Raw genomic sequence first — 121,896 nt, 5'->3', positions numbered from 1 at the left:
GTCTCAGTGCTGTACTGTGAAACAATAGGTTTGTGATGCACGAAAGGGACATACTGAGAACTGTCAGAGCAGCAGACAGCAGGTGCCATCTAAGCCAGTGAATTCCAGCGCTGGGGACTTGTGTCGGGAGCCTCCTTGTTTAGGAGGTTTCCTGAGGAAGCGCCTTGAGTGGCAGAGCTCCCGAGGTATCCAGGGGCTCCGATCTGTCCCAGCACACACTCGACATCCTGCCAGAGCAAATGGAGGTTGCAGATTTGGGCAGAAACACCGGGAAAACAAAGCGCACCATGAGCATTATTAGTCCAGCCAGTTTAAAGCGATGAGGTGTCAAACCACATTTGTATAAAGGACAGTTTCTCTAACCCCAGAATCATTGCCCTGCATCTTTAATGCAATCGGTGCATAAACATCAGAGCAGCAACACCAAATTTGTGTGGGGTCAAGACCAACTGGGGCTCTGAATGGAGAGACAGCTGAGAGCCAGTGTCCTTTGCATGGGTGGCCTCGCAGCTGTTGATTCACCCTGAGGCTTCTAGACAGTTGCCTCTGCATGCTCGCAGAGCCAGACTTCAGTCTTCGGTAAAAATGGATCCCCTCCCGTGGGATGGACATAAACAAGGGATTGACATCAGCTCTCCAAACATCAGCCAGGCGGCCAGACACAGCAGTTACCCTGAAATACTGAGTAGTACCAAGCACAGCATCAGGGCTGTTTCTACATAATATTTGTCTTTGTACAATAACACTGGGATCTCTTAAGTGTATTATAAATAGTAAAAGCTCAGAGTCCAGAAGGTTCAAGGTGACATTATCCTTCTCTACAAATGGTAGGAATGATGGCAATATCTATTGCATGACACAGCTGCCATATTTTGGTCCTTAGGAGGACTCCCAAGTATACTTTCTAATGATAAATGAAGTTATATTTACATGGAATATTTTTAGAAATATCAGTATTCGTTGTTAGATGACAGAAGGCAAAATTTTGGAATCAGAACTGAGTTCAGAGTTCAGTTTGGACTCATATTAAGCCATGTGTCGTTGCAAAAATGTCTTAAAACTTTTTTAGGCTAGCATGTACCTCAGGCACAGGGATATGTTTGTGTGTATTGGAGGGATTGGAATAATGCGTGCACAGTGTCTGTCTAGCACAGTGCCTGCTATGTAGTAGGGAGGGTCTCAGGAAACAGTATTATGTATATGGGGGTTTAGATGCTGTGCATGTAGATTTGTTATTCATTTCTGATCTCTTTAATCATAAACGTTCCTCTTCTAGGTAATGAGTTCCTCCCACAAAAGTTTAAAGTCTGGCAGATAGTAAAATTTGTGTTCACCCAGTAATTCTACTTCTAGAAACCCTCCTCAGGAAAAGATCCTAATTACAGAAAATGCTGTGTGAACAGTATAATAGCATTATTTTTAATAACAACAAATTCTAGGCAACCTACAAGTTCAGTGACTTGAGGACACACACAGACGTCAACTGTGATACTTCCACTTTTGTGCTACCATTTAACATGATGGCGTAAAGACTGGTGAAATCACGTGTCAAGAATTGCATGTAGGCTGAAAATGTAAGATTAAAAAATTATAGATAGCATAAGTAAAATTTTCAAATGCCAAAAATTCATTAGATGAATAGAAGAACATAATACATTCTTTTTTTAAAAAAATAATTTTTGACGGCCTGAAAAGTCGAGTTCACACTGAGTACCAAGATCCTGACCTTTAATGAGAAATTTAAATATATTTACTGTCTACTTCAGCTGTTCCAGAACCAAAACTCTAAATACTGTCTTAATAGAACACTCCAAGGGGTTGACATTGAGAGGCGCAATTGATGACTGCATGAAGGTCGGCCCATCAACCAGTCAAGTATAAGTTGGACCAGAGCAAGTCATAAGAACAGCAAACATTTATACAGTAATTATTGTGTGCCAGATAGTATTTAACAGTTTATAATGCCCTTAACTCATCCAGTCAGTCTTCCTATGACCCTGTGAAGTAGGTGCTGTTATTGTCCCCGACATATAGTTGAGGAAACAGGCAATAGGTTCAATAACTTGCCGAAGTTCACAGTTATTAATACAGTTGAGTCCAAGCTCCAGTCATAGAGCTGTTAAACACAACAGTGATTCCTCACATGGTAGATGATACTAATGTTGTATAGCAAGTGACATTCTAGAAATTATTAGGGTCTTATAGAAAATGAGATTCTAGAAATTGCACTTTGCTCTGGGAAAAATAAATAGGCATATTACATTTTTTAGTCTCATTTACTCATGACACGAACCTACGGCCAGTGGAAGGTAGGGGAAGACGGCACGTATCAAAAGGTGAACATTTTTCTGGCACTAGCAATTTAAAGGTAGCTTGTCAGCTCAGGCTTTATTTTGGTTGCTACTGTCAGTTTATTATATAGTGTACTATTGGAGAATTTATTATAGATCTTGTCTGAGTATGTCTGATAATTAAAACTTTGCTATTTAATTATCTTGATGCTGCAGAAATGGAACTACTACTAAGTCCTGGAGTAGGGTCCAGTAGTTTTGTCTATTGGAACATGACTAGCTCCTTTTATACGAAGATACAATATATTGCCCATAGCTCTGGTTGTTGCTTAATGACATTAGATGGCTCATAAAAGTGTAAGTGCTGACATTTTTGCTATTAAGAATTTAGATATTCAAATTATGCTTTGTAAAAATGAAGACTAGATTTTAGTTTAGAATGTTATTGGCTAGGAGATAACAAGTAACTAACACTTTATTTTTCCCCTGGGGGAAAAAAAAAGTCAATGGAAAATATTCTTGAGGTGAAAGTTAATTACAGTTAAAAAGAAATTTACAGCCAGATGACATTGTATCATTGTTTAATAGGCTGTGATGAAAATACCCAGGGAAATTGAGTATGTTAGTTTTCTCCAAATAGGAAGCTGTAGGACATACCACTTTTCTCCTCTAGGTGGCACGATTTAGGCTATCATTGAATTAAACGATTCCCCTCCAGCCCTCACACCAGGCGAGGGACTAGTTTCTGAACAATCAGTACAACCGGGGTATCGATTCCATTTAACCGTTATAACTGGTCAGATAACCAGATTGACCTTGCAACAATCTGTTGTCTAGTGACCTTAAGTAACTTAATTAACAAAGACCTCTTAAAAAACAAAAGCTTATCTCTAATAACCAGGTAGCCAAAATCATTTCTGTGTATTGCGGAAGTCTCTTTGGGTCATAGCACACGCCCATTTATGGATTTATTTCTTTGGTTTATGGTAAACAGCTTGCCGTTTGATATTGACTGTAAAGATACTGCCTTTGTACTTGAAAAGACACATAGAGATAACTGAAATAATCTAAAAAGAAACCAGAACTGTAGGTGAAGTTAACTTCCCAGGTGTCCCTGGTTTTGTTGCAGCCTTCACTGTTTACTAAACAGGAAAGATCAACATGTAAAAAGTCAGTATTAGGTGACCTGGAAGCAGCAAATGACAGAAACATTCTGTTCTTTCTTTACACTAAAACGGGAAGAGGACACTTTATTTTTACCTTTCAGATTCTTTTATCTATTGTTCACTTTCCAAAATTTAAAAATGAATTTGGCTGTACCCAGAATACATGAAATACTTGTTAATCCCCAGTCATTTTCATCTTCATCCTCTTCTTCCTGTCTGTGTGGGAGATGGGCTTTCATGGAGCTCAGAAGAATCTTGACCAGGCACCTCTCAGGAGCTTCATTTTGGGGGTGGTGCATGTTTATATAAATGCTAAAAATCGTACAAGTATTTTCAAATTATAGCTCTGATAGTGATTATTAGAATCCGTAGCATAGGCAAAGAAAAAAAAAGGCTTGGAAATACGCAACATATATCATACTGAACAGAGAAAAGGTGAAAAGTTAATTGATGCATTGTTACAGATTCCGATTGGAAAGTGGCTTCATTTTAGGGTGACAGTCTGGGACAGTCCTGGTTTACCCCTGGTGTCCTGTGTATTGATGAAAAGCATCCTCTTCACTCTTGAAAGTGCTCAGGTTTGTGTGATTAATTATATGGTCGCCCTAGATGTAAGAACTAACTTTCTTTTCTAAGACTTGAAACAAACATCAGGAAAAGTCTGTGGCCCTCAGTCTCCACTTTTACAAATCATAACTACCGATATAGCTTTGCTTTCTAAAATACATATTAAAAGTATACTTACACTTTGCTTTTTAAAATACGTATTTACTAGTTTTTCCTTCTAACATTAAAAAAAACTACATCCAGGTTTTCTTTTTATCTGCAATTGCTATTGCCTGTTGGTTTTTGTTTTATTTTCATTTCTTAATTGCAGGATAATTGAGGCAGCAGAAAGGCAAGGTTGTTTGAAATAGAGGTTGGTAACTTTGCTCATGGAAATTTACACATTCAGAATTTTCCACAATCTATGAAGCCCACTGAAATGATGACAAATTCATTTAAAGACTATATATCTTAAAAAGATAAAAATTCCACTTTATGTTGTCATACTCATTTTAATTATAACATCATTATGTTTTTCTCTTATCGTTTGCATTTTCTTTTCCTTCCTCATCTTTGAATTTTTACTTTGTTCATACTTCTCTGTCTCCCTTTCTCCCCAGCAACCTAATTCCAGTCTCTTGCTTTGTGAAGTATCTGGGGACTGCTGGGCTGGTGGGGTCAGTGAAGTAGGAGCAGAGATTCTGTAAAGGCAAGTGTCAAACCCTGCCCTAAAAACTAAGGCAAACTCTGCTGCTGGCTTCTTTTGATCAGCATTAGCATTTTATCAAGCATGTCTCTATATTTTAGTGTAAGACAGCTGTCCCCATAATGTTCATTTATTTATATCAATCACTAAATGCTCTTTATTTATATCAGTCACCAAGTGCTATTTTAGTGGCTGAATTTCACCGGGGTAAGAAACCAGAATCTCTGGCTGATTTCAGTAGGCAGTGACAGTATCCAGACCTCCGGAGGTTGCCCCCTGTTGGAAATCTCATGGAGCTGAAAATATAGAGGTGGAAGGGCCCCAAAGCCACCAGCAGTAATCCGTCAACTAATCGCAATTCCAAAGGGTAAGATCAGTGTTCCCACAGTGTATCATCAAAGTGTGAGGAGTTTATCACTTTAAAACCTCACAACCTACTGATACGTCTGCTTTTCCCTGTCTCCTGAGTTCATCCCTTTATCTTTCACCACCTGTGATCTTCTCTTTCAGCCTTTTCCTCCCTGCCAGTGTGCCGTCCTTTGTCCTTTATCACTTCTTTCTTGGATAAACCTATAGATACAGAATGGAAACAATATTTGGATGATTTTTCTTGTGGAAATCACTAAACGTTTTCATTTCATTATTCTGAGAGCAGAAACTTGCATAAAAATGCGTACAGAACATGAGACAAAAAGTGCTATGGACCAAACATTGTTTTTGAATTGTGGTATCAAAGATAAAATTACAAGTCAGAACTTAAAAGGCTTTTGGTATATTTTCACATTAAAGGGTTACTTTGCGTTTATCAAGTGTAACTATTGAGAGTAAAATGTAATCAATTACAGTAGCTCTGTATATTTCTTTTCCCCACCTCCTGGTTTTTGAGGCTTGAAACCATTGTGGAAAGCTTTCAAAATTGTTACAAATGAAGTTTTTCTTTCACCAGACTTAGGAAGGACCTATTACATTATAAACTCTTGTCTGTGATCCTTAGGGGTAAAACTCTGGGACAGGGATGAGTAGTTGTTTTGGTATCAAGGATTTGTTCAGGCTCTTGTAGGACTTGCACATTAGTTAAGTGAATATACCCATTAATGAGCAGAGAAAGGCTAGCCATGGAAACAGCTGTACCCTCTCCCACTGATCTGGAAAACAAAGAATTCCATTTTAGGGTGTTAAACTGGAATTTGGACTTAACTGGATTTTGATAATCATTTAGAGTTCTATTCACCAAAAGTGTATTTTCTTGTCCTTTCTTCCTACAATTAGTAGGGGGAAAATACCATAATGTTTAAAATAACAATGAGCATGAACTTATAGAAACTTCTAGGAGGCATAACCATGAAACAAATTCTAATTAGCATCTTCCCTGGCTTTTTCATTCTGTTTATATTGGAGAAAGAGCTGACAGAAATGAAGAAGTGAGAGTATACAAGAACGGTCGCTAACATTTAATGGGCATATATTAAGTGCCAGGTTGTGTTAGAAACTCTCTTGGTACCTTGTGTCATTTAATCCTCACAATAATCTTAACTTGTTGGTACTATGCGTTATCCCCATTTCATAGATGAAGAAACTAACACAAGTGTCTGAGTAACTAAGCCAGGATCACAAAACCAGAAAGCGATGGATATTTGAACCCAAGAAAACTTGAGTCTGGAACCTGCTCCTTTTACCACTGTGCTCACCTGCCTCCTCGAGGTAATCAGGATGGTCTGTGTGGGTGAAATCCCCTTTTACCATATGGCTTTGGTAAACCAGGGGGACAGCTCCTGAAGTCTTACCTGTTGCATCTTCAAAGGATTGCTCACCTGAGAGGTAGAAAGGGGCGCCTCCTCTCCTGCTACACTCAAGTCACTCTCCTCAGCCACACCAGAAGAGTTTACCATCCCCTCCCCTGTCCTTGCTTCCTGGGCTTTGGGGAAATTAAAAGTAGCCTCTTCTGAACAGGCCAGGAGTCTGAGGGGTTGTAAAGTAAGCAGTACGTGTTCATCAAACTAAATACCATGGACAAAAGTGTGTGTGTTTATGTTGGGAAGGGTGTTGTCAGAAGGATTTATGGCTTAGATTGCTTTCCTAGCAGTGATGGAGATGGACTTTTGCTGCTTTATCCACACTCTAATCTGAACCCACTTAACCTCAGGTACGTTTGTGTTTATATCTAGAAGGTAGTCTCCCTAATGTGAGGGGAGGCTGAGCCTGTGTCCTTGGCGGAGCATGGTGCCTAAGGTAACCAGCCACCTTCCAAAGCCGCATCTTCACTCAGTAGCTCCTGCTCTATGTCCTATAATTGCCCCACGTGTAGCAACAGTCACTTCTCCCCTTTGTGTATAGCTAGATTAGTGCAGTTCTCAAACTCAGCTCAAAAGGGATGACAACTTGGTGAAACTACTAGCCCCATAGCAGCACCTCTTGAGTATATTTTGCTTTGGCTATTGGAGTTGTATGTAGCTGGTTGTCCCAACTGCTTTCAAGTTGCTTCAATTTGAAATTGACCTCCAGGAAAGGAACGTGCTAATGCTGATTTACACATAATTTTCAGAATTATTCAGAAGTTGGTTGGAACAATTCCTTTATTCCAGAGTTTTCTGATGTGTTTTCATAGGAAAAAATCCCATGTTCAAGGGAGTTCAGGATATGCTGGGTTAAAAGAGTTAAACAGTTTTATTTTCTGTAAGATTCTCAGAGCCTTTAACATGATGGAAACTGTGAATCTGTAAGAAGGCAAGAGAGTACCCAGTATCTCTCAAACTTAACTTCACCACACAATCCCTGTTTGTCAGACATATTCTGGTACCAGTGCTTCTTAGAAATACGTAGTGGATAAGAACATAGACAGTACATTCTGATTTTAAAAACCAGCTCTGCCTCTTACTATGGTCTTGAACAAGGTACTTAACCTCTCTGTACCGCAGTCTCATCTGCAAAATAGAGATGATAATAATAATAATACCTACTTTAGAATGTTGTGAAGATTAAATGACCATATATATATACATCTGTCGATCTGCCTCACATTACTAAGTGTAATATGTGTTAGCTACTGTTATTGTAACTATCCACCCCTCTATTTACTAATGATATAGGCCCCATACACATGGAAAGTGTAAATTCCAAAAGTTAGAGAAAGTTCCTTGTGACCTTTCTATAATAAAAGGAACATCTGAACTAGGGAATGATATAGTGGCTTTGAGTTTGGGGGAAAACTCAACAGAGTTTTCCAGTTTAAATCATCTGTCTAGTCGGTATGGCTACCGTCATGATGAAATGAAAATGTTGACTTTGAGTAACTAAAGGTAAAAGAAAAGAAAAAGGGAAAAGTGAACAGGGGCAAGAATTATTTTTGTATTTATCTAATTTGGACTAGGTTGAAATAGAAAATGTCAAGTTATGAGTAGTGTATAACAGCGACATCAAACACTTAAAATCCCAGCTTCCTGGATATATCCTGTGGAAGGAATGAAGTTGATTGCTAAAGTCTAGCTGGGGAAGAAGGTGAAGAGAAAGCCATGTCAAGAAGTGGCTTAGGCAGCAAATTAAGATAGCCATTCATTCAAACAGTAAAATAAATATAATTCATTCTCCAGGTGCAAAAGAGAGAGCTCTGTTTTCAGCCGTTCACAGTCAAATGCAGAACTAGGCTGTAAACAACAAACCATAATAAAATAAGCTTTAGGATAGAGGTACCAGCACGGTGCTCTGGAATCTCAGAAAATGATTCCACTAAAAAGCTAGGAGGTGGAGCTTGGATGACCTATCTCAGGGCTGGCCTGGCCCAGAGTCAACTGTTTGATGCTCATTTGCATAAGAGAGAGAGAGAGAGAGAGAGAGTGTGTGTGTGTGTGTGTGTGTGTGTGTGTGTGTACAATACAGGAGGGAAGACTTCCATTCTAGAGCAAGTGATCCCATCTGGGAGGCTGTGAGCGAGCCACACGAAGTAAAAATGGGAGGCTTGATCGCATGTCCTTCACCAGACGGGTCCAAAATGACTATATAAAGTAAATACCATAAATCACTGTTGTCAGGGCGCACACTCCACCTCCTCCCTCCCTTCCCCACAGCCGTCCTCATTTCCACACCCCCTCAACGGTTCAGGGAGAGCTCGTGGTCTAAGTAAACGAGAGGACTTCTGACTGTAATCCTAGCACGTCACTTTGTTGAAGGCAAACACGTGGTTCAGAGAGAACTTATAAATCTCTCCTCCCAGGCAGGATCGTGATGTTATCTGCTGGCAGCAGAAGGTACGCTCCGAGGGGAGCTCCAGAAGCTCCCGACCAGAGAGAGAGAGAGAGAGGGAGGGAGAGAAAGGCAGGCAGAGGCAGCCGGAGAGATACAGAGAGACCGGGAGAGAGGCAGAGAGAGAGACACACAGGGAAGAGCGAGAGCGCAAGTGGAGGAGGCCTGGCGAGAGGGATGGAGAACCTAGGATAACGGTCTAGGGAGCCATTCGGGGGCAAACCGAGGGGCTGCCTGGCCGCAGAAAGGAGAAAGGAGAGGATCTACTGCAGGCTGCCAAGTGCCTACTACCCTCAGCGAGAAAGCCCAAGTGGGAGAGAAACCAGGAGTGGGTGGGCAAGGGTGGGAGTCCAAGGGAACCCCTTCGCAACCCCCTAGGAATAAAACTCCCCTGTCGGCGCGTCCCGGGGCTGCCGCTGCGGTCCGCTGGGGGCGAAAGCCACGGCGGCGGCCGCCGCTCGTCTGTTGCCGGGTTGGCGTTTGGAGCGAGAGGAGAAGGAGGAGCGGAAGGAGGGAGCTGGAGGCCGGACGCGTTCGCCAGCGGCGGCGGCGGCGGCAACGTGGAGTGACCGGGCGGGTCGGCGCGCCGGCCGGGGTGTCGGCCCCCGCGCGCAGCTCCGGGAGCAGGATCCTCGCCGCCTCCCTCCGCGGCCTCCGCGGCCCCCGCCGGACCCGGCCGAGCCCCGGGCGCAGCGCGAAGCGCTCCCGCCTCCCCGCCGCGGGCCGGGCTCGCTCCCAGCGCGCGCACACGGGCGCGCGCGCGCACACTCACACACACACTCACACACGTGTGCGCTCCTCCGCTCCGGAGCTGCTGCTGCTCCTGCTCTCAGCGCCGTAGTGGAAGGCAGGGCCGCGCCGCTCCTTCTTTAAATATATAAATTGGAGCCGGCCGGCCTCGGCCGCCCCCCTGACAGCGCTGCCCGCGCCCCTCCCGCCGGCGCGCCCGCTGCCAGCCCCGGGACCTTTTCATCTCTTCCCTTTTGGCCGGAGGAGCCGAGTTCGGATCCGCCACTCCGCACCCGAAACTGACACACTGAACTCCGTTTCCTCCTCCTCAATTTATTTCTGCCTAATAGCCACTCGTCTCTTTTTTTTCCCCCCCATCTCGTCGCTCCAAGAAAACTTCTGCTGACTCCCCCAAGTGAAGCTTCCCCCTTGCCCGTCGTGTATTAATATTTCCACTTGGGGAACGACTTGCCTTTTCTTTTTAAAAGAATTCAAGCAAGATAGCTTTTTCTCTCGGACATTGACTCCCGATTGTTTGCAAAAGTTTCGCATTAAAAAAAAAAAAATCTACCTGATCTGTACTTTGAGAGTTGTTGGTTTCTTTTTATTTTTCTTACTTTTTTACTTTTTAAAAAAAATTTTTTTCCACCTTAAAAAAAAAAAATGCACTACTGTGTGCTGAGCGCTTTTCTGCTTCTGCATCTGGTCACGGTCGCGCTCAGCCTGTCTACCTGCAGCACGCTCGACATGGACCAGTTCATGCGCAAGAGGATCGAGGCGATCCGCGGACAGATCCTGAGCAAGCTGAAACTCACCAGCCCCCCAGAAGACTACCCCGAACCCGAGGAGGTCCCCCCGGAGGTGATTTCCATCTACAACAGCACAAGGGACTTGCTCCAGGAGAAGGCGAGCCGGAGGGCGGCCGCCTGCGAGCGCGAGCGGAGCGACGAGGAGTACTACGCCAAGGAGGTTTACAAAATAGACATGCCGCCCTTCTTCCCCTCGGAAAGTAAGTACCGCTCCCCGCTTCCACTCCCCGGGGCTTAGCGCTGCCCGAGGCTTCCAGAACCGCAGCCACTCCAGGGATCGCCCTGCCCTCTCCGGGTCCCAGCTCGCTCCTTCCCCTGCTCCTGTCCTCCGTCCCACCCACCTCCTTGCCAGTTGTGTGCTTGAGGACGTTAGGCTTTAAAACGTGGACTTGCGACTTTTAATTTTCTCCATTTCTCCCTTCCCCCAACGCCCCCGTCTTTTATAAGGCGTTTTTCTCTTTTTTTCTCTTCCCTGGAATTCTCGACTCGGCCACCGGCTAGGAGTCAGCCCTCCTCTGTCAAACTTGGAGGCGCTCCCTGGGGCCGCGTTAAACCGGGAAACCTTGGTGGGTTTGTTTTCTTTGCTCCGATTGGCCTGAAGCCCGCCGAACTGGTGCACGAGGGGTTAAAAAAAAAAAAAAAAGTGGCTCAAAACTAGCCTCTCCGGAAGGCGCCCCTTTCCGTGCCGACCTATCAGCTGATTCCCCAAGCCTTCCCTATTGTCTCTAACTCCCCGAAAAATGTCAGCATCGCCAAGACGAAACCCGATCTGGAGACCCCTCCAAAAACCTACCTCCAACCCCTTAATTCTTGAATCTACTGCCTCGGCGAGGTGTTTACATTCCCCCCAAGGCGAGATCTTGTAACCACGTCCCCTTTTGATTTCACCTGGAATGGTAGAAAGGACAGCTTCGTTGCTGACTACGTTTAAAAGGGTTTTTCCTTCACGTTATTTTTTTCAGAATTCACTCAAACCTGCCTTCTTAAAATCGCCGGTGTAGCAGATCCTTTTTCTTATGCGTTTATCGTTTATCTTTCTCACTCTTGAGCCCGGTGTTCCCTGCCCTTTCATAGGCTTCCTGCAGTCACTTCGTTGCATTCCTAAATCTCAGCGTAGAAGACAGCCGATTTTTTTTTTTTTTTTAAACTGGCTTCTCTGAGGGCAGTGTCCTCAAAACCAGCTGGCATACAGTAGCAACGGGAGTGAATGATTTATTGTTAAGAGTTCTTTGAGGGGAAGGGAAGAGGGCAGTTAGCTTAGAATGATTTCCAAGTTCTTTAAAAAAAAGAAAAGAAGAAGAAGCATATATTGATGTCTGAGAGGGTTAAATACCAGGAAGAAGAAAAAGAAAAAAAAAAGAGCTCCAACATTTGCCTATTCCAAATCCCAAGTCGTACACTTTTCATTGGTTGCCCATCTCTCTCCTCCCCTTTCCATGCCCTATATACTCCCTGGCTGCCTTCACAACGTCTCTGTGTCTTGCCTACAGAGATAATATGGCCATCTTGGTAATTTTATCCTAGAGGTTCTAATTGCAGGGTGGTGCTTTTCTTTTTGAATATTTATATTTAGTTTGACAAGTCGTAGTTCCGGGACTTGCCATGCCTTGTATTTGATGGTCTCAGATTGTCAGCTGAAGTATCCAACCCCAGGCTTCCTGGCGACCTCTGTTTTGCTGCAGCATCATCTCTTCTTGTTGAAGAGCAGAGCTGAAGCAGGAGATCCTGGCAAGCGGGATGATTTTATTATTGTAATTACATCACCATCCACAACAGTGGTGATAAATACACTCCACCCTGGTGATTCCCCCCCGGGGAGTGAAGGAAAGCTTTCTACCTGGGGTGGAGCCAAGGAGATAATTAGGAAAGAAAGTTCATTGTAATTAGTCCAAAATCATTGAGACCCAACAGGGAGTTGAGTCAGTTTGCTTTCTCTAGCACGTGCAACCGTTCTCCTGGAATTTGGGCAGGCGGGGCAGTTATGTTATGTAGAACCAGAACAAGCCAAGCCTTCAATGTTTACCTGCAACAGCTCTCATGAATTGCTGGCACTTTCATAACAGAGAGGAGGAGGTCTGATCCCTTCATGAGATAGGTGTGGAGAGAGCAAATTACCCAAGAGGGTGTTCATTCTTTGTCCTTTCAAGCACTCTTCAGTCTAAAGAACTGAGGTGATCCCACGCAAGATTATCATCATCACCAAATCGGAAAAAATTCTCAAATTATTAGGGTTTCAGAGGTTGGCATCTCAGGTGGGTGTGTGGATTCCCTTCTGCTTCCTCTCCCAGCTACCAAAGAAATGAAAGCCTCCGATGAGTGCAGGGTAAAATATAAACTATCAGTCTTCCTACAAAGAGTACAGGCTTCTTAAAGCCTTAAAGGAAGTTTAGGAGCAGAAAGCCTTATTAATAGCAGATTTGATACTACTGTGCTAGGACTGTGGATAATTTTATAGAAAGTAGGTTAACTGATTTTCCAGTACTTTCTAGTTATACTGGAATATAGTGAACCCTTCCAAAAAAAAGGAAGAAAAGAAAAAAAAAAATCACTCCACCATATTTTTAAAGGGCAAACTGAAAGGACAGCATTGGCTTATATACCAGCTTTCCCTCTTTAGGACCTTTCCGCCTAACTTTTAACTCGATCCTCCCTGAAGTGATGGTGGGGAGGAAGTGTGCCTGTCATTTCTTGAAGGGAATCCGCAGCGGGTCATAAGCCCCAGAGATGAAGGCATGGGAAAGATCACTGGTTCATTTTTTACCACCAACTTATTAGCTTTCAGGGAGTGACTTCAGCTCAAATATTACAAATATGTTCTAATCATACTCAACGAGCTATATATCATTACAGATTGTTGGTAGCCCTTTGCAGGACATTTTATACAGTTCAGACGAAATGTTTTTAGCAATGCGGAGTTTTAAAAGTAAAAATATAAGAGATATTGTATATGCCTTCAGGCATATTTTGTCTTAAATATTATCCTTGGCCCAGCATACTATATAAATACAGTAAATATGAATAGAACTGGCCAGGTGCCAATCTCCTAGGATGAATTTTAGTCAAGAAGGTATTTATGGGATATAAATAATACTGTGTCAACATTTGAAGAAGGGATCTGATTAGTTTTGAATTTATTCGTATTGATCTTTTCACATGCTGTTAGTTTAAGGCTCAAAGTGGAGTTATGCTAAGGTTTACCCATACTTTACCCAGTGGGAATTAGTGGACTTCTCGTCCTTTTGACAATCCACTTGAACTTCAAGCACATCTATTCAAAAGACACTGTACAGGGCTTTAGAAATTTAGAAAGAGTGATTCCACATAACAGAGTAAGAATCCAAATGATTAACAATTAAAATATGTAGACCCTTCGACAGTCAAAAAAAAAAAAAAAAAAAAAGGAAGAGACAAAAAGGTTTATTTTCTTTCTTTCCCCTCTCTTTTCCATGTAACAGATCAGGCACGTGTTGTGGTTCTAACTGTGGTGATTTTGTCCCTTCCCCCGCCCACACCCTCAGGGAACATTTGGCAATGTCTGGAGACTTTCTGGGTTGTCATGACTGGGAGTGGAAGGGCCAGGGATGTTGCTCAGCGTTCTAGAATGCACAGGAAAGGTCCCTTTTCCACCGCCACCCCCATACATCAAAGAATTATCCAGCTCCAAATGTCGGTAATCCCCACGTGGAGAAAGCCGGTAACCCTGGGATTTATTTGCAATTGCTGAATTCTGCTAGTAGTACCATTTCCAAAGTAATAATCTGAAAGTAAAACATCTTTATCATCAAAAGGACATTAACATGGAATAGAAAGATAATCAGAAAGTTTTCTTAAGCAAGTGGGACTATGAATTTGACTCTTTGGTATGGTGTATACTTTATTATTATGATCTTAAAGGGCCTAAATTAGAGGCATCAAAAGTTCCCATTCATTTAGCCTAAGTAAGGGTGTCGCTCCACCCATCTGTAACTTCAGTCAGCAGCAATGTGATGTTAGTCAGGACAGAGAAAAAAGAAGTGAGGGATTATCGTGGATTTTCCTTGCAAGGAAAATAAGCAGCTCATGTTAAGGAAGAGTGGAATCTCCAAGCTCGGCAATGGAAGAAAGTAAATAATCATGTTGGTTTATTCTATCATATTGAATTAGATAAACTAAAATATACAGCCTGAGACATTACGGTGAGGTTTCCTTTGTAATTGTTTCACATAAATGCTAAACATTTAATACCAAGCAATCTCTTTTTCTATTTCCCCTGTAATTTTCCAAGTGAAATTGAGGAAGATAGAAAGAATATCAATCGCACTATGGTTTGGGGGGCATGCAACTTAACATTCTATTCATGGATATATCTTTCTGTGTACACATTGCTGGACTATCAGCCATATTGCCCGATGAAGGAAAATATTAGCAGTTGCTGGAACATAGTACTATTTTTGCTTGATGTTCAGGGATTTTTTTTTTTTCTGTTTCTTAAATTGAACTATAGTTGATTTACAATATTGTGTTAGTTTCAGGTACACAGCAAAGTGATAGGGATTTTATTTTTCAGATTCTCTGTGGATGTGTGAGAAAGAGAGACACACAGAGAGAGAGAGACAGAGAGAGAGAGAGAGAGACAGAGAGGGGTTCTCTGTGGATGTGTGAGAAAAAGGGACAGAGAGAGAGACAGATTTGAACCCCTTCCCTAGACTTCCCCAATGATTGAGTTATTAATACACAGCAGACCCAACTTTAATTCCCCCACTTGTATTGCATCATTGCTTGTACTAACTCTAGTGCCTAATTGTGGTCTCATTTAACTTTAGGCTACGTTCTCTTCCAGGATTTTCTCTCTTTCCTTTCTTTTACTTTTCAAAGTCTAGGAAAACTCCTCAAAGAGATATACTGGTTATAACTGAAGCAGTTGGGCCGTCTTTGTTGCCAAGGGAGGCCGGTCTTCTCTCCTGAGGAGTCCCCACTGGATGGAGGCTGGGCTTTGTGAAGCTGGAGGGGTAGATGGGGACCAGCTGACCTGGCAGAGGCTCCGGGAGCCTTCTGTGTCTCCACAGCGACCCCTGGGGTCTACTCAAGGAGCTGCACTTTTTTGAACGATGCTTTCTCCCTGGTGAAGAGATGCTGATGTAACCCAGTCACAGCATCTTTCATATAAAAAGATATGAAAGAATGACAGATCCTGTTTCCTAGAGGAAACTGAGATGTGAGAAAAGGGCTAATGACTCACTGTTGATCCCATATCAAATCTGGGTTAGAACAAAGGAGGTCACGACTCCTAGGCCTTTGCCCAGAGATTACAACACACTTCAAGCTGCATCTTTAGAAGGGTAGGGAAAATAGAGTGGAAGAGCCTGGCCCTGGGAGAGACGTACAAGCTGACCACCGAGGTGGGATTCTGGGGGGACTCCTCCCTCCCCGCCGCCACCCCCAGCCCTTTACAGGTTCAGTATTAAGGTGAGCCAGGAGCAAAGAGCCTGCAGGGAAGAGCTTTGGAAACAGCCCTGTCAGCTCTCTTGATGTAGCATTTCCGGTCCTGAGGGATCCTGGAGAGAGGATGTGGATTTGCCAGATGTGCTCGCTCTCCTTAGGCAGCCCGACTGCCGAAGGGTGGATCCACTTTGCAGATTCTGAACAGCTTGATGAAATGTGCCTCTGGCCGAGATAAACAAACGTTTCCATTGTCATTTTGAAACCATATGGTGTGCTTTGGGTTTTTAATAGTCTTTAAACAAAGATACTTTTTAACCTAGGAATTCAGTGTTCTCCAGGTAGTTTCAATTTAATCACATGCTAGGGATTCTCTGATGGGTTTGTTTAGACTGAAAAGCTTGTTTCCATCCTGTGTTTGGGAGAAATTCGCCTCATGCTGCAGTCACAAGTGGGTTTTTGTGGTTGTCACTGGCTTTGTTTCTTTTCTAGCCTCCGATAGGTTAGAACTACACTGCACTGTGACCACCACCTTGCTTCCGGATTGGCTTGGTGGCCTTGACTCTGCATCAGCCCTCCCCCTTGGCCTCTTCCCCACAGGCTCTAAATTGCCTCCTTGTCCTTCTCTCTTCTGGAATATCTGTGTGTAGGGTGGAGAACTTCATTCAACCATGGCTCCGTTTCTTTACTTGTAAAGATGAAGAAGATGCTGGCTTCCTAGGGTTGCAAAGGACTGACCATGACCTGTGTGAAGAAGTCCTGAGCTCTGCTTCTGGCACTTAGTAGACCTTCTTTGCATGCCAGCTATTAACCATTGATTCTCAGACACCATTGATTTTAAGGTGCACTGTTATTTTATGTGCCACAAAGAAAGAAATATCACTGACCATTGACTATAATGTGCCATTGATTATGAGATATTAAAAGGAGATATTTTAGAGATATTCCAGTATGATTAAAAGGGATGCTCTGGGGACCACTCCCACCAGCCCGGGATGTCTCGGGACCAACATGTCATTCATTTCCTAGTAAGTTCCACTCAGTGGATCTGTTTCCCTGGCTCACTCGGATTGGTCCTTAGGTGACCTTTGCCGCCTAAGGGGCTGGGAACAGAGACTGGCAGGGCTGGTAATCCAGCAAGCCCAGCACTATCTAATCCTCATATAGGGAGGCCTTGAGAACTTAGGCCTCGTAGCTAAGACCTCAGATGTCTTAGATAATATCCAAGACCTTTCAGGGTCAGGCTCCTCCTCCTTGCTCAGCAGCCCCCCAACTAAATCCCCCCCCAAGAAAACTACACTCCAGCCAGATCACCCTCTTTGCCTTTACCCAAATGGGCCCTTTATTTTCTGTGCCTCCAGCCCTTTGTTTATGTCATTTCTTCCACTTAGAGATCCATCTTTTAACACCTTTAAATGTCCTTCGAGGTTTAGTTAGTACCATCTCCTTATGAAACCTTCGTTGATGTTCTTTGTCCTATTTAGGTGGCTCTTCCTCTGCACTCTCACAATACTGACATTCATCTCTATCTCAGCCTCTTTTCTTTGGCTGTAGGTAAAATCGTGCTGTGTCCTGACCTGTCTTCTTCATCGGTTTGTAAACTGCCTCAGAACAGGAACCCACTCTGACTTATCTCTGTTCTTACAGCACGTTGTTGTTGCTCAGTCATTGCTTAATAAAGGAATGAGCGTTTCCCTTTAGAGAATAAGATTGAGTTACCAGAAGAAGGATCAAGAGTTCAAAGCATTAGGACCAGGAGATACGGAGAGACAGAAATCTACTCACCTCCATTACTGGGGACAATGTTCTTGATGGATCTTGTCCCTGTGCTGAAGGCAACACAGGCTTCTCAGAACCATTCATTTCCTGTTTCCAGTTTTGCAGATAAAAATGAAAATGATGGCGATAATGATGATGATGAAAGCAAGCTAACCCTCATCGGGTACATACTACGTGCCAAGCATAGTTTTAAATATTTTACATGCGTGCACTTATTTCACACTCAAAAGTGACCCTATACGGTCCAGACTGGTATTTTCCCTGTGACATATGAGGACATGGCTATAACTATTTCTATCAGCGATGTCTTCCTGGAAGTCAGACTTTTAGGTACCACAAGTAATAGAGGCCCCAAATAGAGACCAGGAAATGGAGAGCATGACTTTTCCTGCCCTCTTGCAAAATGATACAGTCCGTCCATGAAAGGGTGGTGACTCTCCTCACCTGGCAGGAATTACATTCACAGAAGCTCTGCATTCTTTCCCTCCAGAAGGAAATCTACTTCTGAAGCCTTTCCTACCACCCTGGGTCTCTCATCTTGCCTCCAACACAGTCTTCCACTTTTATCTCTGCACTTGGTTGATACAAAAATTGTGATTTCTCAAGTCTCCTGGTCTTGATCGTGAACTGCAACCATTTTCTTCACAAAATGTTTATAAATTTGATTGATAGGTGATTCGTCTTGTCTCTCGCAGAAAATTAATTTATTGAGGAAGGCAGGACGGTGTTGTACAGTGAGCACAGACTTGAGAGCCAGACAGCCCCAAGAAGTAAAAGAAAGAGAATAAATAAAAGGGAATGGCACCAGAGGAATCTCAGAGGCTGAAAGGGAGGAGGGAGCATCGAAGACAAGAAGTCCTGCCCCAGGCCAATGGCAGTTGTTAAAATGTGGTCTTGTTTGGATTAGCAACTTGGCTGTCTCAGTGCAAGTTATTAAATCTGCCCCGTTGACATTTAAGTTGCTTCCTGCTGAATTCAGATCTTAGCTCTGCCATCACTGGCTTGGTGACCAGGCGGAAGCCCCTGCACTTAAGCTGATCTCAGTTTGTTCACTTGTAAGGATGAAGAAGATGATATCTGCCCCCTAGGGTTGTAGAGGATGGATGGTGACATGCAAAGAAAGGCCAAGTGCAGCTGCTTCTGGCACTTAATAGGCTTGCTTTATGCGGCAGCTATCATTCACTGAATCTCAAACGCTGCTGATTTTACAGTGCACCATTATTTTATATGCCACTTAAAAAGAAATATCACTGCCAATTAATTGTAACGTGCCATTGATCCTAAGAGGGCATCGGGATTTTAGAAGTATGAAAATATGAAAACTATGCAAAATCAGTGAAGTCACATAAATGTTTGTGGATTGGGAGAATAGCGGTCCCCGTGCATGTAGCAGAGTGCTGCCTAGAAGAACATCGAAAATAAAATTAAGTGGGAGCATGATATCTGCCCTCAGAAAACGTTTCTATTTAGTAAACTTTAAGAGCCTCCGACTGGTAATCGCCACCTCTGGCACCAGAAGCAGGCGGTCCGCATCACGGATTCCTCCCAGCTGGAGTGTCTTGCTGTGTATGCTCAGTGCGTTAATATCCAGTTTTGATTTTTTTTGTTTTGTTTTGTTTTGACATCTCAAGATGTTACCAGTTGTTTCAAAGGGACTTTACATTTCTAGGGAAAAAATGTTGAAAATTATTTTAACGGCTCTCTCTGAGTACACGTATGAGTCACATAGCACTCACCTCTTTATCTTTCTGGGCCTTAGAGGCTGAAATCCAACAAAGGATGGGGGGGAGGGTATTGCTCAGAAAAGGCGAACACGCAGAAGGGACTTGTGGGCAACGTGCCTCTGGGCTGACGCGGCCCCTCCTCCCAGGCCCCCTGTCTCACCCGCTCCCCTGGGGAGAGGCTCTGTGGAGAAGGAAGCCAGGACGTTTGGACCTCTCTGCATCTCCATGACCTGGCACCAGCCACAGCAGTTTCTTCGCTGTCAGGCGACTCATTTAAAAACAGACTTCTAGCAGCAAAATGCCATTGGGGGGTAGAAGTCTCCCAGAGGAGGATGGGCGGGAGGAAGGGGAGAGGGTGGTGAGAAGTCACCACAAAGGGTTTGAGGAGGAAATGAACACTTAGGAGGTGATGTCAGAGAGGAGAGGCCGTCCTCGGCCCAGGGTAGCTGCTAGCAGAGCAAAATGTTCTCCGCGTGGGGTAGCATTCTGGCTTTCCTGGGGCTACCGAGTAAAACCATTTCGTTGGGATGAGAAGACGTTGCCGTCCAAGAGGAATCGAGTTTACTGGATTTAGCGTCTTGTTAGAAGGAAGGAAAGCCTGCTGGTGCCCAGAAAGCTCTTCTGTGTGGACCAGCCCCCATCCCTTCATTCTCAAAAATGAGCCCTTGGATTTGGTTCTGCCTGATAAGTCAAAAATGTGGGGCTTAGATGTTCCTTTAATCACAACAACTTGAGGAACTTAAAGCAAATGGAAAATGCTTTCTGGATGTTACAAAGCCCAGACCTTCTGAAAATAGTTCAAATGCATTTCCAACCTCCCCAGGCAGCTGTTTGCTCTCACACTGGCGTGTTGCACACATCTCTGTCCACAGAGAGACTGCCACTCTCCCTTCGGGCCTTCCTCGCGGCCTCCGTGTCAGTAATTAGGAAGCAGGACGTTCCTGAGGGAGAGACGTGGTGTTTCTGAAAGGAGAGTCATGGGGCAGCTGTTGGAGAGTAAGGCTGCTTTTTTGGAGATGTTTGTTTCAGGAAGTGCTGTAGCATCTTTTCAGTCTCAAGGAAGGAAAAGAAAAATGTTGTGACTTTGACCTTGGCGCTCCGTCCCTTTGGCTTTTGCTATCTAACCCACACCACACTGACAAATACCACATCTGTCTTGACAAGCTAGTTCACAAATAACTGCTCATTCATAACTTTAGGCTGTTGTAAGAATCCTTATTTGTTACTTCAGCTTGTGAACGAGAATGCACAGTTCGGTTTTGAGAAAGACATTGAAACGATCAGAAGTCCACTGGTCTTTGCAGATCTCAGGGGAAGCACTATCTAAAAGAGAAGACCATATTTTTAATGCATTTTAAGAGCGCTAAAATATATTACTGCCCATAAATGGGAATTTTCTGGGAAAGGTAATTTTTAAGTTTTGGAGTCACTTCAGTATTGGGAATTCAGCACTTCTTAGATCAAATTCATCAGGGATTATTCTCTCTAGACCACACGTAGCAGTCACTTTGTCATTCCTTCCACTGGGGGTTTTTATTCTTATAGGGTCATTTATTTCCCTATCCATTGACTTAATCTCATTTTCACTCTGCTTTGACAACTTAATGACCATGCCATTGAAGTTGTTTCTTCTTGCTTTATAATAAACTCCTATAACTCAGTTGCTGGGTGAGACAGGCCAAAAAGGGGGCTGGCAAAGGGGGGCAGGGAAGGTGGATGACTTATTCTGATTCGACTTTAGAAGGAGAAAAAAAGAGGAAAATCACAGACTGAGGACATTTCTTTGTAGAAGATGGGTGATTTGGTAAAGGAACTGCCCACTTGGAGGTCTGTCAGGGTTTTCTGTTGGGGAAGTGTTTCTACATCCAAGTTCACACCTTAGCATCTGGGGCTCTGGAAGTTAAGGAGAGAGAAACAGAGGTAAGAGCTTTTACCCGGAAATAGCCGGGCAGAACCAAAGGAGAATTAATTATGGTTGTCACCTCAGGTTCTAAGGCAGCAGTTCTCACCCTTAGATATGTCTATTACACAGTCATTTTGATCTGAATAGTAACTTAGTCATTCATTTGTACCTCCCTGGAGTATCAAGCCTTAGGTTGTTAAGTGTGTTAGTAGAGTTCACTGGTCACATCTGTGAACCCACTCCTAAGCGGCCGTTGTTTCACCTACTCAACTTTTGCTTTTCTCCTCCATGGAATTAGGTGTCAGGTGCTGGTTTGTCTTGTAGAGAGAAATATTTCAGAAGAATTCCACTGTCAGAAAACATCACCATCAATAATGAAACTCTGTGTATAAGGTCATGTCTAATTTCATTCATTCTTTGGCAGTTGTACCAGGATTCTAGAAAGAGGGTCTTGAGCCAAGCTGACCCCGAGTCATTAAACACTGGGGCTCAGCGGTTTGCACTTTCTCAGTAACATTTACTGGGGATTCTCTAAGTGGAGTAGAAACTCACTGTCGTCTACTGCTGGGAGGAAATGACAGTACCCACTTCCAGAATTGCTGTTATCGGAGAGATGTTTGCTTGGAGGATGTTTGGGTGGAGGGCTGGGGAGGGATTGAGGGGGAGGGCTAATTTGATGTGGAGTTTACTGCAGCATTTTTAACGACATTTAATTCTGCTTAAGATATCATTGCGTTAAGAATGACTTTCTCTCTGACTGAGAGACGCTTTCACGCTACATAAAACCGTTACTCAGAACAGACAGCTCTTAGGAGAGAAAGGTTTCTCTGTGATCCACCTGGTTGGGTTGTGTTGAGGTCAAACGAGCTTTTTGTAAAAGGCCTTTCTAACCTCTAAGTCACAAAAGCCTACACCAGTGCTTCTTGAATTTTACCAAGCAAAAGAATCACCTGGAGTGCTATGTGCAGATTCCCAAATCTTTGCCTGCTACCCTCCATCCAGATTATTATTCAGTAGTTTTTGTTTGTTTGTTTTGTTTTGCTTGGCCGCGCTGCGCTGCTTGCGGGACCTTCGTTCCCCGACCAGGGATTGAACCCGGGCCCTCGGCGGTGAGAGCGCGGAGTCCTAACCACTGGACCGCCAGGGAATTCCCAAGATTATTATCCCGTAGTTTTGAGGGGAGCTCCAGATAACTGCCCCTTGACAAGAAGGCCAGGTGATTCCCAAGCAGGTAGTTCAGAAACTCACTCTGGAAACACTGTGTATTTGGGTTTTGTTGCTTTATTTCTTAGCTGTGTCATCACAGGCAAAAATGAGTCCCAACACTTTTATAATTAGCTTCATTGTTTCTTAGTTATTTTGTAAATGCCCCATGCAAAATTTTAATTCCAGGACTGTTTTTCTCTTTTGATTTACGTGAGCCATACGAGTACCCCATTATTCATGACTGAGTGCCCAGGTAATTCTAAACATTTTTATTTCTCTAGGACTATTCATGTCTCAGATTTTTCATAGGGTTTCATCTTTTAAAAAGCATTTCACATGGACACCAAACCTTACTGATCTGAAAAAGTTTATGCATACCACAGTGCCACTTCAAACACATAGATGTTGAAAGTTGATTTTTACGAAAACTAACAGTTACTTTCTTTGGCCTAAATCATCCCTATTCGCATCATTTATCTCTCCACCCAGTTCATGGGCTTAACTTCAGAGGCACTGGATCAGCACCAGAGCAGCCTGTGCTTTGGCCCTGCTTAAAAACCAACCAACCAAACAAACAAACAAACAGAAAAAGGAAGGGGAGGAAAGAAAGCATTTTAATGCTGTAGCTTGATGGCGGAGAGAGAGTAAACCAAAGGTGCATACTTGAGGACTGCAAGTTGGAAAGGACAAATGATGACAGTTAGCTTGCCTTGTTTCCCCACAGACTTCGTTTGACCCCAGTGACCTGGGGCGATTTCAGGGATCTGGATTCCGGTAATAGAAGCATCCCTCTTTGGCACCACAACACCCACTGGCCTGAAGAAGGTGCTGTTTCCCAGGAAAAGGAGTGAAATCCCCCCAAGAAATGCACAGGGCCCTAGTCTGAAGAGAAAGCATTGCTAACCAAGCGATGCTTTTTGCGTACCCTGCCTGTCTCTGGTTCCGTTCCTTGAGATTTTTATTGAAGATAACTTTTCAGCATCTCTTTTTAGAGGTCAGATCTGAATGAGAAGACGTTGTGTGCCTTGCTGATCTTGTGACAAACAGTTTATACCCAGTCTGTAGCTTCCTGTCTTTGCTGACGGGTGATGGGAGGGAACTTTCTCTCTGTGAGGCTGTGGAGAGGGCTCTAAAAATAAGCAACATGGTTGCTTATTGGTGAGAACATGTGTGAGCAGATGTCAGCTGGTAACAGCATATGGTGGCAACATGATAGCAGCGTGTTACCAAGACCTGGGTGTTGGGCCTTCGTCTTCCAGGCCATTCAGGCCATGCAGGTCCCACATCTCAGTTAAAGAGGGTTTTGACTGGAAGGTGGAATCCATACAAGTGTGAATATAGGTCCCTGGGATCTTGTTAGTGGGCTGAATGTTGGAGATGGTAAGCTACAGGGCATGGAAAAAGTCTTCCTTATCTGTTTTAAAATTGAGAGATAAAAGTACAAATCTGGCAAAAAAAAAAAAAAAAAAAAAAAGGGAGTGAGGTGCGTATGGGGTGGGAGGGAATCCACAAGACCTTTTTGTCTTTTGTCCAAAGAAGTTTTCAAGTCAGGTATAAATAGTGGCCATGCTACTTCTAGAAGACATGCCCTAGGTGAATGGAAGGTGCATGGATTTTAAGTATATTTATTCATGCAGACCTAGAAGGCCGTCAGGAGTTTATCAAATGAGTTAGATAACTAATATTATTACATCCCTTGAGCACCTTTTATTTCTCAGTTTCTTTTAAATATCTCACTTCAGTCTTTCAAAAACCCTCAGGGATAGCATGATGTCAGTTTCATTTTATAGCAGCAGAGGCTTGGGTGCATCAAGGCACTTGTCCAGAGATTCCCAGGAAACTAATGACAGAGCAGGGTGTCCATCTACATCTTCTCATGCAAAAATCTGATATTTATTATCACCTCTATCACAGATAGGATAGCCTTTGAACACTCAGCAGTGTTTTTAGTTGGAGGTATTTTTTGGTGTATTTTTGTTTGCAAGAATATGGTGGGCAATATACAAGATCTAGTTGCTACCTTTACTTTAAAAAAAGCAAAGTTCAGAATTTCAGGATGTCAAAACTATCACGGAAGATATTTTAATACATTCCAAGGAGCCATAGATTTTTAAACTGCAGCTAAGCAGCCTCAAAGCAATATACACTTGAATTTTTGATCACTGGAGAAGGAGTTTTCACGTGCAGGTTAGAAATGATGACAGGTGGTTTTAAGAAAACTGAAATCGAGGCCAACCAAACAAAAATCAGAGTTTTACTCTTAATAGGGAGTCTGTCTTTTGTCAAAGAGGTCAAGGCCTTTCTTATTCATCTTTAATATAAGTCAAGGTATATATTTTTACCATTTCAGTATATAAATTGTACATTGCTATTCTAACACTAGAATGTGTTAAAGGGAACGCTGGATTCAGGAGCCTGACTGCTGGTTAAGGGATGCCAAAAGATCTGGGGCGAGAATCCACAATCCCCCAGAGATCCCTCCTGCCTAGTCCCCTGGCCCTGAGTAGGTGGGACCTTCTATTTCTGGGGGAATGATAAGTACGTTCATTGAGTCCCTCTTCTGCGTTGAATCTTTGTATAGCTCTGTACAAGGCTTCTCCTCAGTAAAATAGCTAATGACTGTACTTTTTAAAACTCCTAGCTGTCTGCCCAGTTGTTACAACACCCTCTGGCTCAGTGGGCAGCTTGTGCTCCAGACAGCCCCAGGTGCTCTGTGGGTACCTTGGTGAGTACACTCGTCTGCTTTATATACCTCATTTGCCGTAGTGATAGCTGGCCCGTCTGTAGTGTTTGCCTCCTGGGGGGAGCTTGTCAGAGGCAAAATAGAATGCCGAAGTGCAGCCTTGTAGCTGGACAGTCACACAGGTGCCCCCAGTTTTATAGTCAGAGTTTCTATGAGAAAGACTCATGAATGCTTTGAAGTGATATGATGACTTGATTGCAGTATGGGGAAGAATGGATTGTGGGTCTATGAGATGTGTGTGATCCAGGGGTTACCGAGTGATTGGACAGATTGATCTCTTGACCCCCTGGGTGGATACTCTCTGGAGGGTTGAATGGTATGGCCAGAATGTCAAGGGTCCTTTTTTGGTGTCTTATTTGAATCTATGTTCTTGTTTCTAGCACATAGCAGTGGCTCAATGAATGTTTCTGGTACTGAACTGAAAGGGAAGAAGGAGATTTTCTCTCCTTTGAAGTTCTAGAGGGAGGCCTATGGGAAACATATGCTGATCATTGTGACCTTTATGTTGCCATTAATGGGTTGCATGAGAGAATGCGGTGGTCATGGTCAAGGCTTCAGTTGACTGAACCTGGGAGCTTGCCACTTCGCCCTGACCCTCAGAACAAGTGCAGACTCCCCGGACCTAGGGCCACGTGTTAGTTTGGGGGCCACCGAAGCCGGAGGTCTCACCCCTTTCTGATTTGGAACATTAATAAATTTAGCCAGCTTTGATTGAGTGCCATCTTTTATTATATGCTGGGCCATGAGACCACAGCAAAGAATAGGTCTTAGATGATCCTGACACTCAAGAACTCTGGCCCAGGTTGTACCCTGATCCATTCAGGAAGGGAGGAAATGGACTCGCCACCCTGGCATTGGTTCCCGCTGCACTTTTGAGGCCCTGACGAAGCGTGGATTATATTGATTCTAAATGCAGGTGGAGGTCCCAAATAAGGACAAGAGAAATGTTTTTATTACCCCAGTAGATGTCTGACTCACTGGGTTATCCTACTATGGACTTTACCATTGCCTAACCTTGCTTCTTAGGAATCAAGGAATCAAGAAATGAAATAGTTTATTTACAGTGGCCTAAGCTGGGCTTTCCTAAAAAAAAAAAGAAAGAAAAACAAAAACTGATTCTATTGAGAATATACATTTATTTTAGTACAGAAGGCCTCAGAGTGGCTAGAAGCTGCCATGTGAATAAAAAGAGTGAATGGCTTGATCCATGCTTTTAAAGTTCCCTTTTTTGAGGCAGATTATATTTGGTTTTCCATCCCTAAATGTGTATTTTATTTCACTGTCTAAACCAAGGAGTTAATTGTCTGATTTTTTTTTTTTTTTTTTTGGTCTCACCAGCTTTTTGGAAAAGACAAGGGAAAGGGATGAGAGAAGGAAAACATTTGTTGACTACCCACTACGTCCCTGGTATTTAAGGCACGTCATCCTGGGTGGGCAGGTGGGGAGGGCGAGTGTGACATCCCCATTTTTCCCCACAGGAAACTGTGGCTTGGAGAGGTGAATACCTTGTCCTTGGTCATTGAGCTAGCAAAAGGGGCAGAGCCAAAATCTGAATTCAGGTCTGGCCCTGGTGCCCTCCACCACACAGACCCCAAACTTTTTTTATTTTATTTTTAATTTTTTTGCCCTTCCTTTTGCTTTCCCTTTGGAATCCCATCCCATTCATTTTATAATTCTCTTACCTACCACTTTGGATTCATTTCCTTTTCATGTTTTCTTCCCATAGGAAACAAGTGGAGAGGCCTACCCTAGCTTTTGGCCTCAGACACGCCTTCTCCCTCGGGGTTATTTTCAGTCATTTAATCGCTGCAGGCTTCCCTCTTTCTTTGGTGAAAAAACACTGGAAACCCACCCTGCCCCTCCTGAGTCTGGGAAAATCAGGAGTGTCTCGGAGGGTGTGGCCAGGATGGGGGAGAGAGACGCACAGATTCCCTATGGTGGGAGCCTCTCCCTCCCCACCCAGCTTCCCTCCTGGGAGGAAACCCTGCGGACCCTTCCAGACCTTCCATTCAAGACTGCTGAGCGGTGGGGCTCTGCATTTTTTTTTTTTTTTTTTGTCTCTGTTCTTAGAAATAGTAATTGAGTAAAAATGTAAGTGAGCGGATGCCAAGGGGCAGGCGTCCAGGGTCAGGGTGAATTTCTCCATGCTGACTGTGATTCTGAACACTCGTTAAGTGGAGCCTGGCTCGTGCCAAGGGCTCGAGGGCCGTCCCTGTCACCTTGGGTGAACCGCCTCTCCATTCCAAGGAGATGTTGGGAGTGGCCGCAGGGAGTGCCGGCCCGTGGCGCCTCTGGCTTTCCTCCCTCCGTCTCTAACCTGGGTGTAGTTATCGCTATGTGTCCTGACACCCATGCTTGGACTGGCCGAGCTGCTGCTTCATCAGCTTTACATCAAACCCCCTGGAGGAAGAAACAGTCCCTGCTCCTCACAGCCCATGTGGCCGCTGCGTAAGTTTTCTCCCTTTAAGTTCACTCTCCCCAAAAAGGTAGGTTAGGATGAGGTGAGCCTGCCTGAAGGTTTTTCTCCTGCAATAGAAGAATCCAGAAGATAAGCAGTCGAGACGGTCTCTCTGTGAAGAAATGGGTTAGAAGTCATGAAGGGAAATTCAGCTTCGTTCTTCAAGTATTTACTGAGCGCCATGCGTTTTGTCAGCTTGGTTCAGATTTAAAGATGGGCTTCTCAAAGTGTGGCCTGCGTGTGTATGTCCCGAAGGGCCATCAAAAGCAGATTCCCTGACCTATCTCAGGCCTGCGGAGTCAGAATCACTGGGGTGGGTGGAGCTGAAGAGTCTGTACCTTTAAGAGGCAGCACAGGTGAGCCCGGCCTCACTAAGGTGAGGATGCTCTCATTCTGCTGGTCTGTTTACTCGAAGTCCTTCAGCTTGAAGGATGCAGATCCAGTGGGGCCTCTGTTTGATCAGCTGGTCCTGCAAGTGTGAGACCCTGAATCCACAGCATGGCTGAGTTTTCACCCTGTGCTCTCCATGTCCCCAAACGCAAGCAGATATCAAGGGGGACCTGGGGCTAATTACACTTCTCACACGCAACCCCTGCTCACCATTCACCACAGAGGAGGCCCTGAATGTGCAAGCAAGTGATCACACGGCGGGTGGACGCCTAGTTGGGATGTTATGTACGGGCGTGAACGCCTCCATTCAAGTGTGGATTGGGAAGGGGAGTTTCGAAACTAATGTATAATGTGTAAGTGATGCATAATTTATAATGTCTTAGTCAATGTATAATGTTTAATTCGCTGAGGTAGTGTTTGGTCAAAGCACTGCTGACCTCTTCGTGGCCTGAATCCTGTTCTGAGACATTCCATGGGGTAAGGATCTCGCCAACAATGGAATGTAAACTCTACTCTCTCAGCCAAACTCAGCCACAAGTAACTGCAGTTTTCTCTTTCCAAATAGTGGGGTTTTTTTTTTTTTTCAACCAGAGGTATTCGAGCAGGTGAAAATCTGACCCAGATATTAAAAAGAAAAAGTTAATGATAAATTACTTGGTATTTTCTTTGTGCAACCCTAGACCTCCTGTTATTTTGATGTTGTTTTGGAACCATCCAGTATTTTGATTCCAGCCATACAGTGTGGATATTATGTAGCGTTTTTGACCATCCAACTAAAGAAGCAGCCAGTTCTTCTACATGGTCTGTATCACTAAACCAAAAAAAAAATTATTATTCTTTTTTTTATAAACATGCCCAGAAAGTGTCCTTGTGCCCCAAGTGATTTCTCTGTTATTTCTACCAGTTTGAGAAGTAGGTTGTTTGCTGTGTGGTGAAGGGTAAATGTAACAGTCAGCTAACACCAGAGGAAGAGGCACTAACTACAGTGGTTACTTTATAGCCACCCTAGGATTATACTGGTCACGCTTAGTAACCACTAGAAAACATGAAGTTTAAAATATTAATATTATAAGAACTCTTATAAACAATGGGAAAAAAGCATTTTTCTATTGAAGTAGGAAAAGAATGACTGGTCATATTCATTCTACTTCCCAGCAAGCCTTCCATTAAAAGGTCTCTACATGCACTACAAATATAGATCGAGTTTTAAGATAAACGGCAAATGCATGCAGAGATTGTGGGAAGACAGAGGTAAAGACAAGGCATTCTTACGATACTGCCTTTCACTCCACAGCGTTCATTGTACGCTATGTAATAGGCCTCCATCTAGGCACTAGTGATGTCATCAGTGAATAAAACAGCAGAAAACTTTGCCCTGGGAGAGCTTCACATTTTGGAGAAAGAAGATAGACAATTAGTTCAAAAGACGAGATAAGAATTGTAGAATTTGATCAATGCGATAGGGGAGAAAAGCAGCGTTGGGGGAATGGGGAGGTGAGTTACGATTTGAAGTAGGCTGGGCGTGGAAGGGCTCATTGAGAGGGTGACATGGAAGCAGAGACTGGAAGGAAGGCGTAGGACAGCCTGAGACAATGTGGAGAAGAGCATTTCTGGCAGAGGGAGCAGTGGGTACCGTTCCTTCCACACTCAAGGATGATCAAAAGTATCCTAGGAGATGAGATTAGAGAGTTAATGATGGGTCAGGTAGGGCCTTGGAGACCACTGTAAAGCCTGGGGCTTTTCCTCTGCATAAAATGGGGAGAAGGGTGGTTCTAGCCCAGGGGTTCCTGTGGTTAAATTGAGAATAGTGCAATTGAGAATAGGTGACCAAGGAGGAGTACGAAGCCCAGTGAGTTGGACTTGGCAATGCATGGGAAAGGCACTTCACAGCTGCATTTCTGTTGGGGAAAGACAAAGATTTCATCCATGTTAAAAACTGTCTATGTTGTGGTGAAGCTGCACCAAGAACTTCAACCAGACCTCCCTTGTGCTGAGTTCTTTCTTTAGCAGATAATGTGATAGGCAGGCTACAAGTGGTTTCTGTATGTAGAATATGGTTTTTGGTTGTTTTTTTTAAAATTTTTTATTGTTTTAAATGAATACTCTTGAGTTATTGGCAACCCACCCCCTTCCTTTCGGGAAAGAAGCTATCTTTACCCCCTTCTGTGTATGAAAATAGCCTCTTGGGTCTCCCATCTTGTGCTGACAAGTGTAGAATGGCAGCTGTTGGAGGCTGTACTTGCTGTACTGCCTAGTCACGGCCACCCTTGATTCAGTGACCGGGGACACAAGGCACTAAACTCATAGGTGACCGCGGTTGGCCTCGGAGAATGACAAACTATCTCTCCCTGTGTGAAGTGAAAAGTTGGGCTTGGAAGGGTCTTTGGACCTGTCCAGCTGTGCCTTATGCCTTTGCCTAAACTTTGAAATGAGGTCATAAGCCAGGGAATTTGTAAGACTATGTCCCTTATCAGTCAAAAAGCATTTCTCTTGGATGAGACTTTGAATTCTAATTTTTAAGTCTTCAACAGCAAGACTTTACACTGGGATGTCGATTTGACTCCTTCATCCATCTGTATAAGACATGTCTACCGAGTCTATAGTGCATGCAGGTACTGGGTGAAGTTGCCATTGGATGGAGGAATAGAGCATAGCCCCCGACTTCAGGAGAACTACACCTTACTGAGGAGCTCAGGCAGGCCAACCAACCAAACCAAACCGAGAAGCTAACACCATGTGGCTGATTATTAGTGAGGGTCTGAGAGGGCAGAAGAATTGCTGAACTTGCTTGAGAGAGGTCAAGGAAGCCTTCTTGGGGAAGGTGGTATTTGCTGCTTGAAAAGATGGCCTTTGGGATGATCGTTTGGGAGTCATCCAGTAGCCCTAGGAAGCTGCTTCAGTTTTCTGGAAGGAGAAGATTTGCCCTTTCATGTTTACTTCCTCTGTGAGCTCGCATGACTACCGTCTTGATGAATCGTGAGACAGCAGAAGAACTTAGTTTAGTCTTTGAGAAATTGGATGTATTCCTACAGGAGACCCGCTGTGAAATACTGAGGCTGGAGAACAGGGCAAGATCATTATATCAAGTATTTGTTATTCAAAATTGTTACATTCAGGAGACACAATGGACCCATGGTGTATAAAATCCATTACACCACGATGTGCTGTTGTGTAATGGGACTCTGGAATATAACATTATTTTACAAGCTGAAAGTCACTAGAGCTTTTCTTCTTCGTCTCAAAGGCATATCACAACGATTGATCCCTCACTCATATACTGTGGATTTGTGGGTTGGCTGTAGGTCTGCTCTATGACATCTTCATTGCAGGCCACAGGCTGAGGGAGCAGCATCTAACCTGGGCATGCTGACCTCCTGGCTGGACCTCAGGAGATGTGGCAGTTATCCCCACCCCATTCCATTGGCCAAGCCTGATTTCAGTAGGACAGGAAGAGACACAAGAAAGGGTCCATGTGGCCGTGGGCCCAGTGGAGAGGGACAGACCACATTTGGACCAAAATGGTACGGTCTACCACAGTGTAGGTGGAGGAGTTGGGGAAAGACAAAGATTTCACCCATGTTAAAAACTGTCTATGTTGTGGGTATAGCTTGGCTGGAGCAACACTATTGCTTTATCTGTTGAATTATGAGGAGCTTTATAATGGGTATTTACTGAATAATTAGTAGGTTGGCTTTATAAGACAGACATCAATGTCCTTCTCCTCCATTTTTATGTATGACTTGTTCCTCCGACCGAGACAAGTTTATCTGGTGTCAGAGGCACAGTTGGTAGTACTAGGTTTAGGAAGCAAGTCCTGATGTGTTATGCGAAATTTATGTATGTCAGGGAAGCTCAGGCTTACCTCCAAAGTATGTACTCAGATCCCTTAGCCTTAGGGTCTCAGGTTGCCACTGTGGTCCTCACATGCCCAGCAATATCTGGTAAATGTTCTTCACAGTAAGGATCCAGGCTAAGTTTCCATGAGACTATAAGTTTGAAGATGCTTAACTGTTTGCTAGAGGGACCATGACTTTCCCGTTTCTTCTCTCTCTTGTGTGAGTTCCACGCCAATTGATTTAAACATCGTGTACCATGTGGTTCCCTAGAATTCTGTCTAACCTGAACCTTAGTCTCCTGACAGTGACCTATCGGGTCGATGCCTTAGATTCAGGCTCCTTCTTGCTGTGTCCAGTGAGAAAACCGGAGAATGACCCCGCCTGGCTTGAGGCATCTTCTGTACCACTCTCAACCCAGGGGCAGCCATCGATACCCTCTGAGCGCCCCCTGAGCATGCTGGGTAACTCCGTGCTTTCAAGTTCATCGTCATCTCTGCAGCCTATTCTTAGTAGCAGCAGATGCTGAGCTTTTCCATCCTGCTCTTGGGGTCAGCGGTGGGAAAGAGCAGAAAAAAAGGAAAGCATTGTTTTGCCCCTGGCTGGACATCTGTATTTCTGAATTGCCCTGTTGTGTGGATGATGCAACCACTGGAGCTGTTTTGCTGAATGTGAACTTTGTCCACCGACTGGACTTTAAAATTGGTTTTGGATCCTTGTGAAATCCAAACGGTCAGACCACATTTTTCTAATCTTCAGTTGGATTGTATCTTTGCTCTGAAGCGGAGCTGATTCGTCTGTGTTCGCAGGCACGGCAGGGGTTGCTTCTCTGTTTTCCTGGTCTGCGTTGCTTGTTTTCTCAAGGCTGCTACTTACCTCGTCCATTGTGTGTAGGCAGGAGAGCGGGAGGGCAGCTCCCTGCGGGAACTGCGGCCACTGTGGCTTCAGCGATGGTTTACTCAAGTGTTATTGTTAGGGAGAGAGCAGACTGGTTTTCAGAAACTAAACAGGGGAAGCACCAAGACCAACTCACCCACAGGTATGCTGGGACCATGGCAAAGACTTGAACTTGGGCTTCAGATATCAAAGCACTCAGATCCTTTATTGGAAGCGTTGACCTTCAGGGCTGTGGTCTCTACTTGGGTGTTCTAGTGCTGGGATTCTTAACCTCACTGGGCATGAGAATCACCTGGGAGATATTTAACATACATTCAGGCTGAGGTCCACCTCCAGAAATTCTGAGTCAGTTGGTCTGGGGTGGGATCTGGCATCTTTAGTTTTAAAAAGCTTCCCAGGGCATTCTAATGTGCAGCCAGGTCTGAGAACCTCTGTTTTGGGGGTTTACATAACTTTTACTACTATGATTTTCTGTCTAGCTATCCATGTTCTAATATGAGCGAACTTCTGCATGAAGGAAAGGCATATACCTGCTTGGGGGTACTGATAGATAAAAAGGGTAGATTCTGGCTTTAGTAATAATAAGATGAATAATAATGATACTGATAGCCATTAGTTACTGAATACTTACGTTCGGCAATGCACTAATCTTTCTCTATTAGCCCTATAGGATAAACACTACTGTTATTCTCAGTTTTACAGATAAGGAAACCAAGACTTACAGACATCATGTAATTTCCCCACAGTCACACAGCTAATAAGTGGCAGAGCCAGAACTTGAACTTGGTCTGTCTGGTTCCAAAGCTCCAACTAATCGCTCCCCTAAGACGATAAACTTAAGTATATACACAAGAATATTTGGGGCGAGGGGATGAGGTGTCAGAAAAGGAGAATTCACTGAGTGAGAATAATATGTTTCTGTATTTTAAAGAGATCATTCTTTTCTGAAAAAAGAAAAAAGATATGTTTGGATGCTTTCTTTTTTTCTTTTAAATCCAGTATTTCTCTCCTAAAAACCTATGGAAATTCAAAGCAGGCAGCAGAACCCAAGGGCTTGAACACAGGTGTTGGAATTAGGCAGTGGCTTCTGAGTTTAGCTCATCTTTATTCTCTGGGTTCCCAGTTTCAAGAACGGAAATGGTTGCTTCTTATATGAACGTGTATGAAATAGGGTGCATCCTTATGTGATTCTCTGGTCCACACTGGATAATCACTGGACCGTGCAGTGTAAAATCCTGGTGTTTTTCTTTCTCCCTAGATAGGAACAACTGTTTTTTGGTTGTTTTTTTTTTTTGGCTAGTAAATCTGAGTTCTTGCTCAGACTACTGCATTAATCCTTTAATGCCTATTAAAAGATCAGAACAGTTCCAGGCCAAGGCCCTAGAAATTCCATCTCCAGTTCCAGGCCTTCGTATGCATCCCCATACATATGAAGGAATGTTGCAGATCAAGGCAGCCAATAAATATTTGTTAAATGTGGGAGTGAGTGAATTTTGCAAATATGGACCGTAAGAGAAATAGCACCTTGCATATTGCTAAGGACTTCTTGGGAAATGAGCGATGCCTTAGTCCACTGGTCTGCTCCCAGTTTCTCCATGGGGCCACTTGGTCTGTTAGCCAGCTCCTAATTCCTACCTGGGGGAAGTTTTTGTACTCTAAGCAAAGCAATATCAATAGGATTAGAAACATCTTATTATCACCAACCTCTGTTTATATCTCTCAGCCTGCATGAAGGGATACTGACTTCTTCTTTACTGTCAGTAGCATTTTTCATGTTATAAGTTAGGAAAAATTCAGAGTCCCCGGGGGCACAGAAAGAACAGGAGTGAAGCTACTTGCCCGCCCATATGAAAGCCAAGACTATATTTGATGCATTCTTGTTGTGGATGGTCCCGCGGGGACACCTGGATCAACCCTTGCTCCCTCTGTGAGTTCGAACTGCTGTCCCTGGAGTTATAGTGGGACAGTTGGGCCTGTGTTCTTGGGTCCTCAGCCGGACAACACAAGTATTTTTAGGGTTCTTCTTGTTTCAATCCAATTTCTGCTTGAAACTTTAACACATGCAGGCTGCACTGAAACAACTTTTAAACTACTCTCTGGGTAGTGTAGGAGGGCTTGGATTAGTACTACAGCCTTTAAGCACTTTTTTTTTTTTTTTGCTAAATATCCAACAGGCTGAACAGAGGAAATTTAAGTCTAACCCTGGGGGGACCCCTGTTTAGTCATCTGTCTAGACAGACGAGTTCATATAATGGGCCTCTCTGTTTCTTTTGCTTTGTTATAACAGACGGTGGTCCCTTCCTTTCAACTTTGTGAGGATGTCAACCTTTGGTTTTTTGATCCCAGCCTACCACTGATAAGCCAAGAAAGTGACTCATACATGAGCCAAAGATGACTCTTGAGGGTGACACTTAGTCTGTGATATAATAGAAAGAAAATACAGGTTTTGCATAAAGGAGAATCCTGGGTAAAATGCTGACTGGGAAATATTGGGCAAGCCAGTTACCCTCTCTGAACCTCATTTTTCTTTTCTCTAAAATGAGAATTGATTTTTAAAAATACGCTTGTTAATGGTACTTTAAAAAAAAAGAAATTAACACATAAAAATGCCTTGCATGTGGTAGGGAATGAATATATTTTTTATTCATTCATTCATTCATTCACTTATTTCAAGGTGATCAGTGAAGACTCTTTCTTGCTTTTGTATTCTGAGAACTATAGGAAAACCAGAAATTCCAACCCATGTTTTTAATATCGAGTTATACATTGAGAAAAGCAAGTGATATATTTTTTTAAAGCCTAAGAAAAAATTTAAAGTGGTACCAATTTCTGTCAGAGGAAAATAATACTGAAGATATCAGTTAAACATTGGTACAAGGAAATAAGGCAGAATGATATCCTTTGTCTTATCAGGACGGCTCAAAACTTTCAGAACCTGCCTAAAAGAACTCTGTGTGTTAGTAACTATTTCTACAACTAAGTGGTACCTCTCTCTCCCTTGTTATTTCACTTTAATCCCTTCCTGGATTGTCCCTGAAAACAATGATGTGGAAAATACTGTTTTATTCAATTTAATTCAGTAAATATTCACTGAGCATGTACTGCCTCAAGGGCTTGCTGCCTGAATCACACGGGTGGATAAAAATGAGGAGAGTAGGGGTGGATCCCCCCAGAAGAGGCAGCACAGACAGCCCAGAGGAAGGCCCTGGGATCACATAACGTAGGTGTAAGTGGAGGCGCCCTATTTCTAGTTATGTAACATTGGACAGGGCACACGCCCTCTTTAAGCCTCGGTTTTTTAGCTTCCACCAAAATGGGACAATCACGGTGCCTATGTGACAGATGGCATGCCCCTCAAAACTTGTAGTGTTACTTTTGTCATTCTTCTTTTTATTGTTATTCTTATATTATCCCTGCCCTCAAGCAGCTTATAGCCTATTTGTGAAGACAAATTGATACACCCACTGCCCTACACAAAGCAGAACCATTAAAAAGTTGCTGAATGATATTTACAAGCTAAGGCCAATGGAAACACAAAGACAAGGTGACTGGGTAACGAAGCCAGCTTTTTAAAACATCGATCCCTATCGTACATAGAATGATATGTGTACCTGAGCAGTGAATAGCCAGAGCCTCGGTATGAAAAGGGAAATAGGACAGTCAGCATCTCCTTCAGCTGTTAAAGGACAGAAGCAAGGGATGTCTGTGTTGACAGCAAAGCTTTTCACATTTCAGAGTACAGTTCTTGACGTTTTCATACATTGAAATTCCATTAGAGCCCAGTGCTTTACGTGGCTTCGGATATGGTATGTCTGAGTCATGTCTCTTTCAATACAACTGCAATCAATAAAAAAGCCCAGTAAAATGTGGTTAACCACAAGGACATCCCTGCCGACCAACCCCACCCCCAATCAGCACTGTGATTCTTTCAGTCTACTGCTCCCTCCCCCGCCCCCCATAGACTCTGTATTGAGAGAGGCTTACGCCTCTTCAAGTACAAAGAACAGAAAGGCCCACTCTTGTGCCGCTTGCCTGCCCCTCGTGTTGTCTAGCTTGCCCCACTCCTGACCCCCAGGGAGCCCCATACTGTCCTGTGCCTTGGGTGACTGTGGCCAGAGAGGAACTCTGCCCAGGGTCATGGGTACACAGAATAGATGTCTCCAGAGGATGCGGCCTGAGGTCCCAGAAGGCCTTACTGAGTAAGAAATCTTGTCCTTTCTCTTACTGATACAACTGGCCTCCTCCTGTATCCTCTGTAAAGTGAATCTTGAGGCCCACCCTGGCCATCACCTCCTTCGTTTTAATTCCTTCTGTATCTTGTAGTGTTTTTTCCTTCTTGCTGTTACACACAAGGGGCCTGAGGCAGCAGCAAGGGTTGTGAATGCAGAGGGGAGGGGAGGAAAGGAGGGTGGGAGCCAGACAGGTGTGCAAAGGACAGAGACAGCTGTCGCCGGCTTGCTGTTTGGACTTGGCCGTTCGTTACCTGCTGGAGCAGTGCATTCCCAGGCCAGCGAAGCAAGAAGGGTGTCTGCCAGCAGACTCGAGCTGTCATCCCGGAAGTCCTTGACCTTCCATCACCCACAGGGGAAATCGGGCCTCCCGATCACCTTTAATTGTCAAAGCAAACCAAGAGAATGTGCTCCGTTTTCTTTATTCTTAGGAAAATGGTGCCCCTTTCTTTGTTCCCGCTCAAAGTCTGCTTTGATATTTTTTCTCAAAGTTGCCATTTGGGAGGAGGTTTTATTTAAAAGCTCTGAGGTTAGATATTTGGAGAGTGAGATGAAGCCAGTTGAAAACGGTGTCCTTTTTGTGTTCTTAACCGAGGGAAGTTCAGTCCTGACCTCTGAATCAGTGAAGGCCAAAGTTTAAGTCACTGGCTGTGATATAATCTAATTTTACCACTTTCCACTACTTGCTTCTAGTTAATAGAGAGAAAGGTGGACCTAAATATGTCTAACTACACTTATTTTACTTACTGGGGGAACCAGTTACCCTTTGCTAAGGACCTGTATCTAGTTTCTTTTATTCACACTTGGTGTTTGGTCCATGACAACAATGACAACAGCGACAAGAATAATATTTATAATAAAAACATTTATTACTTACACTGATGTAGTGCTTCCTCTACCCCAGGTACCCTCCTAAGCATTTAGGGATATTGACTCATTTGATCCTGGCAATAATGGATAGGCATTATTATTTTTTTCCATTTCCCATAGGAGGAAACCAAGGCACAGAGATAGATTAAATCACTCCCAAGATCAATAGCTAATAGGTGGAAGAGCCAAGGCACCCCACCTCCCATATTTGCCACTGTCATCATGACTCGCTCGCATGAATTGAAGTTTGAGCGATCACGTGACACAGAAGCAGCAACGTGGTGTAATGGTTAAGGGCATAACTCCAGAATGAAAACTGCTTAGGCCTGTTTGTTTGGGGAAAGGCAGGCCACTCTGAAAGTAGAGTCCACCTGGCGTAAAATATAGAAACCATTTACGTATGAGAAACCTATGCGGTACGTATACACACAGTGTTCCTTCGGGTCTAAACTGAAAAGAGCAGTCAACACGCCAGGTTCCCTTCAGGTGACTTTCTTAAACGAACCCCTTTGATGAGCAAACAGTACACACGTTTAGAGAGTTGGAGGATTTTTAATATCTTTATTTGAATTGCACAAAGCAGCCAGATGTAGCTTGGCCCTGGGCTGCAGCCTATATGTGTCTGGCTGCCAAAAAGCAACGGTGCCCCGCCTGGGATGCCGAGGATTCCAGACCTGTTACCTTGGACGTGTAATATTTACCAGATTTTCGCTTCATCTGGAGATGGAGAGCAGAGCTGCCCGGAGTAGGGGTGTCTGCGGCTGCTGGGAAGGGAGGTCCGTGTGCAGAGGCATCCCTGAATGACCAGGGAGCTGGGCAGATGAACAGAGGTCTGCCTTTTGCTGGCAACTGGGACTCCAGGAAAAAATAACAGAAGCTACGCCGTTGGGGTACCCATCAAACTCACAGCGCTGAGTGCTTTTGCTTTCACAGTCCTAGTTTATCCTCACATCTCTAGGCGATAGATGCTGTCTTGTCCCCATTTTAGAGACGGGCACAGTGCGGTTTCGAGAATTAACTGGATTGCCACATAGCTAGCTCTGTTCCAAGGTCTATCTTTACTTTTACTTTAGTAAAGCTGGTTTAGAGCAAAGGATGATGGTGGCCACGTGGGGCTGAATCGTTCCCTGTAGCCTCTCTTGATTCTCATTTCCTCTGACCTTCCCAACCTCCCTGCCAGGAAGGTGTTCCTCACATTTTACAGATGAGGAAACTGAGGCCTAGAAAGGTTAAGAGATGTGCCCAGGGCCAGCTTTTACGTGGCAAAGCCAAATCAGAATCTGGGTCTGCTGAGTCCCAAACCTTAAATCTCCTCGTGTTACAGCACGATGTCTTCTTCATCAGGCGCCAGTGCCAAGATTACAAACAAAACCCCATCCTGAAACTCTGGACAAGGACAGCTCTCTGTGGGGTTCCTAAATTTTGAGAAGGGCCTGGAGGCCGAGTTCCAGACAGTCTGAACTGAACCCTGCGTGTCAATAAGCAGAGCTAGTAAATGACATATTGTTATTGTGTGTGTGTGTCCATGCACACACAGTGGGGCAGTCGTAGGCTGGAGCAGGTGAGAATTATTTTCAAGTCGAAGAGATCAGCGGTTGCCAGATCAGCACATGTGTAATGAACCATACTTCACTTTCATCATCACTTCATCCGATGAGTAAATAGTGACAGGATCCCCAAGGTCAGGGAAAGGAGATGGTGAAAACTGCCTCTAGTTCTTTCTGCCCTTCCCGGATGGGGGCTGCCACCGGGACCCTCGACACAGCTATAATTTTGTTCTTTTTTTTTTTTGGTGGAGCATTCGTGTGAAAATGAAGCCAGAGCATTGGAAGCAGCCCCCTGGCCGCACCCGAAGGGCTCAGGGCTGTCTTCCAATGAGGCTGGAGATAGAAACGGAAGAGCCAGCTTGCCGGGGGCACCTTGCAAGAGCCCTTATTCGCTACTACTCCCTTTGCTTTGGGGGATGATGCTTTGGTTGAATCTCACCCCAAAAGCAGTATTTTTAGCCGAAGGTGGAAAATTATAAAAGCAAAGGTGTGAAATGAAGCTCTTTGGTGAGTGTTCTCAGTGGAAGAACAGTCAGCCCAGCATAGAGAAAGTTGCTCCAAGATCCACGTCCAGACTCGGGGCCGGGCCCCTGATTCACCGAGGCGCCGGCTCTCGTGAAACCCATGAAGGGACTAGTTTTAAGGCCTTGGTTTCACTTCTACATTGAAGTAGGTAGGCAGGTTCTTTTCTCTGCGGAAGTTCAGAGTTTTTCTCTGCTGGCTTCACAGTGCCACTGTGTCCTGTGTTGGACATTTGGTCACAGGAACTGAATCCAAAGGATGATTTTCCATCATTTCAATTTCTTATTTGGGGGGGATTTTGAATACAACAGACCTTGGTTATGCTACTATTTTGTTGAGTGGGTTTTGTTCCATGAGTGGATTTGGTCTATACATTCCCTTTTCTGATTTGGTTTTGGTATCAAGGTTATACTGCCTGTGTAAGTGAGTTGGGGTATCTCCCCATTTCCTTCTCTGGGATAGTTTGCATGGATTGGAATGATATGTTTCCTAAAAGTCTAGTGAGATTCCTTTGTACAACTGCCTGGGACTAGTATTTCTTTTTTTTTTTTTTAAACATCTTTATTGGAGTATAATTGCTTTACAATGGTGTGTTAGTTTCTGCTTTATAACAAAGTGAATCAGTTATACATATGTTCGCATATCTCTTCCCTCTTGCCTCTAGTATTTCTTTGTAGGACCTTACATAATGATATTATTTTTTAAATATTTATATGCATTTTCATCCTTCTAATTTCTTTTTTTCCCCCCCATTCCTTTTTTTTTTTAATTGAAGTATAGTTGATATACAACGTTGTGTTAGTCTCTGGTGTACAGCAAAGTGATTGTTATACATATATATTCGTTTTCATATTCTTTTGCATTATGGTTTATTATAGGATACTGAATTTAGTTCCCTGTGCTATACAGTAGGACCTTGTTGTTTATCCATTTCATGTATAATAGTTTGTGTCTACTAATCCCAAACTCCTAATCCAACCCTCTCCCACCCAAAAATACGGAACGCTTCACGAATTTGCGTGTCATCCTTGCACAGGGACCATGCTAGTCTTCTCTGTATCATATTCCAATTTTAGTATATGTGCTGCCGAAGCAAGCACTCCCCATTCTTTTTTTTTTTTTTTAATTTTATTTATTTATTTATTTATTTATTTATTTATTTATTTATTTATGGCTGTGTTGGGTCTTCATTTCTGTGCGAGGGCTTTCTCTAGTTGCGGCAAGTGGGGGCCACTCTTCATCGCAGTGCGTGGGCCTCTCACTATCTCGGCCTCTCTTGTTGCGGAGCACAGGCTCCAGACGCGCAGGCTCAGTAGTTGTGGCTCACGGGCCTAGTTGCTCCGCGGCATGTGGGATCTTCCCAGACCAGAGCTCGAACCCGTGTCCCCTGCATTGGCAGGCAGATTCTCAACCACTGTGCCACCAGGGAAGCCCCCCATTCTTAATGGAAGTACTGTTTATATACAGCAAAATGCACAGATCTTAAGTGTGCAACTTGATGAGTTTTGACAAAAATACACCTTCGACACAATCTTGAAGCAGAAGAGAGTGGAGTAACTTGCCTGCAGTGAAACAGCCAGTGTTTAGGCAAAGGAGTCAGGATTAAGAAAAGGAGGATGAAAGTTCCCAACTCCTGCTCCCAATATAATGCTGAGATCATCTTCAAATACCATCTCTAGTTTCCTCAGGAGCACAGGTCTTTAACGGGCTTTCCTTTCCAAGCTCTGGTGGTATATGGAGCTATGATGTGCTCTTTCTCTCTTGATCCCTCATCTCAGTTTTTGCAAATAAATATTTATGGGGGCGAGGAGGTTGTCATATGACACAAGCCTACTGTAAATTGTTTTTAGAGTCTTCTTGGAAATAACTGGGGTTTTTTTTTGTTTTTTTTTTAACATCTTTATTGGAATATAATTGCTTTACAGTGGTGTGTTAGTTTCTGCTTTATAACAAAGTGAATCAGTTATACATACACATGTGTTCCCATATCTCTTCCCTCTTGCATCTCCCTCCCTCCCACCCTCCCTATCCCACCCCTCTAGGTCATCACAAAGCACCGAGCTGATCTCTTTGTGCTATGCGGCTGCTTCCCACTAGCTAGCTATTTTATGTTTGGTAGTGTATATATGTCCATGCCACTCTGTCACTTCATCCCAGCTTACCCTTTCCCCTCCCCTAACTGGGTTTTTTAATCAAACACTACATGGTTAGGAAAAGTTTCAAGGAGAAATAAAATGCAAAAGGAAAGGCAATTCCCAGTCAGGAGGAAAGAAAACTATGTGATAGAGCCTTAAACTTGGGGATTCTGCCCTGGGATATTACAGGAGAGCTGTGGAGCTGGATTTATGATCTAAACAGAGGTTTTAATGGGAAGCCTAACAGCACAAATGCACCCACATTTAGACAGGATATCGAACTGCTGTTTTGTGGCTGTATAATCCTCCTAGGATTTGTAAGTGATCTTTTAGGAAAGTTGAAACTGCAAGGCGGGAAAGCATGTGCCTTTTTAAAAAAGCGTATCATCTATTGTAAATATGAATCTACATTAAGAAAAACACAAGAACATTTTGAAATGCAGTAACAGGATTGCTCTTTTGCCCTTCAGAGGTCCCTTTTCTGTTTGATGGGAAAGCAAGTGACATGGGGGTGGGGAGGGAGTCACAGGCTTTCAGTGTCACACATGCTCCTATTGGCTTTAGAGGAGGTAGGAATTCTTACTAAGAAGTGGCAGCCCTTGCATAAACGGTTTATCCCTTTAACCATGATGTCGGGTAGTTTTTTACCAAAGAATTTTAACACAGCTACCTGTCAGAGGATTCGCCAGATTTGGTGATATGTCCTATGAGTCAGGTTTCAAGGTTTCAAGGAGTTAGAAGTTGCAACAAGATTAACCACAAACTTCTGAAGAACTTTCCATGAAACACATATTCAAGTAAGAAATGTTGCCTTTGGATTTCCCAACCTAAAAAGGTAGAGCGTAAACACACACTGACCAAAAAGTACCACATTCTGGAGCCTCCCAAAAATTGTGAAATGACACAAGAATGTCTTTCCTCCACCCTTTCCTTCATTTTGGCCTCACAGTTTGTCATGCATGGCGATTTTGTGGTGGGGTGACCGTTCTGTAGAGATGAGATATAGGGAAAGTTTATTTAAGGTTTATTTAAATAATAGAAAGTAATTCACAGGGTTTTTCCCCCCCTCCTCCTCCAGAACATCTTGATTCATTTTTAAAAAATGAAAAAAAACAAAAAGGAATTACGTAGCATACGTGTTTTGAATGCATTGGGTATGTGTCTTATTTTTAGTGACAGTGTATTGTCATTTATTATTTTATAGGGTTAGAAGTTATCATCTTTTTCACGTAGATAATTTAAATTGCTATGTATGTTGGAATAGAGTCAGGACAACTTGACATGGAAAAGGCATTAGCAGGTGTGTGGTCTATTTGCCAAGCTGAGAAAAGCAAGTATGTTAAATACTCTACTCTGTGTTATAAACATGATTGTGTATAAATGGGTTTATCTTATGTTATGAAGTGAAGTACTAAAAGTAGTCCATTGTATTGATAAGTCACTTTCACTCTGTCGCCACCACTTACTGGCTATGTGACCTTAGATAAATTATGTAATCCTCCTAAGCCTCAGTCTCCTCGTCTGCAGAATGGGAATGAAAAGAGTGTCTACCTTGTCGAGTCTTTGTGAGGCTTAAATGAGATAATGCAGGTAGGACTCTGAGTTGCTGCTGTTATTATTGGCATGTCACATATTGAGAGGCATACTTCCCAGGCAGTGGATTTACCATGCATTTGCTTCACCTCATTCTTCCTTAAGCTCGGGGCTGTGGACAGTCCTTCACGTGCCTAGGGTCTGGCCACAAAGGGACAGAAGGCAAAACTCAGATCTGTTGGTTGAAACTCAGCCTGGAGGATGACCTGCAGGGGGTTCAGGGAAGCCAGGGAAGCAGATGAGGGTTGGCTACAGGTGCTTCGGAGGCTGCCCATGTGCATGTCGAGGTCTCGGGCAGGTGTGGCTCATAGGACTGATGACACCGTGATCTCACAGCCCCCCGAGAGTGGCTCAGATTCTGTGCACTGTAACCTGAGTGGACCCTTCCCAAGTCTGAGGCGATGTGATGAGTGGGAAGAACACCTGTTGGGAGCCAGGGTTTGGGTTTGATCATCCACTTACCAGTGTTTTCTTAATTTTTTAATTTTATTTATTTATTTTTTTATTTATGGCTGTGCTGTGTCTTCGTTTCTGTGCGAGGGCTTTCTCTAGTTGCAGCAAGTGGGGGCCACTCTTCATCGCGGTGCACGGGCTTCTCATTATTGCGGCCTCTCCCGTTGCGGAGCACAGGCTCCAGACGCGCAGGCTCAGTAATTGTGGCTCACGGGCCCAGTTGCTCCGCGGCATGTGGGATCTTCCCAGACCAGGGCTCGAACCCGTGTCCCCTGCATTGGCAGGCAGATTCTCAACCACTGCGCCACCAGGGAAGCCCTTACCAGTGTTTTCTGATCACTAACTCTGAGCCTCAGTGTCCTTATCTGCAAAGTCGGAGATCAACCTCAAAAGTTGTCTCCGGGGGATTAGATGCACTTGTGTCAGCAAATGCCTGTTGTCTTTGAGGGATCTCTGGGGAAGCGTGGCTAGTACATTCTTCTTCAGTGACAGTGTCAGAATGGCTGTCATCAAAAAGACAGCAAATGACAAGTGTCGACGAGGATGTGGAGAAAAGGGAACCCTTGTGCACTGGTGGTGGGAATGTAAATTGGTGCAGTCAGTATAGAAAACAGTATGGAGATTCCTCAAAAAATTAAAAATAAAACTACTGTATAATCCAGCAACTTCACTTCTGGGTATTTAGCTGAAGAAAACAAAGACATTAATTTGAAAAAATATATGCACCCCTATGTTTATTGCAGCATTATTCACCATAGCCAAGAGAAGGAGGCAACCTAGTTGTTTATTGACAGGCGAACAGAAAAAGATGATGTGGTATATATGCAATGGAATGTTACTCAGCCATCAAAAGAATGAAATCCTGCCATTTGTGACGACATGGATGGACCTAGAGCGTATTATGCTAAGTGAAATAAGTCAGACAGACAAAGACAAATACCATATGATTTCACTAAAAAACAAAACAAATGAGCAAACAACAAAACAGAAGCTGACTCATAGATTCAGAGAACAAACAGGTGGTTGCCAGGGGGTAGAAGGGTGGGGAGATGAGTGAAATAGGTGAGGAAGACCAAGAGGTACAGACTACCAGTTATAAAATAAATAAGTCATGGGATATAATTTACAGCATAGGGAATATTGTCAATTATATTACAACTTTGTGTGGTGACAGGTGGTAATGAGACTTACCATGGTGATTATTTTGCAATGTATAAAAATGGTGAATCACTATGTTGTACACTTGCAACTAATATAAAATTGTAGGTCAATTATACTTCAATTTTAAAAGATATTAAAAAAGAATAAGTGTAAATACAGTCATGCCACCTTGCACTTATGAATCACTTTGCATTTAACAAAGTCCGTTCACATACATCATCATATTTGAGCCTGACCAGAGCCCTGTAAAGTGGTCACCAGCTCCCAAGGCACAGAGAGGTTCAAGACAACACAGCTTCAGAGGTAAACAGGAATTCTTACCAAGAAGTGATAGTCCTGTGTGTAAACCCTTCATCCCTTTAACCGTGAGATTTGGGAGTTTTTTACAGAAGGGTTCTAGCACAACCACATGTCAAGACGAAGACCAGTCTCCTCGCTTAGCTGCAACAGACAATATTGGATCAAGAGCTAGAAAATAACACACAAACACATGCTTGACTTAACAACGAGCCGAGGAGAAGGAGCAGACACATAGACCTCATATCTCGCCTTCAAAACCTCAATGAGGCTTTTCGGAAGCTCAGCCTCTGAACCCTCAGTGCTATCTGGTTCCTTCCCCATCTTTCCTCTCTGAGGAAAGTTGAAGATTCAAAGGGCTAGAACCAGACTTGTCTAATAAGCCTCAGCACAGTGTCACACGTTGTCAGGGTGTTCACATTTCAAAGGTCATCTGGTTCTGTTATCTCTCCTTGAATCTTGTCCTAAGATTCTGGCTGTTGCCAGGGAAGTTCCTGACTCCTTTTGTGTATGGTTCTGACACTTAGAAGGCTCATCATTTACTGAGCTTTGGCTGTTCTTCTGGAACTCTCCACCCACTGGATGGAAAGTTCCCTGTGCTCTACAGTAGGTCCTTGTTGATTATCTATTTTACATACAGTTAGTGTGCATATGTTAATCCCGAACTCCTAATTTACCCCTCTCTGACCACCTTTCCCCTTTGGTAACCATAAGTTTGTGTTCGAAGTCTGTGAGTCTGTTTCTGTTTTGTAAATAATTTCATTTGTATCATTTTTTTTAGATTCCACATATAAGGGATATCATACGATGTTTGTCTTTGTCTGGTTTCCTTCACTTAGTATGATAATCTCTAGGTCTATTCATGTTGCTGCAAACAGCATTCTCTTAAAGGCAGAGAAAATTCCTGCCATCCACAGGGTTTCAGCTACCGCTGCTGTTTGGACATATGTGACCTTTTCTTTGTTCCTGGTTAGGAGAGTCTTCCTGGCATGGGGCTCTGAGAGTAGGGTGCAGCCTTTCGTCTTTTACGCTCTGTGGTCTGTTAATAATATAAGCTTACATTTCTTGAGCACTCACTGTGTTCATAGTCATTGCCTTAGTTAACCCTTGTAGCGATTCTTAGAGGCAAGAGGTGGTATTATCACACATTAAAGGTAAATGAATCTGAGTCCTTGCTCTCATGCTGTCATCTGTCAGGTAAACATCTAAAGAGAGAGCTATCAGACACAATAGGCTAAGTGTTGTCTGGCCCAAAGAAGGGAGAGATTGCTTCTGCCCTGGAAGAGCTGGAAATTCTTCTGATAAGAGGGGAAACTGGGCTGGACCTTCAAGAATGAGTAGAATTTGCCAAATGTAAAGAAGCAGTTTCTAGGTGAAGGATTCACGTGGCATGGGTGTGGTGGTATGTCAGCACTTGGCATGTTTGGAGATTGGAAGTCATATGGTGCATTTAGGGCTTCGGGGAGGGTCCACTGTGGCGGGTGTCGGGGGGGAGGGGACACGGCAGCAGAGATGGTGACGTGCCCATGAAGCTAGAAATGTAGGTTGGGGTCACAGGGGGCAAAGCAAGATACGTCTTGAAGTTGTCTCTTTATTTGAAAATTGTCAAGACTTTTCACAGGTTAGAGTTTATGAGAGAGAAAAGGATGGCTGAGAATAAAAGTGGGCTTGCTTTGTACCACGGTGTCTGTGTTGCTAGAAAGGGCAGGCCAAGCTTTTTAATCTTGAATCTCCGTAACCTCAAGAGTAGCCAGTGACTCTCCCAGCCTTAGAGTCTAGTCCAAGCCCAACATCCTCCTAGACACGAGGAAACTGAGTCCTGGAGAGGTTGCTGCTGCCCCATAGTGAGATGTACCAAGAGATCGTACCGCCCTGCCCTCTTCAGGCTCACATCTGAAAAGCCCCTCCCATATTGTGCATTTTATTTTATTTTTTATTTTTTGCCTTTTAATCTTCTAATTTTTTTTGATTAGAGTATAGTTGCTTTACAATGTTGTATTAGTTTGTGCTGTCCAGCAAAGTGAATCAGTTATACAGATACATATACCTACTCCTTTTGCAAATCAAAACTACAGTGAGGTATCGCCTCATGCTGGTCAGAATGGCCATGATAAAAAATCTACAAACAATAAATGCTGGAGAGGGTGTGGAGAAAGGGAACCCTCCTACACTGTTGGTGGGAATGTAAGTTGGTGCAGCCACTGTGGAGAACATTATGGAGGTTCCTTAGAAAACTAAAAATAGAGCTATCATATGACCCAGTAATCCCACTCCTGGGCGTATATCCGGAGAAAACCATAATTCAAAAGGATGCGTGTACGCTGATGTTCATTGCAGCACTATTTACAATAGCCAGGACATGGAAGCAACCTAAATGCCCCTCAACAGAGGAATGGATAAAGAAAATGTGGTACATATATACAATGGAATATTACTCAGCCATAAAAAGGAATGAAATTGAGTCATTTGCAGAGATGTGGATGGACCTAAAGCTTGTCATACAGAGTGAAGTAAGTCAGAAATAGAAAGACCAACATTGTATAGTATCACTTATATGTGGAATCTAGAAAAGTGGTACAGATGAACTTATTTGCAAAGCAGAAATAGATCCATATGGTACATTTTAAATCCCTCCACAGTCCAAATGGCCACCATCCAAGACCTGTTGCCACTTGCACTTTTCACTTCCCTTCATTCACACTAGACTTGTGAGAAAAGCTGGTTTGATTGAAGGCTGGGGAAAAAGGACTGACTCTGTGCTGTGTCTCTATATATTAGACTCGTAAAATGCTTTTAGGATTCTGGGATCCTTCTCTGGGATATTTTATGTTGCTGAACGTGCTGCGAAGTTCGTGTGTCTGTATGTGCACCACCAACCCCCGTCATTCTCCCCATCGGTGTTACCCTTCATGGAAACAAAGCAGCCCCGGAGGCCCACCAAGAGCAAGGCCATGTGTCTGTCCTCTGCAAGATTAGAAGCTGTAGTGGAGGATCCCAGGCACCCACAGAGCCATGGACATGAGCTTAGACATGTGTATGATTATAGTAGAGCTATGGAGAACACATATTTGCCTCTGAGAGCCCCTCAGCTTCCTTCTTACAATGAACAAGGAGTAATTAATGTATAATCAGTTGGTTTCAAAAAAAAGGAAGCAAAGTGGTCATCTGGCATTTGTAAAAGTCCATCTGTGTTTGGGCTGCACTGATTGCCTGTTCAAGGCAGAATGACTTCTGTGAAGCCATCTTGAAGGGAGGAGAGGTCACAGCTGATCCCCTACATCCAGAGGGAAAATTTTAAAAGTGCAGTAAACTTCTGGGCAATTGTGGACTCGCTTTATACACCAAAAAGTGATTTTGTCATTGAGGCTGATGGTCAAAAAACATCTCTGAGTCTTTCTTCTTCTTCTTCTTTTTTTTTTTAATTGCTTTTGTAATTTTTATTTTTGGCTGAGCCACGCGGCTTAGGGGATCTTAGTTCCCCGACCAGGGATCGAACCCATGCCCCCTGCAGTGGAAACCTGGAGTCCTAACCCCTTGACTGCCAGGGAAGCCCCTCTGAGTCTTTCTTATGCCCACTGCTGTGGCTGCCTGTGGTCCAGTCTCCCCCTTACCCACCGTGGAAGAAAGAGATGGCCTGAAGACATCTTAATCTCCCGCTGAAACATGGGGGAATCTGCTCCCTCCTTCTCTCTTGAATCTCTCTTGGCGTCATTCCCAAAGTACCAGTTCCAGGGAAGGTCACTGAATGTCGTGATCCCCAAGGTAGCTGCCTGAGCATAAATCACTTCTCCATCTTGGTCCCTTCTAAGCGCCGCCCTTCTGAGGCTGCTGGGCATTTAGAGGAAGATGCTTCTGCCCTTGGCACTAGAATAGCTATTCACAATAACAGTGAAAAGCGCTCTCACCAGAGCATCAGAGCCAGTGGAAAAGACAAGAGTGTTTATTTTAGCGTTGCTGTATCTCTTCAAGTCAGAATACTACGAAGGTCTCAGAATTGGTCTTCCCAGGCTTCACTTGAGAATGCACAGTCTAAGAGATTGTGCTGCTTGCTCTGTCAGCTGCTTTATATCTTACAGGAAGGGCAGGTCCCGAGCCTGGTGTCAGAGGTTAGCACTAAGAAGTCCCCAGACTCATTTAAATAAAACCATTTGGCTTCTGAACTATGGTTTCCTCAACAGTAGAATGGAGATAACACTACCTAGGAGTTACCAGGCTCAGATGAAGTAATGTATGTGAAAGTACATTGTGAGGCATTAAAATCCTAGGAAGATGTCAGGGCTTGTGATTTACACTGGTCCTCATCATATGATTTAGCTGTTTGAGAAAAGAATTAATCTCCTTTTCCTTTGTGATAGTTATTGAGCACTTACTATGTACTAGGAGGCCTTGGAGAGAGAGAAGATGAATGATTCAGCTCCTGTACTTGTGAGACTTACAAAGGCTTCTCTCTCCAGTATAGAGCCAGTGTTCCCAGGGTCGCTCCTACAAGTGTCGGTCCAATGGGTGGCCTGGTCAGGAGGGTCTAAAAAGGAGCTCTCTGATGGGTGAAACAGACGTGCGCAGATCTCTTCCTGGCTCTCAGGGATCTCCAGTCTGGTGCAATAGCCAGGCAGCCACAGGGCTTGCTCCCTGCTAAGGAGAATTCTTGGGGTGTCTAAGAACCCTTGAAAGGAATTGAGAGGAGTTACCGAGTTTCCCTTGTCAAACCTCCTCTGGCAGCAACTGTCCTCAGGACTGTGTCTCATGGGTGCTCTGTTGTACAATGTTCTTCATTGGTAACCTTCCTTCCCTTGCACACACAAAAGCTCAGTTAATTTATTCAGATGAGATTATGGAACTGACTATTTTCCCACTTTTCTGACATGGGGAAATCTTTCTGATGTGTTGTCTAGGCTTTAAAAATAGTCTAATGAAACAAATGTAATATGACAAGAAATGGAATATGGTGTGTCAAGGACATAACAGATGCACCCCAACCTGGTGAAGGTTATTCCCCTGATTTTAGGGCGTACCTGCAGTATTCCCCGAGTACATGCAGGTAAACCCCACACTGGTGTTGTAGAAAGGTTCCATCTCTCTACCTTAGTTTGCTGCTTTTCTAATTCTGGTTATGCATGTGTGTATATATCACTATGGTGCCCTGGGAGTTCTATTTGCTTTCACCCTAACATATTTAAGAAGTACTGGCTTATTCAAAGAGCTCCTCTTTAAAGGGGACTTAGTAAATGCTTTTTAAGAAGCGTAGGAGAGCCATTGGCTTGTAACTAAATAAAGGCATTTGTCCTGTGCCATCTACACAACCGCCAGTGAGAAAAGAGAGTGGGGAAAGCTTCAGAAAGCACCTGAGTTTTGACCCCTGCCACTAAGGATCCTGAAGCCTTCAAAAGATAGTAGAGAGAGAGAGAGCTGTAAGACAGAGCTGAAGCTTCCCCAAAGAGGAGAAACTCTTTTTTTTTTTTTTTCTTAAGAATTCTCCTTCCATTTTCAAAAATGACAGTGCCTTCTTCCTTTGCTGGGGTGTAAAGTAACTTGGGACCAGTTGGACTCACTCTTTGGATGTCCTGGCTGCTACTATTTAGTCAGTTTTCTCTCCCAGTGGCCCTAAGAGCAGAGGAAAATTTGTGCATGTTATACACCAAAGTCATGAGATTGAAACTAAAGGGTAGGGCTTGCTCTCAGATAATTAAATATAAATAAGATACACTCAAACATTTCAAAGTACTTAGCCATGGTCTAGTTTTGCTGTGGAGATTGTTACTTTAAAGACTGTTTTTTCTCCTCTCGCAAGTGGTGTCCCGACCTTGAACAGAAAGCAGCTTAGCACCCAAATGAACATGAATTCTTAAAACAAGCATAACACCTGTGGCTCCATTCCAGAACTCGGTCATGCCACAGTTCATCTGGATTCCTATAATTCCTGTATGTTCCCATATCTTAATTGCCCATAGCTGTGTTGCCAGTACAAACAGGATGGAGGAAGAGACCACACCCTTAGTGAACACATCTACTAACCCTAAGAAAGCACCATCTTTTGAAACTCTAGTATTCTTTTTAAGGTACTGAGTGACCATCTACTGAAATGCTAATAAAGATATCTGATAACTAAAAATTCCTTTCAAGCAATTCTTACTCCCTACCATCTTTCTAGCTGAGGTTCAGGACTGGCATTCAGCATAAAGAACATTTCTGATTTTAAGACTGTGTCCTCTGCAATGTTATTTAACAAATGAATGCTCAGATTCACCAAATCAGACATCAAATCCATCTCAGCATATTTGAAATGAGGAGTCAAATCAAATAAGTACATATTGGATAGGGGTATATTGTAAAATTTGCACACAAAAAAGCCTCAGGGTATAAAACATAAGATAATGACATCTGTAAAACAGGTTGTGTGGAAAAGACGGAAGACTTCTCATTTATTATGCATTCAAAACATAGAAAATATGATACGAGTACAAAGGTAAAAAGAGAGAGAGAATGTGTGTGGTGGGGGCAGTCAGGAGGGAGAGAGAGAATGAGAATGAATGAGAATCATTCACAGTTGGGATGTATTAATAAAAGTATAAGTTCCACAATGAGGAAGGTGATAGTTCTACTCTATTCTGCCTTGAGAATTATGTTCAGATTTAAGGGTCTGATTTTAAAATTGGAGCAAAGAGGATACCATCCATGAAGGTAAAAGGCTCTCACGAAAAACAAGAAAAGGAAATAGGAATGTTTGTTTGCTTAGAAAAGAAAAGAGATGGGGGCAGGGAGACGTGAGATTTGGCTTCACAATTTCTGAGTAGGGTCAAGTGGAAAGGGGGTAAATCATCTTGTGTGGCAGAACCAGACCCAGTGGGCAGACCTTGTAGGTAAGAAGATCTCAGCCCAAGATGGGGAAGAACTCTGTACAGTCGGAGCTGTCAGAGACTGCAGTAGGTCATCTGCCTAAGTTTGAGTTCTCCGTCACTGAAGGAGTTCTGGGAGAGACTGTCTTGTCTTGTCTTGTAGAGAAAACTGCAGTAAGAGGAATTCGATACCAGTAACACTGAGAGAGCACATAATAGGTGCCAGGCAAACCCTTTATGTGTTCTCATTTCTAAGTGCAATGAAGAGTTTCAGAGAGAATGAAGATTAGCTGTATTTGCTTTCCTTTTCAAACTAGATAATCCAGACCATCTCTTCCTCTTCACATTTACTCACTCCCAAGTCATAAATTTAATACATTAGCAATAACAGCCTGTCCCACTTGGTGAAGTTGGTAAATAGCTTGCAATCCTAGCAGGGTGTGCCCTGTTGCTTATTAGTTTAGCTTCAGGGCAGAGCAGGAAAGCAGCACAGTGCCTCAAAGTAATTAGGCGATTGCCTGACAAAGAAGTTAGGCCACAAGCAAGAAGCTTACAGACAACACAGAGACGAGCTCCCGGTACAAGACACGCAATCACCATTACGTGCATCACTGCTATAATTTTAGAAAGATTTTCAGGCTAACAAGGAGCCACTACACCCATTAAGCATGTCAGACAGTCCACACCAATCATCATGGAGCTGCAGGGAACATGCAGTAGTTTCTGGAAAGGGGAATGTTGAAATGTGTCTGTTCTGGGCTAAGAAGGCTCTCTGCAGCAGTGAGCAAGAATTTCCGAGAGGGTACATTTTCATCTTTATTTTGGCAATGTTTGGTGTAAGTCTGGCAAGATTTTACTCGTTTCTCAATCTGTAGAAAGAGATTAAAAATAAAGGGTGCTTCTCATCCATTAAGAGATTAAGGGCGAGATCCTACATTTCCAAGTTTAACTTGTTGTTAGTGGAATCGATGCATATTGCCTTCTTTCTGTTGACCTTGTTGGGAGCCTTTGCTGGGTTCTAGAATAGCTGTGTGGATAAGTATGTCATGAGGTCATTGGCCTCTTTAAATGCCATTAGTGGACCAAAATCATGGCGATTTTGCCCCTTCCCCCTTTTTTTAACATGTAAAAAAATTTATTTATTTAATTTATTTATTTTTGGCTGTGTTGGGTCTTTGTTGCTGCGTGCGGGCTTTCTCTAGTTGTGGCGAGCAGGGGCTACTCTTCCTTGTGGTACGCGGGCTTCTCATTGTGGTGGCTTCTCTTGTTGTGGAGCACGGGCTCTACGTGCGCAGCTTCAGTAGTTGTGGCTCATGGGCTCAGTAGCTGTGGCTCGAAGGCTCAGTAGTTGTGGCTCACGGGCTGTAGAGCGCAGGCTCAGTAGTTGTGGTGCACGGGCTTAGTTGCTCCGCGGCATGTGGGATCTTCCCAGACTAGGGCTCAAACCTGTGTCCCCTGCATTGGCAGGTGGATTCTTAACCACTGTGCCACCAGGGAAGTTCCCCCCCCCACCCCCCCCCGCTTTTTTTTAGAGAAAAAGAAGCACAGATTGAAGAGAAGTAAGAAAAGAGAGAAAGAAAATGGAACAAAGGAAGGAGAGAAAATAAGGAGAGAGAGAGGAAAAAAAAAAAAAAAACCAAGAGAGTTGTATGTGCTTTAAAGAATGAGACAATGGCAGAGAAGCGTGGCTTCAATCACCTACTCCAACCAAGAGGACAGCCTCCCACTGCGACGTCATTCCAAAGGAATATGTCCCATTCGTGGTCCACCTGCCCGCAAAAGTGGGTCCGGGTGCCCTCTCCATACACAGTCCTGAGCACGATGAGAAACGTAGGAGAATCAAAACAAAATAGGTGCCTCCACATAAGTGGGGTTTTTATGAAGGTGATGGCAACTTTGGAGTAGACACTAGAAACACCGTGTCTGTCATAGTTGAAGAAAACCAACCACTGTGGGCCAGCATCACTGTGAATTTACTTTTTCTTTTTTGGTTTTGTGTAAGAAGGGGCCAAAACGGTCCTGCTGACAGTGTGCACAGTCTCAAATAGCAGCTAGATGAAGGCCAAGTCACATAAGCTGATGCTGACACAGTGACTCCCAACCGCCAGCAGCACATTAGGTCTGTCCCCTGCTCGGAGACACCCACTTTCCATCACAGATGCTCCAGTGCTGGGTTACATTTAATAGGAGGGATGGCCGGGGAAGAACATCAGAAACCACTGGTGATGGGCTCGCTGTTTATTCCTCAGTCACTTTGTGTTAAATTGCTGTGACTTGAATGTCAGCAGTGTTTGGGATGGGGTAGTGAAATCCAATCTATCTCCCGTGTGCCAAGACAAATTTGAGGAAACCCCCAAACACAATTGTCTTGGTTTCTTGTTGGCTGTGTCCGCGCACATACAAATAGCAGCTCATTTCTTGCCCTCCAATCATGTGGCGGGTTGCTTGTCTTGCTGCTCTCTGGGGAATGTCTAATGAACCCCAAACTACTTCCCTCAAAGCTGGGGATGTCAGGAATGAGGGGCCACTACACCCGTTAAGCACTGTCAAAAGTCCACGCCAATTACTGCAGAGCCGTAGGGAAAGTGCAGTCATTTCTGGAAAGGGGAATGAAGAGTTTGTTCTGTTTGTTTGAGGAGCTTGAGGATGAGAGCCAGTGAATGCTACTGAGGATAGAGGCACCAGGCACATCTTGGACGGGCGTCCAAAAGGTCCTGGGCAGTCCTAGTATTAGCAAAGTGCCTCTTGGGGGGAACTTCCGCCTGAACAAGCCCCGGATCTCCAAACCAGAGCCATTCTTTTAAGGAGTATCAGTGAAAATACTGGGCCTTGCATTAAAGTTTCTGGAGCTTTACTGCAAGGTCAAACAGATCTCTAGTTATGCAGGAGCTACTTCTTTGTGCCCGTTTTTGCAACAGTGCTCCAGTGAGGGTGTTGGTCTTTCTGCCTGGGGTGGGATTCATGTCTTCGACTCAGGGGACTCTTTTGCACGGAAGGCAGGATATTGTGGTGAAAAGCCAGAGCTTTTGATTGACAGGCCAGCTTCACCTTGCCCTTAGCCAGGAGTTATTTCACTCTCCTTGCTCTTGATTTCTGAATCTGTGAAATGGGGATTAAAAACACCTTCTTAGCAGACATTAAGCATATAAAACTATTAGAAAATGGGAGGGGATTGTGAAGTAAATTCTGAGGCTGCAGTGAGACCAGGCCATTCTTTTTAGGGTGGGGATGGTGGGATAGACATATTTTATTCATCCCTAACCAGTTCATAACACTGAAGGGAAGGGAAGCCTGGGCCAAGTTCATTATGGCTAGACATTGTCTAGGGCAGATGTTATCAAATCTGGATGTAAAACAGAATCACCTGGGATTCACACAGTAGGTCTGGGATAGAGGCAGGTAATAAGCATATTCATAAGCCCCCATGTGACTCTAAAGCAGGTGGTGAGGGACAGTCATCTAATGTAAAATTTAGGGGAGAAAAAATACTTTTTGGAGGCTCCATCCCTGGAGAATATCAAAATGAGAATGATGAAATGGCAGAGCTGCAAGTGAGCTGGGTGGCCATCTAGCTCAACCTGCTACCAGATTCAGGATAGGTGGTCGAAGCCTTGCCTCCCTAAAGGCTGAGCTCTGGACATCCTTGGGGTATTTCTTTCAGGCTCCAAATCTACACTTTCTGTCAGAGCTCCTCACGTATTGGTGATGCTGTAAGACCTTTCTTTGGTTTTTGTTCAGAGTCATTTATAAACTGTCCCAGGACACTTAGCTGCTTCTGCCCCTTCTCTTCTAATTAAGTTAGGTGGTAAGAGAGTGTTCTCTCTCAGTGGGACATTCAAGGAAGGCCCAAGAACCATTTAGCATCTTTGTTGCAGGATGGAAAGGGGGATAGGAAGGGACGTTCTTGAGGGGAAATTTGTGCGAGACCCAGTGCTTGAATGTTCTGTCTGCTCGCTTGTGTGAACTGACAACCTGAGTCAATACATATGAGCTAGGAAATTATTTACTTCCTTATATAGATGAAGAAACAGCCTCAGAAAAGCCCACTGATGTCCCTGTTGCCCCATAGCTAGGACTTTTTGATTTGGGGTTAAAATTCAAATGGTCTTAAAGGTCCCACTGCATTCGGATCCTATAACTGTATGTGACTGTGGAAGGACTAGCTACTTTCTCCCACTGGGCTGCCTCTGAATATGCTGCCAGCCTCAGCTGAAACAGCAGCCCCTATGCCCTGCCCGGAGATGTTCAGGCTGTCCTGGGGGCGAGGGGCAGGGGGCTGAGCGCCAATCCCGGGGAGGCCTGGAGGTGACGGGAGCGTGGCCCAGCACATGAGTGAGGCCCCACGCGCCAGCACGTGCTCCGTTGTCCCATCAGACTTCACGTATGAAGCCTAAATTCAAAGGTGAAATGATTAAGGGTCTCGAGATGGTGACCACAGAGCATCAAACTCCAGTGTGAGGCTTTTCTGAGCTTGGGACCCGGTGCCACCACCCTGGTCACATGCCCATGAAGCCATCCCTGGGCCATGGGGAACCAAAGAACTCTAAGTGAAGATTCCTGACCGCAGGGTGCTAACACAAGGAGAAGATGATTTACAAATGAGCTAATCAATAATTTGGAACAGACGACAAGTCAACCTAGAATGCTTATAAAAGTATCTTGTGATCCTATGCTATCACAGGTTTAAGCATCCTGTACATGATTACTCTGTAAATCAGTAGCTAGATTTCCTCCTTTTCTTTTTTTCCTCTGTCTGTCCCCCCAAGTGGGATTTAACAGGGATGTGTGGCCAGGGTTGAGGAGAGGGGAATACCACTCACTGGATGGCATTCTGGAATCTCCCATGTGCAAGCTTTTCCACGAGAGGAAGGCACAGGGGACAGAGGGCGGCAGGGGAGGGGAGGAGCAGAGCAGGCCTGGTGGTCTGAAATCCACAGGGCTAGAGGAAGGTGCATCTGATCGGACCGAAAAGAGTGGGTCAGACATCGAGAGGAGAGCGCCAACTAGCGTGAGCGTGGGCAAGTTGGCAAAGGTCAAACACAAGTCCCCGACTACCTGGCAGTGGGGTAGGAACTGGATCGCAATTCCAGAGGCCTTTAGAGAGATGTCCCATTCCAAAGGGGGAAATGAGTTCTTGGAGAAGGTGGAGAAAAAAGCTACGTCCCTCCAAGGCTAGATGGGTGCATTAGGGCTGCCCAAGCCGTTAACTACCTACCCAGCCCCCCCGAGCCCAGGAAACAAGGCTCAGCATCCAGGCTGGGTGTAGAGGGGCCACGTTGAGCTCTTTGCACCAGGCGTCCAAGAGCCTTTATGAGGTAAGGGCAGGGGCACAGGCTAGGCCCCAGCACTTTGCTGTGATTTTTATTTTTTCCCCCAAATGTAAGGATATTTGGCAAGTCGCTCAAGTTCCTCAGCCAAGCAGGGGACTGGTGACCCGTAGCAGAGGGCAGCCAGGGACAGCTGGGGCTGACCCTTAGAAGTGGTAGTCAGTTCTTTAGTTACCAGTCTTTATCCAATGAGCTCCCCACTCTCGGGTGCTGGAGCAGGGGTGTGGGAAAAGCTGCTGTGTCCTGCTGGCCTGGTCCCTTCACTGTGGTCACAAGACCAAAGCGGACGCGCTGGTGGGGAATGTTCAGCTGCCATTTCACCACCTGTGTTAACTGCTTCGACTTATAAAGCAAGAACCAAAACTGTGGATTTGTATTATCAGGCAGTTGAAACAGCCAAAATGGTTATAATGGCCAGAGGGGAGGAGGGCTGTTTGCCAGGGTATAGGGAGCAGAGCAGAACAACGTACTTAACTATCAAGCGATTCCTGTAAATATTTGCAAACACCCCTTCAAAGCTCGAAAGCCTAGGACAGGATCATTGGATGATTTGCTTAGAAGAAGGAGAAACAAAATTGACCTCCTGGTCCAAAGCGGCCATAAAAAGAAAGTGTGTTTATGGGCAGAGGACCAGAAAGGGAAAAAAATTGTTCAAAGTTTAATAAACACAAAAGAGAATAAAAATAAATCTCAAGAGCACTTATTTACAAACTTGATGGAAGGATAAGGTTGGGGTTGGCGGGTGTGAATGATGGGTGTCTGTGGAAGTAACACAGGCCTGAAGGGGGTTCCAATAAGAGGGAGAAAACCAATGAGATGTTTACTCTTGCTAATGACAGGAAATGCACTGAAGCAGCTTTGCGCTTTCAGGATGCTCTTTCAAAGCATGTTTGAAGCTTCTGCTGTCTAATGGGGGGGCCATGCGAACTTGAATGCAGCCACTAGGCCTGTGGAAGGTTCTGGCCAAACTAGAGAGTGTGTGAAGCCAGGAGGCCTGGCCCCAGCCCTCCCCAGGCCTCTCTACCTGGGCCCCCAGACTGTTTTCAGCTGAGCTGATCAGGGTGGGACAAGCCTGTCCAATCACCTGGGCTGGGCACGTTCCAGCGGAGAGAAAAGTCAGTTTGTTCCTGCAGCTACCTTTGCAAATTGCTAAGCTAGCGGGCTCCCCAAACCTCCTGGCTGGGTGAATGTTTGTCTGCCTGAAACTGTCCACCAAGTATTTCACGGTAGTGATGCAGCGGGCCATCCCCGTGTCCGCATGAATACCTTCTTTTCTCTGAAACGTGGGTGCTTTAGATTTGGGGGGTTTTGTTTGCTTGCTTGTTTGTTTTTGTTTCTGAGGCTTCTGAGCTACAAAGCCTCAATTCACACAGTCCTTTGTGAAGCAGTCATCGAGCAGAGCATGGTTTGAAATTCACCACTTCCCCATGAGCTGCTTTCCAGCAGGCACAGGACATGGGAAAGGGATGGGGAAAAGCCTCTATGAGGGAAAAAAGTTCAGAGCTCTTAAGATGAGGAAATGTTGGTGTGTTCCTAGCATTTTTTTTTTTTTTTTCAGTGTAATTGTCAGGGCATGGATTTCCCAGGAAATCACAAAAGGTATTTATTTCTATTTTAAGATCACCAGGATGGTTCATTTATTTAATAAGAAGCTAGTCTTGCCAATAGCCAGATGCCTGAGTCTTTCAAGACTCCTGTTGATGACCAACTTCGTAAACAGTGGCTATTTGGTGAACTCCATGTGTGCAGAACCCTGTCCTAGGTAGATGGGGAAAAAGAAAGACCTGGAAAATATGGTTAGTCCTCAAGATTCTTAAAATTTCATGGGGAAAACAAAATAAGCAAACATAATAATGAAGTAATAAAAACATTTGTAAGAAGCCATAAAAAAATGAATGATTATGTTGCAATGAAGTGACACAATTGAGGAGGGGGTAGAAAATCATGGAGCCACCAGAGTTGGATGGAACATTCCAGAATAATGAAAGTAAGTTTGCAGGAGATTTTGGAAGAGTATTGTAGAAATATACCTATTCTATACTGTAGGAACGTACCTGTAACAGGTGGCCTGCCCAGTGTAGGTGCTTAATAAATCGGTGTTGTATATGAAGTATGGGGATAGAATTTGGACTTGCTTTGGTTTGGGGGTAACCTCAAGTTGCATATTTGAAGGCAATGACAGGTTACTACAACATAACAGCAAAATTCTAGCAGCCCATGAACTTGAAATTGCTGTGGGCTTTCTGCATCTCTGTATTTTTCATGGCTCAGAACAGAAGGCATTTGGGTTGATTTTTTTTTCTCTTCATTAGCTAGGATTCCCTCCCACCAATGGACATTTATGCCGAATAAAGAATTTTAAGACTGGACTGGTATAGCCAGTATCTGTGTATTTTTATTCAAATGTCCTCACCCTAACTTGTCTAGAGGGTGTATTTGGTCCTATGTGTGTGAAAGACCAAATTATCAAAGCCAAAAAAGATGCAGTCCATGAAGCTGGAGAGAACAGAGTGTTTGAGTGCCAAAATTTCAAGGAAAAAAAATACATGGGCAAACTGCTTGCCATTAGGAGCTCTTTTCCTGGCACAACTGATGAAAGTGTACGCAAGCCCGACGGCTCTCTCCAAGCATCGACTGTCATGAACTTGTTCCAATTTATAACCATCTAGGGTTTTCCACCACTCTGTCAGCTTTCAAAGGAGAGGGTTAACTTTATAGCCTCAAATGGAGTTGGAAGTGGTTTGTTAATCCCTATTAATCGGTTGCTCCTGTAACCAAATGCAGATGTTTATATTTTTTTTTCTGGTTCAATTGTTAATGATATTAAATTGGCCATTGGAAACGAAATCATTCTGTAGATATTTCCCGTATGGTTTCTTAAGACTATCTCATGCTGCGTGGTCTTTTGTGAGACAACAATGGATTTTTATCATTTTGAATGATTGCCCTAACTTTTTACAGATGCCATCCCGCCCACTTTCTACAGACCCTACTTCAGAATTGTCCGATTTGACGTCTCTGCCATGGAGAAGAATGCTTCCAATTTGGTGAAGGCAGAGTTCAGAGTCTTTCGTTTACAGAACCCGAAAGCCAGAGTGCCTGAACAACGGATCGAACTGTATCAGGTAACTTTTGTTTGGGTTGTTTGAATGGACAATCAGTTTGAAGTCTTAGGATAAAGGACTTCCTACAGGCTGAGATTTTCTGAACTGAGATACGCCGTTTTCTACACTCATCATCGTGACATAGACCCTCATTTATTATTTCTCTCACAGTGACAGTTCATTCCTCACTTGCTCAGGAAGGCAGAACATTTAGAGTGAAGGGGGGAAGCTCTGGGCATGAATGGCTAGAGTGCCCACCCTCGGGAGGGTTCAAGTCCAGAAGTCCACCCCCTACTCTGTAAAGTCAGATGATGTAGGACCAGTCCCACCCCAAGGAGGGAAGTCAGCTACCTTTCTTTTCTCATTCGATGGCCATCCCTTTCTCCTTTTCTTCCCTCGTCACTTCCTTCCTGTTGTCTCTCTCTCCATCTTTTTCACTCTCTTTTCTTCCTCTTTTTGCTACCTCCTGTCTCTTCACTAACCTCATCCTGCCTCCTTTTCCTCTCTGATTCTACCCGCACTTTCTAGTCCATCCCACACCAGATGCACATCCTCTGGTCACCACTGTCCACCATGATTTCAGGCAGCCCTGACATCTCATCTCCCTAAGTACAGTTGCTAGGCAGCTGCGTCAAAAGATGATGATGGTGGTGATGATGATGATGATGATGATGATGATGATGATGGTGATGATACGATGATGATGGTGATGGTGATGGTGATGGTGATGATGATGATGGTGGTGGTGGTGATGATGATGATGGTGATGGTGATGATGATGATGATGGTGATGGTGATGATGATGATGATGGTGGTGATATGATGATGATGATGTGATGATGATGGTGATGATACGATGATGATGATGTGATGATATGATGATGATGATGTGATGATGATGATGATGATGATGGTGATATGATGATGATGATGTGATGATGATATGATGATGATGATGATGATGCTGGTGATGATGATGATATGATGATGATGATGATGGTGATGGTGATGATGATGATGATGGTGGTGATATGATGATGATGATGATGATGATGGTTATGATATGATGATGATGATGATGATGATGGTAGTTATGATATGATGATGATGATGATGATGATGGTGATGATATGATGATGATGATGGTGATGGTAATAATGATGGTGATGATATGATGATGATGATACCAAGTTACTGAGATGTGAGAGATGTTCTTAACAGCTTATTACTCACGTGGGTTATCGGGCAGTAGCATCAGCATTACCTAGGAGCTGGGAGAAATGCAGACTCTCAGGCCCCAGCCCAGACTTACCAAATCAGAATGCACAGAATGTAGATCAGAATCTAGATTTTTATCAAGATCTTTAGGGGATCTGATACACATGAAAGCACTGCTCTGAAAGCCCTGAGCTGGGCAAGGGAGGCAGATCAGGTCATAGTGAATATGTCATAGTGTCATATGAACAGTGTCTGTAGAGGGCAGAGTTGGAAAGATCTCACCAGGGACTTGACGTTTGGGTGGGGTCTCAAGAAGCATCTGTTAAAACAGGATGAGGGATGGTCATTCTTGACAGAAGGAGCCACTTGTACCAAAACAGGGTCTCCTTTGAAGGGGCCTGTTGAGGGTACCAAAGAGATGGTAGTCAGTGCCAGGAGGTGAGGAGAGACTAGGGCGGAGTGTTGCCCTCCCGGGAAGATATGTAGAGGGAGACTGAATAAGAACAGACCCAAGAACCCCAATGTTAAGGAGGAGGCATGTGAGACAATATGACTAAAAAGCGTGCTTACTTGAGGGAATGAAAGGAATTGACATCTGCATGTGGAGACCTCTAATTGTCCTGGATTGTAAGCATTTGGAAGTTTTGGTAATCTGGATAACACTTTTCTTTGCATTTATTGGGAAAATGGAAAAATTCCCACACAAATAAGCATTGTACATGGAATCTCAGAGAATGAGTTTGAAGTTGTTGAAAGTTTTCAAGTACCAGTTTACATGTGTGTTCATGAAAAGTAGTTCTTACTTAGATCCTCAGGGACCTCTCTGTGGAGACCTTAAAATCTTAATGTGCGTTCTAAGAGTATCAGACAGGGTCGACTTTCTGTGTACCAGCCCCTCTGCTAAGCCCTTTATAAGTATTGCCTCCATTTGTATACACAGCTCTCCTGTGAAGTTTGCATGATGAGGTATCTCTTTTTTTCATTTATTGACATATAACAGATGTATAACGTTGTATTAGTTCAAGGTGTACAACCTTGAATAAGGTTTTGATATATGTATATATTGCAAAATGATCACCACAATAAGTTTAGTTAACATGTACCACTTCACATAGTCACATTTTTTTTCCCTTTGTGGTAAGAACTTCTAAGATTTACTCTCTTATTTCAAATATTTAATACACTATTACAAACTATCGTCACCATATTGTACATTACATCCCCAGAACTTATTCATCTTACAACTGGAAGTTCGTACCTTTAGACCACCTTCACTCATTTCAAATATTCTTTCTACTACTGGATTCTTTCTCCTTTTTACAGAGAAAGATGCTGAGTCACAGAGAAATTAAGTCACTTGGCCAGGGTCACACAGCTAGGAGGAGGCGGGGCTGGGATACAGGTCCAGCTCTGATTCTCAAGCACTCACTCCTCACCACATTTGCTGTTTGTAGCAAATCCTTCCCTACCTCTTTGCCTCAATATCAGCTGGAATAGAAGAAAAATAAGAGAAACTAGGCCGGCCAGAGGGTGGAGTGGTATTAGGAGGGAAAGCAAAGACTGAGTTCTCTGAAAAAGCAGCTTGATCAAAGGTAGCCAGAGATATTGCAAGGTGATTTGAAAAATAAAAACAAAAACATGATTCCCTGTCCTCTTGTTTCTTCTTTTTCAATTAAGTCTCTCGTACATGCCTCTCTGTGCAGATAGATTGTTCTCTCTGGCCCTGTTTCAATTACGCGACTTCAGTTAATTGAAGGCAAGGTCTGTTAGGTTTTGTTGCCTGTAACGTAAGCTGCTAAATCACCGTTATTCTTTGGCTCCTGACCTTGCTCCGAGGAGTGGCCTCTGATAGCGGGTTACTGATGGTTTGTCTTCCTCCCAGAGGCCATCTCATCTCCGGGAGGGGATCTGTCCCTGGAGGCTGGTAATTTAGAGGACCTCAGTGAGTCCTCAGTGAATGTGTACCTTCCCAGAGGTTATTGCAGCACTGGCCACCCCATGACACAAGCAGCAGACTCTGCTCCCATTAAAGCCCCCCAGTTGGAAAAGATACAGCCCCAAACAGAAGCTCATCGTCTGGAGAACATGACCTCGGGCTTGTTCAGTGACACTGAACACGGGATCCAGGAAAGAGGTAGTTTTAGAGGAAAATAAGGAAGAATAACATCTCCTTATCTATCTGGAGCTCAGCTATGCGGCAATCTAACCTCCTGAAACACAGCCAAAGTCCAGGTAGTAAGTCAGAGAGATCCCTGAGCACCCTCACAGAAGACACAGCGCACACACACACACAGCTGACTCACCGGAAAGGCAGCCTTTGGTCCTCTCTGGGACCACAAGAAATTCGAAGCACTGGATTAGAAGGAGTGCTGGGGGAAGACACTGTGACAGGAGGAGATGACCCTTTAGACTTGAGATGTTTGCCTGTGCACCCCAGTGATGCCAGCCCAGAAGATCAAGTCATAGAATGCAGTGCCTGTATGGACAATTTTCCTAAATCTTATCCTGTTTGTAGTTAACCCAGTCTTTATCTCTGTGGCACCCTATCTGGATTCTGACATCTGCTTGTGGCCTTTTTATTTGGAGTCCCATTTTTTGCTTGTTCTTCTCCAACTTGCCACTTGCCTTCCATGCATTTGGAAGTCTTTGTGGCCTTCAGTGATAAACTCCCTCTTCAAGTCCCAGGACAGAAATTGATGCTTATAATAATGGCTTGCAATTATGCAGGTGAGGCTAAATTATATTCAGGTAACTGAACACGTGCCGTAAAGTACTAGAGAGTTTTCTCTGCAAAATTGCTGAAATGTTATTTTGAAAAATAAAATACTCAGTGCTTAAATGGGCAGCTCTGTAGCTATGTGGAGAGCTCAACTATTCAGAAGAACAAAGCCTCTGAAGTTTCTAGATTCCCTTTGACTACTGTATTACTGGACACATGGTTGACAATCTACTTCCTAGAGGAAGAGAGATAGGATGACTAGGCATAGGTTTTCAGGGTGTTTAGATGATTGTATGGATGATCTATTAGGATTCCTCAGGACATCGATTTTAAGCAGGGGGAGTGTGTGTGTGTGTGTGTGTGTGTGTGTGTGTGTGCGTGCGCATGCGCGTGAGTTCACACGTGGGTGCAGGAGGTGCTTCCGTACCTCTAAATGCCCTGGGGGAGCTTCTACAAGGCCTGTCCACAGTCCCTTTCCTGGAGATTCTGATTCTCCCTGGAGAGGAAAAGATTTGCCTCTGGACAGACGTGGTTTCGAAAAGCTCTCCTCATGATTCAGATATGATCATTCTCCATTCTCCATTGGGAATCACAGATTTAAGGCATATCCCAAGTTTTGGGGGTCATTCTGTCCCATAAAATGTATATGGGTCCTCTTTCTAGAGTCCGAATCCCAGGCTAGAAAGACCTAAGATAGCATTTCCAGGAGTGAGTTCAGAGTTAGTTTTGTCCAGGGCTGTGCATCTGTTGATTTCTCCCTGCCTGGGAGAGTCAGGATACCCGAGCTTCTGTGGAAATCATGTTTAGTTTGGCAAGGCGACTCTCACTCTTCTCCCCTCTACAGAATAGTCTGTCAGAGCTGTGATGAATGGTGGTAATATAAAACCACACTGTCCTCCTGCTACCTCTGACTTCTGTTATGTTAACAGGCTCTAAAGAGCGTATACTGGTGTGATCATAGTATGACTTCAGATGTACACCAGTATCGGAGGGAATGCAAAAGGGATAAAGCCTTCTGATATGAAGGGAAAGAGGGCAAAAAAGAGGAAAACTGAACATTTTTCCAAATAGGAGTGACCCTTACCATATTTTTAGAGATTTACGACAAAGGCAGCCTTTATTGAAATATGCTCCGATAAAGCTCCAGTGCTCTGGGAATGCTTTTGAACCTACTAATATTTAGTAGAGCTCTCAGCCCATTTGGAGAATGGAATACATCTTTCTCTGATTAAGTTGTGCTTGTATTTATGATTAAAATCATGCCCAGAGTTATGAGAGGGAAAAAAAAATAGGAGAGGGGAATCTTCTTCAATTGAATATCACCAACAAGAGCAAGGGTATCTGCCATCTTGGAGGGGGCTAAGTCCCCAATTTCACAAGCAAAGAAATGAAGCACCAAGAGATTAATAACTTATGTAAGGGTGCCCATGACCTCGTGGCCACGTGAGACCACCAAAAAATACTTATGTTTAGGGGTGCTGACCTCAGAGGGCCTTGGAAATCCCAGCTATGTCTAGCTTCCTGTCACCAACTTACGCCCTTTTCACACTTATTTCCCATTTCTTTTTTTTTTTTTTAATTGAAGTATAGTTGATTTACAATGTTGTGTTAGTTTCTGGTGTACAGCAAAGTGATTCAGTTTTATATATATATATATATACTTTTTTATATATATATATACTTTTTCAGACTCTTTTCTCTTATAGCTTATTACAAAATATCAAGTATAGTTCCCTGTGCTATACAGTAGGTCCTTGTTGGTTATCTATTTTATATATAGTAGTGTGTATGTGTTAATCCCAAACTCCTGATTTATTCCTCCCCCCCTCCCTTTCCCCTTTGGTAACCAAAAATTTGTTTTCTCTGTCTGTGGATCTCTTTACTGTTCATTTAAAACTTTACCACCTCTAGGATAATAAGATTTGTACCTTTGTAATGTTTCGATGATCTAGTCACTGTATAACAAACTGCCCCCAAATTTCATCGCCTCAAATATCAATTATTTTATCGATTTTTGAGGGTCAGAAGCTTGGGCAAGACTTGGCTGGGCTGTTCTGCTCCATGTGACTTTGACTGGGGTCACTTGATGGTATTCAGGTAGCAGCTGGTCTGGTCTGGAGGATCTGTGATGAGTTTGCTCGTAAGCTTGGAGCCTGGATGGGATGACTGAGCGCCTCCTCCTCTCTAAATGGTTTCAGGATGTATCCACGCAGTCTTCCCAGAAGAGTAGTCAGGCTTTTTACATGAGGCTCAAGGGGCCAAGTGTCCAAGGCAGAAGCTGCCAGTCTGCTTAAAAACAAGGCCCAGAACTAGCAGAGCATCGTTTTCACCTTATTCTATTGATCAAATGACCTACAGCCCAGCCCAGATTCAAAGGGAAAGGAAATAGACCCCAACTCTTGATGGGAGGAGTGTCAAAGAAGTTGCAGCCATCTTTAATCTGCCACACTAACCCACTATATGGAGTCGTAGTGAGCAAACTCCAAGTGAGCTCCTCCTCGCGTTGGCACCAGAACTGGTGCCAGCCATCTACAGATAAATCAGATTCAGACTCTGCCTTCCAGTTGCTCAGGGTCTGGTGGAGGAACAGACGTGTAAATGGTGTCTCAACAGTACCGTCTTTCCACTAATAGAGGTATACCCGAGGGACTCCTAGAACAAAATTTGGAGAATCCAGAGGAATGCCTCAGAACTCATTCCTTCCAGAAAGGGAGCTGTGAGAATTTGGGGGCAGCCTGCCATCTGGTTTGGACTCCTTGGGTGGACAGGCAGATAATTCCAATACACCACATGCCTGACTCAAGAGATTTCTTTGAGCCCAACAATATTTATAGCAGGAATATCTGAATGCATCAGATTGAGATAGGAGCAGGTTTGGTTAATTACTATGCACAGCATTTTCTTTTATTCACTCGTTCACTAGTCACCCTTAATGAGACAGCATGGTGTAGTGTTCACTGGTATGGGCGTTGTGATCCAAGTTTTTTTTTTTTAATAATTCCAATTCACCTGCTGTTTATTGTAAGGGTGAAATAAAACAGTGTATATAACTGTCGGATGGAGAGTTGGCAGTCAACCTAGGTTAGTTCCCTTCCTTCCTCATCATCTCTTAGATTTTGACTTCTAAGTCTTTGATTCCTCCAAGAGGAAGAGCTCTCTACAGAATTACCTGCCAAAGGCAGTTGCCAGGTTATCATTAGATTAATTTATTAGCTTGAGACCACTGAAAAAACCATGCAAAAGAACTCCCTGGGAGGCCATGCAATATACTGGGTTCATACATCATACATCATACATCATACATCATACATCATACATCAGGAGAAAAATGTCACCTTCTCACATGGGGCTGGTGTGAGGCCACAAATGTTGGTGTCAGATCTTGGTAGAATACAGTCTGCTGGTAGTTCCCTATTAATCAGTAGAGGATAAAGGTGCTGGGATGAAACAAGCTCGGTGGATTTCCAAGGCACCTTAGATTTCCCGACCATGGCCTTAAGAGGGGCAATGGTGGTGTTAATTTTTGTAGAGGTAGGATGTGTCCAGCTTCAGTTGAAGTCACCTTTGCCTTAACAAAGGAACTCCCCCCTCTACAGAATACTCTGTCAGACCTGTGATGAACAAAAGTAAAATAAAATCTGTCCTCCTGCTTTTTCTGACCTCTTTCTTTAATCCTTGGGATTGATTGATTGATTGATTGATGTATTTATTTATTTTGGCTGTGCTGTGCGGCATGCGGGATCTTAGTTCCCCGACCAGGGATCAAACCCGTGCCCCTGCCGTGCAAGTGCGGAGTCCTAACCACTGGACCACCAGGGAATTCCCAATCCTTGGATTTTAATGCCTAGTTGGATTTGCATTTGTACAGTAATGGGTTTGTCAAATGTGATGAAATCTCATCTTTAGAGATCCCTTGCAAGGCTATACAAAACAGCGGCTAAATCCTAAGTCATTTATATCCATTTATCTTTGGCTTCAAGCTGTATAGTCCATATGAAATGACTTTTCAGATTTGAGGGTGAAAGAGTGAATTGATGTTTACGGAGCAAAATAAGTAAACAAAGATTTTAGTGGGGAGGAGCGAATCCCCAGCTACTTTTAATGGACATTGCATCTCATCTCCGCGAAAGATTTTAAACGATGCACATCCCTAAGGCTTTACAGTGATAATTCAAGGTAGATGGCCTTGGCCTGCTTTTTATTTATTTATTATTTATTTATTTATTTATTTATTTATTTTTGGCTGCACTGGGTCTCTGTTGCTGTGCGCGGCTTTCTCTAGTTGCGGCGAGCAGGGGCTACTCTTTGTTGAGGTACGTGGGCTTCTCATTGCGGTGGCTTCTCTTGTTGCGGAGCACGGGCTCTAGGCGCATGGGATTCAGTAGTTGTGGCACGCGGGCTCAGTAGTTGTTGCTCACGGGCTCTAGAGCGCAGGCTCAGTAGTTGTGGCGCACGGGCTTAATTGCTCCGCGGCATGTGGGATCTTCCCGGACCAGGGCTCGAACCCGTGTCCTCTGCATTGGCAGGCGGATTCTTAAACACTACACCACCAGGGAAGCCCTGGCCTGCTTTTTAAGGGACTCTAAAGCTGCAAAATGAAGGGTGAGGTTCCTGTCATTGCAAGGACCACAGCACTAGTGGGGTTAATGAAATTTAACCTTTTCCTAATCCCAAACAGATGCGCATACACGTGCGTATATGTGCCATTGTACACGTGCATGCGTGCACACACACAGAGTTCAGCTTTCATTTCTCATATTGCCCAAGGGTGTGTAAAATATAAAGAGGTCAGCCAAGAAACCCGACTGTCTGTTAAATTTGACTTGCAAAAAGTGCTACTGAAAAAAAAATTTATACTGTGCTCCTGTTGTCCAGAATTTTACAACGTACAATCCCCTTAATACTGATCCTAACTCTGGCGCCACGTTGGAGACACACGAGGTATAGTAACCCACTTTAAAAAAAGCCGTGAGGTATAATAAACACTTTGTTTGTACAAGGCTATTAATATCTCAGGTTTTTGCAAACTGATCGAATGACATGCTCGCCTCGTAAGGAAATTGGATGGTTATCATTTGCATTAGGTTATGACGTTACCCGAAGCCTACGAACCCTGTGAGCAGACAGGACCCCAACAATGGTGTGAACAGTAGTCCTTCCCCACTGTATTCAAAGAAATATTAATAATCGTGCAACGGTAACTAATAATTCTCTGTTCTTTTGCGTAGTGTGGCTCAGTAGCCGTGTTGAGAATTATCGCTAACCCATGCTGTACTTACTGTCTGCTGGGCACTATTTTAAGTGCGTTATAAAGATTGATTCATTTAATCCTTATAATAGCCTTATGAGGTGGTTACTATTATTATCTTCATTTTACAAATGAGGAAACTGAGGCACGGAGAGTTTGAGAAACTTGCCCAGGCCACACAACTTGGAAGAGGCAGAGCCAGGATTCTAACGCAGGCAGTCTGGCCCCAAAGGCCATGCTGTTGACTGCTTTGCCCTACTGGTGAGAGGAGCCCAGGCTTTGGAGTTGGGCTAGTGTGAGTTCCAGGTGTGGCTTTCCCCCTTGGGGAGTCTGAGGAAGTCACATCACCGAGATGATTTCTGTATCAGTAAAATGTGGATAAAAGCACCTACTTGGCAAGCATTTTGTAAGACATGGAGAGAATGCATGGAAACTCCTAGCACGATATTAGTCGACTCAATGGTTACTATTATTGTTATTATTGTTTCCAAAGCATTGACTTTGAACTTTTATCAGAAACAATCTCTTAAATTTACGATCTGCTCCAAATCTCTTAGTAATGAAAACTCACCTTAGCCCCTAGTGCTGTGGGTCCTGGGTTTGCAGTGGCTGCCCCAGAAGTTAGCTTCAGGACTTCCTTAGATAATATTTTCAACTCACCCTGTGTGTGGTGGTCTCATTCAATTGCTGGTGAGTAGCTCTGGGGAGGAAACAAGAGGAACATTGCAGCCAGTCAGCCCTGGGTTCACCTTTCACCTTTTTTATTTAGTAGCTTTCTGGTCTTACAAGTCACTCATCTCTCTGAGCCTCAGATTTTCTTCATCCACTGGAGGTTGACAGTTCTTGTCTAATGAGTTGCTGTGAGGAGAACACAGCTGTAAAGTGTCTGGCACGTTGGCTGCGTCAGGAGTGGATTATTTTCACCAGGGTTTTGCTGGTCATCTAGAACATGGTTTATACTTCCCCTAGAGTGGGTTTGTGGTTGTAAAACTACTCCGTGATGATGTCAGTCGCCTCTGGTTGGATGATGCCATTCATCTCTGATTGGATGAGGTGTCATCTGAGAGCAGGATTATGGAAAGAGCTATGGTGTTAGCATTCTGGGTGTTTGCTTTATAAAAACTCCAAGGGCAGCTGTGATGAGTTGGGGGCTGTGATGTGCCTTGCTTTTCTTTTTGAAGAAACCATTACAGAGTGACTGACCCCAGTGGGGATGTCTTTTTACCTCATCCCCGGCCACATAACTACCTCTCCCTGCCTCACCACCACACGATTAGGCTTGATACCTGCTTCCTGGATTGATTTCAATAGTTTTATTTCCATCTCGCAAATGTCTGTCGACTTTTCTATAACTCCACCAGGGCAAAAGTTGTTCCAAGGGAGGATATGTGTTTATTTCCTGATAGCAACAGTAATCAGAATATTTTGGGGGAACTTTGGGTTCTAGAACTGTGTTCACAGCCTACAAATACATAATTGAGAATTCCTCCAACGGGGACAAATCTGGATTTTTTTGAAAGGTACTATTGGTTTTTTAAAACTGCCAAAGTTCTAAATAAGAGGAACATAAAAAGTAATTAAGTTGATTTTCCTATTTAATGGCAGTTTTTAAAAGATGGAGCCGAAATCCAACCACTTCTCACATCTCTGCTGCTACTACCCTGGTCCCAGGGGTTCTTGTCTCGTGCTTGGGCTTTTGCAGTGGCCTCTTCTCGCTTTTTGCACCCTGGCCACCTTCGAGGCTGTTTGCAACACAGCAGTGAGGGCGATCTCTGCCGAGAGGTTGGTCCAATCCAAATCCCCTGGTCAGAGCCCCGTCGTGGCTTCTTACCTCACTCCGCGTAGGAGCTGAAGGCCTTCTTGTGCCTTCTGAGGCTTTCCCTGGCCTATTGCTCACTCGCCCCCCCAGCCGTGACTTCCCCCGCTCAGGGGGCTCCCCCATCCTGGCCTCTTTGCTGTTCCTCACCCTGGGCTCACGCCTCCTAAAGCCTGCGGCTGCTATTCCCTCTGCCTGCGGTGCTCTTCGCCATTCTCCAGAAGCCTCCCTCTCTTCATCCCTTCAGATCTTTCCTCGAATGTCACCTGCTCAGAGACCTTCCTAGCCAACCTGACATCCGACATCTCAGGGTCCCTCTTCCCAACGGTTCCCGTCCCTGTTCTCCACGTTTCTCCTCCATACTCTTGTCACATGCTATACTTGATCTTCTCCATCTTCATCTTGTTTATGGTCTTGTCTCCACCTCTAGAGATAATCTCCCAGAACAGCACCTGGTGCATAGATGATGTTCAATAAATGTCTTTGAATACATTGAAGAAACATTTCAAAATAAGATTTAAGTACAAGGATTATATATATGTATAACTGCATCACTTTGTTGTACACCTGCAACTAACACAACATTATAAATCAACTATACTCCAATAAAAATGTTTTAAAAAAGAGTTAAGTACAAGGAACATTGTGGAAAGAAGCGTGTACCATCATCAGGGGACTCTTGAGAAACATCAATTATTTGGATTTGGAAATTCTGCTAGATTTGTTTTAAAGATACCTCTGTAGCTATTAATGAAGAAAGAAATGTTGATAGCTACCCATTTTCTGTTACTTATTCAGAGCTACTTCTGGTTAAGTGAATAATAACCATGTAGGAAAAATACATATATATATAACATGGTAATGAAACTGATACTCTTGGATAACCCGTAAACACGGTAGAAAAACCATGCTCTTTATTTTTTTAGATTCATTACTTTAGAATCACACCCTCTAAATTAAAGGGCTCAGCTGAAGGTAAGCAGGGACTTGAATTACAGTACAGGTCATATGGGTTGTTGGGGGCCAGGAAGAAGGAAAAGGGGGGTGGAAGTGTGTTCCCGAAGTATGTGTGTGTCTGTGTTTAGTCAGAGCAGAATTGGAAGGGGATATCAAATGAGAAAATCAGAAGATATGGCAGCTCGAAGTTTTGTTGGGGACACTCATTCCCCCCGTGGTAGGAAACAACTGGGTAATTATTAACATCCTTAGGACTGAGCTGTGCGGTTTGGTCCCAAGGACTGACTTGACCTGTGGTCTTGACTTCATTTCTCATCAGATTCCATCATTGACTGTTGTATGGCACATGCCTCTTTCCTTGCCTGTGCGGATGAGACTTGTGTCTGGCTGAATCGTCTTCTCTGCTGTGTGATTTATATCTCATGCTCTTGTGAATGAGGTCGAGCTGCAGCATCACAGAGACTTCCGTTTACACAAAGGACTCCTTCATCCCTCAGACCCGTAGGGATGCATTTGCTTGTTTATGCACATGTGCAGTCAGCACAGAGGTCCGTGTGTGGAGAATGAAAAAGGTGAAGGAAAAAATAGGGAATTATGAGGTGTTTTCATCACAGAGGAGAGGCTTTCCTGTGTGTATGTGTGTATGTATGTGTGTGTATATGTGTTTGTGTGTGTGTGTATGTGTGTAAGTGTGTGCATGTAGCTTGGTGGTGTCATTTCCATAAAGGTCATTAAAGACCTCTGTATGCCATACTTTTACTGCACATGGATCTGTGTAATACAGAAACATACCAATGTGCATTACGTTGTACTGTAACGAGAAAGAGTTAATATCGGGACATAATAATGTAGATATCTCGGCTCCGAAGAGACTGTATTTTTAACGTGAGTCTTTCTTTTGAAGCTGATGTGTATTCCATAGGTGTGTGTTCTGCAGGCTCTTGTGAAGCTCTTGTGAAGTATGCATTCCTTACGACCTCTTAGAGGGATGCAGTCACAAAGGAGCCACGGTAATTACAGGACGTGGTGATGGGAGAAGTAGGATAAGAGCTGGGTCTGTTAGGCCACTTTCCGAAGGATAATCATGCAGTGTGTCAGTTTGTTAGACACGCCCAAGGTGACCCAGCGCTGTTCAAGGAGGCTGCAATTAAACAGGGACAAAGGGCTATGTTTATGCCTCAGTGGAAGAGAAGCTGTTTACCCAGTTCTGATTCTAAGACCCCACTTTCTAGTACTTGGAAATTCTACTTTCTTGCTTTTTCTCGTCATTTTCATTCCCAAAACAAAATATGTTAAGTAGAAAGGGTAAAATATGTCTAAAATTGTTTACATTGTCAGGTGATTCTTTGTCATCATAGATAGATAGATACAGATATGGATATACAGATATAGATGTCTGTCTGTCTGTTTATCTATGAAGTCTCTGTGAGGTGTATGTCCATGTGTATGTGTAAAATTCTGAGAAGTAGTTTCTATCACTATAAATGACTGATTGTTCAGGGGCTTGTATGTCACTTGATCATATATGTCTTTCTAATGAAGTCTGTTAGTCAATAAGAATTTACCAAGGATGGACTGTGTAAACTACGGTGGAAAAAACTCTGTGGAAGAACAAGAAAGGAGTGTTTTTTGCTTTGAAGAACTTCCCCGTCAGATCAAGCATCAGAACATACACAACCCACAGAAATGCGTGAACACCTACTGTTATAGGTTGAATTGTGTCCCTTCAAAAAAGATATGTGGATGTCCTGACCTTCAGCATCCCATAACGTGACCTTATTTGGAAACAGGCTCGTTGCAGATGTAATTAGTTAAATTAACATGAGGTTACACCATGGAGTAAGGTAGGCCTCTAATCCTATATGGTCAGTGTCCTAAGAAGACAGGCATGTGCACATGGAAAGATGCTCAACACCCCTAATTATTAGAGAAATGCAAATCAGAACTACAGTGAGGTATCACCTCACAGCAGTCAGAATGGCCATCATTAGGTCTACAAATAACAAATGCTGGAGAGGGTGTAGAGAAAAGGGAACCCTCCTACACTGTTGGTGGGAATGTAAATTGGTACAGCCACTATGGAGAATAGTATGGAGGTTCCTTAAAAAACTAAAAATAGAGCTACCATATGATCCTGCAATCCCACTCCTGGGCATATATATGGAGAAAACTCTAATTGGAAAAGATACATGCACCTCAGTGTTCATAGCGGCACTATTTACAATAGCCAAGACACGGAAGCAACCTAAGTTAGCACTGACAGATGAATGGATAAAGAAGATGTGGTACATATACACAATGGAATACTACTCAGCCATAAAAAAGAATGAAATAATGCCATTTGCAGCAACATGGATGGACTTAGAGATTATCATACTAAGGAAGTGATGGTTTGTGTTTGCCTGACTTCAAAGCCTATGAGCCTTTCCCCTACACTAATGATTTCCAAAGGCACTTGGCAAGTGCCATGGGTTCTTCAAAGAAACCAGAGGAACCACAGAGGGTATGGAATGAATCGGCAAAGATGGGCAGGATTCTGGCTTAAACTGGGCCTCACACCTTACATACACTAGTGAAGTTCTACTTTGTTCTGCTGTATACAACACAAGACAGGGTGTTGATTAAAGAAAACAAGGCCAACCAGAAAAGAAGTAACTATGGATACAGCACCAGGTTATGGCTTTGGCTCTATACAGTTTAATACTGTTATCGTCAAGCTGATGAAGACATTGCATGCACAGTGGCTGGTACTATGACGAGGATAGTTTAGATGTTGAAGAGCAAACAAGGTTCAGAGAGATTCTAAAATGCTAAAAACCCAGCTCAGATAAGAAGTTCAAAGTTAATGGAGATATATGTGGAATTTCCATTTAGGTTCAAAAATGAATTGCGTCAATATAGACTAGAACAGTAGTTCTCCTAGTGGCCCTTGGACCAGCAGCTTGTGCATCACCTAGGAACATGTTAGAAATGCAAATTCTTGGGCCCCAGCCTCACCCCTATTAAATCAGAAACTCTATAGATGTTTCAGTAAGCCCTCCAGATGTGTCTAATGCAGGCTAAAGTTGGAGAACCACTGGTTAGAAAAACCAACCTTCCTTCTCTCTTTGCCTTCCTTCATTTCTTTGTCTTTAGTCCATGTCCTTCCCAAGAAAGGACTTGGGGTAGAAAATCTGACTTAATGATTTGTGTAAGAACAAAGGTTTTATTTTACAAAAAGTTTGGAATCAATGGTGTGATGTGGCTCCTGCCAAAAATAAATAGTTTGCATTAAAAATAGTGACCAGAACAAGGGAAGCATGAGGCTCCCCCCTCCCCATTTGGCATATTCTGTGTATTCGCCATATTCCGCTAGACTGTACCTGGAATTTGTTGAGGAACTGATTTTAAGAGGGACATTGAAAAGGGGCTTGACAAGGGTGGAAAGCACCACAAACCTTGTCTTGAAGGAAGAAGTTGGGGGAAGCCATCTCCTGTGATGGGGGGCTGACATAGAGAAGAAAGAGAATTTTTCATCTTGTTCCAGAGAGCAAAATACGTACAATGTTCAAAAGCCCCCTCAACTGGTATGAACAGGGCAAGATGTTTCCAGGCTTTTCCTACAGGGCTTTGGTAACCCAGGTAAGTCCTTCAGGCTTCTTCTCCTCCTGTTGTAGTATTCAGATAATAAGGGCTAGGATGTCTACCTCACAAGGTTTTGTGAAGACTGAAAAATGTGAAAATGTTTCACATTTTTGAAAAGCTAACATCATTGTATGAAGATGAGGCAATGGTACTATTATTAACTAAGACGAGTTGATGGAAAGTTTAAATCCAAGATAAAGAAAAATTTCAACCTACCAGTTGGCCCAAAGTGGGATGATCTTTCTCAACAAGTAGCAAGTTCACTGTCATTGAGAGGTCTTCAGATAAAGCCAGAGATGTTAGAGGATGAATTGTTTTGGTTTGGAGAGACGGCCCCTAAGGGCCTCTCTGACACCAGTGTTTCATGACACAGACATTAGTGCGTGAGATGAGGCAGATCTAAGAGAATGGTGCTCAGAGCCAGCGGAGTGAACGTTTAATTCAGCATTTCCTCATCACTCCGTGCACACCACTGCAAACATTTTAAACACTGAAATATATTTAAACATTAAGTACGTTAAAAACATTTAAAAGGAACAAGATGGGCCCACACTTGTTAACCTGGTGTCAGTTTTTCTCTCCAGCCCTATTGTTAAATTTCTCTTTCCATTAGAAGTCTGGTTGAATGGGCCCCTGGGTCCTTCTGTAGATCTGTTGATGTCTGAATATGGAAAGTAAAATCGAATCCCCAATGCTTTCTTATACCTTTTTGCGATGTCTCATAGGAATGGAAGAGGTGTCTTTCACGAGGTCTGAGCCAAATCCTGAGTTGATTTATAGCATTATTCCTTTAAGACTAAGCTCTCCTCTGGCTATAATTTTGCATCTAGAGTTCTGTTTCTTTTTTTTTTTTCTTCCTTTTGGCCCTAAACTATTGGGTAACATCAGTGACTTTTGCCTCTCTCCACTCCCTGACTGGCTGGTTTCCAGTGGCAGAGAGATGAATGGATCCTTTTGTGTAGGGAGTTTTGTAATTCAGGGAAGAACTGAGAGCTTTGCCAAAGGCGATATGTAGGTATTTTACACATATTACAGATAATGTGTATATATCAATAACGTAATGAAGGTACCATTCAAGCATGGCTGTGGGTGGTAGGTAAGCAAGAGACAGCTAAATCTCATTTTTAATATATTAGAAGCTCTCTTCTAATTCAATCAGGAACAGTTGTTGTTCTGTTATTTAAAGACAAAAAAGTCAGTTAAAGCAGGGAATTATAAAAACATGAGTTGGGGGGCAAACTTTATATTTTAATTTAAAACATATGTATGTGTATATATGTGTACAACACACACACACAAACACAATTTAAATGCTGAGTTTTTTATAAAATACCGAGGACTTTTCATTGACTGTGGCTCTGCCTATTGCCAATCCATGTCTTATTTTTTGCCTAAACCACATCCATAGTACATCATTAATACTTTCTAGTTTTTAGTTTCTTTGAAGAAGAGAGAGACGTTTCAGGACAATTGCTAAGCAAGCCGAGTGCAGGATCCTTCTAGATTTTTAACATATTATTTCCTTCTTTGATAGTTGTCTCTCCCACATCTAAAATTAGAAAAGAAAATATATTGTGGTAAAATATACATAACATAAAATTTACCTTAACCATTTTTTAAAGTATACTATTCAGAGGCATCAAGTAAATTTACAGTGTTGTACAACCATCACTGCTATCCATTTCCAGAAATTTTTCATTATCCTAAACGGAAACTCTGTGCCCATAAAAAAAACAACTCCCCATTCCCACTACCCCCAGCCCCTGGGAACCTCTAATTCTACTTTATACCTTCATGAATTTGCCTATTCTAGTTATCTCATATAAGTGAAATCGTACAATATTTGTCCTTTTGTGTCTGGCTTATTTTACTTGGCATAAAGTTTTCAAGATTCATCCATGCTGTAATATGTCAGCATTTCATTACTTTTCATGGCTGCATAATATTCTATTGTATGTATATACTCCATTTCGTTTATCCATATATCTGTTGATGGATACTTGGATTGTTTTCATCATTCAGCTATTGTGATTAATGCTGCTATGAACATTGGTGTACAAGTATCTGTTTGAGTCCCTATTTTCAATTCTTTTGGGTATATACCTAGCAGTAGAATTGCTAGATCATATGGTAATTTCATGTTTACCTTTTTTGAGGACCCACCAAACAGTTTTTCAAAAAAAAATTTTTTTTAAGCAATTTGTCTTTATGAAGACTTTCTAAGGCATTCAGCTTGGTTCTCACAGAAGCAACAGCTCTCTTCACATTTGGTCCTATATTTCATCAGTTTCTAGACCATCTAATTAACTTGTATAATTACAATATCATGGATTCCCTGGTGGTCCAGTGGTTAAGACTCCGCACTTCCAATGCGGGGGGCGCGGGTCCGATCCCTGGTAGGGGAACTAAGATCCCGCATGCTGCGTGGTCAAAAAAATACAATATCAAGTCCAACTATCATAAACAGGTTTAGAAACATATACAATTGATACTTGGTAAGCATGCAACTCAACTGCTAAGACCAGAAGTCCTTGGAACATACTAGAGAGTAGCTTTCTGGCAATAAACCCCAGGGTGCTATGGGCATCAGCCAATACCTATTACAGAACAAATGGAGAATATTGGTTAATCTGTCCAGTCAAATGGAGGCCAGTTAAGAGAGCTTTTACCATTCAATTAAATTACCTTTGTCATGATAAGATGTATAAAGGAATTTAGAAATGACTGTGGCTCTAGAAAAAAACAAAACAAAACAGCTGCACATCCAGGACTGTTAACATTCAATACACTTGTTGTTGGGAGACTGGAGAAAGGCACACAGCAAAGGCTAAAATAGAATGGGAAGTTGACCAAGGTGGTCATTTTTGTATCAACTCTTGGATTTAAGAAAGTTCTAATCGATAAGAGCCGTAGGTTAATTTCCTTCCCTTACAGCTTCACTTGGCGTGGGTGATAAATGGAAGATAAACAAAGAATAGGGAGATCGTGCCTATTCTTAGAAAGAAAATACCTTTCAGGTTAAGATTCAAGACTTTGGGATGTGATTAGAAGGTTTTCTAGCCAGTTCCGAAATGAAATCACCAAGCTGTAGGAGGAGAACTTTTATACAGCAGCGTCCATCCTTGTTGGCGACCCAAATGATTAAAGGTTTGGGAAATTGCCCCTCTAAATATGGGCTAAAGGAACTGGGTTTATTTAGCTTAGAGAGGGAGACTGAGCATGCTGAGGGGGACTTAATAACAGTCTCCAAGAATATGAGGGATATTCTATGAGTGATGGAAAGCAGCTGTTTCCTGTTTCCACTGAGGGCTGGATAAGAAAGAATGGAGTTAAATTGCAACAAGTGGGTTTAAGAACTACTTGGCCATAAAGTTCAAGACAACAAACCCACAAGACCAAAGTCACTTCTCTGTTTCAGAATTATGTAGCTCACTAGCTATCTTTCTTGGGTGGTTTCAACTGGCCTGTTCTTGAGCTAGTAAAAAGATATGGAGGACCTTTCACCGGTGTGAGACTATGAAGTTGTCCAGTGTCAGAACCTACCAGTGTTCTGTGGCTGAGGAAGCACTTAACTTCTAAGGAGATTTAAAAAGAAAAAAAATTCAGAATCTCTTTGCTCCCCCTTCATCTGCTTTTAAAGCCAGATAATCTAGATTTACTTCTTCTGTATGAGGTGAAAAATTTCCATAGATTTGCCAGTGTGTATTTTCTTCTGCCCACTTGGTCAATGTGGTCACGACTTTAAAAATAAAGTTCTTTGTTTTTAGTGAGATGGTGTATACACATACATGTGTATACATACATGTATATAGGCATGTGTGTATATATGGTGTCTTAAGTTATGAGATATATACACATGTATCTCATAGATATTGTAGATATTTGATATATGATATAGATATATATTTATCATATGTAATTAATTCAACAATGAAAGCAATGTTTCATTCTAGACAGTGTGTCTGTATGTTAGGGATATGAAGATGAATAAGATATACACCATGCTAATTGGGAGCAAAGCAAATAAATACACAAAACATTATGAAATAATGCATCATTATAGAAAGTCATCTAGGGGAAGAAATTTAAAGACAGAAAAGTGAGTTTGGGGAATGTTACTAGTCTTTAGCCAACGAGGCAGATGGAAATGCCTGAAACTTCTTCTCACCTATTGTTTCACCATTGTTATCCTGTGTTAGGTGAATTTTACTGTTTATTCTGAATTGGATAAAGGGGTGTCTTAGTTGCCCAACTAGGAGTGTTTTCAAGGCAAGGTTTCATTTCCAGAGGACTGACCACTGTTAGGTTATATCTGGAAAATTATAGGTTTTTATCAACATTAACTGTGTATGTGTTCCACGTGGGATATTTTCATCTTGTGCCAACATTTACTATAAGCTTATTAGAAATGTTTGCCTCTATCGTTGAGTGTTCTCTGGCATCTGGGCAGGGGTGGGGTGGACCATAATCCAGCCCTGACTCCCACAACTCTTTTGGTCTTCAAAAATCCAGCATTGAAGGAGGAAAAATGACCTGGGGTTGCTTTAAATCACTCATTCACTGTGAAGCTTTGGACAAGTTACTTAACCTCTCTGAGTCTCACTTTCCTTCATCTACCTGACAAGAATGTTTTCAGGACTAAATTAAACGCAATAGTATGCTCCAAGCTCAGAGCTCATGTGCCCAGCCCTTAAGGCATTGATTCACAAAGGGCATCTCTTGCCTATGGTAGCATCATGATTGCCTCTAGACTGTCTTCCCTCGTGGGCTTTGCTGGACCTTAGGGGCAGGTTTGTAGGGTAGGGTTGGTCTAAAATTCATGAGGGCACCTGAAGTCCAATTGTATGATTTTTTTCCCCCTTTTCTATACTTACTCAATCCAGAAGAAAAAAAAAAAAAGAGTCCACTATAATGCCAGATGTTCCAGGAAGGATTTGTTGTCAAACTACTTGAAACAAATGATGTGCACACATGGAAGGAAAGTGCGTTGTAAAATCAGCAGGAAGATTATGCTTTTTTTTATTTTACAAGGTTTAAAGGAGAATAAATCAGTCTTCTAGATACGCAGGTAGTCATTTAATAGACATTGATTAAATCGAGTGCTGTGCTTTGAAATGATATCAAATTGAAGACATGATCCCTGCCTTGGGAGAGTTTATGAACTTGTTGGAGAGACCAAACATGTATATATGAAATGACCACAGAACGGTTAGACTCAATCTCAGGAAAGGAAGTATAAAACAACAGGGCTTGAGCCCGTAAGTACTGAGGAAAGGCAGGATACAGGTTTGGGTAGGGATTTAATATAGTTCTTGGAGACTTAGGGTCGTGGTTTGACGGGTTCATAAAACAGTATCATTTAAAGACAGACAGAATTAAAAAAAAAAAAAAAAAACCAACCTAAAATGTTCACTTCCTATAGAAACCTAAGAACATACTGCAGTTACTCTTAACTTATTTGAAATAAATGCAACCGTCTAAATTCTCAGCGTTCAGGCTGATTTCCTTTCAAACTCTCCCTCCACACTGTGCCAGACTGCTCCTGCCCAAATTTGTTCTTCGTCTGTGGGATATGGAATATCTTTATAAATCGAAACAAGTCACCGGGAGGGTAAAAATCCCAGCTAGAGACCTACCTCAAAAGCTGAGGCGTGCCGCATATTTTAATGGCGGTGGATCTAGGAACCAAGGTTAGGACCTTTCTCTCTCTATTAGAAGAAGATTTATAATTCAGAGCCTTCTGAGGGTGAGCCTGGATCCTCTGACCTGGACCCATCCTCCAGCCCCTCCCCACATCCCAGCTCCCCAAATGAAGTAAGCAGGGAAGCAGGACAACACAACCGTTAACTTAATAGCGTAGAATTTATGGCTGAAATCTTGCAAAGCTTATGTCAGCAGAGGAAAATAATTACTGTCACTTTCTTCGAGACACTTGGCTTTATGGTTGCTGTCACCTTTATCATAACACACAGCTGATTTAGTAGCTCTGTTTTTCATGGCAGATGGCCTGGTGTTATGTTTTTACGCATGTGGACATGCTAGTGAGATGACAGTACATGGAGGGACTGGAGTGGGACTAAATTTAGATAATGAACTGGAGTACTGTTAATGGTTTGGGTTTAGTCATGCTGTCAGTATGCCAGCTGAGCTTTTTTCACTTGCCCTTTCCTCCTCTAGATTCTCAAATCCAAAGATTTAACATCTCCAACCCAGCGCTACATCGACAGCAAAGTCGTGAAAACCAGAGCGGAAGGCGAATGGCTCTCCTTCGATGTCACTGATGCTGTTCACGAATGGCTCCACCATAAAGGTGACCACCACCCTCTGTTCTCCTCCTTCGATGTTCAGTGACCCTAAGTTATTGCAAGTCGATTGCAGATTGAGGGGTAGTAGATGCATAGACAAATGACCTCCTTGACTTAATGTTTTCCAGACAGGAATCTGGGATTTAAAATAAGTTTACACTGTCCCTGCTGCACCTTTGTACCATCGAATAATTACATCATCCCCAACAAAAGTGAAGAACTAGAAGCGCGATTTGCAGGTAACTGAAACTTGGGCGTATGAGGTGGGGGGAGGGAAGGGCCTCTGTTGATAATCTCCTGGGGGGATGAGGTCAGTTTGCATGTGAAAATGAGATTGCTGGGTGAGGCCCAGGGAGTTTCATTTGTCTGGGCAAAGATATGGTTGGGGAAAGATATATGAAGGCAGAAAGGATTGGAAGAAAGGGATTCCTTCCCAGTTTACGCTGTTCGATGCCCCGTGATGACTTGGCAGTACTAACTGACAGACTTACCAACCTTCCAGACTCTTAAATAGCCTGTTAAGCCCTTTATTCTTCACTTGAGCAAACCAACATTCCATCTATGCTAATATTATAGAAGAAGAAGATCACATGCATTCAAGGACATCCATTGATTATCCCCCCCAAACCCAACGTCGTCAGGAAGCCACCACTGTATCTCACAGAGGACGTCCTCTCCCACCACAGCCTCTGTAACTAACCTGACCTGTACCAGAACACACCCCCTCTTCTAGCTGGTGCCCAATATTCCAAGTGGCTTCCTTATCAGACTTTCACAATAGTTTATAAACACATAACAAGGTTTTAGTTGCCCCCCTAGTCTTGCTCACCTTTTAGTGAATTAGCCAAAAGTCAAAGAGGATGAGGAGATGCCAAGGGTTCAAGTCATGTCTTACGTTAGATAACAAGTCGTTGGAGGACGACAGTTGAGGGGGGAGTCTGGACCAATTGCGGGTGCAGCACTGGCTCCACACCACCAGGTTAGGGAGCTAATGGCCCTTTCCTAACTCACCCCACCTGGGACCTCCATCCATTGGCAGAAGGCTCCAGTGGGCCTTGCTCATGGAAGAATCCTCCCAGCGGTCTAGAGGTTTATTTCAGTCTCTAACCTAGTCATGATTCTCGAGAGTATGGAGATTAAATGCTTAAGCTGTCAGTCTCCTGAGTGCGCTTTGGGGAGCTCGAGTCTCTCCATCTCAGATGGAATCAGGAAGGCGTGGAGGATGTCATAAAATCAATGAAAAAACCCTTTCTTCACAGCTTCCCAAAATAGCATTAGGTAAGGGTGGGTGACTTCTGTTTCACTTGAACCTCATTCACTGCTGTTTAGTGTAAGTGTCAGTTTAGGTTCATCAGGGAAGCCTTTGACTTGAGCAGTCCTAGGAAGAGAGGGGACCAGCAGGTGACACGTCCTATGGCCATGTCATCAGTCGTTGAGGGGTTGAGCACAGCCCACACTGAGGACTGACTAAAACAAATAGTCGAGATTGCCCTTGGACCAGAGGTCAAAGACTTCTTCTGTAGTGACTTTCGTAACCAACAGGCCCTGCCTTGGACACGGAACTGCCTTCTGACAAGAGCCCCGTTTAGCCGTGTTCCTTGTCACCTGCACTAGTCCTATCCATTGCCGCGGGGAGTGAGCCAGCTGCTGCTGCTATGTGGTCATCACTGCTATTTGTGACAATAGAAAAGGAAAAAAAAAAAAAAAGATATGGCTGATTCTATTTGATGAAGGTGAAGCTAAATGTTTATTACCCGAATGCATTTTTTCAAGGTATTGATGGCACCTCCACATATACCAGTGGTGATCAGAAAACAATAAAGTCCACTAGGAAAAAAAACAGTGGGAAGACCCCACATCTCCTGCTAATGTTGTTACCCTCCTACAGACTTGAGTCACAACAGTCCAACCGGCGGAAGAAGCGTGCTTTGGATGCAGCCTATTGCTTTAGGTAAAGGAAATAAAAAGAAAACAGAAAGTAACTGTGTTTGTTTAACTTTTGTACTGCCTATGCCCCCCCCCCTTTTTTTTTTTAACTAAAAATGGACTTGAACTGCAACTCATTGCGTAAAACCAGGACTAGAAAAGTAGAGCCATAGTATTTCGTAACATCATCCTTTCCGGAGGTTTAAACAGTTATTTCTATGCTGTATTCATCAGTTCTTTAGCAATGAATCTACTGTGAAGGGAGAAAACTAGCCCCCTGAACTTTTTCCCCAGATCCCTCCGAAGCACTTTGAGGCTGAAGAAGAAAAGGAGCTGTCTGCTCCCCAGAGCAAAGTTAGGTTTCTTTGAGGTGCAGGATGGGGGTCCCTAACTGGGGAGACTCACCACCTGTAGAAGCCTTCACTCTCCCTGCAAGGTACCCATGGTCAAACCTTCTTCACAGTAACAGTGGTGAGAGAGACAGAAGAAGGATGCTATTTGTCGTGCCTTTTACTAGAGAATATGAGAAGGGAGGGTAACATAAATGTATCTCCCATTTCCACATGAATTCATGGAGGGAAAGTGTGAATGTTCTTCTGTATTTTTTTCTTTTTCTTTTTTCTTTTGGCCGTGCCACAGGTGCAGCTTGCGGGGGCCTTAGTGGCTTGCGGGGATCTTAGTTCCCTGACCAGGGATTGAACCCGTGCCCCCTGCATTGGGAGCACGGAGTCCTAACCACTGGACCACCGGGGAGTTCCCCTTTTCTGTGGTTTCTTAGCAAGCATGTTAGGAGCTGTGGGGTGGTGAGGGGTCCTCACTGATAAAGTGCTCAAAGCGTCTGAGTTCACAAGAAAAAGGGTGTTTTTTGGTTGCCAGAGCCAGTGGTTGCTCTAAGCAAGACTCCGTGTTTCTTGATCCCTGGTTCATTCCTAGATCCAGGAACAGGAAATGAAAGAAAGGATTTCTTCTCAAAGGAAAATGCCTTAGATTGTTCTCTGTAAATAGCTATTGTACTTCATCCATTTTGCATTTGAAAAGGCAATAGAGGCTGGATGGCAAAACTGTGCACTGTAGGTTGGAAGGGGCTTGGTCTCCATCTGCCATATCTCATCATTCAAGGGAAGGGTTTGATTTTTGAGGTCCCAGGTAAACGAGTTGGGGCATAGAACTCGCAAGGGAGTCCAGCGAATCACCATCACACCTCATCATGACAGTGTCTTGAGATTGCAGTTCAACCATTAAAACCTGGCCCGTGGTATTTGCTCATACATATTTGTTGAATAAATGAACGAGTCATTTTCCTGGTTTGGGATGAGGGGCGGGGGGATTGGGGTGAAATCAGCTTTAAAATCTCCATTGCTTTTTCTTTTATCAGAAATGTGCAGGATAATTGTTGCCTACGCCCACTTTACATTGATTTCAAGAGGGATCTTGGGTGGAAATGGATACATGAGCCTAAAGGGTACAATGCCAACTTCTGTGCTGGAGCGTGCCCATATCTGTGGAGCTCAGACACTCAGCACAGTAGGGTAAGTACGGGCCTCACTTGTCTCTTCTATTCTTGTGCTGCTAATATGTACCTGCTGATAGTATTTCCACATGAATTCTAAATAGCCTGGTGCCCTTTGGTCATCACATGTAAATGGGTGCTGGAGACACCCTTTGGAACGATGAGAAAAAAATGTAAGCTGTAGGTGAACTCAGAAAGTAACACTGATGAGTTTGGACAGTAGGTCTGGCCTTCCCAATTAGATTACAAGCAACTTGAGGACAGTTTAATTTTTTCTTTGTTTTATATTCTTAACAGCTGTAAGCATAAATAGGTAGGATCAATATATCACTCAGTGACATGTGCTGTTAAGATGTGCAGGGACCCAGGTCTCCAGCTAAAAAAAGGATCCGTTATCACCTCCATCAGGGACTGTCATATTTGAAAGAACATAGAGGACTTCAGTAGATGCTTTGGCAGAGTGATTCACTAGTGTATGGCAGTTATAAAATCATTTAACTTCTCCGAACCTCAGTTTTCTTATCAGTAAAAAGGAATGTCTGTATTAAAAATTATTTTTGAAATAATAATGTCCAACTCGAGAGTGGACGTGAAGAACATAAAGATGATATATGGAACAGTGATTTGAAAATCAGTATCTCCCAGTCTTTTTGAATATAACCCAAAGTAAATGAGAATCTGAATATTTTGTTAAGTTACTTCAATGAGGAATGAAGGCTAATTCAGAAGGCAGGTCCTAGATTGGATGCCATGGGTTCCCAGCCCAGATTAGCAAAGACTTTTTCTATGTAATAATGATATTTGTCCAAATGCTTCTTCCTGGTGCCTAGTCGTGTAGGATTTTTAGAGATGGAAAGGACTTCATAAGTTATCTTGTCCCATCCTGTAGTACTATGTATAAAATAAATAAACAACAAGGACCTACTGTATAGCACAGAGAACTATACTCAATATTTTGTAACAACGTATAAGGGAAAAGAATCTGAAAAAGAATATATATATATATATATATACACACACACACACACACACATAACTGAATCACTTTGCTGTACACCTGAAACTAACACAACATTGTAAATCAACTATACTTCAATAAAAATATAGAATAAAATGAAATAATAATAAAATAAAATACAAAAAAATAATAGGCTCTCTTCTTCAAACCCTTCATTTTCTTAAAGAAATTGAAGTCTAGATCAAGTAGATGACTTGCCCAAGAGCAAACAGCTGGTGACAAACCAGAGCTTGGAACGCAGGCCTCCTTGTTTTATAACCAGGCCTTCGTTCACTTCGTCGTAGAGTTTAATTCCTGAAATGTGACTACACATCGCGGTTATGCCTCTGTAGATCTCCTTATTAAAGAAACATTAGAAAAATTGCCTTCACAGCAGGATAGGAAAATGAATCTCCTGCCAAAAAGGTCACATAATGCGTTCAGCTGAACTCAAGAGTTTGGGGGATATCAATTATTTTAGATAATCTGTATTCTAAAATTCCTCTTGAATTCAGCTGAAAAAATCTCGTGTTGGTGGAGTGTGAAGTCTATTTATTGATAAACGCTTACATATGCTACACTTTCAATTGACAAATATGCCTCCCCTTCCTTCAGCTGTTTTCCTGACATCCCTGGAGATTTGGGCTCCCTGGGCTGACCACGTGCTTGGCCACGTGAGGGAAGCTTGCTCATGCCTGTCCCTTGGTCTGAGCTCTCTGGCCAGGCTGCTTCAGCTGGGCTGTGGCAACAGTAGCTGTAATGTGGGCAGGACCCAGTTGCCAAGTAGAAACATAATTCTCCTCCATGATACACAGAGGGAGTGTGTGAAGGCTGAGACCATGCTTGTTTTTCAAGGAGAGAGGAAGAATCACTGTCATGATCACAAATATGTGGTTTGGACAGTTACCCAAAAAACCAGAGGTAGCTTAATAAAGTAGTCAGTGTTGCTGTGCTGAACAGATCTTCTGTCTTAGGCTGAAAACATTGCAGTGAATCTCGAGGAAAAGGTCACTCGCTGTTTGATTAACACATTAACAGCATCCTTGGAAATGTCTCTTTATCATCACTGGGGAAGCTCCATACTTCCGTTGGTAGAAGTCACATACCCCTTTGATATAGGATGGGGTTAAAGGTATAGCACTAACCATAGAACTTTCTTTTCATTCTAAGACTGCCTATTCACTCCTCCAACTTAGCCACTACCACTTACCACCTGGAAAGCTAAATGGAGGGTTGATTATTATTATTATTTTAAGAAAAATGTAACAAAGTGAATAATTAAGAATATAGATTACTTCCGAGGTCGTTCTTAGCATGATCGTATTTACGAAGCAATGAAAAATGAAAAGACTTTGATCTTTTTTTATTTTAAATGAAAATTTAGGTGACATTAAATTGGCCTGAGAAGACACTTAGCCTAGGAAGATTTCACATTGCAGACAGGTGTCTTTTGCTCTACCTAAGGGTAGATTAAAGCTCTGATGAGAGTTTTAATAAAAAAATGTTATTCTCCTGTTTATCCATGTACTCATTTCTTCAACTAGCATGTGAGTCTTGTTTTGGTTTTGTCCAGAGAAGACTCACTAGGGCTGTAAGGTTAAAAAAAAGAGGTGTGTAGAGTCCCTGACCTCAAGGGAACTCTTCATCTAGCTGGGGATTGAAACTACTCACGAAACAACTTCAGTTACAAAGAAGTGTAGACACAAGGCGAAATACCAAGTTTGGTATTTGGACCAAGTTTTCTGAGGGCCTGGGAAGTATGAGCAGCAAAGCAGTGATCAAAGTAAAGACTCCTTGGAAAAACTGGAAAATCTGTTGAATGAGCAATTTTGCCTAATCTGACTTTTACAGAATTATTTGTTTACAATGTATGAGAAAAGGATTCTGTAGGAAAATGGTGAATTCAGGGATTCCTCAGGACGCCTACCCATTTGACTATAATTGGAGAATAAGTAAAGGAAAATGTAAGCCCCAAATAATCTAAATTGCCTACTCAGTGCTGTGACTGATAAGATAACCATGTGCGATGGTTCTATTAAAAAATAATTGCCTGGTGTTTTTGGTCTTTTCCTATGTTTTCTTTCTTCTCCTGTGTCCTTTCAGGTTCTCAGCTTATATAATACCATAAATCCAGAAGCATCTGCTTCCCCTTGCTGCGTGTCCCAGGATTTAGAACCACTCACCATTCTCTACTACATCGGCAAAACACCCAAGATTGAACAGCTTTCTAATATGATCGTAAAGTCTTGCAAATGCAGCTAAGATTCTTGGAAAAGTGACAAGACGATAATCACACAGTGATGATGATGATGATGATGATGATGATGATGGTGACAAAGGCAATGTTTGTAACAGGAAAACACGAGAGAGCCTTGCTTCATCAGTGTTTAAAAAAAATTTGAAAAAGCGGTACTAGTTCAAACACTTCGGAAGTTTGTGTTCTGTTTGTTAAAACTGGCATCTGAAACAAACAAAAAAAAAGTTGAAGTCTTTATTCTATATTTTACCTACTCTGTAAGTGAGAGAGACAAGAAGCAAAACCTTTTTTTCTTGAGAAAAAAAAATAAACACTGGAAGAATTTGTTAGTGTTAATTATGTGAAAGAAAAAAAAAAAACAGGAAAATCCCGTTAAGTGGAGTTGCTGTACATACGTTTTTATCCCACGCCTCACTTGATTTTTCTGTATTGCTATGCAATAAGCATCCTTCCCATTCTTACTCTTAGAGTTAACAGTGAGTTATTTATTGTGTGTTACTATATAATGAACATTTCATTGCCCTTGGAAAATAAAACAGGTGTATAAAGTGGAGACCAAATACTTTGCCAGAAACTCATGGATGGCTTAAGGAACTTGAACTCAAACGAGCCAGCAAAAAAGAGAGGTCATATTAACGGGATGAAAAATGCAAGTGACCTATTATATGACCGAGCAAGTCTGCATGAAGAAAAGACCCTGAAAACACATGCTCTCTACCAACTGCCGGAGGAAGCTTCTTGTAAGGTTCAAAACTGAAAAGCCTGTTAATAAAGGAAACTTTCGGTCAGAATAAGTCTGTAAGATTTTTTTTTTTTTCCTTTTTAATTGTAAATGGTTCTTTGTCAGTTTAGTCAACCAGTGAAATGTTGAAATGTTTTGATATGTACTGGTCAAACTTCAGACCTTAAAGTATTGCTGTATAGCTATGCTCTAGATTTTTCCTTCATTTCGGTGTATGTAACCATACCTATATTACTACAATAGATGGGTATAGAAGCCAGTATAATTGGAAACACATCTGCAGATCTCTTTTGCAAACGATGAAATCAAAACATTAACTACTTTATCTGTAATGTATAAATTTTTACCATATTTTTAATGTTCTGTAATCATGTCAACTCTGATTTAGATTGGACTTAAATTTGGGCGCTTTTGAATGATCGTTCGGAATTGTGTGTTTCCTTTATCTGGCCAGTACTTTTGAGTAAAGCCCCTGTATTTTGACTTGCACTACAAATACATGTTTGATAGTATTTGTTCCACCTGTGCTTTTGCATTGTCCATTATTACGACATAAGCTACCTGAGTCCACTTGTCCTTTTTTTTTTCTTTTATAAAAAGACGTAGTTTTCCTTCCTTTTCTAAGCATCATTACTAATCAATTCAGACATTAACAATCTTCTATTTTAGGGAAATTGGGGATTATAGATACATAGATAATTGAGGTGAAATGTTTTAGTTTTAGCAAGGGCTTAAGGATCTGACTGGAACTCAGAATCTTGGTGACTGGGTTAAGAAAGGTTTCTCTAACTTGGTTTAATCAGTATTTTCACGGAATTCTACTGTTATAAAAGAGCAGACAGTTCATAGGAAACAGCTTTTTCTTTAATCGACCTTTTAGTGTTCAGGGAGAAATGGAAAGATTTACATTTTAGTTGATTTTTTTTTTTTTTAAGGAAGAAAAAAAGCCCAGGTCAACCGAAGTCATTTAGTTTATTTCACTGAAGTTAAGGTTTTTATAGATGTTCTTTGAAGGTTGAGAAGGCGCTAGGCAAATTCTCCCATGATCAAAAAATCCTTTCTTTCCTCTGAATGAGAGTTATCAAATCAGAGGTTAGAATTTACCTTGCTGAAATACATGATTTGCCACATTTTTGCAGAGGAGGTAACCTTATGTCAGGGGTTGTAGGATATGTCAGTCTGTCAGTTGTCTCTTATTTAGCTTTAGGATAACAATTAATAGTAAGTCAATGGAATATTTGCAGTTTTACCTGAAGAGCAGCACAATGACGTGTGAATCCAGAGTGAAGTTGTTTGTTTGATATAGTGTTCTTCTTTTTTGGAATTTCCTGACCATTATTAAAATGACAAATTGGATTTGTTTGAAAACTGGAAAAGCAAGAGATAGGTTGCCACAATACCAAACAACCCTTGGGTTGGATGTAACCCAATCCCAGATTGGAGTGTGTTGATTTTTTTTTTTTTTTTTCTCTTCCACTTTTCTATCCGTTCTATGTAAATCACTTTTATTTCTGCAGGTATTTTCCTCTCAGATAGAATGACATTTTGTTTTGTATTATTTTGTCTTTCCTCATGAATGCACTGATAATATTTTAAATGCTCTATTTTAAGATCTCTTGAATCTTTTTTTTTTTTTTTTTTTTTTAGTTTGGGGGTTCTATAAGGCCTTTATTTCCCATAAGTAAATATTGCTATGAGAGGGGAGGGAGATGGGAGGGAGTGGGGAAAATGTTAGTATGTGGGGGGTGGGGTTGGCCTGCAGTTTCTCTGTGATAAACAGCAATACGATTTTATGGTTGGCATGATTTTTTTTTTTTTTAAAATGGAACATAAGAATAGCTGTTTTGTATTTTGATGACTGATTACGCTGTATTTTAACACAATGTATGTCTGTTTTTGTGGTGCTCTAGTGGTAAATAAATTATTTCAATTATATGTCAATGTGTTTTTCCTGTCCTGGTATCATCCTGGAGACCAGAGAACACTTGTGATTCAGGGAGCATGATCTCAAGCTAGAAAAGTCATACCAGCTTTAAGATTGTGCTTGTTTTTTTTTTTTTTCCTTAGAGAGATTCAGTCCAGAGATGTCATGCTTTAGAGTTCAAGAGCCAGGATGTATCTATCAAGGCCTGAAGAAAGCCCTGTGCAGTCTTTTTATTCCCTTGTTTATTGCTATTTGGTAATTGTTGGAGATTTAGTTTCCATCCAGCTTGACTGTCTACCAGAAAAGAAATGCAGAGAGATGTTTGGACCATGCTTTGGCTTTCTGATCCTATGTTCTGCCAACCCCAGGGCCAAAAGGACTGGTCTAGACAGTATCCCCTGTAGCCCCATAACTTGGATAGTTGCTGAGCCAGCCAGATATAACAAGAGCCACGTGCTTTTTGGGATTGGTCTTTGAGAGCAGCTACTTCTCTATTTCTCCCCTACCGCTGCACCAAAAAACCCCTTTTCCCGCAAACTTCCTTGGCTGTTCCCTGCAAAACCAGACTTTGCAAGTGAGTTGCCAGTCTCTCAATAAATCAAAGTAATAAAAAAAGTCGTTGTGGCTCCATCTGGCTGTCCTGCTTTATCTAATGAAAGAACGAGTTTGTGCCTGTTGTCTAAACATCACCTAGAAACAAACCGTCCATTCAAACGTCTAGGTAGAACAGAAAACGGTTCCCTTTTCTACACTCTGTGTTTCATCTTTTATACTCATCTTTTATAGACAGAGGAAGTGTTTCACTTGAAAACAATTCGTTCGTGCTTCTCTGCAGAGGGCCAATACCAGGCCTATCACCCCAGCCCCCATCACCTTTATTTGAAGTGTGAGAATAAGAGGATATCATAGGGTCATGAAAAGAGTCACCTAAGAGCTGTATCAACTTGGTAAATTTGTCAGCCACTCTGAGCCTCCGTTTCCTTATCTTTAAAATAAGGATGAGATTTACCTGCTTTATGGGGCTTTGTGTGTTTGTTTTTGTGCCCTTGCTATTGTTAAGTAAATGGACCTAGGAAAAGTACTTTGGTGTTTGGCCTGTAGATGATGGTCAGTAAATCGTAGTCTTAACAGCTCTTTAACGTCTATTCAGGCTGTAACCAGGGGCCACACCCCTTCCTCTTGATACTGAATGTGTAACCTCCAGACCCTAATCTCATCAATGAATCAGGCCATCAGTTATTCCTGAGAATATTCTGTCACTCTTGTTTCTTAACTTTCTGGTTACATGACTGACCAGAAACTGTTTAAAATCATGGGGAAATGTTCAGGTGAAGCTTTGCTTCCAGCCCACCGATGAAATTCAACGTAACGGAGACAAGGCGGTTAGTTGACGGTCCCATTTTCTAAGATGATGATACTGAGACCACCCCCCCCCCCCCCCGTTTGTTGAGCAACCACCAGCTACTGTTCTCTGTTATCCTACTTAACCTCACATGTCACCCTACGATGTAGGCTTTCTTGATAGAACTCCATTTTACAGGGAAATGAGCAGACTCGGAATGGTTAAATTACATGTCCAAGATCACCCAGTTTGTAAGAGGAAGGTCGAGAACTTCATTGTTCAGTACACTAGCTACTTGCGTGGCCTTCAAGCCACTGAAATATGGCGAATCTTAACTGAGACATTCCAAGGTGTAATATCCAAACCATATTTTGAAGATTTAGTACAAAAGAGAAAGAGTATCTAATGTCTCATTACTTTTTTATAGTGATTACATGTCTAAATAATACTATTTTGAATATATGGGATTAAATAAAGTATATTATTGAAATTATTTCACCTGTTTCTTTTTTACTCTTTTAATACAATTACTAGAAAATTTAAAAGTACATATGGGGGGCTTCCCTGGTGGCGCAGTGGTTGAGAATCTGCCTGCCAATGCAGGAGACACGGGTTCGAGCCCTGGTCTGGGAAGATTCCACATGCTGCGGAGCAACTAGTCCCGTGAGCCACAACTACTGAGCCTGCGCGTCTGGAGCCTGTGCTCCGCAACAAGAGAGGCCATGATAGTGAGAGGCCCGCGCACCGCGATGAAGTGTGGCCCCCACTTGCCGCAACTGGAGAAAGCCCTCGCACAGAAACGAAGACCCAACACAGCCAAAAATAAATAAATTAATTAATTAATTAATTAATTTTTAAGAAAGTACATATGGGGCTCGTATTCCTACCCTATTCTATTTCTCTAGAATTGTTTTTTCAGTTCTTTCTTAGAATTTCCCCATCTCTCTGATTACATTGCCCATCTATTCTTGTGTGCTGTCTACTTTGTCTATTAGAACCCTTAGCGTATTAATCACAGTTGTTTTCAATTCCAGGTCTGGTAATTCCAACATCCCTGCCATGTGTGGTTCTGGTGCTTGCTCTGTCCTTTCAAATTGTGTTTTTCGCCTATTGGTATGCCTTGTAAGTTTTTCTTATAGCTGGACATGATGTTCTGGGTAAAAGGAACTGCTGCGAATAGGCCTTAGAAACATGGTGGTGAAGTCGGTGGGGAAGCAGTCTATAGGTCTATGATAAGGTCTCAGTCTTCCAGTGAACCTGGGCCTCTGGATTGTGACACTCACAGGCGGTGCTCAGATTTCTTCTCCCTCCTTAGCTGGGGCAGGATGGCTAGTATGTTGCAGAGTTGGATATTTCCCTTCCTCAAGGTCAGCAGTTCGTTAGTCTCTGATAATACTGCAGCAGGTTGGCCTCTGCTTAACTGGTTTCCCCAGAGGGCTTGATAAGAACAGAATGCTCTGGTGTATTGCAGAATGATTCCTTTGCCCCACCCCCTGCAGGAAGTCCTAGATTTTTCTCTGGTATTTACTGTGGGAATCTGGTGGATCTCCTGGAGGTGAATCTCACAATATTGTGTGTGTATGTAGGGGTTGGGAGGAGGCTATGGGTGGGTCCCCCAGAGTTTTTAACTCTCAGAGGTGTTCACACTGAGCCTCCAGCAATTCGTAAATTACCATTCAGCTTTTCCTATCCCGGCACTAGTTCCTGCAGTGGTTTCTTTCTTTTTTTTTGTCTATCAATAATGTGATGGATAAAGCATAGTCCATTCATACAATGAAATGTTGTCTAGTAATTAAAAGAAAATGAATTAGATTTAAATGTATCAACATATATACATCTCAAAAATATGATGTTGAGTGAAAAAAGCAAGTTACAAAAATACATGTGCAGATGACCATCTTGAAGTTGGATTTTATCTTTATTGCTTATATTTTAATATGTATGTATTCACAAATAATATATTAATTTGTTCTTGAATTTTATGTAAATCATATCACACACAGCAGTTTCTGCTTATAAGTCCCTGCTCTGATAAGTGGTGATGACCTCTATTTATCCATCCGTCTCTTCAACCTTGGGGACAGTGGTTTGCCCTGTGTCCTCCCCTCTCTGTGGATCCAGGAAGATTTGTTGATATTTTTTCAGTCTTTTCAGCTTGTTACTAGTTGTTAGGACAGAGTGGTGACTCCTAAGCTCCTTACATGTGGAGCCAGAAGTTCTTTCTACTTCTGTTAGACAGCTCTGGTGTAGAATTCGAAAGCAGTTCTGTTTAAGGGCTAAACTATTCCCTTAGCCCGCCCCCTGCAGGAAGTCCTAGATTCCAGCTTTTGTTTTGTTTTGTTTGTATTACCAGCTTTTGTTTTTGTAATTAACCTATGATTGAACAATATTGAGTCAAACTCTACGAAATTGTTCTTGTAGGTCGTGATTTGTTGAAAGTTGACAATTCTTTAGGGTTCATCCTAACAGTTGGAGCTGATTGACAGATGTGGTAATGAAAATACATACATTCTACAAGCTCCACTGGCAAAGCTCTTGATAAAATTTATGGTTACTTATCAGCAAAGCACTACTGAGACAGTACAACCTATTTCTAGGGTAGCTGGACTATCGTACAAATCTTTTCAGTCCATAGAAATCTTCATTTATGCACCTGTGACAACATTTTCTACTGTGTTGAAGGGGGGAAAAAAGTCAGAATACTCACTGTGCTCTTTCAAGTCACTGGTCCTGAGAAGACACTGCTTTTCTATCTGTAAATAAGCTGTGTTCTCTTTACTAACAGGTCTTAGAAGGGTGGATCCAGGCTTTGTGTTCCGGAAGCTTATATAAGGGAGGTTTTGTTTTTTGTTTTAAAGAATCAAAATTACAAATACAAAATTAGATTCAGAGCCTTAGAGAGGGCCCATAAAAGTGAGAAGGTGGGATATTTTGAGCTTTAAGAGCTTTACTGCAGGGCTTCCCTGGTGGCGCAGTGGTTGAGAATCTGCCTGCCTAATGCAGGGGACACGGGTTCGAGCCCTGGTCTGGGAAGATTCCACATGCTGCGGAGCAACTGGGCCCGTGAACCACAATTACTGAGCCTGCGCGTCTGGAGCCTGTGCTCTGCAACAAGAGAGGCCGCGATAGTGAGAGGCCCGTGCACCGCGATGAAGAGTGGCCCCCGCTTGCCGCAACTAGAGAAAGCCCTCGCACAGAAGCAAAGACTCAACACAGCCAAAAATAAATAAATAAATAAATAAATAAATAAAATAAAGCCCCACTTCCTCCCAACCCGGAAACCTAGAGCCTTTCTGAATTTCTATGTAATGTGGATTGGAGTTGAATAGCATAGGACCCCAGTAATATTAGTGCCACTTGAAATCAATCAATAAAAAAAAAAAAAAGAGCTTCACTGCAAACTGGCCTCTGGGCTTAAGCTAACACATACCTTTGTTACTATCAGATGGTCAGCTTGTAATTCTAGCAAAAACTATAGCCCATCTCTTTATTGATAATCTTCTAAATCACATCTTATGTGCTGAACAAAGGAAAAAATGACCTTGGTTTTTCTAACATTCTGAGTCAGAAGCAGTAGAGGCGATGTTATTTTTATACCTCTTTTGAAACACCCTATGAGACTGGAGACATTGTTAATATAAATATTAGGCAATTGTGTCAGTAAATATGAATAACTTCACCTGAAGTTGCAGAAAGAATGCTTTTCAATTACTTTTTTTAAAGGAAAGCATTTCTCTGGTCCCCTGCCCCTCCTCCCCAGTTGTGATGATTGTGATTTTGTCTTTATTTCCCTGAAACACTTTGTAGTTGGTTTCTTTATTTCAGCAAGTAATGGCTATTTGGAGAAGAGATGAGTGTATTCCTGTAATTGGGCAGAGACCTAGTAAAAAGAACAGAATGTACTGAGGGAGACAGTGCTCTGTGATCAAAACTAGGAAAATCATTCAGCCTAAGAGAACAGACATAATTAAACAGCAAAGCAAGAAATTAGTGGTCCCCAAAAAGGCCCAGTACAATCTCTCAGGCTTTTCCCCCAAAGTGGGATTTTATCTCCCGTAGATGCCAACCCAACTGAAAGAACACAGATGTATGACTCAGGTGACATCATAAAGGTCTAGCCAACTCTAGAGATGGAAACACTCTCCTCAGGCCCAAATCTCCATTCTGATTCATATAGAAAATCCCCAATCTCAGGATGTTGGGAGCAAACAAGTAAAGAACTTATGCAATCCCATCCAGCTCTGAAGGCAATGTGAAGTCATGTAGCTTGGCTTGTCCTCAAACATGGGTGTAACATTAATTTCTTCCTTTGAAACAAAATTAAGTTAAACAGTACAGAAAACTGAGGAGAACTTTCAATCAAGTGGTCGTTTTTCATTTCATGAAATATCAGATTTCACATCACCATACGTGTACATCTTCCCCTTGCTCACATCCTGGTGTCCCCAAAAGCCACTGGCTACATTCAGATTCCTACAAAGGTGAAACACAGAGAGAAGGTGGCATGCCGACCTAGAGGAGGTCCAGGGACGTCTGGCAAACCCCTGAATACAGTCAACCATAAGGAATTATTCCTGTAGAATTTTACCCGAAGAGATGAGATAGATAGGTAGATAGATAGATTTTTAAAATTTTTATTTTAATATCCTCAGGGGTGTAGTGCAGGAAACAATTCCAACCAAGGGTGCTAGGATCAATTTTTATTTATTTCCTCTTGTTCCAGGATTTGGAACAGTGAGACCAATGAACACTCAGGACACAATGGAAGGGGAAGTGGGGAGGGGACACAAGGAGGGGGACAGGAAAGGGAGTGGGTTATTCTGAGCACCAACTTTATGTGCATCGCCCACTGAGTCAAGAGCATGATGTTTGCATAAAACACCAAAGCAACTAAACAAATATAGTGAGAAATATAAAACAACTGGTCAACCGGCTTAAGCTCAAGCAAAAGATTCAAAGGAAGAGTCCCACTGTGCCATTGTCTTTCAACAGGCGTCTTGGAAAGCCAAGGAGCTGGTTGCATAAATGATGTGACTGGAAGAAGTGGTTCTTTGTGCTCTGTCCCTGCCCCACCGTGATGGGTGTTTGGGATGGTCACATCGACCCCCAGGGGTCTCCCTCAGAACCGTGAGCCACCCCAATCCTATGTTTCCTATTCTGTATCCATCCTCGTTTATCTTGTATTCTCAGCCCCTACTATACAGCTCAGCTCATGGCAAAAATCAAAGAAAGGCATGAGATGGGATTATAGTCCCAACTCTGCCACTGACACTATCTGGGACGCAGAGAAATCATTTTCAGTGTCTCCTTCAATAAAACAAAAGGGTTAGATTAAGTGATCTACAAAGTCCTTTGTAAATTCCTTTTTTCTGATTGATCGGATGCCCTCGTGTGTTTTTCTATGATTGCACCTGTGAGCATAAAACATCTCTCCACTATAATTCATTCAACAAATAATTACTGAACATATCCTATGTAACAGATTTTGTTTCAGGTTTTAGGTTCTAGGTTCACAAAAGTGAACAAAACAACCTCAGTCTCTGCCTTCGGGAAGTGATGCTCTGGGTGGGTGTGGGGGGGATTTCACCCCAGTGAAACCCTAAAGAAGACGCTGTAACCCATTCTTTCACTGCACCTTCCTTGCTGCGGGCGCTGAGACTTGGTTGACCATCACTGGTGGAGGCAGAATCAGCAGGCACTTCTTTGGCTGATTTTAGAGGTAATGGAAAAGGAAGAAGCCCTGCTTTCCCCAATACTTTCTCCACTAGAGCAAAGCCTTTCGTTTGCCAATCCGAGAGGTGGCTGGTCTATAACCCCCTTGCGAGAGAGAGACCAACTCTGCAGTTCACACAAGGGAATTGTTGAACTGCTCTTCATGATGGAGAAAGACCGGAACCATGTTGTTTCTGCAGGTGGAGGCTCAGCAAAGAGGGCTTCAGATGCATATTCCACCACCTGTAATCCTTCTTACCAGTGAACAGTAACTAGTTCTGCACCCCAGGAGCTCACAGTTTAGAGTGAAAGAAACAGTGGACCCAATTATACTTATCCTTCGTTTTGTTGCCAGCAATATCATCATCAACAAAATCATCACTACAACTTACTAAGTGTGTGTATCTTGGTTTATCTCCCATGGCTAACTTGTTCCATCTAAACCAACGATTCTGAACCAGGAGCTATTTTGCCTCATCCCTCTTCCCCTGTGGGACATATTTGACAAAGTCTGGAGACGTTTCTGGTTGTCACAGCTCAGGAAGTGCTGTTGGCATCTAGGAGGTAGAGGCCGGGGATGCAGCTAAACATCCCACAATGCACAGGACAGTCTCCTTCTGTAAAGAATTATCTAGCCAAAAAATGTCAGTGCTGCGGAGATTAAAAAACTCTGATCTAGATCAAAACTTCTGCAGCATTTGGTAGTTATCAAGTATTTCACAAGACAGTAAACCATGATGAACACATTTGCAGAAATGTAGTGTGAGTAACTGTAATGGGTTTCTGAAGTAACACAGTAGCAGAAGTGAGGATATCTCCAAAAGCACTCATCACCTCAACCTGAGAGTCTCTTAAAGCAAGTTCTGCATTAATTTGTGTCTATTCTAAGGCTCCAATCATGACTGCATATATTGGAAGGTCATTTCACCCTCAGTGTGCTTAGGAATCTTAGGTCTCTGGAGAGAGTAGGCTTCTAGTGAAACAGAGCAGGACCCTGTGGGGCTCTCCCAGGTACAAATCTTTTCTGGGTCCCCCGTTTCTTGTTTGCAGGAAATGGGCTTCGTTCAGCCTCCTTGACCTTACCTGGGTTCCAAAGGGCGGATTCAAACAACTGCTTATCAGGGAAGAGAGGGGATGCAGAAACAAAGGTGGAGCAGTCAAGAGATAATAGTGCAGCCTTGGGGCAGGGTCCTGGTTCCTCCTCAAGGGATATGCATAACAATATATTTGAGTTCTTCTGCAGGAACTAAGGCCCTCCTCCACCCCGGGGGTGAGGAATGGGGGGAGGATGGTAACTTCAGGCTGAACACATGATTCCTGGAACACCACCCTCTTACCTCACTACCGGCCAATCAAGAGAAAATCTGCACACAGTGGAAGATAACAGACCCCCTCCCCAAATGATTCTCCCTTCAAAAACGTCCATGGTCAAGCAGAATCTTCGGAGTTGGCTTTTGGACACGGGTCTGGCTTCTCCCCAGGTTGCCAGCCTCCTGAATAAGGCATCTTTTCCTTTCCAATCAACACTGTCTCTCAAGTATTGGTTTTCAAGTGAGGAGAAGCTGAACTTGACTTCCGGTGACAATAGGAAACTCTATTGGAGGGTATATAAAGTTGTCCTCCTCAACTTTAACCAGCAATATCAACCAGATATTGCTCAAACATCTAAGGAAGGCCACTTCTGGACTCCTAAATTTAAGCTGTTCTGAAAAGACTAACAGATCTCTCTCCCTCTTACCTTGTTCCCTCCAATAACATCTCCACAGTTTAGCAAGAGAATCTTTCTCCAGCAATGATAAATATGTCAGTCCCTGTGTGAATTCCTTTAGACCATTCCCATTGCATAGAAGACAAATTTAAAACCCTTCACATGGTGGATAGGCATTTTAAGACTGGGTATTTCGATATGCAGAAAGGACTTTTATGTTTCTATGACTGAACCCACTTAACTTCTGAATCTCTAGTTTCATTTGGGTAGCAGAACAATTAAGCCTGCCAAGCCAAGATAACTATGTCACTTCAGTTTAAAAGCTGTCTCTTTTGGCTAACCACTCAGTCAGTTTTGGATTTGTTCTGCCCACTCCTTTTCCTTTTCTCTGTTGCTTGGGTAGCATGTGGGCCCTAGGAGAGTCTTCCTTACCCTATGGGGACTACATATATTTATATGTGTATATATATATATATTAATTTTTATTTGATTATAGTTGATTTAAAATGTTGTGTTAATTTCTGCTGTACAGCAAAGTGAATCAGTCGTATGTATACATATATCCACACTTTTTAAAATTCTTTTCCCATATAGGTCATTACAGAGTATTGAGAAGAGTTCCCTGTGCAATACAGTAGGTCCTTATTAGTTATCTATTTTATATACAGTAGTCAAGGAGGTATATATTTGGCCTGTGGTGCTTTTCTCACTGGTCTTGGGGGTATATCATAACCCATCGAATCTTGGACATTGCTTCATATCAGATGGGGTCTAAACAGGAAAATAAAAACCACTAGTGTTTGAAAGAGGAATTTTATGCACAGAACTGGTTACCCAGGTGATGCAAGGGCTGAGAAACCACATAGAGGACTTCAAGGCAACCCTAAGATTAGTAACAACAAGGAGCTGGTAACCACACCCAAGCCAGAGGGACGAGAGAAGAAGCAGTGTTTCCAGAGCCCAGGGGCTGGTGTCAGAGGGGCCTTGTCTGTAGGGAACCGGCGCCTTGAAGGACATGTGACCTTTGCTGGAAATATTGCCTGAGGCGAAGAAAGAGAGAAGTTCCCAAGTTTCTTTCTTCCTGTTGTCCTCAGTGTTCAGCCCAGGTCTTCACTGGGTAAACCCAGTGGGAAGCCAGGTGAGATGGGAGCCTAGGAGTCGTGACATGCAAGAGTTAGCCTTCCTATGTTGCAGGACAGGGCCGGGGGACGGTGAGGATTGATGTCATGGCCAACACACCATGTGTGCTTGCTTCATGTGCTACTAATGTCGGAGGACTTGCTGTAGCCGCCCTCTTGTCAGGAAGATGTGCTTTACGTTCTCCTCATCCTAATGCCCTTGTCTCCTCTGGTTGATTGAGCCTTTCTCAGCGAGGTTGGGTACTCTTGCCTGTTTTTCTTGATTTTAGCTGAGTTCATAAAGCTCTCTGATGCTGCCTTAGGTTCATCCTTTCAAACACCTCCTTCAGTCATTGTGTTCCACAGCTCAGGTCCCATGTTTGACTGCCCTATGAGGCTTGCTGTCTAGGGAACTGGGACATGGATGTTCCTCAAACATGATCAAGGTTACGGGACTTTGGTCCCCTTCTCATCTTCTAAACCCTAATCAAGTTGCCTCCAACCTCCGCTTTCTTATTTACTTGTGAAACTCTTATTTTCTTTGAGGAAATAAAACATTCTTTCTGTTCCATATTGGGCATATGGAAGGGGCAAACACTTAGTTCATTTGTCTCCAGATCAAGGGAAGCAGTACTTGGGGTGGTGCACCTGAGGAATTTCACCTAAGCCTCACTATATCTAGTTTTTATTCAGATGACAAGATCCTGGACTTCGAGTTTATGGCATGGGACATTGAGGTTTGGAAGGAGGAGTTAAGTGTATGTGACATGTGGGAAGGATATGATCTATTGTAGTCAGAGGGCAGACTCCTCTGGCAAATTATATAATATTTTTCAAAAGTGACTGCCACAGTGTATCCCATCCCACACGCCCATCTTACAGCATGAAACTTATACTCCTTCCATTACTTGTGGGGTCTATGTCTTGTCCCCTTGGATCTGCCTGGGCTTAGGACTACAGTGGGAGTGCTGTTATTTGATATCCAAGGATAGGTCATAAAAGGCAGAGCTTTTGCCTTGTTCTCTTGGGATACTTGTTCTTGGAAACCAGCTGCCATGCTGTGAGGAAACCCAAGCAACATGGAGAGACCACATTAAAAGTTTCTGGCCAACAGCCTCAGCCAAGATCCCAGCTGACAGTCAATATATCAACTGTCCAACTTGTGGATTAAGAAGGCATCAAAGGGCTCTAGTTGCAGCCACTGACATTCTTCACAAAGAACCTCAAGCAAGAATTGCTTAGCTAAGGGACTTCCCTGGTGGTCCAGTGGGTAAGGAATTGACTGGGTTCGATCCCTGGTCAGGGAACTAGATCCCACATCCTGGCACAGCCAAAATAAATAAATAAATAAATAAATAAATAAATAAATAAATAAATAAACTTTAAAAAAAGAGAATTTCTTAGCTAAGTCCAATTAATGTCCAGAACCACAAAAGGTAATAGTAAGAATAATTATTGCTATTTTAAGCCACTGATTTGGGGTGATTGGTTATACAGCAATGATAACTGAAACCATGGTTATTTTTGACTTTGTAATTAAGAAGTTAGCTGCATGACTTTTACTAATTAAACTAAGAGCCCCTGTGAAATAAGAAAATTTAATTAGATGGTCTACATGGACTCCTTTCTCTCAAAAAATAACTTTGTGTGTTCAGTCACTCAGCAACTTTTAATATTACAAGGATCTGTATAAATTTCTGGAGATGCAGAGATAAGAAATCCACAGTCTCTGGCCACAAAGTTTTCACAGTCTTCTGAAAGAGCCAGATATATAAATATGTAAAATACAATCTGGAAGTCAAAAGCAATTAATTATCAAATATTTATTTAGCACCCATGATGTGATAGGCACTCTACAGGTATTGGGATTATAGTGGTTTTGAGAAGACAAACACATGGAAATGATACTAATGGGTTATAATAATACATGTGTGAAGCACATTGGAAATGTACCAAGATTCTTAGTAACAAACAACAGAAAATAAGTCTAGTAAAATTATTAGGTCAGACCAAATGAAATTGGTTTATTGTAGGTCAAAAAAGATTGTCTAGGACTTCCCTGGTGGCGCAGTGGTTAAGAATCCGCCTGCCAATGCAGGAGGCACGTGTTCAAGCCCTGGTCTGGGAACATCCCACATGCCGCGGAGCAACTCAGGCTGTGCACCCAACTACTGAGCCTGCGCTCTAGAGACCACGAGCCACAACTACTGAGCCCATGTGCCACAACTACTGAGCCTGAGTGTCACAACTACTGAAGCCTGCGTGCCTAGAGCCTGGGCTCCACAACAAGAGAAGCCATGACAGTGAGAAGCCCACGCACCACAACAAAGAGTAGCCCCTGCTCACCTCAGCTAGAGAAAGCCTGTGCGCAGCAATGAAGACCCAACACAGCCAAAACTAAATAAATAAATAATAAAATTTTTTAAAAATTAAATAAAAAAGATTGTCTATTGATACATTTATATGACGCTCACAGAATCAATAGGATTCAGGGAGACCAGACTTGAGGATTAGCAGGGATCAAGGAAACCCTGGAGGGACCAGAGACAGGGAGGAGGAACAAACCTCCTATTGCAGGAATTGCCATTGGGGCACTGCTGAGCCAGCCACCACCGCTGCTGTGGAGGCTGTGAGAATGGCCTGATGCCTCCTCCATCTGTGCCTCCCTCACTCAAGATGGAAAGTTCCAGAAGAAAGCATCCAGTTGTCTGAGCTTAGGTCATGTGCCAATTCCTATGCTTAGAACATGGGTTTATAGAGGCGGAATCTTGTTCCCTTGGCTTCCATGGTGGGTGCAGCAACAGGAAGTTATCCTTCCAGCACGGCTGCTTACACTGGGGAAACATCGTTACACAGGGGAAAAGGCAGGTTTATTAGGAAGGTAGATGGAGGCTGGGCCACTAAATACTGACTAATGTTTATGTATCAGTTTAGTAGGTCTGCTGAAGCAAAGCATCACAAACTGGGTGGCGTCACAACGTAAATTTATTGTCTCACAGTTCTGGAGGCTAGAAGTTCAAAGTCAAGGTGTCCGCAGGGTTGGTTCTTTCTGAAGATTGCGATGGAAGAATCTATTCCAGGCCTCTCTCTTTTGTTTATGGATGGCTGTCTTCTCCCTGTGCTTCCTCACATCATCTTTCCTCAGAGATATGTCTATCTCTGCATCCAAACTTCCCCTTTTAACAAGGATACCAGTCATATTGGATTAGGGCCCACCCTAATTACTTCATTTTAACTTAATTACTGATGTAAAAACCCTGTCTCCAAATAAGGTCACATTCTGAGGTTCTGGGAGTTAGGACTCCGATATTTCTTTTGGGAGGAACACAATTTAACCCTTGACAGTTTAAATCAGAAGTGCAAAGGAGAATGAATAATTATCCCTGGGGAAGTTAAAGGAAATAATAAATTGTATAAAAAGTGGGCTTCACCCATCAGCTAATGGCTAGATATTTCTGCCAATAATAGAGAAAGATTTGGGCCAATTTAGACCAAACTCTGTTACCCAGTCTCCTTTGTGAAACATTTCGAAAAGTCTACAGTTGCAGGGTGGAGAAAAGTTCACATTCTCTTATGGATGGGCTCTCTGTCTACCCTCAGTGGTCCCAAACCGGGGTACACAGCAGAGTCATCTGGAGGGATTTAAAAATTAGAGATTCCTATCTCCTTCCCAGGCCTACTAAATCGGGTCATTTTTGAGATGACGAGGGGATTTTGTAGTAAAAAAAGGAAATCTCTTCTAAGGAAATCTGATGCAGTCCCAAGCTAGCATTTGTCAATTACAGTTGACCCTTGAACAACAGGGGCTTATACGTGGATTTTTTTTCACTAGTAAATACTACAGTACCATTCGATTTGCTGTCGGCTGAATCCATGGATAGGGGAGGGCCAAATGTAAAGTTTTTTGTTTGTTTTATCGAAGTACAGTTAATTTACAATGTTTTGTTAGTTTCAGGTGTACAGTAAAGTGATTCAGTTATACACACATATATATCTATTCTTTTTCAGACTCTTTTCCCTTACAGGTTATTACAAAACAGTGACTATAGTTCCCTGTGCTATACAGTCCTGGTTGGTTGTTTATTTTATATATCGACCTTATATATTATATGGGGATTTTCAGTTGTGGGGCGGGTTGACGCCCCTAACTCCTGCATTGTTCAATCGTCAACAGTACTGCCTAAACAAATGGGTATAAACTTATGAGAAAATGTTCATAAAAATAGGACCAGTTCAATGAGAGAGTTTCCAGACACTATAACTATCTGAAAAGCTATCAGTCAGAAGATGAGTATTGATAATGTCATGTGGTAATTGATTCCCACTCACATCTCCAGGGATCTGATTGTCTCGGCTCCGTTCTCTGTTAGGAGATGCTTGTGGTTCTGTCTAGCTCTCCAAAAGCAGTGTTGCCTGTCTCTAAAAAAAGAAGCATCTTTATCTCCAGTCCATTGCGTGGTGAGGATAGGGTTGGGTCTCTTGGGAAAATGTCAAATATCAAACATGAAATGTTTAGAAGACCACAGTTTGTCATTTCCCAGGACAAAAAGGAGAATTGTTTCTTCACATGATGGTGCTGCAGGAGGTTGAAATGGAAGTTTGGCAAGTGGGGCGGTCTGTGATCCATCACCTCAACTAGACATTTCCTGTGGGCCTGAGTTTTTCTATGGGAACTTTCTTGAGAGTGTCTCTGGTAGAGAGTCCTTCCTTGATGGCAGCTCTCGATTGGGTCTCCCCAGCTGATACAGAGTTCCGGCTTTGATATTGGTCTCCAATCAACTCAATCTCTCATGATAAAAAGTGCAACTCAATTTTGCTAATTTTTCCAAAAATTAAATCAGTCAACTAGTTGATTCATCATAGGTAGCTAACATAACTAGTTTTTGGTTTGTGTTTTGTTTTGTTTTCCAACAATGCTTTGGTGTCTGCCTATGTGCCTTTAATGAGGATTGTTTCTGAGGCAAGAGGAACATTATCTGGACTTCTGGCATATAATGAATGCTTTCCCAACTATATTATAGTATTTGGTTCAAGCCTCTGTTTTCCTCTGCTAGCACCTGTCTGCCAGGTGCAGAGGGAAATGGAGTGGAGAAGCAAAGAACTGATTTGTCTGTGTGACCCAATATTTACTACTTAATTGGTTCACGGGAACCAGGTTGACACAATTTATTTCTAAAGAAAGCAGACTCTGCAGGAGAATGTGAGTGCTTGACCTTAAGAGTCCTGAGATAAAACGGATAAAAATGCCAACTCACGGGGCCTGGCACATAATAGGTGCTCAAGATTTTGGTGTCCTTTCTTTGTCTCCCTAATCGCATTATGTCCTTACCTCATGGCATCTTTCTTCATGGCAAAACTCCCCCGAAGACCGCTTCCTTGCTTTCTTCAAACCTGTTCCAACGAGGCTCGCTTGACAGCTATTAGCTGCCCGTCAGGCAACACTCGTGTAAAGAGATCATCAATTAGGAGGCTCACCCCCAAAGCGAGCCCAGGTCTGTAGATCCCCTGTCTATCTTCACAACTCTCCAATTACCCACTTCTTTTGGAAAGCTGCCCTGACTCCAGTGCCAGGGTACCCCCCCGGGTGCAATTGGTCATCGTCCCTGTCCTTGGAGGGAGGAGGAAATCTGTTCTGTAGGGGCCGGGTGAGGTAGCACTGCCCTGACATGTGTTGAGCCCCTTCAGCATCCTGGGAATTGGCTCAGCGGTTCTGTGAAGGTTGTCTGCTCCTCACCATAGCAGAATGCAATTGGTTTTAATGAATGTTTGGGTGAAACATTCTCCAGGCCACATTTATCCCTTCGGAGGACTATATGTGACAACATTCCAATTTTGAAGCATGACTTGTGCCAATCCACACAGGCAATTAGAGCTGACACATTCCATGGGCTATTGGTCAAGCCCTCAGTAGACCAGAAGGAAAACCCACAAAGAAAAACTTTACCAATAAAGGAAACCAGTTGGAGTCAGCCATGGAACCTTAGAGCAGAAATTTCTTCCTCAGTTTGTATGCTGGGCTTTTCTGTTATTTCACCCTTTCTCCTGCCTAAATATCCCCAAGGCTAGGTGTGTTGGGGATAGTTAGGGGGATATTGCTAAAGTGATAGGCAATGCTTGGACATGTCCCACCTGAGACATGCAAAGCTCTGTGACCCTTTCAGATGAGTAGAGTAGTTTTACACTTTGTCACCTCCGATGCCATCACAGTCAGCCTGAAAGTGGCCCTCACCCCGTGGAGGTACACTGCAGGTGGTATGAAAAGAATCTCCTTCCCCCCCCCCTCCACCCACCCCGCCCCAGGACCACCGATCACCATCAGAAAAGCTGGGAAGTGCACAAATGATGAAGTAAACCGACGTCACTCTTGGTAAAGTTGTGACATCAATTCCTAAATACGAATCTTGTCAACTCTTACTCAAATCTTTCTTTCACACAAAGAAAATGCTATCTTGAGGTTTCTGTGATCTTTTGCAAAATAAACTAGCTGTTCAAAAAGGACGCCTGTTGGTTTTGGAAATGTCTACAGTTCTAGGGGACTGATTCTGATCACTGACCTATTTTTATGGTTAATCCATGCCGCTTTAAATTGTAGGAATGTATTAATTGAGCCATCTGAGTTCAAAGAAAATCGAAATATGAGAAATCACTTAAAAATGCAATATTAGGGCTTCCCTGGTGGTGCAGTGGTTGAGAATCTGCCTGCCAAGGCAGGGGACACGGGTTCGAGCCCTGGTCTGGGAAGATCCCACATGCCGCGGAGCAACTGGGCCCGTGAGCCACAACTACTGAGCCTGCGTGTCTGGAGCCTGTGCTCCGCAACAAGAGAGGCCACGATAGTGAGAGGCCCGCGCACCGCGATGAAGAGTGGCCCCCGCTTGCCACAACTAGAGAAAGCCCTCGCACAGAAACGAAGACCCAACACAGCCATAAATAAATAAATAAATAAATGCAATATTAATGTTTTCAAGAGGTCAAAGAGCACTGACTCTAGGATAAAGAAAGTGCTATGTAATAAAGACTTTGGGAGACTTAAGGATGAATAGATAAGACACAGAAGAGCTCTTTTTAGCCGTTGTCAGTTTGAGGTATGTAAACAGCTTATGAGGAGCTTTCAATGATTCTCAAGTATGTTTAATAAACTCGGTGCCATCTTGTCTTTCTCATTCATTTTCTCAAGCTTTGTAAAAACATATTGTTTTTTGATACCATAATCAACATACTATGCTGGCACTTACTTTTAATTCATGTTCTCTTCTCAAGGAGAATGAATTCATGTACTATCTCTGCTGGGCTCAAGATGAAATCTCTCATGCTAAGCTCCACGTCAACAAACTAAAACTTAGCTAAGTTTCTATACTCAGCTCTCCCAGTAAAGGAAGGTGTAGGTCAACCCATCAGTGTTTGCTTGCTCAGCACAAGTTACCTGACAGAGCGCCAAGATTTCCCTTCACTCCATATGAGGAAAGTAACCTTTCAGTAACCAGTCTGCTTTTGCCCAAAATAACTTCCTTGTTCCTGCTCACTTTGGTTTATAAAACCTTCTCAAATTGTACAACTCTTCGGAGCTCCTTTCTATCTGCTGCCCAATTGGATGCTGTATGATTTATGAATCACTGCATAAGGCCAATTAAGATCTTTAACATTTACTCGGTTGAATTTTGTTCTTTCACATCTCTATCAAGAAAGAGTGTAAGTAGGAATTATCTATAGCTGTAAAGTGAAATACGACATTAAGCCACATGGAGTTAAGATACAGCAAGTAGAAGCTATTATATTAAGGGCAATCTGTTGTATGTGGGGTGATTTATGTTTGTTTTTACAAGTATTATCCAGTTTTAAAAGCAAATGATCATGCAGTTGGAGAGCCTCAAGAGAAGGTGAGAGGTGGTTGCCTGAGAAATATCTGTGTTTTTAGAAAATATTTAAAATATAGCCCCTAATATGTTCTTTATAGTCCTGTATAGAAAAGACCATACAGTAATTCCTCTTAGAGTCAACTGCTAATAGAATATGTCTTTCCTGATGTAATAGGAAGCTTTCTTTTATGAGATTGCGAGAGAATACAATGTATCAATGACCTATTTTTATTCTGGCTGCCAGTGAACTCAGAGCTAAATTTTATAATCAATCATAGGAGCTTCCTTAGCTTAAGTTGCCAGGTATAATTTCCCCCTCCTTCTCCTCTCCTGCTCTCTGCTGCTGAGCTCCCTCTGTTATCTCTCTTTTTGCTGTGACACATCCTTTCTGCAGATTTGTTTTTACAATGACCTCATGAGATTGGTTCTTTGTCCCCTGACCAATCATGAGATTGGTTTCGTTATAGTCCCCATCTTCCAGATAAGGCGCGTGGGTTGATGTGAGGTTAAATAGATTGGCCAAAGTCACATAGGTCACTGTGTGACCCAGCAATTCCACTCCTGGGTATATATTCAAAAAAAAAACAAAAACACTAATTCGAAGATACACGCATCCCAAGGTTCATAGCAGCATTATTCACAATAGCCAAATATGGAAGCAACCTAAGTGTCCGTCCACAGATGAACGGATAAAGAAGATGCGGTATGTGTATAAAATGGTATACTACTCAGCCATAAAAAAGAATGAAATTTTGCCATTTGCAGCAATGTGGATGGACTTGGAGGGCATTATGCTAAGTGAAATAAGTCAGACAGAGAAAGACAAATACTGTTTGATATCACTTATATGTGGGATTTTAAAAATACAAAAACTAGTGAATATAACAAAAAAAGATCAGACTCACAGATCTAGAGAACAAACTAGTGGTTACCCGTGGGGAGAGGGAAGGGGGGAGGGGCAATACAGGGGTAGGGGGTTAAGAGGTACAAACTATTAGGTATAAAATAAACTACAAGGACATATTGTACAACATGGGGAATATAGCTGATATTTTATGATAACTATAAATAGAGTATAGCCTTTAAAAATTGTGAATCACTATATTGTACACCTGTAATTTATATAATATTACACAGCAACTATACTTCAATAAAAAGAAAGTCGTACAGGTCTCAAATGGAGGAACTAATATAAAAGCAGACAACTCTCTCCAAGTCTCTTCCTTTAAGCTCCATGTAATTCAGCAGAGAAATGTATCCAAATGCTAGCAGTTCTTATGTCCAAGGGGTGGATCATAGTTCTTATTTCTCTGACTTATTTTTTATTTTTGCCTTATAATCATCATGTAGTAAACATGTATTACTACAGTACAAATAATTTTTATTCAAAAGGCAAAATCATTAAATAATATTAACAACAACGCTAGTAAACATTGCCTACTTTACAGAGTTCGGTGAGGATGAAATACAAACTCAGGCCCTCACCTGATAAGGTAATGCAACGATTTTGCTAGGTTTGTTGTCTGATGTGGGCCTTGGTTTTGGCTGCTGACTTTCTGAAGAGCCATGAGACGGAGGGGACCGGGCCTAAAGGAACATCTGTGGGGTGTCCTTAGGCAGGTGGCCAAAATGGCGGCTCGGCCAGCCCAGCAGCACTGACCCCAGAGGAAAGGGGATCCAAGAGATTTGGTCCAGTCGCCCTGAGTCCCTTGCTTTGAGCCTTCAGTCTATTTCCCTTTTGTCTATTTCCTGTCATCTGCAAAGGGTCTTGTTCTGAAAACATTTTATTCATTAAAATTAGCCCCACCTTCTCCTTTAAAAGCACATCCCTGCCATCCAGCTTTCTAATGAGCTCCCCTTCTCCTGGAAGTCCCCCGGGCAAGATGGGAATAAATGTAGTTGCTGAGACCTTGGCAGCCAAGGTGAACTTGTCTGTACGTAGCTCAGCTCCTTCCTCGCCACAGAAATGGGATTCCAAACCAGACCCAGTAATAGCCAGTTGAGAAGCTTCACAGAATCCCAGCAGGGTGTTCAGCCTCATGCATAGTTTTGAGATGACTCACTACCCAACGCTTCCTAAAAGAGACTCATTAAGTTACGGTAACATTTTAGAATGGTATTTATAGTGCCAATAGAAGATAGGAGGGGGCAAGTTATTTGGACATTGCCTCTTTCTGTGCACCACCACCCCAGCTATTTCTCTCTTTTTCAGTTTTCAAGTCTTCTTTGTCCCCTGACCAAAGGCAAAGCCTGCGTGTGAGACTGCCTTCTGATGGCCTTGGGGCTCCGCCACTGACCCCTCACAACCTCTCAAATACTCGTGTTCCCATTATATCTCCCCCTATCAAACCCTCGTCCCAGCCCCACAAGCTGGACCCTCCAATCTGCTCTATTCCTTCCAGCAGTTCGGTTCTCTGTTTATTAACAATTCAGATGGACTGTCCTGAAATGAGTGGAAATGCCAGAGGTTATTTGTTCTGGTTTCCTTCCACTGTGTATGCTCCGTTTCCGTGGCTGTCGGTTGGTTACCTAGGATATCGCCAGGAGAGGCAATGGATTGGCTGGGAGCTTGGATGGACTCCCTGGGAGGCCGGGGAACAGGGCTTAGTGGTCAGTAGCATGCCCTATTTGAGTGCTTGATTAACCACTCCATGACCCCTTCTGGGCTGAGTTCTTAGTGTCCTGTCCAGGGTTCCAAGAGTTCTGCATAGATACCCCTGTTGTGGCTTTTCCCCAACTGGTGATAGAAATTTATACCTTTGCCTACCACTAGGCTACAGAATCCTCTAAAGCAATGATCATGTATTAATTCTGTGCTGTGCCCAGCACAGTTCAAATCACACAAAAGTTGCTTGGTATATGTAGGTCGAATACATGCCTAAACGAATACTTGGCCTATTTCTTTGGAGTTTGAAATAAACTCAGCATTTGATATTCCATCAGTGGTTTTGTTGAAAAATAAAACTAACATGTATTAATCACCTGTAGTGTCAGGACCCTTTTGGATATATTAACTTTTTTGAACTTCACAACAATTCTGATAAAGTAGGTATTATTGCCCTCAATTTTAAAAGTAAAATTACGGAGTTCAGGGACGTTAAGACATTTTCCCTGAAGTCTCTCTGTTAGTAAGTAGTGAAATCAGGATTTGGGGCCCTCACTGTCTTATTGTTTACATTGTTTTATAATGCTCCCCCCAACTAGGTCACCGACTGTATGCTTTAACTGTGTGAATTAAACTGGGAAACTGTGCTTTTTTTGAAAGGGTCACTCAAAGAGTTGAGATGGAAAATAAATGAATGAATGCATAAAACTTTAAAAAGCTTTTTATTATAGAAAATGTCAAACGCGCACAAAACTAGCAAGAATAGTAGAATAAACCCCCTCCTGTACCCTTTATTCAGCTCTGTTTTATCTACATCTCTTCTCATTTCCCTCTTCCTGTCACTGGATTATTTTGAAACAAATCTCAGACATTGTATCTGTTGACTAAGAGTTTACAAATCATTAGCGTAATGATACTCCTCTGGAACATAGACAGACTCAGACAATTTGGGTAAAACCAGCTAGAGAAATTGATTCTCTCCAGGTGCGAGAACCATACAGCTGCTGCTCTTTCCAAAAGGATAAGAGCAAACAGTTCCATTACCCTCAGATCCCACTCGTCCTTTAGGGGATGCCACGTGTTCTAGATTAGTGGAAAACCAAAGATCCGTTCAAGGGTACTCCATATTTCAGATAGAGTCACAGCTCGGGAATAAGCGTGCAATTCTGCATGCCCTGTGCGGAACCCCAAAAGACTGCTCTAGATCAGCCCAAGTGTGGTAAACTTTCAAGTGTTATTACTTTCTTTTCCATTGCAGATTCCATATGCTGTATCATGTGAGGAGGCTTTTTTTCATCCTTTTCCATTTTTCAGAGACTGGTGGTTGGTAGTAACTGCAAGAAGGGTAACATTCACAGCATTTTCCCATGACAGCCACAGAGTTCAAGAGTGGTTTGGAGAAATCACTAATATTCAAATGCTTATAGACACACTTACCACAACCCAGGCACTTTTTTAATTACAGTTTTGAGGGGGAAGCCTCAGCAAGAATGGTCTTTTATCTGCAGCAAACAGTTAAATATTTCTACTCCTCATCATGGTTTGGGTTATGATCAAAATTAGGGATTGTGGCAGTAGGATTTTATGAAGGGGTCTGAGGTGTGTGTGTGTGCTCGTGTGTGTTTTTGTGTGTGTGTGCACACAAATGCAACAGAGCAAGGGGACAGCGGTCTGTGGAGGTGATGGGAGGGGCACGTCCACTAGGATGAGAACCATTTTGGTATCTGTAGCTTTATATACTTCGGAATCTCAGGTCTAAAAATAATCCCCTTTGGAACCCTTGTTGTTTATCTGTATCCTGGGTTTTCCCATTCTTAAAAATACCCTGACATGCATATGGAGACTGTGTTCCAAAGGTTAATGCTCCTTAATCCTGAAGGGAGTGGTGAGTAAATTCCTTATATATCAATCTAAGAATAGGACTTGGAGCTATTCTAGTGTATGTCATAACGTGAGTGATTTCTTCTTTTTTTGAAAGGAAACTCATAGCAATGGCTGGGCAAGGAGAGGATTCAAAGGAAGAGACGAATGAATGCATTTTGACAAAATAAAAATTATCCTTAACATTTGCGTATAGCTTAAGAGAATCATTGCCTCGAAACGGTTTTATCTGAGAGTGGGGGGAAAGAGGAGTTGTGTGAGAACAGTTCCCCTGCCCTCCTCCCCATCACCCCACTGTGGCATTTCCAGTTGAAGCCTAACCAGAAAACTCTGGATATCAGAGGAAAGTCAGCCCTTCAAAAAAAAAAAAAATTTTTTTTTTTTTTTAAGGCTGCTTTCCACTCTGATTTTTTTGATTCAGGAGATTCTGATGATCTCCCCTGCGTGCAGGGATAACAGGCCTTGCCATGTCCAGGTTGCCCTCTCCAAACTGCATCCTTTCTGTCTTTCTGTTTCTGGCAAACAGCCTTTCTGAATCAGCATTGTTTCTGCACCGCTGCTCCTGACGCGCTGGAGTCCAGGCGAAGAGTGAAATAAAAAGAATTGAAACGAACTCATCGAGGCTGGTAAAGGTCTCTGGTAGATCCCAGGTTCCTCTCTGAAGGGACTGCTCTCTCCCATGTCCCTTTATTCTCCTGTTCACCACCTTCTAGGCTAATGGATCCCTTCTGCCCAACACCCAACCGTATTTCCCCACAGTACCTGCTTTTTGGTGAATTCAAAACAAGCACAATTTTAAAACGGTGTACATCTGAACAAGTTGGATATATTTTTTTTTTTTTAAGGATGTATTTCTGCATGACTCACTGGGCCTTCTTACTTCCTGCTAGAATGATTACGAAATGAATCCGGGAGACAATGAGCCTGCTGAAAGCGACATGGAATATTGGCAAGTCTACTAGAGTATCACGTGCCCCTTTGCCAGTGGGTCTCTCCTTGATTCCCCTCCAGGGTCCCCAGCAAAGTCACAAATTGGGCCGAGATAACAATTTCTTACTCCAAGTTGGCTTGTGACATCAGGCATTTTGGGAAAGCTAGTGGCTATTCATGATGCTGAAGACTTCTGCTCATGCTCAGCCCTGGAAAAAAGTGCCCTGGAAAGAGATTATAGGGTGGATTGTGATGACATTGTTTATGCTGAGTGTCATTTTGAAATGTGTTCTGTCCTAATTATATATTTTGGCACTCAGTTTAGGTGCCAAGTTCTCAAGCAAAGTCGTATATAGTAAAAAGGGAGCTCTCTGTCCTGAAAAACATCTTGTTCTGGTGTCAGGCCTATAATCATATTTGTTCCTATAGGGTATTTAGATGTCTTCTGAGATAATTAGTTGTACGTAGCCAACCTCTCCCTTTATATGGGGTCTTTTCTTTTTATTTTTAATAAATTTATTTATTTTATATATTTATTTTTGGCTGTGTTGGGTCTGCGTTGCTGCGCGCGGGCTTTCTCTAGTTGCAGTCTACTCTGCTGCGGTGCCTGGGCTTCTCATTGCGGTGGCTTCTCTTCTTGAGGAGCATGGGCTCTAGGTGCGCAGGCTTCAGTAACTGTGGCACGTGGGCTCAGTAGTTGTGGCTCGTGGGGCTCTAGAGCGCAGGCTCAGTAGTTGTGGCGCACGGGCTTAGTTGCTCCGCGGCATGTGGGATCTTCCTGGACCAGGGCTCGAACCCGTGTCCCCTGCATTGGCAGGCGGATTCTTAACCACTGCGCCACCAGGGAAGTCCTGGAGTCTTTTCGAAGGAGAATCGTATATCAAAAAAAAAAAAAAAAAACTCACCAATTCAGAATAATGGCAGGAACGTTTTAAGCGTTTTCAAAACATCAGTTTAAGTGCAAAAAGTAAATTTCCTAACTCCTGTTGTGTTTTATGCTCGATCCAGTCTCAGGCCCACCTCTTCTCTTAGATTCTCCCCACTCTTCCTGCTCCCCCGATATTATAGATTCACACCTTTGTGATGCTAGCTCTCCGCTCTGAATCTTTAGCCCTAACTTCTCTCCTGGGCACTGGTCCCCCATCTCTAAGGGTCAATTGAATAATTCACTTAGATGACTGGCTACCTTCACCCCAGGGGTTCCAACAGGGGTGATTTTGCCCCGCCTCCCCGCAGGGGATATATGACAATGTCTGGAGATATTTTTGGTTGTCACACTTAGAGGGGGACATTACTGGTGTGGTGGATAGAGGCCAGGGATGCTGCTGGGCGCCCTAAATGCATGGAAAAGGCCTCCACAACAATGTCATTAGTGCCTAGACTGAGAAAGCCCGTCTTAACCTAGGATGGAATTTATGGATTTTCCTCCTCAATTCCACTTCTTCCATTAAACTTTCTCTGGACCATCCTATTTTCTCCCTTCTTTGAACTCTGCTGTGTGTTTGGTACTAAGCTGTGTTCTGCATGGCGTTGCTCTTCTGAATTTATCTATAGCTTATCTCCCTAATTGGATTTGAGGTTTCCCCGATGGCAGGGTTTATCTCCTCTTCTTTTTGTGCCTTTAACTGTACCCAACTTAACACTCTGGACTTAACTTTTATTCAGTACGCTCCTGATAAATAAATATATCTTCCGTGAACGATTGAATCCTGAAGTTTGAAGATGATACATCGGAGTGAAAGCAAGGGTTCCCCAAGAGACTTAGCGGTGGGGTAAAAAAGGATGCTCTTAGAGATTCAAAGAAATTAAGTAAGCATATAATGGAAGTGGACAGCATATCTTCTGGCGTCCACAGAAACAGCCATTCAATAATTGGTTAACAATCTTAACACCTTTAAAGACATGCAGCACAGAAGAAAAGGGGCAAGAGAATTAATGATTTATGTTAAGTCTTATTGAGTGGACTGAAGTGACTGCATTTGGGACACATAGATCTCTGTAGAGTGTTGTTCCCTGTGAGATGATGGGAATTTCATTGAACCTTATCTTTGCTTAGATGACATGATCCTCAAGGCATTCCCCACCCATGGGTTTCAGTTCCACGCCAACCAAGCAACATTCAGATGAATAACCCAGCTTCCTGGCTACTCAGTACATGGAAAGGGATGTCTTAGATGGGAGGGGCAAGCATTCAGCACCCTGACATAGATATCCCCCCATAAGAAATTGGTAAATTGACCTTTGCGTTTACACATTACTCTCCTGTGAACTTAGTGTGTGAATCTCTCCTCAAGATTCTGACTACATCTGAGATTCTCGATTAATTCCAGTTATAGGACTGACAAGGCAAAGGGCCAGACTCTGGTCTGTGACTCATTCACCAAAGCAATGCCATGTTGGAAACTGCTTGACTGATCATCTAACCCCGTTTTCCCCTGTGACACCCTATTCTGCCTCAAGCCTTTCTGTTCAGCTTGAACATATCTTACCATTGTCAGGTTTCACAGCCCATCTCAGATCCTGGAATTATCCTTTTTTCACTTCCAAAGTCCCTTGAAAATTCCATTCATACTTTATTTAGAAATATTCTTATTGGAAAAACAAACAAACAAACAGACAAACCCACATGCAGCTTCTTTTTAATGAAGGAAACGAGATGGGAAAGTAAAATTGCTCTTAGAACTTTTTATAGGCCTGGCAGTACTGGAAATATTTCATCATTAAAGAACGTGTGACAAGTCACTGGGACAATTTACTGAGGGTTTCTCAGGGACAGACAAAGAATAGCAAAAGGGAGCTTTTCTAAAAGACTCCGTGATTTGTCTTGATTTTCCTGAGAACAGCTAGGACTAATTAGACACAACTTACAGCTTGTATTAGTTACATCTGAGTAATTGTTAACAAGCTCTTGTATGCAAAACAAAGATGGATTTCAACTTGATTCATCACTTGAGTTCTCTTTCCATGTTCTGCTCCCATCTTTTCATTTAAATGCAAGAGTTTCTGGTTTAATGTCATTAATTAACAGAGGAAGTTGGGATGAAAATATCTTGAACGCTCCACCTAATTACAGACCCGGTCATGAATGCTGGAGAAAATGTGGCTCCTTAATAAAAAGAAAACAGTCTAGAACAATATTATGCAGTTTATAAATTCCACCAAACCACTGTACAAATAAACAATGCTACTGAATCACACAACATATCATCTCACAATTAGGCTACACAAGACCAGCTGCCTCACAAAGGAGCCTGTGAGCCAAAGAGGAAAACTTTGAAGATAAATATTGCCATATGTGAAAAGAAAAAAAGAAGTTCCCAACAAACCTTAATTGCACGGACCATCATTTTCAAATGCTATTTGCCGTGGGAATAAAGGAGCTTGTGTTGTGACCCATGACTGTTGTAAGCATCTTCTTCAGTACGGGGGATAGAATTACAGATCTGATTGGAGGCACCGTGCACCTGCCTATATGTGCTTTATGTCTCCTTCTTGCTCCATCTCTTTTTCCCTCTCCTTACCCCACTGGCATTCCTCATCACCCAGCGTTTAAAATCAATTCTCTATTAATCTGTGTGGATTGTCCACTTTGGATCTCAACTGAAGAAAAATGTTAAGTGCAGGCCGGCCTCCCAGAACTAGGAGTTGGTGGATATCCCCAGGGCATAGACTCATTTTAGTATTTGTTAGAGTTCAACAAGAAGGCTTCCTAAATTTCACGATCAGTTCCAAAGCCAAGCATTAATGCTCTTTGGCTTAACTGCAATTCTTAGATTATCCTTGCATTTGACAGTAACTGTAGTTCTTGGATTATCCTTGTCACCACTTCCCTTATTTTTTAAAGCCTTGACAATGACTGCATTTGCAACTTCATTGCTCGTTTATGTCAAAGAGTAACCAGGGTGGGACAATCACCCCAGGAAAAACTAGAGAATTCCCAGGGTGCCAAAAGCAAGGTAGTCGTGCTAAGAGTTGCTGGCCTCAGCCACCATTGTGAAGCCTGGAGAGTCAAAGTCACCCAAAGACTAGAAGGAAAATCCTTGCTCAAATTTCTAAGGGTGTCTCATTCTACTTTTAATATTGTAATCTCTGTAAATGCAATACATGGAGAGCTCTTTGGAAGAAAATCAGTCCATCTTTGTGAAATGTCGACATACCTAACATCCCTTTATTCATAGGTGCACCATGTTTTAGCTTATATGGAATCTTCCTTTGGTCCATGATGGGTGAAGTAGTAACATTAACATCAAAACTGTGCTTTTACAATGTCCTGTTTGCACTCTGTTTCCTCAGATAAGTTCTTCTTTTCCCTCATGCTTTACAAAGGAAATGCTTCTCTTTGCTTTTACTTTCTCCTTCTTCAGAGATTCAGGAATCAGATCGGTCTGAATCAAATTAGAACCTCTTAAAAGGGCAATCAAGCATATCAGATAGGTATGGTTGATTACATTTGTCAAAATATGATGCAAAATATTTTAAGGTTGATGGTGGAAAAATGTTATATTTTTGAGTAATTACCCTAGTTTGTATAATGTTGTATTTTAGAAAGCCTGAGAAGAAAACTAAAGAGTTAAGAAGAGGTTGGATTCTTTGTTCCTTTGCAATGGGAATGCATCATTAACAGAAAAAGTTTGAGAAGCACCTATTTACTTAAAAAGATATTTAGGGTTTAAATTATATATAATTTTGGAGATCTTTTCTCCTGTATAGTTACTGGTCACAGATCATTATCTCCAGGAGTGTAAATCAGGCATCCTCCATTATCATTTTCTCAGGGTTGCTTGGGTTTAGCTCTTCCATTGTATCTGCTTTATATCGGAAATCATCAGTGTTAACATAATAAATGTCTGCGGTGATGTTGTAAATAACGATCGTTACCTGACGTTTCTTTCTGTACCAAATATAATGGTTCTTGTTTGTTATGAACTCCAACAGCAGTACATATAGTAGTTAAGGTCATGGGTTATGGAGACACACATATTTGGGTCATAACGTTGATTGTGCATGGAAGCATTCCATTGTTAGATGGAAGCAGTATAAATGAGATTAGGTTAAAGCAGGTCCTGAAGGCAAATGTAAGTTGCATGTGCAAATGTACTGATGCTCATGGGACATCTTTCTGCTATATGCCTTTTTCCTTCTCGAACAAACATATGGCCCCATGGGGGTTCCCTATTATCAGTTGACTGAGGAAGGAATCATTTAGGTCTGGTTTATGGATAGTTTTTGGCAATATGCTGGTGCTACCCCTATAGCCCTACTCTGGGGTGGCCCTAAAGGCAGTGGTAAGGGAAAGAACTTCTAGCAGTGTACTTGGTTGTTCAAGTACACTTGCTTAGAAAGAGAGAAGGTAAGAGATATGGTTATACAACAATTCATGGGCTGTGGCTATTGGTTTGCCTAGATGGTCAGGAACTTGGAAGGAGCTCAATTGGAAAATTAGTGACAAAGAGGTCTTGGGAAGTTACTGGTCACAGGTCATTATCTCCAAGAGTGTCAATCAGGCATCCTCTGATTGTGGGTGGACCTCTGTGAATATGCATCAAAGGGCAACCTAAACAGAAAAGGCTCAATTATCAGGTGTACAAATAGCCTGTCTTATGGATACCAGTGGATACCCTATCCTTGCCCAATTGGCTCTATGAACAAAGTGGGCAGAGAAGTATGAATGGAGGTTACGAATGGACTCAACAACACAAACTCCTCTTCACTAAGGCTGATTTGGCTTCAGCCACTGCTGAAGATATGTCCTACCAACAGCAGAGAATGACAATGAGCTCCCAATATGGCACCACTCCCTGATGGGCTTAACCAGGCACCTGGTGGCAGGTTGATTCCATTGGGCCAATTCTATCACGTAAGGGACAGCACCAGCACTTTGTTCTCATTGGAATAGATGTTTACTCTAGAAGTAGATTTACCTTAACTTCCTTCAGTGCTTCTGCCAATACTACCTTCTACGGACTTACAGATGCCATGATCACCATACGACATTGCTTTTGACAGAAGACCTCATTTCACAAGAAATTAAGTGCAGCAGTGGGCTCACACTCATGTAACTCACTGGTCTTACTAGGTTCCCTACCACTCTGAAGAAGATGGCCTGATAGTAAAAGAGTAGAATGACCTTTTGAGACTGGTTTCAGTGCCAACCGGATGTACACAGCATGGAAGACTGAAGGAATAGCCTCCAAGATGCATTATCTTCTCTAAATCAGTGAGTAATATATGGTACTCTCTCTCCCATAGGTAGGATTTACATTCTAGGAATCAAGAGGTGGAAATGCAAATGGTTTCTCTTATTATCATCCTTAGTGATAAACTAGTGGAATTTTTGCTACCCGTCCCTGCTCTGCTGGTCTAGAGGTCTTAGTCTCCAAGAGAGTGGATATAGCAATGGTTTCATTAAGCTGGAAGTGAGAACCTGACAGGTTTGCATGCAGTTTTGTGGCAAAATGCACCAGCTCTTGTGCAGGTTATATGCATCATTGGAGTTGGAGTCTTGGAGGCAGTGAGAGGCTAGCATTGGCTCCAGTTCATCCGAATAGATTCCAGCTTATCCTCATGGATGTAGTTTGTCCTTGCTCTCCCTTACT

At 42.8% G+C, this 121,896-nt stretch overlaps 1 protein-coding gene and 1 non-coding gene across 4 annotated transcripts; one reads left to right on the top strand and one right to left on the bottom strand.

The window, feature by feature from the left end:
- Window positions 1-9,655: 9,655 nt before the first annotated feature.
- Window positions 9,656-91,852, top strand: TGFB2 (transforming growth factor beta 2). 3 transcript variants are annotated; one of them, XM_059942349.1, is made up of 8 exons: window positions 9,656-10,683; window positions 25,155-25,238; window positions 60,763-60,926; window positions 82,665-82,797; window positions 82,921-83,031; window positions 84,566-84,743; window positions 86,094-86,247; window positions 89,329-91,852. In XM_059942349.1, the coding sequence occupies exons 1-8, from the start codon at window positions 10,338-10,340 to the stop codon at window positions 89,485-89,487; spliced, it is 1,329 nt and encodes a 442-aa protein (XP_059798332.1). In that variant the 5' UTR covers window positions 9,656-10,337; the 3' UTR covers window positions 89,488-91,852. The 3 variants fall into 3 exon arrangements, with proteins under 3 accessions (XP_059798332.1, XP_059798351.1, XP_059798341.1); XM_059942368.1 differs by having other exon boundaries at window positions 84,681-84,743; window positions 89,329-89,441; XM_059942358.1 differs by lacking the exon at window positions 25,155-25,238.
- LOC132354504 (U6 spliceosomal RNA) lies at window positions 40,994-41,102 on the bottom strand. The gene has a single exon (XR_009499326.1). It is a non-coding gene; the product is annotated as a U6 spliceosomal RNA (small nuclear RNA).
- Window positions 91,853-121,896: the final 30,044 nt, after the last annotated feature.

Source organism: Balaenoptera ricei, chromosome 1, assembly GCF_028023285.1.
Source record: "Balaenoptera ricei isolate mBalRic1 chromosome 1, mBalRic1.hap2, whole genome shotgun sequence".
Taxonomy (NCBI): Eukaryota; Metazoa; Chordata; class Mammalia; order Artiodactyla; family Balaenopteridae; genus Balaenoptera; species Balaenoptera ricei.
Note: the sequence above shows the minus strand (reverse complement) of the source record. Positions and strands in the feature narration are given on the sequence as shown.

What these genes read in the sequence shown, in the direction of transcription:
- TGFB2 (XM_059942349.1), top strand. Translation starts at nt 10,338, where the DNA reads ATGCACTACTGTGTGCTGAGCGCTTTTCTGCTTCTGCATCTGGTCACG. An exon ending in GGTGCTCTGTGGGTACCTTG is followed by an intron (nt 25,239 to 60,762) that starts GTGAGTACACTC and finishes AACTTTTTACAG; the next exon opens with ATGCCATCCCGCCCACTTTC. An exon ending in GATGCAGCCTATTGCTTTAG is followed by an intron (nt 84,744 to 86,093) that starts GTAAAGGAAATA and finishes TTCTTTTATCAG; the next exon opens with AAATGTGCAGGATAATTGTT.